This window comes from Mycena indigotica, assembly GCF_014461135.1.
Source record: "Mycena indigotica strain 171206Taipei chromosome Unknown Mind.scaff0012, whole genome shotgun sequence".
NCBI classification, from domain to species: Eukaryota; Fungi; Basidiomycota; class Agaricomycetes; order Agaricales; family Mycenaceae; genus Mycena; species Mycena indigotica.
In genome coordinates, this window is record NW_023503011.1 from 1,565,534 (window position 1) to 1,695,653 (window position 130,120).

General features: G+C 52.8%; 18 protein-coding genes across 18 annotated transcripts; 13 read left to right on the forward strand and 5 right to left on the reverse strand.

Moving 5' to 3' along the window:
* Positions 1–15,796: 15,796 nt before the first annotated feature.
* MIND_01239900 (CxC2 domain-containing protein) lies at positions 15,797–17,344 on the forward strand (the record flags this gene model as incomplete). The annotated part of the gene is made up of 5 exons (XM_037368888.1): positions 15,797–16,135; positions 16,171–16,404; positions 16,454–17,013; positions 17,070–17,233; positions 17,280–17,344. The coding sequence occupies 5 exons, from the start codon at positions 15,797–15,799 to the stop codon at positions 17,342–17,344; spliced, it is 1,362 nt and encodes a 453-aa protein (XP_037214856.1).
* A 265-nt stretch (positions 17,345–17,609) lies between these two features.
* MIND_01240000 (CxC2 domain-containing protein) lies at positions 17,610–19,632 on the forward strand (the record flags this gene model as incomplete). Its single annotated transcript, XM_037368889.1, has 5 exons — positions 17,610–17,874; positions 17,924–18,097; positions 18,145–18,277; positions 18,327–19,174; positions 19,229–19,632. The coding sequence occupies 5 exons, from the start codon at positions 17,610–17,612 to the stop codon at positions 19,630–19,632; spliced, it is 1,824 nt and encodes a 607-aa protein (XP_037214857.1).
* A 936-nt stretch (positions 19,633–20,568) lies between these two features.
* Positions 20,569–22,465, forward strand: MIND_01240100 (uncharacterized protein; the record flags this gene model as incomplete). The annotated part of the gene is made up of 6 exons (XM_037368890.1): positions 20,569–20,606; positions 20,657–20,973; positions 21,021–21,235; positions 21,290–21,479; positions 21,532–21,597; positions 21,648–22,465. The coding sequence occupies 6 exons, from the start codon at positions 20,569–20,571 to the stop codon at positions 22,463–22,465; spliced, it is 1,644 nt and encodes a 547-aa protein (XP_037214858.1).
* A 4,546-nt stretch (positions 22,466–27,011) lies between these two features.
* On the forward strand, positions 27,012–28,498 carry MIND_01240200 (DUF659 domain-containing protein; the record flags this gene model as incomplete). Its single annotated transcript, XM_037368891.1, has 2 exons — positions 27,012–27,146; positions 27,194–28,498. The coding sequence occupies 2 exons, from the start codon at positions 27,012–27,014 to the stop codon at positions 28,496–28,498; spliced, it is 1,440 nt and encodes a 479-aa protein (XP_037214859.1).
* A 3,436-nt stretch (positions 28,499–31,934) lies between these two features.
* Positions 31,935–32,685, reverse strand: MIND_01240300 (DDE Tnp4 domain-containing protein; the record flags this gene model as incomplete). The annotated part of the gene is made up of 2 exons (XM_037368892.1): positions 31,935–32,279; positions 32,326–32,685. The coding sequence occupies 2 exons, from the start codon at positions 32,683–32,685 to the stop codon at positions 31,935–31,937; spliced, it is 705 nt and encodes a 234-aa protein (XP_037214860.1).
* An 8,949-nt stretch (positions 32,686–41,634) lies between these two features.
* Positions 41,635–42,080, reverse strand: MIND_01240400 (uncharacterized protein; the record flags this gene model as incomplete). Its single annotated transcript, XM_037368893.1, has 3 exons — positions 41,635–41,879; positions 41,924–41,939; positions 41,991–42,080. The coding sequence occupies 3 exons, from the start codon at positions 42,078–42,080 to the stop codon at positions 41,635–41,637; spliced, it is 351 nt and encodes a 116-aa protein (XP_037214861.1).
* Positions 42,081–43,564: 1,484 nt separating this feature from the next.
* On the forward strand, positions 43,565–44,819 carry MIND_01240500 (Exosome component Rrp46; the record flags this gene model as incomplete). Its single annotated transcript, XM_037368894.1, has 2 exons — positions 43,565–44,300; positions 44,350–44,819. 2 exons carry the CDS (start codon positions 43,565–43,567, stop codon positions 44,817–44,819), a joined length of 1,206 nt encoding a protein of 401 aa, XP_037214862.1.
* A 555-nt stretch (positions 44,820–45,374) lies between these two features.
* MIND_01240600 (NGG1 interacting factor 3) lies at positions 45,375–46,328 on the reverse strand (the record flags this gene model as incomplete). Its single annotated transcript, XM_037368895.1, has 5 exons — positions 45,375–45,470; positions 45,524–45,562; positions 45,621–46,088; positions 46,133–46,169; positions 46,258–46,328. 5 exons carry the CDS (start codon positions 46,326–46,328, stop codon positions 45,375–45,377), a joined length of 711 nt encoding a protein of 236 aa, XP_037214863.1.
* A 92-nt stretch (positions 46,329–46,420) lies between these two features.
* Positions 46,421–47,594, forward strand: MIND_01240700 (Exosome component Rrp46; the record flags this gene model as incomplete). Its single annotated transcript, XM_037368896.1, has 2 exons — positions 46,421–47,075; positions 47,125–47,594. The coding sequence occupies 2 exons, from the start codon at positions 46,421–46,423 to the stop codon at positions 47,592–47,594; spliced, it is 1,125 nt and encodes a 374-aa protein (XP_037214864.1).
* A 15,097-nt stretch (positions 47,595–62,691) lies between these two features.
* MIND_01240800 (HMG box domain-containing protein) lies at positions 62,692–65,426 on the forward strand (the record flags this gene model as incomplete). The annotated part of the gene is made up of 5 exons (XM_037368897.1): positions 62,692–62,803; positions 62,861–63,276; positions 63,748–64,814; positions 64,885–64,966; positions 65,019–65,426. The coding sequence occupies 5 exons, from the start codon at positions 62,692–62,694 to the stop codon at positions 65,424–65,426; spliced, it is 2,085 nt and encodes a 694-aa protein (XP_037214865.1).
* Positions 65,427–78,546: 13,120 nt separating this feature from the next.
* On the forward strand, positions 78,547–79,933 carry MIND_01240900 (uncharacterized protein; the record flags this gene model as incomplete). The annotated part of the gene is made up of 9 exons (XM_037368898.1): positions 78,547–78,589; positions 78,641–78,951; positions 78,996–79,058; positions 79,107–79,160; positions 79,210–79,283; positions 79,333–79,391; positions 79,439–79,645; positions 79,705–79,742; positions 79,793–79,933. 9 exons carry the CDS (start codon positions 78,547–78,549, stop codon positions 79,931–79,933), a joined length of 990 nt encoding a protein of 329 aa, XP_037214866.1.
* Positions 79,934–80,393: 460 nt separating this feature from the next.
* Positions 80,394–80,711, forward strand: MIND_01241000 (uncharacterized protein; the record flags this gene model as incomplete). The annotated part of the gene is made up of 2 exons (XM_037368899.1): positions 80,394–80,522; positions 80,571–80,711. The coding sequence occupies 2 exons, from the start codon at positions 80,394–80,396 to the stop codon at positions 80,709–80,711; spliced, it is 270 nt and encodes an 89-aa protein (XP_037214867.1).
* A 133-nt stretch (positions 80,712–80,844) lies between these two features.
* Positions 80,845–81,960, reverse strand: MIND_01241100 (uncharacterized protein; the record flags this gene model as incomplete). Its single annotated transcript, XM_037368900.1, has 2 exons — positions 80,845–81,678; positions 81,733–81,960. The coding sequence occupies 2 exons, from the start codon at positions 81,958–81,960 to the stop codon at positions 80,845–80,847; spliced, it is 1,062 nt and encodes a 353-aa protein (XP_037214868.1).
* A 186-nt stretch (positions 81,961–82,146) lies between these two features.
* Positions 82,147–83,322, forward strand: MIND_01241200 (Exosome component Rrp46; the record flags this gene model as incomplete). Its single annotated transcript, XM_037368901.1, has 2 exons — positions 82,147–82,801; positions 82,850–83,322. Exons 1-2 carry the CDS (start codon positions 82,156–82,158, stop codon positions 83,320–83,322), a joined length of 1,119 nt encoding a protein of 372 aa, XP_037214869.1. The 5' UTR covers positions 82,147–82,155.
* Positions 83,323–83,365: 43 nt separating this feature from the next.
* On the forward strand, positions 83,366–84,671 carry MIND_01241300 (uncharacterized protein; the record flags this gene model as incomplete). Its single annotated transcript, XM_037368902.1, has 2 exons — positions 83,366–84,573; positions 84,620–84,671. The coding sequence occupies 2 exons, from the start codon at positions 83,366–83,368 to the stop codon at positions 84,669–84,671; spliced, it is 1,260 nt and encodes a 419-aa protein (XP_037214870.1).
* A 204-nt stretch (positions 84,672–84,875) lies between these two features.
* Positions 84,876–85,917, forward strand: MIND_01241400 (uncharacterized protein; the record flags this gene model as incomplete). Its single annotated transcript, XM_037368903.1, has 7 exons — positions 84,876–85,118; positions 85,172–85,327; positions 85,382–85,457; positions 85,504–85,624; positions 85,675–85,694; positions 85,747–85,820; positions 85,873–85,917. The coding sequence occupies 7 exons, from the start codon at positions 84,876–84,878 to the stop codon at positions 85,915–85,917; spliced, it is 735 nt and encodes a 244-aa protein (XP_037214871.1).
* Positions 85,918–94,937: 9,020 nt separating this feature from the next.
* On the reverse strand, positions 94,938–96,094 carry MIND_01241500 (uncharacterized protein; the record flags this gene model as incomplete). The annotated part of the gene is made up of 3 exons (XM_037368904.1): positions 94,938–95,070; positions 95,123–95,281; positions 95,334–96,094. 3 exons carry the CDS (start codon positions 96,092–96,094, stop codon positions 94,938–94,940), a joined length of 1,053 nt encoding a protein of 350 aa, XP_037214872.1.
* A 1,936-nt stretch (positions 96,095–98,030) lies between these two features.
* On the forward strand, positions 98,031–98,971 carry MIND_01241600 (uncharacterized protein; the record flags this gene model as incomplete). The annotated part of the gene is made up of 3 exons (XM_037368905.1): positions 98,031–98,282; positions 98,343–98,520; positions 98,577–98,971. The coding sequence occupies 3 exons, from the start codon at positions 98,031–98,033 to the stop codon at positions 98,969–98,971; spliced, it is 825 nt and encodes a 274-aa protein (XP_037214873.1).
* Positions 98,972–130,120: the final 31,149 nt, after the last annotated feature.

Below are 130,120 nucleotides of genomic sequence, written 5' to 3' on the forward strand. Positions count from 1 at the left end.
TCCAACAGGGTCCACAATCTCTGGCTTCCAGCCCAGGCGACGGCCTCGACCAACCCAAGCATGAATCTCCTGGGGTCGTCCAAAGGAAGGCAACGACTCAGTCTAGAACAGCGTCAGTACAAAGCGTCAGATAGTCTATGCGCTCACAGAAATCACAAAGCCGCTCGTCTTCTCCCATCCAAGCCAGCGCTGAACCATTGGCACCCATTCTGGCTCCTCGAAAGAGAGAGCGAGATGGTCGTTCTGAGCTTCCACAGCCCATGCCCCATCGCTCATAACCATCTCCCTCGATATCTTTGCCTTTTTTGCAGGTCTTGGACGGTCTTTCTTCGCACCAGCATCGTCCTGGTCCGACTCGTCGCTTGAGCTATCCGACTCGGGGTCCGGGCCATCGACTTCAGCCCTCTTCGACTTCCTCTTGCTGCTCTTTTTCCCCATTGGGGGTCCTTGGTCCGCCCCTGCCCAGCTTGTCCCGCCCAATTTCAATCCTCCCAGCCACGCGCGATTACGGAGCAAGTTCTCCTCGCGCTCATTATCCTCCACCGAATTGTGCCAGATGTGCAGAATCCTGGCGCGTCTCTCGTCTGGCGACATTTTCAACAAGTGTGCCTGCAGCAGAGGGCCGGGAGGGTTGCGAAATCTGGCGAAGGGTCCCGTCTTGGCGGAGGCCGTAGAAGGAGAGGCTCCGACTGATGGTGCTCGTCGCGAGTCCTCTTCAACGGCAGCGACTGGTTGTTTCTCCTTTTTCTTCTTCGTCGACCTCTCCTTTTGTGGCGGAGACTCCTTGCTTTTTTTGTTGGATTTGGGTGTGGTGACGACGTGTGCTGGCGATGGCACCCTTTGCTCCACACGCGCCGACTGGGAGGCTGTCGCTGAGTTTATTGTCTCGACGGGCGGCGCTGTTTCGACGGGCGGCGCGGCAACATCTAAGAAAACACGTTGTCAGCTTCAAGTTCTGCCCGCTCCTAGAATGGCACTTACATTTTTTAGCGACATATCGGGAAAATAGTCGAATCGACTCAGCATATGAAACGGGGTCAAGCTGAGCGAAGTCAACGGCATCTTCTCCCTCGTCTCGCGAATGTACACTGTAAACAACAATCAACATCCGCATAAATTAAAATCTGTTTTTACCTTTCAACGACCACATTCATTCCCCCATTCGACTCTTCGACAGTTCCAAAGTAGAGCGCGACCTGGCAATCTGTGCATTGCGCTATAAGGTCGAGCAGAGGCTGAACCACCTGCGGCAAGCGATCTCTCGCCCTGATCAACTTGAATCAGCAGCCGAAGGGTTTCTCGAGTATCAGACTTGACTCACAATGCAGTATGTTCCGCCTCGATTGGGACGAGTCCTTCGCTGGCTTGTTGGTGGGCTTCGAGAGCATCTTGATGGGCACTGTCGGCCTCTTCCTTGATTCGTTCTTGAACACTAGTACTTTCTTCGCTCAGCAAATGCGCAGCAACCTCGCCGCGCAGTTTGAGCTTGAGATTGGCAGGGGCCTTGTCGTGTCCAGCCGCGACGAAAGCATCTTGCACTTTTTCCTTGAACTCTTCGTGGCCCATGTAGAATTGGGCATCTGACGGTCGTCGAGGAGCGGATTCTTTAGGTGCGCGTAGCTGTTTCAAGACCTCTTGCCATGGATTCTTGGTCTTTTTGAGCGCAGGCTGTCGCGAAAACCACCATTTGATTTGCTGCCATAATGCTAGATCAGCTCAGACATCTATTGCGGCAGCTACACAGACCTTCTCAATGGCGACAATGACCTTGGCTTTGAGTTTCTCTTCGTCTTTGTCAACGGGCGGCTTTGCCAAAGCCTCCAATTCGGTAGCGTCAGTTGGCAGCTCCTTTGCCAAATCCGCTCGCCAAGGAGAAATCTTCCAAAATCCAGGCATAATCACATCCCAGATGCTGTTGCCTGACCCACGACGTGCCCTCTTCCTGCGTATGCTGCGTTCAACATACTCGTCAACAAACTGCTCCAGATACTCTTTTCGTGGGCCATGGAAATTGCCTTGGTTTCCGCGCTTCTTCTTGAACTCGTCTCCTAGATGACGATTTTTCGAGGGCATAACGGTAAGAGCGAGGGCGGGAGAGCGATAGCGTGGTACACTTGAGATGGGGGCGAGCGCAAAGAACGTGCAGCCGCGTTAGCTGCAACCGCGTTAGCTGCGCCTATCTCGGTTCGTGTACTGGTTGTCAAGCTTCTTTACCTTCTACCGCAAAACGTGAAAGCCGTTTTACACCCACTAGTCTACTCGCTACTCGCTCGCCAGTTTTGCCGCTGTCTAAGCGTCTTCTTCTTCTTTTCGTGTCGTAAACAAGAAACTTTGATTGCAAATTTTACAGGAACAGCTCAACGAGCGAGTCGTGAGCTTCAATGACTACAGGCTCGTCCGTCCCGAAGTTTCCTGGCGCAGGACGAGTATAGGGTAAGCTATAAGCCCAGGCGATGATGCGGCGCTTGTCGTCTGAGCCATACAGTCGAGTGTGGCGACCCCACGTATTCGTTGTATCCAAGCTAGCTAAGAGCTCCATCCTAAACCGTGGTTTTCAGAGCTATACACATATCGAACGAATTAGAAGACAAACCAAGACCCCATTAACATGCCGCTGTGTTCGATTGTCCAGAATTTGGGCATACGACGGGGCCCATCGATTGGCCCTCGAGGAACCACCAAAGGCACGAATGGCGGAGAAGGCGAGGGAGCTGGTGCGGGGGACGACTCTCGAGAAATCGCGGCTGTGGAGAAGTTGCAACTGCATTCGCTTCCACAAGACTCCCAGTCGCAGCTGCTATCGGCTTGCTTGTTATCTTCGTCGTTCTGGCTGGCTGCTAGTTCTTCCAGTCGTTGAATCAGTCGGGCCGTGCGAGTGCAGATGCGAGTCGGGATGGGCATTTCGATGTTGTCGGCACGCAAGGAGGAGATAACAGATGAGTGAGGAAAGAGTGGGGCGTGGTCATGCTCGGCTAACCCAAACAGGACACCGACGCTAAACATGATGTTAGGGTCCTGTGGTGAATGAACAGGATGATCCTGTCCACACCACGACGCCCAGAGTTGCAAGACGTCGAGCCAAGTTTCACGGATACGCCATGCTCCCATCGGGCCGGGATTTGCTGCGCGCGCTGATTTGCTGCACCAAGACGATATCAGTGGACATGAGCAACACTGAAAAGGGAGACTGACGCGCTCATATAGACTCCTGGCTTCTGTCCCTGCAACACGATAACCAGAAAGCCTTTGGCAAGAGGATTGTCGCGAGGGTCTGGGCCGCCGCCCAGGTCTGGGTGGAACGGAGGCTGACAAAGTGTGAAGACGAGGGAGCGCGTCGTGTCCGTCGCGGTGCTCATGGTGGTAGCGGACAGAAGGCAGTAATGCATCCGAAGAGACGGATATTTACGTTTGCGTGCATCTAGAAAAAAGCCAAAAAAATTCTATCGTGGGTTCGATTTACTAAAAGCAAAAAAAAAAAGCTACGTTTTCAAAGCCGCTCAAGCCGCTCCATGCCCGATTTACACCCACGAAAGCGTGTCGAACAAGGGCGGGTCTGGAGAAGCCAGCCAAGCCGCCACTACCTGCTCCGTTGTACTGAAGTACAATCTTCCCTCCTCCGCAGAGCGAGCGAAGCCTTTGAGCAAGCTACAAACAAATCAGTTAAGCCTAGATGCTTCCAAATGAATTGACTTACTCGACAACGATGCTTTCGACGGCAGGTAGGTCGGCTCTCTCCAAGTTGACCAGGGGGAGATCGGCATTCAGCACATCGGGATTCTCCACCAAACGTTGCTTGATGACAGCGACAGGGCCACGGCAGGGCGGAATGGTTGTGTGCGTCCTCTCCAAGAGAAGCTCGATCGACTTGTTCTGCCGACGCTCACGGTCTTCAGTCGAATGGGGGCAGTCGAAGAGGACGGTGAATACATGGCCGGGAGCCGAGGGATGTCGTTGAGCCGCTTTGTGGCAGCGACGACAGGGGACGGGGTTGACCTCGAAATAATCCAAACCGAACGCAGAGGCTCGCAGAGTGGGGGAAAGAGGGTCGAGAGCGAAGGCGGGGAAGACAGCGAAACCGCATAAGGTCGGATACAGTGCTATCTGGACAACAGGAGGGGGCGGAATAGCGGTCTGTGGTACATTATCGAATGACTGCAACGACTGTGTTCAGCAGATTGAAGATACAGATGTAAAGCCGACACTCACCCAACGATGAAGAGGCTCGACAGACCGTGATACTGACTCCGAGGAGCCGGAGCTCGTGGTCTCTCCAGCGGAGGACGAAGACGAAGACGACGAAGCTACAGCCTTGGTAGACATAGCTGCAAAGGGGGGGGGGAAGAAAGCAAGGAGTGCGTGCTCAGCATCCTAAACTTGAAGAAAAGCTAGAAGCCGATGTGACGTCACCGTCACGTCACGTCTCTTTTTGGGTTGGCGAGAACTCTGTGGAATCTTGAATGCAACGCCGCGTCTCCGCTCTAGCACCGTTCCTGGGCAAATGCCGTGGACTCCATTCGATTACCACTACGGAAGGCTCTTCTAATCTCACTTCCGTCGTGCTACGATGCAGCCTGTGCCCACGACACCCAAAAAACCGACTGCAACCTTCCTTGTGGTACCTGAAAAACCTCAAAAGCCGCCCTCGCGCGACCACGCACGTAAGAGTTCGCTCTGTATGTGTGTTTTTCCCTGAACTGACTGGCCGCTAGAGCTATTGCTTTCGCCCACAAAACCTCCCTCCCGAGCAAAAGCCAAGCCGTATGAGCGGCCTAAGCCCCGACCTCTCACCGCAGAAGGTGAGCTTTGTGCCGACCTGCTTTAGTTTTCTCTGAATGTGTTAAGAAAAACTGCACAATCGAAAGGCTGCGCTCGAGAAGATCCAACTAGCAGAAGGTAGACTCAAAACTATTGCCGACCAAGGTTCGTGATTGGGCTGCTTGTCTCTGTCTCCGTTGACGCTGATCACCACAAAGAGCGCAGTCTTGCAGAAGCTGCTCTCAAAGCATCGCAACTGAAGATCGCGCTCGACGAGCTCGATGAAGTCATTGGTAAGATTCGGTCCTTGGCTGACGCCTTTGGAAACGAGGAAACCCACCAACTGTGCGTCGCTCGATCCCAACAGGAGATTGCGCGCACTTTCCAGACTGCGAAAGCGAATCTATCTGGTTTAGGCCTCGATCCAAAGGGACTGGAGCTGGACGCTCATGTGGATTTACATCTGGAGGCCCATAAAAAGGCGCTGACATGCGTGTCCCGAGCCAACACTGCTTGGTGGGCCTTGTGTCACGTAGAGGTGAGGCTGAATCAGCTGTCAGGTCAGCTCCGGCGCGAGTTGCATGTACTTTCGTCGTAGATGTTGTGTAATTTGCTTAATACTTAGTGCAAAATGCATTTTCTTGAAGTTTTTTTTTGGTCTGAGCTTGTCTAAGCGCCGCGAGATTTGAAGTCCATCGTTGTAAGTAGGTTCGTCACACTGTCATGAAAACCTGGGATCACGCATTTCTTTTTGTTTGTGTGTTATAACAAAGTAGTGAGTATAATAAAATTAGTATTAGAAAGGGCTGGTGTGCCCCAGTCCCCGATAAAAAAATCAAGGCTCGGCAACAAGCATGAGTTTGGGGAGAATTGTTCAAAATCAAGAGTTGCGAAAGGGGGAACACTGCTAATCTATTATACAAAAGACAGTCGTCCGTCACAAACGCGTGTCACAAACGTCAAAGACAAACGACACGTCGTCGTCTCAATCGTCTTCCTCACTCGCCCGCCACGTTCTTGGACACCCCAACTCGCTAAACATGTGCTAATGACACGAACTACACGGGCTCCAAGCCCAGCTGACACTCAGACACACTCACAAACCCGACTCACAAGACGCAATATTCTACGTGCCAAAGCACCACAAACTGTATTCCGTACTCTTTATACATTCTTTGGCCTCTTCTTAATGCGTGTGTGGTGCTTGGAAGTGTGGAAAATGGGTGTAATTGGCACTGCTGGGACAGTGGACTATGGGTGTGAGTCGGCTTGGCTCTCTTTTTGACTTTTCAGACACATCTCTGTTCTGGACCCACTATGTATGTTCCCCCTTCCCTCCTTGCCTCCCTGCCTCCTACTCACTCTCTGCTTATTAGGCTCCCAACTCCTACATCTTCTCTCTGTCAACGCAGTCCCCACCACATCCGTGAGAACAGGCAGAATGTCAATGCGCCGTTCTATCGAAGATCAACACAAAACTCACCTCGGAGGCCCTTTGGCGACCGCACAAATCGCGGGCTTGACATAGACTCAGAGGCTGAGCAGGCAGCTCGACGCCGGGCCGAACGAGAGCGACAATTGGCTCTTCAGGCCCTGCAAGACAGTCCCAGTCGACGCAACCGCCGAACTCCAACAAGAAACTCGGAGAATCGGGCTGGGTCTCCGACGCCACCACAAAGGAGCCTTTTGCCCCGCGTCCGAGTGCGTTGGCTACTTTTTTTGCCTTGCCATTGCTGAAATTGACTTTTCAGCTTATCCTACCACCAACTCCGCCTGCCTCTGGACAGCGGACTGGGTCTCTGGCACCACCACCACAGAGGAGGCCTCTACCCCGTGTCCGAGTATGTTGCCTATTTCTCTGCTCTCACTGTTGCTGATGTCAATTTTCAGCTTATTCTACCGCCAATTCCGCCTGCAAATGATAATGAAGCCCCTCTCAATTCGTGTGCTCTTTCTCAACAGCAACGACGTGAGCGCGAACGACAGCAACGCGAACAACAGCAACGTGAACGACAGCAACGCGAACGACAGCAACGCGAGCAGGAACAACATCAGCCGACTGCCGGTCCATCAAGACAACGGGACCCTAACGTAGATGCAAGGGCGTTGGCGCAACAAATGCGTCGGGAGCGTGAGAGAAGAGAAATGGAAGAGCAAGAACGAGGACAAGAACGGGACCAACAGCCACCGCAACAAGTACATGCGCGTGCATTAGGACAACAACAACGACGCGAACGCGAAAGACGTGAACATGAGGACCAAGCAAGACAGCAACAGGCTAATGGTGGGTGTTTCACCCATTGCTTTGGTTGTATATTCTAATTTTGTGTTCCGCCAGGTCGTCGTCGTGGTCGCCAGCGTGCAGCAGGTGCTGCTCGCCAACTGTACATGGAACCTGCCGCCAGACATGATCTTGGTCGCATGGATAATAAGTGCGAGTACTGTGGTGCTCTACATTGGGCCGCCGAAGCGCTATCAACCTCAACCACTCATCGTATGCGATTCGGCATGTGCTGTAACTCCGGCAAAGTTGTACTGGACAAGTTGGAGGAACCGCCCGCTGAACTACAAGCCCTATACACCGGAACAACGGCACAAGCCAATGAGTTCCGCCAGAACATTGCGCAATACAAGACAGCGCTTTCATTCACGTCTCTTGGGGTCACAATTGACAACAAGTACAACGACGGCCGTGGGCCATATCTCTTTCGAATCCGTGGCGAGCTCCAACACCGAATCGGCTCACTGTTGCCCCCTGATGGCCAAAATCCGATCTACGCGCAGCTGTATTTCTACGAGCCACAAGCTGCGCTGGACCACCGCATGCGGAACAACACCAATCTACGACGCGACACGATGGAGATGCTGCAGCGCGTTATAAACGCAAACCACCAATACGCACATCTTTTTGTTCATGCCAAGGACATCATTGCGCGTGAGGAAGCTCAAGATGTTGTACTCCGCCTACGTGTGGCCCCTCGAGTTCATGCTCGACGTGGAAATCTTCCGTCAGCTGATGAGGTCGCTGTTATTATCCCTGACCAAGGCAATACCCAACCACGCGACATCATTTTACGCCGACGTGACGGGCCCTTGGTGCGAATCAGTGATCTTCATGCCGCATATGCACCTCTGTATTATGTGCTGCTATTTCCATATGGCGAAGATGGTTGGGATGAGCAGATGAGGGAGGTGGAGACGGAGCATAATGCAGACAGGCAACCAAGGCGCTTGACGCAGACACGATTTGCTGCGTACCGACTTCATCAACGCGAGGACGAAGCAACAACCATCCTTCGCGGAACACGTCTCCTGCAGCGTTATATGGTTGACATGTGGGCATCTGCAGACCAGAATCGGCTGCGTTGGATACACTTCAATCAACCAAAGCTGCGAGCGGAGCTATATAGCGGTCTTGCTGATGCTATTGAACTTGGAGATGACGACTTCAGTGGTCTTGGTCGTCGTGTTGTGTTGCCATCCAGCTATATGGCGGGACCCCGTGATCGTGGCCAACGCTTCCAGGACTCAATGGCTCTTGCACGGTACTATTGTTCTGTCGACCTCTTCATCACTGTCACTACCAATCCCGACTGGCCCGAGATTGTTCGGGAGCTTCTTCCAGGACAACATCCTTCAGATCGTCCGGACTTGGTCGCACGTGTCTTTGAGATGAAGAAAGACGAAATCCTGAAAGACATCAACAAAGAGGGTATCTTTGGTGCCTCCGTTGCGCATGTCTATGCGATCGAGTTCCAGAAGCGAGGCCTTCCCCATATGCACCTTCTCCTTTTCCTTGCCCCTGGAGAGAAGATTCAGACACCAGAGGATATCGACTCTTGCATTTGGGCACGGTGGCCTGACCCGGAGACACAGCCATTACTGTTTGAGACCGTCAAGAAGTGTATGGTCCATGGGCCCTGCGGAGTTGCTAATCCACGTTCGCCGTGTATGGAGAATGGGAAGTGTACCAAGGGCTTTCCGAAACCGTTCACCGACCATACTATCATTGATGAGAAGGGCTACCCAAAGTACTACCGACCTGACGATGGACGTGCGTTTGACGTTCGCGACTACATGGTCGATAACCGCTGGATTGTTCCCTACTGCCCATTTCTCTCCGCAAAGTATAACTGCCATATCAACATTGAATGTGCTGTTTCCCTAGGGTCATTCAAGTACGCGTTCAAGTATATTCAGAAGGGTGGGGACGTGGCAGGCATCTCACTGGAGGATCGCAATGACGAGGTCAAACGTTGGGTTGAGGGTCGTTATATTTCGGCGGCGGAGGCAGCTTGGCGCATCTACCACTTTGGGATGTTTGCACAAAGCCCAAATGTTGTCAGGCTACAGGTAAGCAAATTATGACTCTATTGGTTCTTGGGGCTGATCATCAATACAGGTTCACCTGCCTGGCCAACACTTAGTCACCTTCGATCCCAATGAGGACCCAGCTCAGATTGTCGCACGTGCAAGTGGCGAGAAGACATGCCTGGTGGGCTACTTTGAGGCCAATGCCAATCCGCAAACAGCAGCCATTGCTTCTCAATACACTTATCAAGAATTCCCGCAGCACTTTGTGTGGAAGGGAGGTCGCAATCCGCATTGGGCAATTCGAAAGCAGGGTATGGCACTCGGACGGATGTACTTTGTGCCGCCAAACGCGGGAGAGCGCTTCTACCTCCGAACACTGCTCACAGTAGTCAAGGGTGCAACATCATTTGCGAACCTTCGAACCTATAATGGCACCCTCTTCCCAACATTTCTTGGGGCATGTCTGGCGCGCGGCCTTTTGGAGGATGATGGAGAGTGGCGCCAGTGCTTGCAGGAAGCGTCACAAATGCAAACCGGCACACGTTTGCGTCAGCTTTTTGCGACACTTCTAATCTTCTGTGAGCCAACTCGACCAGAGCTTTTATGGGCTGAGTTCCGCGAACATATCTGCGACGATCTTCAACGGCGACTTCAACGCAGTGGTCGTCAGAACACCACTGACGAGGACGCCTACGACTATGGCCTCTACCTGCTCGACAAACTGCTTAAGGAGTCTGGACAGGCGTTGGAGAAATGGCCAACAATGCCATGCCCCCGAATCGACTGGGGTGTGGAGGTCGTCAATGCTCTTATTGCCGACCAGCTCGATTATGATGCGGACCAGCAGCTCGACCATGCCGAACGTCAAATCCCACTACTCAACGCAGAGCAGCGTTCCGCATTTGACGAAATCGTCGAGTCAGTCCATCAACGGTCAGGCAAAATGTTCTTTCTGAATGGCCCTGGTGGGACAGGCAAGACATTTGTGTACAAGACAATCTGCTATAGTCTTCGGGCAGAGCAATTGATTGTTCTCTGTGTTGCATCTTCCGGTATTGCTGCGCTGCTAATGGAAGGTGGTCGTACTGCACATTCTGTCTTCAAAATCCCAATCGAAAGTCTCTACGATGGCTCTTTCTGCAATATCGACAAGAATAGCGACCGGGCCGATCTTATGCGTCGCGTATCTCTCATTATCTGGGACGAAATTGGCATGCAGCACCGACACGCAGTTGAGGCTGTTGATCGCACCCTGCGAGACCTGCTCGATGCCCCTAACTCTCCATTTGGCGGAATCACAACTGTCGTGGGTGGGGATTTTCAGCAAATTTTGCCAGTCATTCCGAAAGGCTCACGTGAGGACATCGTCGGCGCATGCATCCGCCGCTCACCACTCTGGCGCCGCATCAAGGTTCTCCGACTTCACCAGAATATGCGACTTGCGACAGAGGGTCACGACGAGCGTGATTTTGCAGAGTGGTTGTTAGATATCGGACATGGCCGCAATCTTGACGATACCAATATGATCCCATTACGCCCTGGTATGGATTGTGATTCCCCACAGTCTCTAATCAACTTTGTCTACCCTGGCATCAACAGTATCCCTCCCCCACCACCTGATTACTTTCTGAACCGTATGATTCTTGCCCTGCGAAATGTCGATGTGTTCGATATCAACACGACAGTGCTTGAATCTATGTCGGGAAATGCACGGACATACTTCAGTGCAGACAAGGTCATCCAGGAGACCGGCGCAGATGGGCCTGCCTTTGATGACGAGACTCCTGTTCCTATCGAGTTTCTGCGATCTCTCAACTCTGGCAGCTTACCACCTGGTGAGCTCACAATGAAGCCTGGCTGTCCACTCATCCTGCTCCGCAACCTTGCTCCTGCTCATGGTCTGTGTAATGGCACACGTATGACACTGCTACGTCTGTCGGAACGTGTTCTCGAGTGTCGCATTATTGGCGGTGACCATGACAGTGAGGTTGTGTTCATCCCTCGGATCTCCCTCACCCCATCCAACACCACCGACTTTGCATTCAAGTTCTCGCGTCGCCAATATCCTGTCCGACTTGCATTTGCACTGACTATCAATAAATCACAAGGTCAATCGGTCAAGTTTGTAGGAATAGATCTGCGTGTACCGGTCTTCTCTCATGGCCAGTTGTATGTCGCATTGTCAAGAGCCACATCGAGCCAGCGGGTGAAGATCTTACTGCCAGAGACAAGTAATGGATTAGAGATAGCAAATGTTGTGTATCCAGAGGTATTGTTAGAATAAGCATTGGCTCTTGCTTTGGACTCTCAATACCCACTTGGCGGCAGTGGCCCGCTTGGCGGTAGTGTGACATATAAAATCACTTGACTTTGGACATTTTCTTCCCTTCCCTCACCGTCTATGTCTCAAGGCGCCTCCTTCACCATCTCTGGCTTAGGCCTTCTCGACAACTTCATGCCCTTTGGCAAGAACTACACAGCAGTGGACATCAGGTTTTGGTTCAATGGCAAGGGAGGACAAGCAATACTTGGTCGTGGGGCTTTTTTTACAACGGGCAAAACAATGACTTTGAGGATGGAATCTACATGCTCCAGATTGCTGTGTGTCTATTCTTTTGCCCAGTCTTGCCATTTGCTGACCACTACTACAGCCTGTTCATATGCATGAGAAGGTTGATCTACAGTGCGGTGAGCTCAGCCCAGAAGACAGAGACGAATACAAATTTCTGGCCGAGGTCACATCGGTAAGTAAATATTTCGACAGCCTTTATAACGCGACTCAATGCTTTGCAGCCAGATTTTCTTGGGGTCACAGACTGTGGTATTGACCCTCGCAGGACTCCTCGCGTTGAGGTCTGTGGCCTGCCGTCAAACCTCAAGAAGGATGACTGGACATTTTCAATCAACGGAGACCAGTACTGCACAGCCTACTACCTCTCGAAGAATCTCAAGTGCATCATTGGGTGTTTGTCTAATATCGAAAGCTGACTTGATGCCCAGGTCTTCTTTTCTGACAGACATTTTCCTCGCTGACCTTCCGCGCTGGAAGAACTCAAAGGACCAGACATGGAATAAGCCATTCCCTCACAACAACAAGTTTGTGCAAGTCTCGGGCACAATCTCAGATGTCACTCTACACTCAGAGGGGAAGATCACCTTCCACCTGGTCATCGACAAGGTTGTGTTCCTCGGAGTGCTGGGTCAGGGTGGTGGAGGTTCAGGGAGCCCGTTTGGTATGGCTGTCAACACTTCAAGTTGCTTCAGTGTCTCACTCTCATAGGTGCTGCATCGTCATCGCAGCGCAAGCGTACATCATCAACATTCAACTTTGACACCCTCCCAAGCGGTGGATTCACTAAGCGCCGCAAGGACGACCACCTGTCATCTTCACCGTCTCCACATCCCCAATAGTCATGTATGTCGTGCTTAAGTACTTGCATTCCTGTATCGTACATCACACGTCTGTTAATCAATTTTCATCTATTGCTCATCCGGTGCGAAGCACGGGTACCGACTAGTTCCTTACAAGCTATCACTTTTCTCAACGTTCATGTTAAAACTATATTGTGTGGAGTCCATAAATATATACAATGCCAGAAAGGGGCATCCTTCCCGAGTCCAAGAATGCAAGATTTGGCCTGAGGCAATGAGCGGTTGGCAGAAAACATGAGAACTCGTCAATCCGAGATCTATTCACCACCTGTCACAGCAATCATCTGACCGCATCTCAGGCTTGTCTTGTGCTCTCACACCGCTCACACACCCAATCCATTGCCACTCGTGGCCACCATGCCTCGCCCATTGAAATACCACACGGAGGAGGAAAGACGGGAGGCAGCCAAGGGATACAGTCGCAAGTATGAGCAGAGCTCCCAGTGCGTCTATTCTTTACCCTCATTTAGCATTACTCATGTTATGATACTAGGGCGCTCACTATCCGGGCTACATACCGTCGAAAGAAATGCGGGAGAAAGCAGATTCCTCTCAGTTTGGACCACACACCACCATTGCCCAGCGCCCTCCTTGATCAAGCATCTTTTTTTTGGCCGCAAGAGCAACCACTCTTTCGTCGGGCATTGGCGGGCAAAGTCAAGGGCTTGTTTCCATTCGATTTGCCTCCTCCTTACTCTCCTTCCGACTTCGATGAGCAGCCCCGTCGCGAATTCAATAATGTCAATGAACTCGAGATCGCCATCCATGGTCTGAAACTAAAGCAGGAGCGTGAGACTGATGAGGAATGGTTAGAGTGGCTGAAAGCCTGGTCGAGGAGGGACGCCATTAAGCAATTGGAGGGAGAACTCGTCAAGGCCAGAGAAGATTGGGAAAGATTGAAAGTGTTGTATGACGCTCTTGAGCCGGAGGACGAGTGGGGCACACAACTCTACCATCGAGCTATGGTAATCCTGCACATGAGATGGCAAGCAAGACGTTGCGCGCGACTGCGGGGCCTTGCTTTCATCAACTAGCGCCAGACCGCATTACCATCATGGCAAAATCATGCTGACTCCACTTGTATTCTTAATCGACGTAATCGAATCCCTTCATCTCTGCTGACGACTTGTCTTCGAACCACCAATGGCCGGGTCACCACCGTCTGCACATCCTGTTGTCGACCAGCTTGCCAAAGGTGAAATTTATCACAACTCGTCAGTTCTTTGCTGCCACAAACAAACTTGCACTCTAAGGCTCATACTTATGACAGCGACTACGTATACAACACAAAACTGGAGACGGCGAAGGAACAGCAAATAGAATTGCCTACGGTAATAACAATACCAATGATGACATTCCACTGACTGACAAGTAGATTCACCTCCTTGTTCTCTATTCGCTTGGCGCTATCGAGCGAATGTCAATACCGATACCGCCAGACCTTGCGACAATTACGGACCTGCTCCCGTCGCTTGAAACACTTTGGAAAACTGGGGATACAAACTGGGACGAGTGGCTCGACGTTAAAGCTGTCTACCAGGCTGAAGGCTGCGCTTGGACCATCTTCGAAGCGGGACGTAGCCCTGCGGAAAGTGAAACGGCGCTGGACGATGACTGGCTCGAGGTTCAACACAACGAAGCCGTTGCCTCCCTGGGCTGGCAAGGACCAGTCTCACTGAGTCCCGCCTTCGGTAACATCGTTGTAATCAAGCATGATTCGCCCCATTCGCAGGAGCTTCAAGAGAATGTGATTCAGACCGTGGGTCTGTGCCACCCCCTCGACTTAGAAGAATCCGACGTCGAAGAAGCTAAAAGGCTGGTCCAGCGGTCATTTCATCTGTTCTCATTGTTATTGTTCCCCTCTCACTCAAACTTTCAGTTATTATTTTGGCGCGCCACCCTCGGACTCGATTTCATCGGTCGAAGCGTCCTAGGCATTCTCGAATTCATGTCTTGTGGCGACTGTGGAGCTCACGTCGGCCTTGTCGGAGTGGAACTAATGCGCTGGCGACAGTGGAGCTGACGCGTTGCCTTCGTCTTCTCGGCTTGCCAGTGTCGGGGGTAGCTATTTGTTGTTGTACATAATCAAGCTGTGGGGCTAATGTCGGCCTTGTCCGGCTCATTCGTCGCAAGCTAACACGTTCTGATTGTCTTCTCGAGTCGGCCTTATCGGAGTGGAGCGAATGCGCGGCTACTCTTCGTAGCCATTCGTCAGGACAGAGCTAATACACATTTTTGGACTACAGACAGTAAGCGACTACAAACAACGCGATACGACAACGACACAACAGAGCAAAAGCAACGACAAAACTAAGCAAGCTAACACAGCGTGATTGTCCAAGAGATCGTAAAGCAAGACAGCACAAACAGCAAAGACAACAGTTCAATCTCCCCCCATCTGGACCGGTTGATTCTGACAATGTCTGTCAAAACTGTTAGAATGGTGGGGTGTACATAGACGGAGAACACGAACTGGCGCAGGAGAGTCTCGATGACGGGAAGGTCGGTGTCTTCAAAGTCAGCCAGACGAAGGTCCAGCAAACGTGGGCTGGAGACTCCCTGAACGTCGTAAGTTTTGTGCTTGATGACGACGACCGAGCCCATGAACGGCGTCTGCCCATCGCACAATTTTTGGATGCCGCAGTTCGGATGACTATCGTGCTGGTGGAGGTATTCGTCGTCCTGTTCTTCCTCTTCGTCGGTTCCAGAAATGACACCCGCCTCTTCTTCAAGCTCCAATTGGATGCGACCAATGTAGTCATCTTCTTCGATCTTCACAGGCTGGCGTGTCTTTTTGCGTGGATGCAAGCAGCTGGTTACGACAGTGAAGGCTTCGTTGACATAGCCTGCTGGTCGAAAGACCTGCCACCCCTCGCGAACACAGCTGTGGCAGTCCAAGGGGGATTTCGTCCACATCTGTCCGATTGCGTTGGAGAGGGTGGAGACGCAGATGTCATCGGGAGTTGGAGGAAGCTCGCTGTAGGCGACGTGTTTGAGCAGTGGCAGCATGACAAGCTTGTGAGAAGATTTCCGAGGATAGAAGCCGAGAATGCGGAAGAAGATGGGCTAATGATGGTTCAGATCCAAGCCTCATGCGAGATGAAAACGGTACCCAGCGGCGATCACTGTTCGGGGCGTGCGTAATGAGGCGCAGGAACTCGTCGACGTGGGTGTAATGACCAGCGGGCATCTTGGTTGGAGGGAAAAGGCAAAGAGTAAATGTCACTAGTCACACTAGTGTTATGCGTCATCAGGGCACGTGTGCCAAGCGCTTATTCTGTTTACTCCCCACCAAATGGCCACCTCCTCGTCGCGAAAACGCCGGGCTGCAATACCCCCGACTTTCGTGCATCACCATATGACACCAATCGCAGACCTCGTTGGAGCCCCGGTTGATGCTCCTCTTGCCACGACAATCCATCGCGTCACCAGCGACAATCGACGTGTCCGCACCGAAACTGTCTTGGTTTCACCATCCTCTCCCGTCAAACGCGCCCGCCTCAGCCATCTAGCGCGTCAGGAGCCTCTGCTTCCTTTGCCTGGGGACGAGCCGGAGAGATATGAGATTGGCTCCGAGTCTGACGATGCTGGGCCTTCAAGTAACCCTGCCGGTGCTCGTCAAAGTCAGCCAGCTGTAAGCATGCTCTCTGCACTTTACCTTGACCCCAGCTCAACTTATTACAGGATAAAGCTATGCAAGACTGGGCCGAAAAGTTTCGAGACAAGTACCTTCAGGCGATGTTATGGAGAAATGGACGTGGCAAGCAGTCTGAACTGTGTGCCTCTTGCGGTAGCGGCTCCCAAAAAGCGATCTATCGTTGCGAAAGCTGCCACGGTGACCGCATGGTTTGCGCCGAGTGCTGTGTTCAAGAGCACGAAACCAACCCAACCCATTTCATCGAGGTGAAAATTCCTCTACAGCGCTCGATCCTTGCTGATTTTCCAATACTAGAAATGGACTGGTGTCTACTTCATGAGAATCAGCTCTCGCGAACTGGGCCTTCGAATCCAATTTGGCCACTTGCTTGGACAGACGTGTCCTCTTCCCCGAACTGGCCGTCCCGACTTCGTCATAATTGCCGACAATGGTATTCACGAGGTTGGGGTCGACTTCTGCGGCTGCCAGAACAGCGACCCCAATTACATCCAACTGTTGAAAGCCGGCTATTATCCTGCAACGACCTCCTCGCCGCGAACGTGCGCGACATTCTCTTGTCTTGACAGATTCCATTATCTGTCTTTGCGTGCAAAAACGACAGCCTACGACTATTACTCGACATTGGAATCGCTGACCGATGGCTTGGGGATCAAGCCCCCGGACCGTTATTCCATCTTCTTGAGAATTTCCCGCCAGTATCGACATCTGAAGCTACTCAAGCGCATGGGACGTGGCCACGATGCATATGGGGTGATGGGAACTGGGCCGGGTGAGCTCGCGCTCAAATGTCCAGCTTGTCCGCGGCCAGGGGTAAACCTACCCGAAGGATGGGAAGATGCTCGTCCAGAAGACCAGTGAGTTTGTTAGACTTCTTCCGGCAATGATAATTTCCAAACTGATCTTCGTTCAGATGCTTGTACATCATGTTCATTGCCATGGATGCCTGCTTCCGTCTCAAACGGGCGGGCTATTTCAAACGAGCTTCGAGACCCTGGTCTTGGAACGGGTTGGGCGTACATGCTCGAATGGCACCCCTATCGCGAATATCTGTTGACGGTGACGGACCAGCAGGAGGTAACGAGTTTTGTTGCCAACGAAATATATTGACTGATTGCTTTAGATGAGCACTTGCAGCGGTCTGGCGGCTCTAGACCATGCAAATTCCAAGTTCTCCCGAGGCTATAGTGTTACTGGTGTTGGTATGGGGGTTTGCGCAAGGCACGAGTTCGTGCTTCCTAACGGTGTAGGTGATTTGCAAGCGGGCGAGCGGTAGGTCGTCTTACTAGAAAGCGAGTCGTGTTCTAATACTTTGTCAGCTATAGCAACATGGACTACATCTTCGCTTCCTTCATGCGCCATCTAGACTCCAGACTTCGCAAGTTAATCTCCCTACGACATCGTCTGTCAGTGGATGAAATATCTCATTGAACGCTTGGCTAAATTGCCTGCGATGGTGCGACTGTCCCTTGCTCTCGCGATGGTCCGCTTTGCGATTCCGAAAATGCACATCAAAGGTCACTTGGTCTTGTGCCAAATCTTTTTTTCTCTGCTCTTAATTCTGGGTTCGGGTATGACGGACGGCGAGGGTATTGAGCGCCCATGGAGCATGATCGGTGGGCTTGCAGCAAGCACACGCGTCTGTGGACCTGGCGCTCGATGGGATCAACTCGACGACCATTGGTCGTTTTGGAATTGGATGAAGACCCTTGGACTGGGTGAGTATCATCTGATAATTTGCGTTCTCTTGCTCATTTCATCTGCTAGTGCTGTTATTACGGCGTCGAATGGATAGGGCAGCGGAAGAGTGCGCGAAGCAAGAGCAAGACTTCGAGACATTGACTTTGGGCCACGCGGATCGTGTCTTGGTCTGGAAGCAACAGGTCGAAGAATTTGAGGCTGATAACTCCATGCCCAATCCCTATGAGGCGAAGTCGGAGGGTATGTTGTTTGATTTTACGTAGTCGACTAATGCTCATCTTGATCAGGGTTGTCGGAGAACGCCGTACGCAAGATGTTTGAGGAGGAGGAGGCAGAATTGGAGAAAGCGGGAGCAGTTCCCATTCATGATGTTTCCCCAACCGAGTTCATTGCAGCGTTGCTGGACGCTGAAGCTGACCAGTACGTGTTCTTTTGTCTTGCGTCCGTTTCACATCTGATGGTTTCTTAGGCGGCGTATCCGTGGATTGGTGGATTTGAAGAAGACCAGAGGAACATCAGGGGGAGTCAGTCTTCGGCGACAGCGTCGAAAGCTCAATCGGGCAATCAAGCGCTTGCGAACGCTCCAATTAACCTACACTCCCGCTGCTCTCCGGGCATTGGATGCTCTGAAATTGTCGCAAGAGACACTGGCCGAACGCGTACCTCTCTTCTTGCCTTCCGCAATCCCGCGGTTGGATCGCGGCCATGGTGGTTGTCGCGAGGGTTTGGTGGAGATCGAGCGCGCCTTACGAGATGCTCAATGTCGTTCTGCTTTGACCAGTCTGCAACTGCAACTGCACGTCAAGTCTCGACTGCTTACCTACAAACGGCAGCACTCGCGTGCCCAGGCAATGAACACTCGTTCGCGGACACTTGTCGATCAGAACGAGCGCAAAATCCTGCTCCATTCCGAGAAATATCAAAATGCGTGGCGTGCTCTGGTCGCGATTGAAGGGGGCGAAGACAAGGTGTCGTGGCGGAAGTTGGAGAAAGGGGATATTAGGTGCATGGAGGACTCTCAGGAGGTTCAGCGCGATGTCCAAAGGCGCGAAAAGGCGGACCGTGCCCAGAAAGCACGAGATGCTGAATTACAACAAGCGGGCCTCGCAAAGTTACCCACCAGCACTTCGGCGATGGACGATGAAGAGATGGAGGACAACGAGGATGAGCATGAGGTCGAGAGTTTCTCAATCGATCGATCGAATCGCCTTGATATTGCGAGAGAAGCGAATGCTGTCTTCAAGCATGGGGAGAGCCGTCGGCAGGTATCCTGGATTTGGAGCAATGTGTCAAACACGTCTGAGGCTGTTGAAGAAGGTACTGAAACAACTGTCTCCCACCCGTAATGTCTGCTTATTCCGCTTGTTGCAGCGCTTCGCATCGAATGGGCCAAGTCTTATGCTCGCTTGCGCAGATGGAAGGAGGAAGTGCGGATCCTGGGAGTGGAGGCAAGCCGAATACCCCTGTCGTTCGCTGCAGAAGAGAGGGTCTGGTTGAAGAGAGCCTTCGATGTGGATGTCAGCGGGCTAGGGGCAGAGCACGCAGAAGGTGCTATCGCGTACGCCGCAAAGCATGCCGACATGTACCGCAACCTGGCCCGACGAGCAGAATCGACCTTGACAAGTCCCAAATTGACTCGAGGTCAGAAGGGGGAACGGGATGTCTTCCAGGTTTATGCTGTGGCTGGCGATGAAGATCTCGCTGATGGGTTGGTTGATAGCGACGATGAAGACGAGCATGGGAATGCGAGCGACGACGAGGAGGAAGAGGAATAACTTCCTTTTCGGACATATCTTTACTTTTTGGACTATTTTTGCACTTGTACTTTGATATTTGCTAACTTGTCCTTATCTTGGACTTAATAAGACTTAATTAGCTTAATTAGCTTGTCTTGATCAAGTTTTGATGGTTTGCCGTTGTGCCGATCACTGGTTATGCTGGTCCGATGGCCTTGCCAGCTGATTAACTGATAGCCCATATGTTGTGCATTGCCCTTGTGGGCTATAACCCATATATTGTGCATTGCCCCAGCTGCAAGGGGTGAACAAGGCCATGGCCCTCCAAAGCCGCCCCCTCCCGAAACCAATCTTAGTGACTCTGATCCTAACGACGACGCTCTTGACGACCACCGAAAAGACGACCACCCTTCAAGTCCCAGGCCACCCAACTCTACCGCTAGCTCCAGTGACTCCGACAACTCATCTGGGGCTAGGGTTGAGCACGGGTCCGGGTCCGGGTCTCAGAGAGCTGACCCTGGCCCTGACCCTGACTAACCCTGACCCTTCCGGGTACGGGTCTAACCCGGGTCCGGGTTGACCCACGGGTTATAAACATAGAAGCAGAAGATGTATTAGATACAATAATTTCAATATAACATACATTTTGCTACATGATATTGACTCAGAAATAGCATATGTGGTCTATTTATTAAGATTTTAAGTATATTTAATATGGTGTACTCAGATGTCATATGTCACATGAGTGACTTGAGTGACATGTGACTTTTTTTGTCTCTTAAAACCTACAAAAATCATGTTTAGATAGGAATTTGTTAAATCACAACAGCTCTTTAGACCCTCCGGGTTGACCCTGACAGGGTCCGGGTTTGGCCGGGTTCAGAAAGGGGTGTACCCTGACCCTGACCCTGACAGACCCTACCCTGAAACCCCTGCGGGTTGACCCTGACCCGTGCTCTACCCTATCTGGGGCGGATGACGACATTGATTCTGTCCCTCGGCGTCGTCGTGTGGTGCTGCCTAGCGACAGCGAAGGAGAAGAAGATTGGCCGCTGAAAACCAGCCATCCTGCCGGCCCCAGCGTTGTCGGGCCCATCATATCGCCTCGTCGTTGCACGAAGGTTAAGAAGGGGGTCGGATACCGAGCACAACAACGGGCGCAGAAAAGCCGTTCTCGTGAATTGAATAACGAGCTTGTGTCATTTCAACTCAAGGCTCGCCAAAATGAACAAAAGATCATTCGGAAACTGGCCGCAAAGTTCAATACTCGGGTAGGAGCTGTGGAGCGCAAGCTTCAGAGCTCGCAAAACTGGAAGAAGCAGCGGAGAACGTCGAAACGAAGCGCCTTGCTGGGATATTACACCCGAAGCGTCAATGCAGGTTTGTCAACACCCGCTTTTCAAATATATGATACTCATATCTTTCAGAAAGAGCCGCTGCAGGCAAATCGCCCATATCGTACATCACTCTCCAAGCACGGGTCAAAAAACACCCGGAGCTCCTCGACTTTGGTCCTGAAAAGACTGAAGAAATTGTTGCAGAATATGAGGCTCGTAAAAAGCTCAAAGCAACTGGAACCCGCGCGACTGCGCTTGGAGAGGCGAAGGATGTAGATGGGACGGCCAAGGTTATGGGCAAGCTCGTAAGTTTTTATCTTATGCCTTCCTTCTCTCGACAACGGATTGAACGACTGCAGATGACCAATCTCAGAAAACGGACGCATGCTGTTTCGTTTGGCCTGGTGGCGCCTACTGATCGCAAGAATACCCTGACAATACCGGCAATAGTCGATGCTGGCGGCGCACGCTACATGTATGACCGACATGGAATGACAGAGGCCGAAGTTGCGAAGGATTTTGCAGACTGGGCAATGAGCTTAGGGAAAGGTTTGTGGCTCGCCGAGTCGTTCATTCTGACTTATAGCTCATTGCTTCCCAGGGGTTGACCGTATGTCAACGACACAATTGCGTCAATACTGCACGAAGTTCATCAAGAATGGCCTTGGTTTGTGTTTCCACTGGTGGTTTTTCATTCAACTGATTCAGGCCACACAGCTCACACTGCCGGCAAAGAAACCCGCATGAATTACGACAACTATCCCAACGCTATCATCCTCAACCTTCGCGTCCATCTCGTTGGCTGGCCGGAGGGGTGCCCCTGGATGTCACCATCAGCTATAAGCACAATCAGCCAACTCCGCTGTCTAGCACGAGCAATCAACCAAAAGGAATGCTATTGGAAGGAGGTCGAGTCAGACGAGGAGCAGGAGCAAATTGAGAAGGAATACGCAGACCTAGTCGAGGCTGGAAAGCGCCCTACTCCTACTGGGCAATCCCGGGCCACTCGTTCTGACAAAGGCAGAAAGCGAGGAAAGCAGAGGAAATCGGCAGCAGTCGAGGAGCATGATTCGCGGGATGAGACGAGCCCAGACGAGCGCGAAAGTGAGGATGAGGGTAGAGATCGGGGTCGGGGTCCAGGTCGTCATAAATCGTCGCGGCCTACTGCCACTGCAAAGGCGAATGCTGCCGCAAAGGCAAAGAAAACAAAGGCAAAGAAAGCATCAAACGCTACCTCACCTATTCCTCTTCGACGCTCCTCTCGCCAGGCCGAATCCTCCAGGCTGAAACGCAAACGCCGCGAGAGGACAATGCCGAAAATAATGAGCCGCGCCCGAAAGAAGCACAAGTCAAACAAAGCATATCGAAACCTTCTCAAGCAGATGAACAAGTCAAAGGGAGGAACTGGGCTCCCGAAAACGACAACCTCTGCAGCGATGACAGTGGCAGCAACGGCAGGTGCATCATTGACATCAGCGGAGAAGAAAAATGTTGTCAAAGGGAAGAAGGGAGGTCCGCCTGGTCATCGGGCGTAAATTCAAAGTCGGTATATGTTTGCTTTCCTCCATGTTTTCCTCCATTGCTTTGTCCTCCACGTTTTCCGCTGTTTACATCTATCTCAATTTCTATGGACCATGATATCGCTACCACAGTTACTCACAGACAATCCACTTTAATTGCACATACTGATAGTCTATAATAACCCTCATGTCGGGCAATTCATTTTAGATGTACATACTGATAGTCTATAATCATTCTCTACTAGTACTATCTATACTAGACAGTAAATAGTTCCTCTTACAACACCAAGTACATTATAGTATCAAAAAAAAAATCTATCACTGTTCATAATACAGGATTTTTATTCATAGCATGAAGTGAATGATAAGGTGTACTTGTATGGTAGAAACCTGTGCAACACTGAAAATTGTCAAAATTATTCATACCTTTAACCAGTAATTATTCATTAATATGGTGGTGCTTGATAACACTGTGGCTTATCGGGTCCAACCCGCCGCGGTGGACCCGATAACTGACGGTGAGTACTGGGCCACACAGGTGCCCTGACATTGGGGTTTCAGCAGGGTGTTACAAGGGTCAGCTTCAGTTATTCAAGTCTTAGTCTGACAGTTCAGTTTTGATGGGTTCCAAAACTTCAGTTTCAGCACCCAGCTAACTTAGATGTATATGGCTCAGTTCCGAGGTTGAGCAGGGCAAAATCATCTCTGTTTCAGAAGAATAAATAATGAAAATTGATCTGATACGAAATGGCCAAACCTGGCCCTCAGTTCAGCCAGGTTTAGTTCGGAAACGGCCTTTGCCAAACCTGAACGCCGAATACATGTTCAGTCCGGTCCGGTTCAGGTTCAAACCAAAATCCCAAACTGGACCTGGCCATCACTACAAACTGCAGGTTATGCACGACAGCAGGTGGATAACACCCACCCCGTGCCTTGATGCTGAGGAGGAGGAGGCAGGTGAGGTGCACGCAGGCGGAAGGGAGAACCCGACCAAACCTATGAGGTCAGTTATCACAAAAATTATTTGTTCATGGTTTGTGGTTTATGGTTTGGGGTTGTGTCTATTTTTATAAGCTTAAGGTGGGGCCACCATACATATAACATCGGGAAGGATATATTCTGCATTTTTATGTATTTTTTTGGCACACCTGCGGCACGCTGAATATTGTCTGCTTGTTGTGCAAGGAAATTACCCAATCACTATTTACCAGGTAGGATACTGCCAGGTGCGCAGGTCATGTGCTGATTCAGATAGCTCTGACCCCATCCGGTTTTTTTTGTGGCCGGCCGCAGGATCAAACACGACCAAGCATGATGTGACATGCTGTCAAGCCTCGTGACAACCTGCGACAAGTTGTGTTGCACTACACTGTAGTCTTCCTGAGTATATAGATTCATGAGCACTTGACAGGACTGAAGGTATATTGAGAGATCCAGCACCTTTTAAACTCTCCCCCCATTTTAAATTCTTGTCAAAACCAAGATCTCACTTGGATCTCACACCGCTGTTGTCAAATTGAATATGAATGAGGACATGAATCTCTTAGAAATTGTCAGGAACATTCAAGTTGGTGATAAGCTTTGGCTGGACGCCTCTGACATCAGAACGACTCAGCCCTCCGAGAAGTTCTCCCACAAACGCCTCGGACTGTTCAAGGTGCTCGCAGAGGTTAGCAAAGGTGCCTACAAGCTCAATCCCCCCCCGCGTTACTCCAAGCTCCACCCCGTCTTCCCCGGTGTTAAGCTTGAGCCCCGCTCAGGAAGACCCCTTCAATGGATGACCCGGCTACGACGAACCGCCCCCCGAACTAGAAGACGGAGTCCCCGAATGGGAAGTCGAAGAAATCTTGGATGCCAGGATAAGGTATAAGCGTCTTAACTATTTTGTCAGGTGGAAAGGCTACGATGCTTCACATGACTCGTGGGTTCGGTTCGACCGTGTCTTTGCGCCAGACAAGATTGCGGACTTCTATCGGAGATAACCGGGTAAACCACGGCACATTGCCTCAGCGACCTTCGACTCCTTGCCCTTTCGAACTATGCGTCGGGACGCCGCATTCAAAGGGGGGGGTGATGTCAGGGGAACCCCGCTTCGGCCTCCTTCGGACCCTCCAAACGCATCCGAGGCGCATCCGACTGGCACCCCCTCGGACGCTCCGACCCACCCCGACCATCGTCCACGGCCTCCTTCGCCCGCACAATCACCGATCCGTCAAGACCCTCCCAACGATCACCTTGGGACAGAGCCTGCGACGCCGCCCAGGCCTTCTGCGCTCTACGTCGGCAGTTACGGACGACCAGTATATAGTTGGCACCCTAGCAGGCGGACCCTTAGAGTTTCTTCTCTTTGGATCCTCCCCTGCTAGGTCGGTCCCTCCGTGTATTTCCTGTAGTCTTATTCACGCTTTGGATCCTCCCCTGCTAGGCTTTTCGTCGGAGTCTCCAGGGTTGCCCTTACAGAAATTTTATACCATGGGACAGGTATGCTATCTAAACTATTCCTTTACTTTTCAGGCCAGGCTATGAAGAAATAAAGCTGACATGCACCAGAGGAGATTTCACTCCTTCCCAAATGGGAAGGTGTGACAGGTAGGAACTAGCCAAGATTGGATTGTTATCGCGGGTGAGTGTGTAAGGGGAGCATGTGATGTGACAGCTGTGACTGATCACGTGACTGGTCCGTGCGCAGATAGCCCTGTACTTAAGTAGTTGGCCGTGGGGCTGTTCCCCCGGCTTTGGTATCAACTAGGCACCTGGACCCTCATCCCCTGACAGCATACCAAAGCCTCTATATCGACTCTGGCACTCTTCTAGCCCCAGTTAATCCTCTCTATCTCCTATATTCGTCCTCACCCTACTGTGCTTGCCTGCTCTTCTCCAATGACGACTCCTGGCGTCCCTGTTGACCTGTATTCGTACTGCCTGCTCCTGCAGAGCGAAATTACTCGCCTCACCGACCGTCTAGACCGCCTTGAGTATGGTACGCCTGCTCCACCCCCTCCTCCCCCTTCCCCTGGTCCTACGTTCCACGGTGTCTGGGATGGCAGTCGCTGGGTTCTTCCAACAGTCCCGGCCCCTACCCCTGCCGTCATTGCTGCTGCCCACACTTCTATACCACTTGCCGAAACCTTCCCTCCTACTGCGCCTGATACTGTCACGCGCTTCTCTTGTACGCTTGTGGTGCCTGACTCGGCTGTCGGGCATATCGTGGGTCGTGGCAGCAAGGGTCTCCACCAAGCTCATGACACTTCCGGTGCTCAGTTGCGCGCATACTCTGATCGTGCTGCGCCTGGCGAGCGCCGGGTCTCTATCCGGAGAACCGACCAGCAAATCGGTGAAGCGCTTATTGCGCTTTGGGAAACGGTTCATGCGCAAGCGTGTCCGTGCGAAGAAGCAACGTCAGCCACCGTCTGCTGAGGGACCTGCGCACCGCTCGTCCACCGTGATCCACGCCCAGTCCCAGGTGCCCCGGCTGTGCCTGTACCACATGCCACGAAGATGGATGTCGACCGTGCCCCTCCGCACCGCTCGTCCACCGTGATCCATGCCCAGTCCTAGGTGCCCCGCTAGTGCTGCTGGCTTTGGCAGAACATTTTGCCATTTAACCATCTGCCAGGGTGGCAAAACCTGGCATATTACAGGGTGTGAATATTCACGGTGGCAAATGAGTGCTTTGTTCTTGGTATATTTAATTATAATTGTACACCTAAACAGGTATTTAGATTAACTTTTTTCCAACAAAGCACACAAAGCACCTGTGCCAAGTGCCCCCCGCAATAGCAATATAAATTAGTCTATTAAAATTCTGTTTTTCCTGTCTACTTTCCCCACAATCACCGCTATGGCTGGAGGGCGACCACTTGACCCTTTCTATGTGGCACACTTTGTCTTTATCCGCCTTATTGAAAACAAGACCAATCGCAAAATCTATCGATGTAACTACTGTTCTGCGGAGCTTGAGCATCGCGAAAATCGTCTGGCAAATCACATTGCTACCTTCAAAAAATGCCCAGATGCACCGGCTGTCGCACGCCACGGCCGCACATGTTTTGATGAAGAAGAAGAAGGTTGCAGAAGAGGCATCAGATCCAGATGCAGCGGTTTTGGAATCCCTAACCACTGTTGTCCGGGGTGAGCCACCTGCCAAAAAACGCAAACCAAACCCTCAGGCTAATCTGGATTCATTCATCGACTCCTAGTACACAATCCGACATCGCTAATCGACATCTCCTTCGCTACATGGTCCATTCGAACACGGCCTTCCTCCAAGCCGACAGCATATTTCTTGGCGATTTCACTAACGCCCTTCGACCCTCCTTCCAAATCGCATCCCAGAACGTCATGTCGAGGTTGTTCCTCGACGCTGAGCACAGCCATGTCCATTTGGAGATGTTTGACAGGCTGCAAAAGATGGAGCGCAGCGGAACCTTGATTATTGATGGTTGGGAGGATGAGCTTCGTCGATCGATTTACGGGACAGCCATTGGTGTTGTTGGGGAGCCCACAATTGTTCTGGGACTGCAGGATATGACGGGGGGAGCGCGGCAATGCGTTCAAGATCATGGATGCTGCAGAGACAGCGCTCGCAGAGATGGGGGTCGTGGATGCGAGCTGTGTGCTGGGTGTTGTGACGGATAATCCATCCGTAATGAAAGCCTTCCGGAGACTCTTCGTTGAGAAGCACACTTGGGTTATTGTGAGTTTTTACATTTTCTACATTGTCAACGACTTACATTGAGTCAGCCGCTTGCCTGCTGGGCGCATGGACTCAATACCCTTGTTGGCGAGATTTGTCGGCACGCTCCCGCGAAGGCAGCCATCATGCGCGCCAATCGCATCGTTACATTCTTCAATAACTCGCACTATTGGGGCGGTCAGCTCAAGAACACAGCGAAAGCAGAAAAAGTTACCCGTGGTCTCAAGAAAAACTGTGAGTCGCGGTGGTATGCCCTGATTCTCTTGGTTATGAGCATCTCCGCCCACCAAACACCGCTAAGCCTTCTCGTTGCACATCCCAATGCGCGAAGGCCTTCAGACGGCTACTCTGCGGTCAACGAGGATGTCATCGACATTATTCAGGACCGTGACTTCTGGCCATGGATTTCACGCGTTATTCGTATTGCGCATCCATTCGTTGATGTGATTGCTGTATGTGAAAGCCGTCGCGCTAATTTGGCGGACTGTATGCTTAATCTCCTTGGAGCAGCACGTCAGCTTTTGACCTTGGACAAGAAAGACGATGATACCATAGAGTTCCGGACCTTCGAAAAGCACGCGCGTGCAGTCGTCAACAAGTGCTTTCGACAAATGGCCACGCCCGTACACCGCTTGGCCCTCTTCCTCCACCCGCTCTGTCGCAAAATGGCTGTTGTGGAAGATACTCCGGGGTACACATTGCGCGACTACAAGAAGACCACGCTGGAGATTGCCGTGAAGTGGGGATGGGAGGATCGGGAGGCAGCGCTTCTTGCAAGCGATATCACGACATATGGTGCATGCAAAGCTCCATGGGAGGGTGGAGATCGAGATGCTGGTGGCTGGTGGGCCAGCCTCTCGATTTCCGTGAAGAAGCATCCGCTCAAAGCCTTTGCTTGTGCCATTCTTTCGCTCACGCCTCACTCGGCAGAGATTGAGCGCTTGTTCTCCGCCTGCAACGGTATCCAGTCCCCCAAACGCAATAGCCTTGCTGTCGAAACGTTTTCCAAACTCGCCAAGGTCCGCAGCAGTCTTGTTGAGGAGGCAAAACGGCGAGCTCCACTCCGAAAGAAGCCCGCGACAGAAACGGCTGCTCCGCCTCCAGCGGCCACTGCATCAGGGTCAGCATTGGCAACCCGTGTCACAACGGATAACTCCACACCTCTGGAGCGAGATGAAGTCCTGACCAGGTGGCAGGCACCGCTCGAGGGACCTGATCCAGAAGAGGACTCGATTTCCGGAGTTGAGGCAGTCTTCAAACATCTGGAGGCCACATTGGCGTTGGAGTCAGTCTCAGTCAGAGGCAGAAGAAGACAGCGCACCTCAGGACAATTCGGACGACAAGCTGCCTGAAACCTTGGTGGCCATCGCGAACAAGAAGCGAAAGACAGCTGCCACGCTGTCACTGATGGATGGCGATATCTACAATTTTGACCTTGTCAAAGCTGCATTAAACAGTGTGGTACCGCAGGAGGATGTTCAGACAATAAATGTCGTGAAGCAGGGTGGTTTATAGCAATTAGATATTGAAATTAATTACCTAATAAAGAAATCACATGATTTTCACGTGATTTTCGCCAGGTGGCAATGAAATGTGGCATAACTGGTTTAACCATGGCAAAATGGCAAAACATCGTAAATATTCATTTGCCATATGCACTACCCGCGCCACTACTGCGGTTCGACCTGCCACTCATCCGAGGGCCTCGGCCGCCGGTGGGCCAGCTGGGCATTTGCGACTGTCTTCCCCCCTCTTCCCGTCTTCCCTACCCCGCCAACCTGCTGCCGCCACTACCCAACCTATGCAGGCCGCGGCACCATCTCTTTCTACCCCCCAGCCTTACCCTACTCCCTTCGCACCCTCGGTGGTTATGGCCACTCCGTCGGCGCTGACCAGTGCGTCACCTACCCCGATTGGCTCTCCTATGCAGATCGACGTAGCTCACGCCCGGCTGCGTAACCGGCAGACCGCCCGACGAGGGGGCGTACCTATGCAGTCATCACGCGTCATAGGCGACAACCTCTATTTCCCTGGCAATCCCGAATACGAGTTCGCAGAACCCTACACTCCGCCTATCCGTCGAGGCGACGGATCTTGAGGAGGGGTTGGTGTAAGGGGAGCATGTGATATGACAGCTGTGACTGATCGCGTGACTGGTCCGTGCACAGATAGCCCTGTACTTAAGTAGTTGGCCGTGGGGCTGTTCCCCCGGCTTTGGTATCAACTAGGCACCTGGACCCTCATCCCCTGACAGGTGAGTTGACTTCCGAAAATCAGCAGCTGGTAGATCAGCAGTTCCATCTTGATTTCTCCTCAACAACTTCGAGAGGGCATGGTTCAGACACGCACCATTCTTTCACCCGCCAAGCGACCAGCATCCGCTGCGGTATGCTCCACCGATCTTGCCCAGCCGCAAGTTTGAACTTTGAACATTAGACCACATCACCATATCAGAGATTATCAGCAGCGGCAAAAAACGATCTTCAATAATTTTGAAACTGCTCCCAAATATTGTGAACAGATTTTGAATATACCAAGGGTTTTCAGATTAAAGTTTTGAGTCTTGCGAAAGGGTGCCGGCCTACGCCGTTGAATCAGGATCGTATTGGTGATGGCACCGGTGCTTACATACACACCACGGCCTTCGTGTCGACTCAAACGAGTCAAACCTCTTGCACCAGCGTCTGCCCGTCTGCCCTGACCAGCTCTCATATCAAGCACATAAAACACAGCCGTATTTCCAGGTCTCATCTCCTAGGCACCCAGACACTGTCCATACTCCAGACCCTGCAGCTGTGTGTGTGCATTTTGCAGTTAGATGTGCCACGGTGGTCGTGCTCTGTTACACAAACTGGTGTTCCAGAACTCCACTACCGGGTGAGATTATCCATAACCCTTGAATGGGCATGCTAAACACAGTACTGACTCCACTGTGGATCAGGTTTGACTGCGCTGTGGACACATTATAGTGGCTCTTTTTACCGGTTATGCGGGGAGGATTCCGGTTTTTACGGATATCAGGAGAGATTAAAAGGTGCGCAGGTCAATACTCTCCAACTCAGATTTGATTCTGCATAGCACGACTTCAACTATGCAAGGCCACAGCAACTCGCCGTTCAACCGCCACCCACTCCTGCCAGGCCTTAAAGAGGTATTCCCTGACTTCACATTTGAGACGACTGGCTTCGGCGACGATGCTGAAGTCGAATTAACTTCAATGGGCCTCAAGTCTCCTCGCTACAAGGGGGGTAACACTCCTGGGTGCGTCTTTTTCCTCGTTCTATTGACAGTGACTCATGAATTGGTCCAGTGGAAACCACTCTCCTCAGCGCTCGGTTGCATCTGCTTCATACACAAACCTTGGGCCAATTAGCCCCAGTCCCATGACCCAGTTCTGCTCTATCTTGGACGACGACACTCAAACTCCGTATCAGCCTATTATTACAAGTACCCCACAAGCACCAACCCAGCCATACCGGTTCGGTAAAATCTACGATATCCAAGGTCTTCCTCTCCCGGCTTTGGACTACACGTCCCAACCTGGTTCCATGTACACTCCCACCACAGACAAGAATGCTCCTCATCCATTCGAACTGGGCTTGCCAACTTCATCTGAACAGCTTCCCTCGACGCCGGAGCCTCTTTGCAAGATGTTGCTGGCAAGGTACCCGTGCCGAACACTACCTGATAGCTGCTGTCAACCCAAACATGGCCATGATTCAAGGCGCTCGTCTTCAGCATGCAAAGGCGGATTCCAGTGCGAAGACAAAAGTCAAGCTCAAGTTCGAGGATTACCATTTTGGGAAGGAGAACACGAAACCAAAGGCCGCAGTGGTAGTTAAGGCTGGTCGGGGTGCTCTCAGAACCGCGATCGATTTCACAAAAGCTCTACGGGTTGTCAATGCCCAAGAACCCTGGTCTGCTGGGCATGGCAAGAAGAAGGAGGCCTGGGAAGAGCGTGCAAGCCTTGTCTCTGTCGCTGTCAATCGCCCAATGACCGCGACTTATCTCAAAGCGAAGATGGAGTCCATTGTTGATTGGAAAAAGGTACGATTCTGAGTTGAATTCAATACCTTGACTCATATGTCTGTGCGATAGAACCCTATGGGCAAAAATAAGGCTCTCGGTGCCATTGTTGGCAGTGGTAACCCAGATGCTATTCCTCTCGGCGCTCTCATGGAGATGATGGAAAATCAACATGATATGGCAAAAGGCAAGACAGATGATGTGAAGGCAAAGATCAGGCAGGTATGGTTTTTGGCATTTGTCTTGTCCAGCTCTGATAGTGACTAGAAAAGCACCGAGGATAAAGCAGGTGGAGAGGAGATCTGCAAGGCTTCGATGCAAGCCCTTGGGCGCAAGCGTGCCATCAGTATCTCGACAGATACCATGTCCCGCGACACCGAGAGTGACACCGAGACAGCAACTGTTATCAGCAAGACGGCCGGCAAATCGATAATCAACCTTGCGGACACAGATGAGGAAGTCGACAGCAAAGAGAAGGAGCCAAAGCCTGCATCCAAGAAGCCCAAATCCAAGTGGCGTCGTGGCATGGAACGCAACTTCGACTGGTTGTTGCCATTTTCAAAGCCGAAAATGCCCGCCGTGCAGCTCATGATAAGCGTGTTGTTGCGTGATGGGAGGCTTTTGTCCGTGATGCTCGGGAGGGGTGCGAGATGACGAAACAGCTGTTGGTTGGGAACGAGGAGAAGGCAGGAACTCCCAAGGACAATAACGAGTTGCCAATTTATACAATCAATACAGACTTGTATTCATGTACTACATTTATTAGTCATGCTCTACAGATGGTGGCTCGCAAGCGAAGTACTGAGATGTCTGGTTTGGACTAAGGCAGTTTAATGCATTAGTCAATAACACACCAACACAATAGTACCGTCCCACAGGCGAAGAAAAGACCCGTTGCTTCCACCAGCCATTGAGAAAGGGCCATTTTGTGACCACTATGCCAAACCCATGTTCAACCTCGATACGCACGGCTGCCATTGCCTCGTTACATGCCGCTTCTTCTCGGGTATGCTCCCCTGGCCCCGAAAATGGACTTATCATCAGCGGGCTTAGACCATAGGCTGGGTCTCCAAAAATCTGGAAGTAGCGTGAAGCAGGCGTTGGTGCCTGGCCTTAGCACATGTTGTTCGCACTTTTCAAGCAATTGAGATACTGCGAGCAGGGCATTGTCATTGTGTCGGCCCTCGATCGGCCCATACAGATGTCCAATAAGGCCGTTCGGAAGCATGATAGCTTGATATTTGAGTGCATAGACCTTCTCATAGCCGTTGTAGACAGTTCGTTGTAGATGATGCGGACGACAAGTAGGCCGGATGGTACAGTCAATAAAGCCCCATACCGTGTTCAATGGGGCACCTGCATCAAAGATAGCAGTTGCATACTCCTCCATCCGAGCGGGCGCGAGAACTCCGTCGACATCGAAATCGAGTAAATGTGCCCATCGGTTGTCCAAGTATAAGCAAAGCTCGTTGATCACTTCGCTTATTGCCGACTGGGCTTGCCCATACTGCATTGAGAGCATATATTGGTCTCCAGCGGTTCGGAAGTGTGCCAGGAGCAAGCAAAGAGCTTCGACATCAGAAAACACGGAGCGATGTTTTGTCTTGAAAGGTTGAGGGATGTCAAGCACGTTAACTAACAGCTGTATCTCTTCTGCATAGAAACTATACCGAAAATCAATCTGTGCTTGCCAACCAGATTTTATCAAGCACACACCAAAATTGGTATAAACAGTCTTGAGGTTTTAGCCGCTTTAGCCATGGTAAGCTGATATGAGCTCCTTGTAAGGGCAACCCTGGAGACTCCGACGAAAGCCTAGCAGGGGAGGATCCAAAGCGTGAATAAGACTACAGGAAATACACGGAGGGACCGACCTAGCAGGGGAGGATCCAAAGAGAAGAAACTCTAAGGGTCCGCCTGCTAGGGTGCCAACTATATACTGGTCGTCCGTAACTGCCGACGTAGAGCGCAGAAGGCCTGGGCGGCGTCGCAGGCTCTGTCCCAAGGTGATCGTTGGGAGGGTCTTGACGGATCGGTGATTGTGCGGGCGAAGGAGGCCGTGGATGATGGTCGGGGTGGGTCGGAGCGTCCGAGGGGGCGCCGGTCGGATGCGCCTCGGATGCGTTCGGAGGGTCCGAAGGAGGCCAGGGGGGTTCCCCTGACATCACCCCCCCTTTGAATGCGGCGTCCCGACGCATAGTTCGGAAGGGCAAGGAGTCGAAGGTCGCTGAGGCGATGTGCCGTGGTTTACCTGGGTACCTCCGATAGAAGTCCGCAACTTTGTTCTGGCGAAGACACGGTCGAACCGAACCCACGAGTCGTGCGAAGCATCGTAGCCTTTCCACCTGACGAAGTAGTTAAGACGCTTATACCTTATCCTGGCATCCAAGATTTCCTCGACTTCCCATTCGGGGACTCCATCCTCTAGTTCGGGGGGCGGTTCGTCGTAGCCGGGTCGTCCATTGAAGGGGTCGTCCTGAGCGAGCTCGAGTTTAACAACGGGGAAGACGGGGTGGAGCTTGGAGTAACGCGGGGGGAGGTCGAGCTTGTAGGCACCTTTGCTAACCTCTGCGAGCACCTTGAACGGTCCGAGGCGCTTGTGGGAGAACTTCTCGGAGGGCCGAGTTGTTCTGATGTCAGAGGCATCTAACCAAACCTTATTACCAACTTGAATATTCGGAGCGTCCGATCGTCTCCGATCGTAGTACCGTTTATACTCGTCTTTGGCTTTTGACGAGCGCGGCCTTCGCTCGGAGACGCCGTTCGCTATCCGATCAGCGAAACTCGTTCACCGACTCCAACTCTGAGCGGGTGCCCGGCTCGAAACCCATTCGGGGGAGCCGGCCAGTGTCCGTCATAAAGGGTACCTGTTGAGTGGAGGAGTGAACGTGGTTGTTATAGGCGAACTCAGTGGCAGGGATAAGCTCGTCCCAGTCGTCTTGTTGGTAGTTGGTGAAGATTCGGATGTACTGCTCGAGCTCCTGGTTAACGCGTTCGGTTTGTCCATCGGTCTGCGGGTGGTAAGCCGTAGAGGTAGCCGGCTTGACGCCAATTAAGCGCCAGAGTTCGCGTAAAGTCAGCGATGAACTGCGAACCGCGGTCCGAAATGTACTTCTCGGGGTTCCGTGGTGTCTCCAGACGTTCCGATAGTACAAGCGGGCAGCTCCGACCGCGTCTATTGTCGTATGGCATTCGGTGAAGTGAGCACGTTTCCCGAGGGCGTCAACCACTACCATAACCGCGTCATACCCATGGGCCTCGGGGAGCTCGACGATGAAGTCCACAGTGACGGTGTGCCAGCGCTCGGGGGGGACTTCGGTCGGATGTAGCTCCCCGTGCGGAAGCCTTCGGAGGGCCTTCGTACGACAGCATAAGTCGCAGGTCGCGACGTAGCGTCCGATATGGCGGGACATCTGTGGCCACCAGTAGTTGCGCGAAACCAACTCCAGGGTCTTGAACCGCCCGGCATGTCCGGCGACACGTGTGTCGTGGCAGAGCTCTATAATGCGCCTCCTCAGGTCTTTGTCTTTGGGGACTACGACCTTGCCGCGGAAGTACAGGAGGTCGCCTGAGACGGCCCACTCGTCCGAACGCGATGAGCGGGGGCCCCGAGCTTGACCTCGGACCTTCAAGAGTTGCCGAGCCGCCAAGTGCGACGGGTTCCTCTAGGTCAGGCTCACCGGATAGCGCTTCCTTGATGTCGCGGACAAGTTCGGAGCCAGGCCCAGAGACAGTGACGGCCTCAAGCGCGCGAACGTGGAACAGTTCGGGGCGTAAGAGGGTGACATCCGAGTTGTCGCCGGAGATACCGTGGTCAGGTCGGCGGGAGAGAGCATCGGGCGGCCCATCTGGCGACCTGGGACGTGGTGCAGCGTAAAGTCAAACCTGGAAAGGTACAACGACCATCGGGCTTGCCGACGATTAAGGTGTTGCGCCTTTCGGAAGTATTCCAAGTTCTTATGGTCAGTCCAGATCTCAACCGGATGCGCGGCGCCCTCGAGGAAATGCCGATACTCCTCGAGTGCGCGGATGATCGCGAGCATCTCCTTGTCGTGAATCTCGTAGTTGCGCTGGACATCATTTAAGCTTTTGGAATAGAACGCTATAGGGTGCCACTTCCCGTCCGGGGCGGATTGTTGTGAAAGAACCGCCCCTGTCGCATAATCTGAGCTGTCTGCTTCAAGTCGCAAAGGCCGAGAGTCGTCCGGGATCGCTAAGACAGGTTCTGATACGACCGCGTCCTTGATGGCTTGAAAGGCGGCGGCCAGGCCTCTCCCAGGTCCATTTCTGGTCTTTCTTGGTGAGCGCAAAGAGAGGTTGCGCTAGGGCCGAGAAATCCCGAATGAACCTGCGGTAGAAATTAGCAAACCCCAGGAACTGCTGAACGTCCTTCTTGTTTTCGGGCGGAGGCCATGCGGAGACTCCGGCGACCTTAACGGGGTCCATTTCGACATGGTTGTGCGAGATAATGACCCCCAAGTACTCGATTGACGATTTCTCGAAGTCGCACTTTTCCTTGCGAAGGTACAACTTGTGCATTCGGAGCCGCCGAAGGACCTCCCGGACGATCTCACGGTGCTTGCGGAGGTCCGAATGTGCGATAAGGATGTCGTCGAGGTAGATCATAACGTCGCCTGAAAGAATGAGATCCTGGAAAATGTCATTCATCATCGTTTGGAACGTCGGCGGGGAGTTTGTCAGGCCGAAATACATCACCAAAGGTTCGAACAACCCTCGGTTAGTCCGAAAGGCCGCCTTCCACTCGTCTCCTTCTTTAATCCGGACGTTATTAAAACCCCAGCGAACGCCGAGTTTGGTGAAGTAACGAGCGCCCTTGAGCCTGTTGATAAGGTCGTTAATCAACGGAAGGGGGTACCGGTTCTTAATCGTCATTGCGTTGAGGGCGCGGTAGTCCTGGACAAACCGAAGCCCTCCGTCCTTTTTCTTAACGAAGAAGACGGGGGAGGCCATCGGAGATTTCGAAGGGCGAATACGGCCTGTGGCAAGTCCTTCCTCGATGAACTCGTCAAGTTCGCTGTTCGGGGGAGAGATCGGATACACCTTGCAGTTAGCGGGCTTGGCGTCGGGGACGAGTTCGATAGCGTGGTCCCAAGCCCTTCGTTCTGGTAACGTGTCAAAGGACTCCTTGTCGAAGACGTCTTGGAACTCCTTGGCCCAGTCCGGGATCTCCGAAGGCGGAGGGGCCGAGTTACGGGCGAAGGCCTCTGCGAGGCGTTGGGACACTGTACTGCCAGCGCGGATCTCCTCAACTGGGCGAAAGGAGGTGTAGAAGATGCGGTCGCCGTCTTCAAGATGCTCGTCGCCGTCGAGATCTGGTGAGGGCTCCGGAGGGTCCGAAGCAGCTCCGAGCTCGTCGTCAGCATCATCTGGGCCAGCGATATCGATAGCGCAAACAGTGGGGAAGGCGCCCGCAAGTAGTCGTGATTTAAGGAGTCGGAGCCGCCGAACCTCGGCGCGTTCGGTCCGCTCTTCGTCACGGCAGGTAGAGCAGCTGCGGGGGCAACGACTCATTTTCACCTCCTTTGTTTCCCAGTTGATCTCGGGGTTATGCTTTTTGAGCCAGGAGTATCCGAGTATCAGGTCCTGTTTCCCAAGGTGGGTTACAGCCAGCTGAACGCGTTCGGAGTGTCCGTTGTACCGAGAGAACGAGGTCCGCGATTTGGCGAATAGACCCAGCATCATTGGGGGTGCCGTCGACGTTGTAGACCGGGATGGGTACTGAGAGATTTCGGACTGGCACATTATTCCGGTTGACATATTCTGTGTCGATAAAGTCCAAGTAGCTCCGCAGTCGACCAGGCCCGAGAGGGAGAGCTTGAGCGCGTTCGCAGTGGACTCAAGTTCAAGGGGGAGGTGCAGCGAGTTAACGCCAGGAGCGGCAGAGATGGTATAACTGCCAGGTAGCTTTTTCTCCCAGGCAAGTCGGCGAATCCGAACGGGGGCTTCGGAGGGGGCAAAGGGTGCGTCTTTCGTTTCGGGCTCGTTGTAGGGCAAGGGAGTTGATTCATCATACAAACAAGTGAAACGATTTATGGACGCGAACGAGGGCACACCAGTCACTCGTCGCGGGGGACAAAAACCCTCCGCCGGAGCCTCCGAATGCGCCTCCGCTAAGGCCGCAGTATCGGACAACCGCGCAAGCAGCTCTCCCAGCATCTCATCGCCAAGTTGCTGGATTACCTCGTCGAGGATGTCCACATGGCGGACGTCGGCGGGGAGCGGACAGTCCCGAGCCAAATGGTTGGGGTCGCCGCATCTGAAGCAGGCTCGACGAGGGGCACCCCGAGCCCTAGTACGATCCAGCTCCATAGGGACGGGAGCCGGAGGTACCGGGACGGGGGCGCGGGCCGCGGGTGGCACAGGCGGGGCCACCGGGCGGATGGGGAACGGAGTTGCCGAACGAGTGATGGGGAAGGCGCCGCGCGGAGCTCCCGAAGCGGTCCGCGGGGTAGCCGTTCCCTTAATGAGCTTTGCTCGCACCAGGGCTTCATATTGTCGGAAGGCCCGAGTGCGCCAGCCCAGATAGTCACGGAGGTCTGGGGGGTCGTTCGAAGAGGTGATGCCGTTGTTGATCAAGGGGTCAAGTCCGTGGCGGTACTTGGTTACCTTAACCAACGCGTCTTGAAGCCAGCGAGGTCCATCAAGTCCTCGAAGTCGTCGGTATATCCGTAGACATCCCGCGTTCCCATGTGATAACCCGCTTTCCAACTTAGCGAGCGCGAGGTCCTGTTCATTCTCCTCGACGAACCGAAGGCGAAACTCGGAGAGGAACTGGCTCCACCGAGGGAAGGGGAAGGGGTTTTTGCTCCCATGATGCTCTGCCCATTGCTGAGCGGGTCCCTCCGCCATATAGGACATGGCGTAGCGGACGGCCCCTTTTCTTCGCTCGGCTCTCCGTTAACTACGAAGGCCTCCGGGGCAAGCCGAGCGTAGGTTTTGACCAGCGTATAGGGAAGGCGCGGCCGCGTTTGCGATCTCCGTTAAACGCAAACGGGGGGTTTGGTCGTAAGACCAGTTTTGAGGCGACAGTAATGTCACCAAATAACACATCCCGTCGGGGGCATTCGGAGATGCCAAGGCGGTTCGGGAGCTGCCGGAGGTGGTGCGGCAGCGGAAGCCTGGGAAGCAAGGTGGGTGAGGATATTGGTGAGGTTGTCTAGTTTCGCCTCAAGTGCGTCCATGCGCGTCAGCGTCCGGAGCAGCTCCGGTAGACATAGCGGGCGTAAAGACGACAAGAGCAGAGGAGGAGGGGTCAAGTGGCAGGGGCGGTGACGAGGGGGGTACGGACTCGTACTCCGAGCCTGAGTCAGCACCAAACCTGGCAATCTTGACCGGTTAATCCCGTAGAGAGTTTCTTCTGCTGTAAGGGCAACCCTGGAGACTCCGACGAAAGCCTAGCAGGGGAGGATCCAAAGCGTGAATAAGACTACAGGAAATACACGGAGGGACCGACCTAGCAGGGGAGGATCCAAAGAGAAGAAACTCTAAGGGTCCGCCTGCTAGGGTGCCAACTATATACTGGTCGTCCGTAACTGCCGGCGACGAGCGCAGAAGGCCTGGGCGGCGTCGCAGGCTCTGTCCCAAGGTGATCGTTGGGAGGGTCTTGACGGATCGGTGATTGTGCGGGCGAAGGAGGCCGTGGACGATGGTCTGGGTGGGTCGGAGCGTCCGAGGGGGCGCCGGTCGGATGCGCCTCGGATGCGTTCGGAGGGTCCGAAGGAGGCCGAAGCGGGGGTTCCCCTGACACTCCTCCAATATCTGGACGGGCATATGGGGCGAGAGGCATGCTTGGTAGGGCAGCTGTAACCCAGATATCATCCGGTGGCAGTGTTGTTGATAAGGGGGTTAATAAGGGTACCCTCACAAGCTAAGGCGTTAATAACAGAATGGGGGTTAATAAGGGGAATAAGGGTATTTCCTTTTTGAGAAGTAGCTGATATGAGTGTTTTAAGTGCTATATAACAGTATTAAACCAATGCTAGGGCTATATAATCCTCTTATCATAAGACCTATAAGCATTGGTGAGTATTTCCTCTATGATTGTACATCTATCTCAGGCTGGAAGTTAATTATAACTGCTATTACTGGGACAAGGGCAATTGTCAGTTCTCTAATGGGACCAAAAATATCAATAAGATAATTATAGTAGAAATTTAATAAATTTTTTAATCCAAGGCAGCTATCTTTAGAGATAATCAATAATTTTGATGGCATCATTAAGGTTATTAAGGGTCTTATCATGATTCCCCTTCATGATAAGGGCTTATCATTATCATATCACAAAGGGTTAATATAACCCTTAACACTTATCAACAACACTGTCCGGTGGTGCCGCTGTTGCTGCCATTGCTGCACGCAAGGCATTACTTCCATCGAGGCGTAGTGTCTGCCCAAGAAGTAAATGCCGCAAGAGCTTCCGTCGGCTAGGGGCCATGCGCAGAAGGGTATTAACAAAAGCTCACCAACCATTCGACGGCCAACACTCAGTCACGTTAATACTCATATTTTAGATAAAAAATTTGAACTCTCTCTCAAATTTTTAGATCAATTGCTCCCAAATATTTTGAAAAAACAAGTGCTGATAATCTCTATTCGAGCTTGATTTAGTGGGCCTCGGCCCGGCCAGCCGGGCGTAAGCCTGGGCGCATAAGCACATGTGTGTGATGAGATCTGATCGGCGCGGGATACTCGTCCATGTGCATCGCTGATTACGGGAGGGTGTCACCAAATCTTTCTGGCTGCTGTTGCATGCATCGGCTGGGTGGTCCCGGCGCCGAGACTGGAACAGACAGTAGGCCAAGAAGCGATCGACGCTGACACACGCGTTAGGTGGTGTTTTAGGAAGCGTTTCGACACGTTGATTGTGCGGTGGCGATCGGCGCGCGCTGGCGCTCCCGGTCAACGGTACACAGGGGACCAGATAAAACGCAGGTCATATGTGAGGGGCGCCATTCTTCCTTCCCCTTCGCCCCGGCTTGCCGACTTTTTTCGCCTTCTTCCGCGCCTGCGCTTTTCTGCTTACTTCTGCTTCCGTTTTTGAGAAAGCCAAACACGACGATGAAAGGATTCTTGACGACCTTTTCCGCATTCCTGGCAGCGACCACGCTGCACTTGGCTGCCGCGGCCCCGCTTGCGGCGCGCGCGGGCGTCAGCGACGTCGCGAACGACATGGAGAACCTGATCAACGGCCAGGGCGACTGTGCAGATGTCGGCGTGATCTTCGCGCGCGGGACCTTCGACTCCGGGTGCGCTGCCCTTTTTTTTCCTTTCTTCCACGTGCTCACATTCGTTTCCAGAAACATCGGCGTGTGGGTCGGCCCGCAGTTCCAGGCTGCGCTCAAGAAGGCGCTCCCGGGGAAGACGGTCGCGTTCCAGGGCGTGAGCGCGATTGACTACAAGGCGACACTGCTCGGTTACCTCGGCGAAGGCGGCTCGCCCGCCGGGGCCAAGTCGCTGGCGGAGCTGCTAGACTTCTACTCCGATGCGTGCCCGACAACTAAACTGATCGTCTCCGGGTGGTCACAAGGCGCGCTTGTTGCGCACAAGGGTCTCGGCGCACTCGCCAAGACCACGGTACCCAAGGTGAAGGCACTCGTGACCTTCGGAGACCCCGCGCAGCTCTTCAAAGAGCAGATGCCGACAGTCCCCGCCACGGTCAAGACGAATGTGCAGTGCTTCGTCGGCAGCGTGCCTGATCCGCTCTGCGCGCCGTCTGGCAGCTTCGTCCTGCCCAAGACCGCCGCTGACGTCACCAAACCCTTCTCCAAGCTGCCCCCGCTTGCCGTCGGTGCCCAGGAGGCCGCAGCAGCTGCCAAGCTCGTTGCGTCTTTCCCCGGCCAGCTTGCCACCGCCAACGCCGCGTTCGTCCAGACTCTCAAGACGAACCCCAAGCGCCTCCTCCTCTCCCCGCAGCACTTCATGTACGGCAACAACGGCCTCACCGACGCCGCCGCCAAGTTCGTCGCCACCGTCGTGTAATAAAAAATGTATTCTTTCGTGTAGTAGTTAGTGTAGGCACGCCCGCCTAGCGCGGATTTTACCCTTTGGAATCATACCTTTTTTGCCATCAACCACTTCCAGCGGGAGGAGGACATTTTTGCCAGTGTTGGTGTGTTCACCTGCGAGACATGCAGCTGAGGGTGTACACAGGGACGTGTGTGCCCTTGCCGTTGGTGCACCCCGGCGACATCGTCCTTTGCAGGAATACCGTTCTGGTGGACGAACCTGGATGATGGTATTAGTCCAGGGCTTTCCATCGATTTCTTTTCGTGTCCAGCCAGATGGATTCCTGAGATGAGCTCTGATGGACGCAACGGTAACAAAGTCTTGGGGAACACAAATAGCACCCTCCCTCGTCCTTTGTCGTCCCCGCGATTATCTCGGCGAGCCAGTCGTTGATGCCGCCCCAAATGCCATCGAACGCCGAATGCGGGGAGACGAGTCAACGACCGACACGCCGTTGGCAGCGCAGCGGAGGAGGCTGGCCTGGAGCGGTGTGAAAAGGGTGAGGCTTTTGAGGCCCGAGAAGATTGGGGGTGTGGTATGAAACCACAACGCCTGCGCCCAGCGCGATATCTTCGTCGCAGACGGCGGGTGTCAGACTATAGATTGGGTGAGCTGAGGATGTGGCAGAAAGATGGTGACGCGCTCGATTGGGGACGCGGGAAGAAGGCGGAGCTGGCAATTCTGGGCATTTTGAGCCACGATAACAGCATCCACTTGAAACAAACCAAGAAGCAGGCCCACCTGCGACACCAGAGTCAGTGTAAACCCTCGATATATTCACTGCACACGCACGTTGTCCCAGGAGCCGGCGAGGAACGTCGGTGCAATCCGCTGCATCGCATTGGAGACAGCTTTTGTGAGCAAGCTTGACTGGACAGCCATCGTGTCGCGTCGCGTTTTTCGTGCTGGCCGTCAAGAAGAGAAAGTGGTTGATTGGCGGTCATGTGGCCACGTCACCGATAATGATCAAGGGTCTGGATCTGACACGGACCTCTTATTCCGTTTGTTACTCCAATGTTACTCAGAGCTTGCTCAGAGTTATTTCCAACGTCCGCAACTTGAACAGCCCGTTGGAGACGTCAAATCCACCTGGAAAGGAAAGGAAGGGCTCGAGTAATCAGGTTGTTGATAGATTGATTGCCGTGATCACGCGTGGCTTGAAAAACAGCGCGCATCGGATCAGCGCCGATTGCATCAGCCCCACAACTTGGTCCCGACACTCATGTCGCCTTTCGCTCCTTCACCGTTCCAGTCAATACTGGCGACAAATGCTGTACCAACTGCATCTCACCGTCAAGACATCCGAGTCTTTCTCACTACCCCACTCGCTGAGCTGGCGGGCCTAGAAGAGGAAGTCGCGCGGCTGCAGGTGCTGGTTGAGGAGAGCGAAATCAGGTTAAAGGCGCAAAAAGAGGTGGCGGCAGGGTACGAGGCGCTTATTTCTCCCCTCCGCGGACTTCCCGACGACCTTGTGCGGGCGATCTTCCTCGAAACACTGCCAGTGTCGCGCGCGGCCGCGTTTGTGGCAGATGAAGGCCCCATGCTACTGTGTCGGGTGTGTCGCGCGTGGAAGGAGCTGGCGTTGACAACCCCGCGGCTTTGGGCGTCAATGTCATGGGCGAATCTTCACCACCTCAAGCTATATACTTACGAGACTAACTTTGGCGCGCAGGTCCTGCCTTCCATTCTTCATGCGCGTCAGCTGCGGACGCTTGACATAAGTATTCGGTTACGTTCCCACATCTCGAAGAGCTTCGGATCGTCACCTATGACCCAGAGTCAACAAAGCATTTTCTCCATGCCCTACACGCACCGCAACTCACCCGGCTCATGCACTACGTCTTTCGAGCGCCAGCGGACATGGCAGAACCGCTCCGCCTCGCAAAGGAAAGCATCCGCGGCCTGTCCGAATTCGAGGTCGTTTTCCGAGCGTGTAGCCTGGAGCACCTCCGAGCACTGCTCCACGCACTGCCGACACTTGAGAGTCTCACGGTGGTGGGCGAGCCACATGGCCTTGCAGCCCACTCGGATGAGCACGATGTGGAGTTTTTAGAGCTTTTTGTGCCGCCGCTGGGCGCCCGTCGTCCCTTTTTTGCGCGTGCTAAAGCTGTCGCAGGTCACTTGGACGGCGAATGCGACAATTTTGGGTGTACTGCGCGGGCGGGTGGGCCAGTCTGCTATTGACAACGGGTTAGAGGCGCTGCGCATGGTGGAGATTGAATTTGGGCGGGAGAGGGGAAAGAACGAAGAGCTGGCCAGTGAGGGGGGAGTGAAAGAGGCGGTTAACGCGGGGACCTTGGAGCACGTGGTGAAGTATCGACCACAGATGGGATGGACGTATTCGTTGCTTAAAGGGACAGAGAGAGATGAGGTGGAGACCTACTATGATGAGTATTAGTCATCGATCTGACGCAAGTGACATCGATCTCCCTTCTTTCATCTTGACCGCCATGTCGTTGCCACCAGAGCTGTTGGAGAACATCGTCCTCCACCTGGCGGGGGCCAACAACGCGCTGTGCGCCTGTCTCGCTTCCGCCAGGGTCTTCCGCCTCGCCTGCGAAGCGCAGCTCTTCCACACCGTCGTCCTCCAGAAACGCTCCCCCAGCCGCGAAGACACGCAGTCGTTCATCCGAGGCTGTGTCCTGTTTGCCTCGACGCCGTATCTCGTTCGATTCGTCAAGGAGCTGCGGATACAGCTCACCGCGGAAGCGTCCGAGGCCCGTCTGCTCGAGACAGTCCTGCAGCGCATGGCCGTCCATGTCGTTCGGCTCACGATCCTGTCGCCACTGGTGCACATCAACGCCGCTCCCCCTCAGTTCCATATGAGTGTCCCCACTGGCCTGGCCTCGGCGATTCTGCATGCTATGACCCGTCCGCAATTGCAGCGCATCGATATCGACCTACTTGCTGGGATGGAAGCCAGCTTCAAGTTTCTCTCAGCTACGGTGAAGCAGAACAAGCTTCATCTATTGGACTGGAACATCGTCCACGTGTCGGTGGTGATCAACATGACCGCCGCGTCAAGTTTCTACGCTTCCGCGGGTGGCCTCCACACTCTCGCGCCGCTGTTCAGTGTTGTACGCCATCTCTGGCTCACTCGGAGTGCGTTCGTCCTTCTATTTTCCCTCGTGCTCTGACCGCGGTGGGCCAGTGCTTACCAGCTATTTTCCCGAGCTGCCGCCACTCCCAAGCCTTCGCACCTTCCATCTGCACGCCCTCGAGCCATACAGCTCCTACTCGGCCGACAACGGCACCATTTCCATCAACCCCTCGTATTCGCACTTTCTGCCCGAAATCGCCGGCCGTGCGCCGCTCCTGAACACCATCCGACTGTCTTTCAATTGGCGCATGCATTGGAACCCGACTGCCGGCCCACCGCGCGCGCTGGCCAGCGTCGCGGAGCCCTGGCCGATGATGGGGGCCAGTGTTTTCGAGGCCGTGTTTCCCAATGTGAAGCGGGTTGAATGCTCATATTCGCTCAACTGGGTGCGTGGCGCGGGTACTGGGTCTCTATTGCAGGAACGGGAAGCCGTGCAGTCGTGGTTGAGGCCCTGGACGGCAGAGAGGATGCCTGGTCCTGCAAATGCTGGGATTTTGTCCATTGTTTTCAATGAGATTTAGAAACTATGTCATGATATGAATTTTGGACATTGGATTGATGGCCTCACTGTGTGGGAAGGAATGTCTTGGCAGACAATCCCTCTAATGAAAACACTTATATTATGACTAGCAACAATCCTATTATAAGACACTTTAATACTCAAAAATAGCCAGAAAAGTGCGGACTTTTGCATTGAGCGGCTTAGTTAGCCATTAGTCAGCTGTCTGGATTTGGAGGTATGATCAGCCCGGCGGCACCATAGTGCGGATTTTACCCTTTGGAATCATACCTTTCTTGAAATCAACCACTTCCAGCGAGTGTTATGCGAGGGATTAATGACAACATGGGCATCTTAGCAACTGAGGTTATTGGGGCCGGGAGACAGAGGATGACTCGCCTCGGCTACATGGTCCTGTTCTGGCGGACGAACCTGGATGCGAACCTTGCCAGCAATGATATCAGTCCAGCGTTTTACCAGCATCGCGATTTTTTTCCGTGACCAGCGAGATGGTTTGCTGGGATGAACTCTGAGCATTCTGCGCGGCATAACACCACATTAGACTTGCAACGGGTGCTTATCGGAGGCGCTGACGATCGACCGAGCCAAGCCCTGTAGTTCTACTTTGAGCTTGTCCTTGAGGATCGGGAGGTACCCGCGCTAGTGTGTCCACCTGGGAGGCACGTCAACTACTAGTGCAACTGAGGCTATCGGGGACGGGCGTACAGGGCATGACGTGAGTGCCTTGGCCGATACCAGCGAGAACTACATGCTATAAGCCGATTCAAGTCTGAAATGATGGAGCAGAAATCGAGCAACCAACATGCTGCATCTCCCAAGTGAAGGATACATCGACCGGCTCCTTTGCTTCCGCAAACATGGAGGCGCCAGAGCCAGCGCAGGAACTTGGACTGCGTTGTATAGTTAACAACGACAGGATGCGAAACGGAGAAGCGACTGAGGACAGGCCCAGAACGGCCTTCACCCGGCTTACCGACTCGTCAAGCTCCGTCGGCTGAGTGAGCTCTACCCGCCGTCCATCGTCCGCCTTGTCCTTTGTCGTCTCGGGAAGCAATACACGGTGTTCGGACGCGCGGCCCGCGATTAACTCGGCGAGCCAGTCGTTGATGCCGCCCCAGGTTCCATCGAGCGCTGAGTGCTGGGAGTATGCGGACACGCCGTCGGCAGCGCGGAGGAAGAGGAGGCTGGCTGGCGAGCGTAAGGCTTTTGACCAGAGAAGATACAAAAGTGGCGCGCAGGATTCTCGACAGTTTGTGCTTGGCCACGCGTTCTGGGAAGAGTAAGACGTGCAAGGAACGTGAAATTAGAGCGCACCTGCAACGTACAAGTGATAGACGTCAGTGTAAATGCGCTATGAACCCAATGCGTGCACGTAGGAGCCCGCGAGGGACGTCAGGACACTCCGTTGCGTCGCACTAGCCTTTGTGAGTGAACTTCACTGGACTGCCATCGTTTCTCGTCGTTGTTCGTGGTGGTCGTCCGGAAGAGAAAGTGGTTGATTGACGGTCATGTGGCCACGGCGGCCACGTCACCGATCAGATCATGATTAATGATCGAATCGATCTTACACAATGACATCAATCTTACTCTCCTCTGCCGCTCATGTCGCTGCCCCAGGAGCTGTTGGAGACCATCGTCCTCCACCTGGCGGGGGACAACAAAGCGCTGTGTGCCTGTCTCGGTTCCGCCAAGGCCTTCCGACTCGCCTGCGAAGCGCAGCTCTTCCACACCGTCGTCCTCCAAAAACGCTCCCCCAGCCGCGAAGACACGCAGTCGTTCATCCGAGGCTGTGTCCTGTTTGCCTCGACGCCGTATCTCGTTCGATTCGTCAAGGAACTGCGGATACAGCTCACCGCGGAAGCGTCCGAGGCCCGTCTGCTCGAGACGGTCCTGCAGCGCATGGCCGTCCACGTGGTTCGGCTTGCGATCCTGTCGCCTCTCGTGCACATAAAGCTTCCCCCTCAGTTCCATATGAGTGTCCCCACCGGCCTGGCCTCCGCGATTCTGCATGCTATGACCCGTCCGCAATTGCAGCGCATCGATATAGACCTACTTGCTGGGATGGAAGCTGGCTTCAAGTTCATCTCAGCTGCGGTGAAGCGGAACAAACTTCATCTATTGGACTGGAACATCGTCCACGTGTCGGTAATAATCAACATGACCGCGGCGTCAAGCTTCTACGCCTCCGCGGGTGGCCTCCACACTCTCGCGCCGCTGTTCGGTGTTGTACGCCATCTCTGGCTCACTTGGTGGTGGAGTGCGTCCGTCCGTTCGTTTTTCATTCTTGTTCTGACCGCCGGTTCCAGTGCTCACTGACTACTGTCCCGACCTGCCGCCACTCCCGAGCCTTCGGACCTTCCATCTCCATGCCCTCGAGCCATACAGGTACTATTCCGCCGACAATGGCACCATTTCCGTAAACCCCTCGTATTCACACTTTTTGCCCGAAATCGCCGGCCGTGCGCCGCTCCTGAACACCATCCGACTGTCCTTCAACTGGCGCATGCCTTGGAACCCGACTGCCGGCCCACCGCGCGCGTTGGCTAGCGTCGCGGAGCCCTGGCCGATGACGGGGGCCAGTGTTTTCGAGGCCGTGTTTCCCAATGTGAGGCGGGTTGAGTGCTCATATTCGCTCAACTGGGTGCGTGGGGAGGGTAGCGTGTCTCTCGTGCAGGAACGCGAAGCCGTGCAGTCGTGGTTGAGGCCCTGGACCGCAGAGAGGATGCCTGGTCCTGCAAATGCTGGGATTTTGTCCATTGTTTTCAATGAGATTTAGAAAGTTTATCATGATTCACCATATTATGTTAGCAGTGTAATTACTATGATATGATTCTTTATTTATTTATTTCCCGCCTTTATGTTGCCTTAATTTTGATGAGGATTGTGGTCCTTGATATATATTATTGAATGTGGAAGGATTTTTGATGGCCATCAGTAGTTTTGATCACTGTGTCAAGTTACCTCATTTTGGTCCCAATTGGGATAATCCTGAACACAGGCCTTCCCCACCATATACCGGTCATCGGCATGAAGAAAAGAAGTTAGGATTACTATATACAGTATTTGTAGCATCATATCTATCAATTTGATGTATTAACAACCCATTTCTAAAGTCTTTCTTGGCTGGGAAGTGGGCGGCTCGCAGCCTGTATTTTGCCGTGTACTTTTAGTAATGCACAGCAGGTGGCAGTTTTTGCACAGCATGGTGCAGCTACATGTTACCTGGCACAGCTCCCACCCAGACCAGGAGGGCGGTGATAAACACAGCCACATCAGGAAATTCGCAAATCCTTTTCAAGCCTTCCAAAAGGCCTTTCATTTCTGCAGGAACTTCCAGTGGCCTTTTAGGTCTTTTAGTTTTGCTTCCGGTCCTTCTGGAAAACCTTTTGATGGCCAATCTGTCAAGATGATCAATTTACCGGGTATTATCCCGCATTTTGACAGTTATTCAGCGTCGACAGGCCATTTTTCCCCCACTCTTTTCTTCTTCCCCCACCATCTCCCTGCCCTGTCAAGAATACTCCTCCCCCGCGAACCTTGTCCCGCGTCCCTCAAGCACGGCTGAACCTCAAGTGACTCAACCCTCCATAGCAAACCTTTCAAAATCTGAAGTATATTCAAGTTTGCAAGCACTGCGTGCCTTTCAAGCTCAAGTCATTCCATCCCCACCAGTACTCCATCAAGCGCAAAAACCATCCAGGCAACGGCAGCAAGGGCTAGTCCTTCCCACCTCATAGTGCTCCAAACCAACCCCCGCGATGTCATCGTTCTACCACGCCAGCGCCAGCGCCAACGTGGGCACCAGCACCAGCACCAGTCCCATCCCATCCCATTCCTCTCGCTCTTCACCATGCGCTTATTCATCGACCTCTGGGCTAATGTCAGTGGTAAAAGGTCTGCATATGCCAGAGGTGAGTTGGCCCGAGCTATCTGGCCCGCTTTTTCGCTGACGTGGCAGTGCCATCCAGCAGGCGAGGCGGCTGTGCGTCGAGCAGTACGGCTCCAAATCACGCAGCACAGCATCATGCGCGTAGAGAATGCTCGGGTGTGTCAACCTCACTTCTCTTTCTCATCATTTTACGGACCTTCCCCCCCAGGCTGTTTAGGCCTGCCCTCCCAGGAACCTATTTATCCAATTTTGCTCGGGCGCGGCCAAGAGTGGCTCCACAGACGTCGACGTGGCACAACGATGGGGCCAGTGGAGGATGTCAATAACAGACGGGGCTATGTGGCAGGGGTCTCAATGCAAATAAACATGTCAACTGAATGCTGGTTGTAAGGGCGTACAGTCTATAGATATTATTTTATGAGTTGCTGCGTGCCACTGCTCGCGCACCATCGACTGCACCGCTATCAAAGAGAGAGACTATGGTGGGGCAGGCATCTTATCAACAGCACTATTGCACCTGCTAAGCCCAATTATCTACTCTAATTAGAATGAAGAGCCCACTGGGGACTTCATTCTAATTAGAAGGGAACATATGAAAATGCCTATGCTGTAGTAAAGCTCACAATAAATCTTCTATAACTGCAATAACTTTACAGCATAAGATGATACTGACCCTAAGTGTCTATGCTGCAAATGTCATGCCTATGCTGCAAATATAAATATTTACTACAAGACAAGAAGCCTTAAGCTGCAACTAGAGTACTTATGCTTCAAGAAAACTGCAATAATTTCTAAGTCAGCAGCTGCTACATATGCTGCAGTAAATTCCAGACATTTACCCTAGTAGGTAAGTTCAGTTCTAACCAATCATAGACTACCTGAAAAGGAAATTCCTAATCGTCAGTAAAATTCCAGCAGCAGGCCAATACCTACCAGCTCCATACAGTCTGCTATATAATGTGATATAAATGTTACCAGTGTGACATGGTTCCAAAAAAGGAAATTTTCACAGTTCAACAGCAGGGTTACCAGAGACTGTCACTGATTGTCACAAAATCAAAGTTGTGCATTTGAACTATACAAAGAACTTTTGTTAAGTGACCTATAGTCATAACTGAATAATTGTGTCAGTAATGGCTAATTATTTGCTGATCTCCACCTGATATAGTGATATTTCACTAAATAGACAACTTACAGAGATGATTCAAGCACTATAAAGTGTACCTGCAAGATAAGATTAATATTCTTGACAATACAGTGTTATCAATACATATAGATTATCTCATCATTATATATCACACACCTTGATGCAGCAATATCTTCACTGATTCTGCATAAAGTCAGATGATTGTTATACTGGTAGGTAAGTAATAACCTAGTGTAGACATGTTCTGTAGTTTTCCTCCATTAAATGTGATCAAGCTCACTCAAAAGTGAGGGGTATCCAATGGATTGAGCGCAGGAAGCATACAGAAGGTCTCCCTAAGAGATGGAATACCTTTTATCTTGTTTTATCCATGAAATCTCTGGTAAATGTCTATTATACACATAGCTGCTAGTATACATCATATTGGCAATATAGCCATGATCTGTTAGTTGATTATGGATCAAAATATGTCATTCAGTTAATGAGGTATATACATATACCCGCATACTCTGATTCATGAGTGTATGCTCTTGGATGGTGAATTGCGGCAGACATTCAACTACTGGGAAAGTGTGAAGACTGGTTTACAGGAATTGTGAGGTCTATAAACTAAGTGTTGGACCTTGAGGTGGGTGTATGAAGATATTTGAATGTCTACTAGGACCCTATACCAGAATCAGTTGTGGTTCTGGAGTGTGCTACTAAAGGTAGCTGAAGAGAGGGTAGGTACCCATAGAGTAAAAAAGAGTGTCTTTGCTATTACAACTGGTTAGAAATTAATTTCAAGTATGATAAAAGACTTGAACTTAAGATTGTATAGAACCTTAAATAAACCTGCCCAGCACTTGAATCAACCTCATAGCTATTCTGGATCTTGTACAGGACCATTATCAATATTATCTATTCCAATAATGATGAGTTCACCATGGTATAACCTTGGTGAATCTAGGGAATCTGAGTATATATAATAGTAGGGGTATAGTATACCTTCCAGAAACTGGTGCCCCTGCCCCTCTAGCATATCTCTATACGAGGTTAGATAGCACCTAGGGTCTCTAGGAATTCAGTGACCTCAACACTTTCTGTGGGGTCACTAGTCGGTAGGATTATAGTGGAATATCCTCTGTAACTGCTCGGATTATGGGATTCCATAGATGAGGGCCCAAGATATCAGCAAAATGCTCCTCAACTCAGTATTCAGTCATACTTGGCAGTTAATAGATTAAGGTGATGGTGACAGATGGTATGACTGGATGGGCTAGGATATGGTGATATAATACACCTTTTAAATAAGCTCTCTCCCAGCTTTATCCTTGCAGGCTAGCTGAAGATTCATGCTTATCTTTCACGGTTGATAGAGGTCAAATACCACTGATGAGCAAATGCATTGTATTCTCAGTGCCATATTCACTGTGGATTAGGAAGTCACACACTAGAGCCTCAGTCTATAGTATCTACATCTACAATCCAGCCACCTTACATGTTTTAATTTTGAGATATTCCATTTTTTATGAATGAATGGTGAATATGGTAATTATATCAAATTATGATGATGAAAATATCTCATTGATCAATGATACCTTTGAGAAGCTTCTACCTAGTACTTGATCCATGTGTTTAGCTTAGGTATCTATGGAGATAGAGGCCTATCAGTTATCTATTGGCCAGTGATTGGACAGTTTTAACCTAGCTATTGAGCTGTAACTATAGGTCACTTGATAAAAGTTGTTTGTATAGTAAAAATGCACAACTTTGATTTTGTGACAATGTGTGACATTCTCTAGTCATCCTGCTGTTAAACTGCGAAATTTCCTTTTTGGGAATTATGTCACACTTGTGACCTTGTGTCAGGTAGGTATTGGCCTGCACAGGTGCTAAAATTTTACTGACGATTAGGAATTTCCTTTTCAGGTAGTTTACGATTAGATAGAGCTGGACTTACATACTTGAGTAAATGTCTAGGACTTACTGCAGCATATGTAGCAGCCACTGACTTAGAAGTTACTCTGTCATATAGCTGGAAATTATTGCAGTTTTCCTGCAGCATAAGTACTCTAGTTGCAGCTTAAGGCTTCTTGTCTTGTAGTAAATATTTATATTTGCAGCATAGGCATAATATTTGCAGCATAGACACTTAGGGTCACACTGGTCGCAATGTCAACGGTGGCCGGGAAATGATGGTCCGATTGACAGCCTGTCCAACGGTCTGTACGGCAGACCCAATGGCGGTTCGAACGGGAGCCAGGTTTTCTTTGTGAGTTTCTTTGTCTGAAATAAAATCTTTCATTTGAAGTCGCAACACTGTTTATAGACTGAATTAATAACATGATGGTGCGGATTTGATCCATCCAACAAGCACCCATGCGGGTCGTCTCCCGCCCGCCGTCCCAGCCACACATTCCGCGCACCCACGTGTCCGAATCGTGTTTGCAGCCACCTACAACGGCAATAAATGTGAGCCCGGTTACACGGATCGACCTGTGCTCACCACGTGGCTCCCACGTTATCTTGCGTCCCAACTTGGTCCCAACCATAACCATCGAATGACGACAGCAATGATGGACAGGCGGGAGGGGTTTGTGGGAGGCAGAAGGGGCAGAGGAGGAAGGTAAGTCCGTCTTGAGTCCGTCTATTGCAAGACTTCAAGTTCCCCAGCACTACAACTCCAAAACGCGCTCCCGCCCCGCCGAGACTTCGGTCTCGCTGACTCTCGCATTGTCGCACAGTGGTCTAATGACCAGCATCCGCCGCCGCTTACGGCCCTCGCCCTCGGAAACGGTGTGCGCACGCCGATGTCGCAATGGGCCTGGCTGTCTATCCTTTAGTGTGCGCTTTCCTCGCGGATCTGAGGTGACGCCGTTAGGCCAGCAGACGCTCCCTGCGGGCATGCTGGGGCGAACTCTTCATTCGCCGACCGAGTGGTAAAGGCAGGCAACAAACTCCGCCCACAGGGTGGAGCGCGAGTGTCGGCGCGTGGTCGTGACTCGGATATGGCGCCATATTTTGGTCATGGCCGCCTGCCGCGTCGTCTGTGACGCCGATTGCGCACGCCGGGCCGACGGGAGGAGCAGCAACGGGCAGCTGTGCGTGGCCCTTCGCAACTTCGGGTCCACGTCGTGGAGACCGCCCGACTCAATGACGCACATGATGACATCGCGGTCGAGGAAACTCACCTCGACCGCGATGTGCGTCATTGACTCCATGCCGGGTGGCCGGAATCCACCATGCCCTCCCAACCTCTCCGACGACTGGTGGTGGTGGATTGCGCGGTAGACGGGAGTTGACGCCGAGGGCCGCACGAATGGCTCCGCTGGACCTTGTAGTCCGTGGGCCCGGGGGGCCGCCCGGCAGGGCGGGAGCTGTACACGTGGCCGGCGGTGGGCCAAGAATACTTGTGCTGCAGAGCCGCTGGCGGGCGGGGAGTGCGAGCATGCGGAGGCAGTTCGAGAACATGTCCATATTGCCGACTCGGATGTACCGCAAATGTCGCGGGGTGGATTCATTCAGAACACGCTCTTGTGCGTGGCTTCGTCGTGGTCGGCCAGCCGAGAGGCCCGAGGCGCTGGGAAGGCGTCGAATGCAAGTCGAATGTGAGGGAGTGAGAACAAATCATTGACAGTGTTACCCCGGTCAGATCGGGCTTATTGGATCAATTGCGCCGGACCGGTCGTTGGAAACGCGACGCCGAAGGTTGGCCGAAGGCACCCCGGCAGGTGATGTCAGTATCATCAAACCAGGCGCTGAGTAGGTCTGCAGCGCCGGGACACCACTGGCGCTTCCAGCGCATCATCGTGATGTTTGCTGCACCTGCCAGCATCTGCTAGTGGTGCAGACGTCGTGTCCGAGTCCTGAACGTGTGCGCCGTGCGGTGGACGCCACCCGGGCACTCAATTACATGTGCGCGTCTGTGACTCAGATCAATAGTAAATGGGACAAAGAGTTTTTCTTTGTTCATCTGGCTCCCAACCAGACCGCCGTTGGGTCTGCCATAAGGGCTGCCAGCCATGCTCTCGGTAGACCTGTCATCCGGCTGTCATCAGCCGGCCGCCATTGCCATTGCCACCGGTGTCAGTATCATCTTATGCTGTGAAATTATTGCAGTTATAGAAGATTTATTGTGAGCTTTACTGCAGCATAGGCATTTTCATATGTTCTTTTCTAATTAGAATGAAGACCCCAGTGGGCTCTTCATTCTAATTAGAGTAGATAATTGGGCTTAGCAGGTGAAAGACATACCCTCCCCCGCCCCCGTTTCGACCCCCGTCTCCGACTCCGCCCGCGACTCCGGTCATCGTCCTTCGCCGCCTCACTGCCTGGGAAAAGAAATTGCCCAAGCAGTACACCGTCGCTGCCTCCCCTGGAGTGAACTCCCTCCACCTCCCGTTGGAGCTAGAGTCCACCACCAGTGCGTTGAAGCTCTCCCTTTCTGGGCTTGTTGACTGTGGTGCCACCTCCGACTTCATCGACACGAACTACGTCGCTCGGAATGGCATTCCGGTCCGCACCCTGGCGCAACCGATTCCGGTCTTCAACGTCGATGGCACTCCGAATGATGCTGGCTCCATCAACCAGATCGCGGACCTGGTCTTACGCTACAAAGGCCATTCCGAGCGTGTTCAACTCGCCGTGACCCATCTTGGTAAACAAGACCTCATCCTGGGGTACTCCTGGCTGCGGAAGCATAACCCAGAGATCGATTGGGAAACCAAGGAGGTCACCTGCTGCAGCTCATTTTATGCGCAACACTTGGGCTGTTGCCCACAAGTGTTATGTGCAAAATGTCGGGGGTTTAGGGATCAATCCCCGGAGCGCCGGCAGGGGTCAGGAAACACTCGGAACATCATCAGAAATTGATGGATGGACGGGCTGTGTTGTCATCAATGCGGGAAATTCGGCATCTCGGCTGAGGACGGCTAAAAAACCCATGATATTACTAATTTGACCACATCCTGCGGGTATACAGCAGCTAACCGCCATCCATCCACCCAGCATCGCACTCGCGCCATCCACCGCGCTCGCGCCGCCTGCTCGCCCGCCCGCACTCGCGCGCCGTATGCCTGCCCGCCTGCACTTGCGCCACCATCACACAGGCCTTCCCCTCCACATTACGCCACTGTCTTCTCCCACGCACACCTCGAAAATCCACTGTTGCCTCCGAGCGCCAGGTCCCTTCTCTCCCCGATGTATGCTCCCAGCCACATCTGCTGACAGTTACACATTGCTAGATGCCATGCTAAGCAGAGCAACAGCCCGGGTATGTCGGCTCATGCGGAAGCTATCGTCAAGTTACGGTCGCCACCAGCTTGTAACCAGCGCTCCTCCGTCATTGCCCAGCCAAGCGCCGCTATCAAGAGCTAACGGGAGGACACACGCATGGGTGTTGACCCAGCCGCAGGCCGCGCCGGAGACGTCGCCCACGCCGAAATTGGCGGGCGGGCGTGCGGTGTGTGTGTGTGTGTGTGTGCGCGCGGGTTCGGTGGCTCGTGATATCAGGATGGCAAGGACAGGCCATTGGGCTGGACGGTATTGCAAATCATATATGGTCGTTGGGTGCTGTGCCGCCGTTGCGAAGAGCGCCCAGCTGAGGGAATTGGCCACGACGCGCAGAAGGTAGGCCACGTAAGGACGCCGCGTCCCACGTCGTTGTCCATTGTTGCTCCTGCCACCCACAGAAGTCTTCTCGCGGCTGCCGCTCCCGTGGTGGTCCACACTGCCCGCAGTCGCCGAGCTCGAGTCCTAGCAGTAACCTAGTGGTGCAATGCCCGTCCTTTGCTCTTGAAGCCAAAATTCCTTGGCAGCAAGATGCTGCTCCTCCACCCCCGTCCTCCGGCATACTCTTGGCCACACCAATGATGGTCGTCCGCAAAGGCGATCTCAATAAGCGAGTGAAAAAAAGAGAAACTGCGTCAGACGCACCTCTGTAGCACCTCAAAGAGTCCCTCCTTCCAGCTCAAACCAATGGTGGGAGAGTTCTATGCTTGTCCGTGAGGCAGGCGGTCGTTCATCTCGTAGGGATGGTGGTCGAGAAGAGAGAAGATCAGACACTGTCACTCTATCAGACACTGTCACTCTATGTGACAGTGGATCACAAGCCTCGCAACAGACATGTTTAAACACTATGGTCGCGATGCTAATCCCGGGCCCAAACGGCGAGGTTTTGCCCAAACTCGGGCTTAAACGCGGGCACTGCCCGTTCGGATGGCCGTCAGCGGGGCGCGATCACACGCAGACGTCATGAAGGGGTAGCGCAGTAACTTTGGTGAGTATTACATGCCCGGAAACCCATGCGTTGAGCATTTGTGTCAAGAAACGAGTGAATGCACTCACCAGGAGACGATGGGGGATTGCGGGACAACGGCGACGGCGTCTCGCACAAGCTCTGCTGGAGTTGTGCACACATATGGGCCCGACGCGGGCCCACACTCTCGCGAAGAGCACGCGGCCAGGTTCCCGGCCCGCAGGCACTATCAATTGATTCGGATAGGCAGGCCCGGGATGGAGGCGCGAATGGTGTCAAGTGAGCATACATCGTGATTTGGACGTCCAGAAAGTGCAGCCTAAGTTCCTAGTCGACAGCAGTATGAAGCGCGGGTGGAATGTGTGCAGCAACAGAGTGACGTCTTGGTCACAGACGTGGAGCAGCGCGTGGCGACAAGCTGAGCAGCACAGTGCGGTGGAAAGGGCAATGCGGTGGTGCCTGGCGCGCCCGCGCCATCATTTGCACGCGTGCCGATGGGGTGCACGCATGGCGTAAGCCGATAGTGGTGGTGGGAAGAAACCGGGGAAGGCTGACAAAGCGAACCCGACCGGGTATGAGATGACACTATATCGATGACCAATCGCACGGCATTGATCACAAGCGGCAAATTTCTCCGAGCTCGGCAGCAGAAGCCATCATTATTGATGTCTGCTGGCCCCCGGACAGCAATATTTGATGGCCTGGTGCCTGCCGGGTAGGGCCCAAATGTTGTGCATAACACTTCTGGGCAACAGCCCATATGTTGCGCTTAAAGGGAGGTGAACCAGCTGGCCCGGTGGTCCCTGTACCTCTCCCGGTTCGATTTCACGCTGCACCACAAGCCTGGCCGCGACATGGGTCGACCTGACGCCCTCTCCCGGAGACCCAACCACGGAGTCGATTCCGACAACTCCGATGTCGTCCTTCTGCGGCCTGAACTCTTCCACGTCCGCGCACTCGAGGGCGTTTCCGTTTCCGGTCCCGGCTCTGAACTCCTCCGCGACATCCGCGATGCCCTCTCCGGTGAGCCTGACCTGGAGGAGCCCGTCGCACTAGCGGCCCGGCAACTTCTTAAGGTTCAAGGTCAAGCTCGAGGCCCCCGCTCCTCACGCTCCGACGAGTGGGCCATCTCCGGTGGTCTTCTTCACTTTCGTGGGAAGATTGTCGTACCCAAGGACAAGGACCTCCAGAGGCGCATCATCGAGCTCTGCCATGACACTCGAGTCGCCGGACACGCTGGTCGCTTCAAGACCCTGGAGTTGGTCTCTCGGAACTACTGGTGGCCTCAGATGTCTCGCCATATCGGCCGGTACGTCGCGACCTGCGACTTGTGCTGTCGCACCAAGGCGCTCTGAAGACTGCCCCACGGAGAGCTACACCCGACGGAAACGCCCCCGGAGCGCTGGCATACCGTCTCCGTCGACTTCATCGTCGAGCTCCCCGAGGCTCATGGGTACAACGCGATCATGGTCGTCGTTGACACCCCTCGGAAAGCGCGCCCACTTCTCGGAGTGTCATACGACGGTCGATGCAGTAGGGGCAGCCCGCCTCTACTACCGGAACGTCTGGCGCCATCACGGGACTCCGGAGAAGTACGTCTCCGACCGCGGCTCACAGTTCATCGCGGACTTCACTCGAGAACTCTGGCGTCTAATCGGCATCAAGCCAGCCACGTCTACCGCATATCATCCGCAGACGGACGGTCAGACAGAGCGCGTCAAGCAGGAGTTGGAGCAATACCTGCGGATCTTCACAAACTATCAGCAGGACGACTGGGATGAGTTGATTCCGGCCGCGGAGTTCGCCTACAACAACCATGTTCACTCCTCCACGCAGCAAGTCCCCTTCATGACGGACACGGGACAGCTTCCGCGCATGGGCTTCGAACCCGGAGTCCGTTCCGCTATGGAGTCTGTGAATGAGTTCCGCGACCGGATCGCCACTGGGGTTGCTGAAGCCAAGGCCGCACTCACCAAGGCCAAAGAGGAGTATAAGCGCTACTACGACCAGAGACGCACGCCGTCTCCGGAGTTTAATGTTGGCGACCGTGTTTGGCTGGATGCCTCTGACATCAGGACAACTCGCCCCTCGGAGAAGTTCTCCCACCGCCGCCTCGGACAGTTCAAGATAGTCGCGGAGATCAGCAGAGGTGCCTACAAGCTCGACCTCCCTCCGCGTTACTCGAAGCTCCACCCGGTTTTCCCTGTCGTCAAGCTTGAGCTCGCCCAAGACGACCCCTTTGACGGACGACCCAGCTACGACGAACCGCCCCCCGAGCTAGAGGACGGAGTCCCCGAATGGGAAGTCGAGGAAATCTTGGATGCCAGGATAAGGTATAAGCGTCTTAACTATTTCGTCAGGTGGAAAGGCTATGATGCTTCACACGACTCGTGGGTTCGGTTCGACCGTGTCTTTGCGCCAGACAAGATTGCGGACTTCTATCGGAGGTACCCGGGTAAACCACGGCACATTGCCTCAGCGACCTTCGACTCCTTGCCCTTTCGAACTATGCGCCGGGACGCCGCATTCAAAGGGGGGGGTGATGTCAGGGGAACCTCCCTTTCGGCCCCTCGGAGATGCCTCCGATTCCGGTCCGACTCCGTTTCCGTCTCCGGTTCCGTCTCCGGTCCGGCCCTCCATCTCGCCCGCACAATCACCGATCCGTCAACGCCCTCCCAACGGTCGCCCTGGGACCTTGCCTGCGACGCCGCCCAAGCCTTCTGTGCCCGACAGCGGCAGCTACGGACAAGCAGTATAGTATATAGTCAGCTCCCTAGAAGGGGGACCCTTAGAGTTTCTTCTCTTTGGATCCTCCCCTGCTAGGTCAGCTTCATTTGTATTTGCTTACCAATGTTCACGCTTTGGATCCTCCCCTGCTAGACCTTGATCTCAGGCCTCTGGGGTTGCCCTTACAGTCTTCGATCATTCTGAACGGCCGAGCGGCTTCCGCAAGCCAACAAATGATATGGCAACTAGTATTTAAGTTGTCAGCAAAATGAAGTCAATATTCAACGCTAATGACTTACCGGAACTCGGGATTTGTATGTGTGCGGTGAGAGACACCAACTGGGCGTTGACTAGCTCTTGCAAATTCAGAAAAGATATTGCCGTCTCTGCGCCCGGAAGCCTTGGTACCGTGAAGCCGCTCATTGACAATTACTTTGCCCCAGCATGAAACAGCATGCTTCTTGAGATTAGACGTGGAGGAGCGGTCACTAGAAGGTTCGCCGTTTGTCTTCGTTTGGTACCGCTTGACACCGTGAAAGCCTAGAGGCGCAGGGAGTTTGAGCCAGGTAGATAGAGGGAAGATGAAGAAGCACACCTTTACTCTTACAGCGCCGAGCCGCGCAACGAAATTCCTGATAAGTGCGACCATTGGTCTCCACCAGAAGCTTCACATCGGCTGCAAAAAACGAGTAGATTCTGGACGTCCATTTTGCCACTAGAATACCATGAGAATGTAGTCGATTTGCAAGTCAGCACGTACTATTTGGCTCCTTTTGTTCCTCAGGGTCTTTCCCACCGCCAGACCCAACAGATTGAGTACCGCGGGACTGTCGAGACTTGTCGCTACCTTCAGAAGTGTGAATGCCCTGACTGTATTACCATGAATAGAGCGCACCGGAAACGGACTGTATGATGCTGGTAGCCTTCTTGTGGAGTGTTTTAGCGGCCTTGGATATGGAGTTTGAAGCCTTTGAGGCGACACTTGCCGCTCGCGTGCCTAGGGAAGGCATGATAGCGTGTCTGCGAGCACGAGAGCCTGGGCTTTTAAGTTGTTTTCCGTGACTGTTGTGGTTCCTGCTAGCCCCTACGGCTGCCAGGAACAATATCTTGCGCTTTACAAAGCATAGGGTGTAGTTGGAGGGGCAACAGGATTGAGGAGATGAGGGAATGAAGAAGACCGCTGGCAGGCGCTTACGACGGTGATATGAATCAATTCTTTTGACATCACTCCCGTATTGTCCGGACATTGGCCATATTTCTCAAACAGAGAGAATCCTGGCTCACTATTTAGATTCCATGCATACATGGCAGCATACTGAGCCTTCCGACTCATGAGTATACCCTGATCAGGTCCGGGTACGGCTGGGTACCCCTGACCACAGACCCGATGCCCAGACCCGGTTTACCCGACCTGGTGTCTAGCCTAGACCCAAGTACTCATTGAGCTTACCAGAATTTTAGGTGTTATATATACAGGTTATATATCCTATCACTTTAATCTCTTAATAACTTACGTGGAGGTGATACCATGTCTCCAATAACAGATATCTGCTTGATATTTGCCTGGGTATAGCTGATCACAGAAAGACCTATGTCCATTGTAAGAAGAATAGGAATTGCTGGATATTTATGGTTGAATAGTATTGGAGGCATTAAAAGCTGTATACCAAGATTTGATATGGCGCTATTTTGGGCAGGTAGTTGCCACCTGGAGCTTGTATGTCCTACTCCTCCTGCTTATTAGCAATGGATACATGATTCAGTAGTAGATTTTACTATTCAAATGTGGTTGGAGGGTGTCGGGCTACCTGTACACGGGGTTTTTTGACAGGGGAACCCCCGCTTCGGCCTCCTTCGGACCCTCCAAACGCATCCGAGGCGCATCCGACCGGCGCCCCCCTCGGACGCTCCGACCCACCCCGACCATTGTCCACGGCCTCCTTCACCCGCACAATCACCGATCCGTCAAGACCCTCCCAACGATCACCTTGGGACAGAGCCTGCGACGCCGCTCAGGCCTTCTGCGCTCTATGTCGGCAGTTACGGACGACCAGTATATAGTTGGCGACGACCAGTATATAGCTGGCGCCCTAGCAGCTTAGAGTTTCTTCTCTTGGGATCCTCCCCTGCTAGGCTTTCGTCGGAGTCTCCAGGGTTGCCCTCACATTTTTTTAAAACCAAGCCTTCTCATTACTAGAGTTAATGTTTTTTTAAAAATGTCTCTAATGTAGTGCCCTTGCTAAAAGGCGGGTTTTATATAGGGAAATGAGAGATCAAAAAGAGGTTTAACAAGTTGAAAGGCCATAGGGTGGGCAGTGTGGTAGCTACAAGGCCCCAGACCTGACATGTGGAAAATTCCTTAAGCATAAAGAAAATACTGAGTAGGGGAAAGGCCAAAAAAGATAAAAAAATGTTGATGCCAAGGTGCCAAGAAAGATACAGAGTTTGACAGTGTGGTGGGTTTTATTAAAATGAGGGGAAAACTTGTAAATTACTAATGTTTTTTAAAAATGTTAAGATGCTAATTACAAGGGATCTTTTTTTTAAAAAACACCTGTATATGCCTGGTCAGGTTAACGGGCGTTAGCAGGATGGGTCCATGAGTACATGGTTGATCTAGTTGAGCTTTGCGTTAACCTGCAGAGTTGGTAACACGACTCCTACTGCCAGTTAACAGCTCTATGCTGGCTGGCGACCACCCTCTCTCTGGAATTGAAGCAAAGGTGCTGCACCTGCACGTCAGATTTCTGGGAGCTGCTGTGTACTGCACTTTTGATATATTACTTATTGTGCCAGGTAGCATGCCTGCCCCAGAACATGTACAAGGTCCTAGGGGATCATCCAGAAGGCCACTGTGGCAGCAGTGAGACAGCTAATGAAGTGGGTGGGCAGCGCTGGAGGTGATAAGATGAAAAGGGATGTTCTCCTCATGGAGGAAAGCCTGCTAAATTAGGATGCTTGTAGAATGCAAAGATACTAGTAACTGGAACTTTGTTCTGCGCTGAAGGCTTAAATACTTAGTTCTGTTCAAGCGGCCCAGGGTGGATATATCAAGGTATGATTAAAAGGAGTTTGTATGGGTGTTCTTTATGATCTGGTGAAATATGGACTGCTTATCCTGGAATATTAATCTTGGGATGGGAAGTTTCACAGCTAACATTATTTATCTGTTTGCAAAGGTATGGCAGGATTTTGCTGGTTTTGATCATTATCATTCAGGAATTCTGTGCTTGTAGTGGTTAGGCCCGGCGTCCCCCACGGGACTTTGGGGTTTTGGATATGCGTGTCGAGTCATAGCGCCACGTTGCGTGTGCGTGTGCATGACGCACACGCACCCACGCCCACGGCTGTCGCCGGGTGCGTCCACGCATGCACGCCCGCGGGGAAGCACGCGGCGCGGGGACAATGGGAGGCCCGGATTAGGGAATGATGGTTCGGATGGCGTACGTGTTGGTGGCAGGCGGCGCTGTTCGGGGGTGGTGCGAGGTCCCACACGCGGCGTTCCTGCAGCCAACCCTGCGCCGGCCGGGCAGGCTGAATAGAACCCTGCGGGACCCGAGGAGGGCGCCGGGGCCCGGCGATCAGGGCGTTACGTGACGCGGTACCGGTGTGTCGGGACACAATAGCGGGCGCCCATATCGGGACGCGGGCGCTCCCACGTCAGACGCCACGCGTCCGGCGTGCGGCGTGCGGCGTGCGGCTGCGTCACGCGTGCTGCCTCCTTTCCCTCTTCCCTTCCCTCCCGCGACCCGTCGACACCCGGCGAACGCAGCGGTGCGCAACGAGCGACGCGCACGAGAGAAGAGAAGACGAGGGGGATAGCGCGCAGATACTGAGAGAGAGAGCGAAAAGAGGACAGGAGAGAGAATGCGATGCCGCCGATTCGCGGGCACACGTTTCTGTACACGTTCATCGCGGACGAGGAGGACGCGCGCGCGGAGGGGGCGCCTACAGAGCACACAGCGGCGGACGACGACGCGGACGGTGTGTGGCCCCTTCTTTTCCGTCGCCCACACACGCTGACCCCCCTGACCCCCACAGACACGGACATGCCCCCGCTGGTGGAGCCCCCCGCGCCGTCGCAGGCGTCGATGATGTCCGCGCTCGACTTCTCCGCCGTCGCCTTCGCCGCGCCGCCCTTCGCCTTCGCGCCCGCCTCCAGCGCCGTCTTCCCCGCCGACACGCCCACACCGACCAAGCACGCTGCGGCGCACATCCCGCGCCCGCCGAACGCGTTCATCCTCTTCCGCTCGAGCTTCATCCGCAGCCAGGCCGCGCACGCCGCGCTCGCCGCCGCGCAGGGCGGGGGCAGCAGCTCGCTCAGCAAGCTCATCGGCCGCCGCTGGCGCGACCTACCCCCCGAGGAGCGCGCGCGCTGGGAGGACAAGGCCCGCGCGGCGCAGGCGGAGCACAGGAGGCGGTACCCTGATTGGCGGTTCAGGCCCGGGAACGGCAAGGTGTGTTTTCGCTCTTTTTTTTTTTGTCCACACCCCTGTTTGGTCCGCGTGTGCGTGTGCGGGGAAACCCGGGGCCGTCGTCGTTCGCCTATTTCGTCCGCGTTGTGCTTGCGCGGGGAAACAAGCCCCGAGTTTCCCCGCGTCGCGCGTGGCCTGCTTCTTCCCTTTTCCGCTTCTTTTCATTGTCCACTTTCCGATCTTCTCCGGGGCACGGTGGTTTCCTGCGGGAGGAAACACACGGGCCACGCGGCGGCCGCATGTGTGGCGTGTTGCTTTCGCTGGCGGCCCGGCCTGGCGCGTGTCCTACATCCTCACTTCCCTGCTTCTCTCCCTTGTTCGTGTTTTTCTCTACCCTGCGTGCCCCCTGTCGCGTGCGCATTCCCTTTCGCGGCCCTCCGCTTGTTCTCTGAGTTCTCTGCTCTGTGTTGTCGTGTCGTGTAGTGTGGCCGCGCGCTAACCCCGCTGATGCAGAATGGAAGCGCGAGCAATATTAGTTCGCCGGCCGGTGGCGGTGGGAACCCGAAGGGGCGAAGGAAGGGCCGGATCAAGGACGGCGGGGCGACGCCGGACCGGGAGAAGGATGGGGAAAAGGAGCGGGAGAGGGAAAGGGAGGAGGAGGGCGAGGTGACGCGCGGGCGGCGGCCGGCGCGGGGGCGCGCGGCGGGGAAGGGCAAGGGCAAGGCGCGCGAGCCGAGCGAGGAGGTGCCCGCGACGGGCAAGGGGAAGGAGCGCGCAACTGCGCCCGAGGCCTCCCCCGACGGCGACGCTAAGCCGGGCCGCGCGCTGTCGGGCGAGCGCACGGCGAAGCGCCAGCGCCAGCGGCACGCGCCGTCGCTGTCCCTGTCGCTCTCGCTGTCGGCGTCTGCATCTGGGTCCCCGCTGCCGCACCCGCCGCCCACCCCGAGTCCGCTCGCGTCGCCGTTCCTGGGCCTGTCGCCGCCGCAGCACCGCCTGATGTCCGCTTCGGCGGACGCCTCGCCCGTGGCGGGGGCTGCGTATGCGTCGCCGGTGCCTGCGCAGGCGGGTGCGAGCCCGGCGGGTGCGAGCCCGGCGGGTGCGAGCCCGGTAGGTGCGGGCGGAGGTGCGGGCGGGGCAGGGGGGAGCGGGCTGATGCTGCCCCCGCTGACGCAGCTGTACAAGCGCTCGCTGAGCGCGCCGGCGAACGGCCGGGTCGGGATGTGGCCCGCGCCGCTGTCCCCGCTGGCGCCGGTCGCCGGGCCTGCCCCCGCCCCTGTGTTTGGGCCGGGGCCGGGCGTGGAGGGCCCGGGGGTGTACGTCGCGCCGCCGGCGTATGTGGAGCCGCAGCCTCCACAGGCGGAGAGCGACGCGTTCCCGCATCAAGGAGGGTTCCAGCACCACCCGCAGCACCGCCCGCGGTACCTCCCCGCCGCGGGCCCGGCCGCGGGATACGTCCCAGGCCACGGCCACGCGCGGAGGGACACGGTGTCCCTCCCGCTCGGGCCGCTCTACGCCCCCGCCCCCGCCCCGCCGGCGCAGGACGGCCACGCGCACCCGCACCCGGGCTTCGCGAGCGCGGAGTACGCCGGCCTGCCCGCGCGCGCAGGCGTGGTGGACGCAGACGCGCGGCGAGGATCTCTACGCCGCCAGCCCGAGTAGCGCGACTACGAGCAACAGCCCGCTCTCGCCCGGAGAAAGCGCGTGGGCGGACCGCGGAGTCAGTGCGTTCGCGGTGCGCGGCGCGCCTGCCCTTCCGTTCTCTGCTGACCCGTATGTGTTTATAGGAGTACACCCGCGCGCCGTCGCCCGTGCGCGCGCTGTCGCCGCCGCCCTCGCCGTACGCGTCCCCGCCGTACGCGTACGCCGCGCGGCCCCCGGCCAGCGGGAGCGGGGGCACGAGCCCCGCGATATCGCGCTTCTCGACGCTCGCGGGGTGGGCCGGCGGCGGCGGGGCGGGCGCTGCGACCCCGGCCGCCGTGCCAGTGTCGCAGGTTGCAGCTGCAGCCCAGAGCCCCGCGCCGCAGCTGTCGCCCCCGCCGCCGCCGGTGCGCACGTCCGGGTGGTACCGCCCGCCGCCGCCGCTGGGGCTGCAGACGCGCAGCTGGGACGGCGGCGCGGGCGGTGGCGCGGGGCCGTCCTCGGGGTGGGGGCACGGCCACGGGTATGGCTATGGTGCGTACGAGGACGGGTAGCGCGCCGCCCTTTCCTCTTTGACAAACAAAAACAAACAAAAACAAAACACTCATACACGAGTCCTCTCCGGTATTATCTCCCCTTCCTTCTCTCGCCCCTCTGCGGATTCTGTGGATCTCCTGTGTACCTTCTCCCTACTATCTGTGTCTGTATGTACGTATATATCCGTGTAGATCCCTTCCTCCTTTCTTTCCTGCTCATGATGTATCTATATATCTCGCACGGCCCGAACAAAGGTCCTTGCCTTGACCAACAGGAATTTGCTTGGTCCAGAGCACACCATCGTACGACTTTTTGGCCTGGGATTTTGCATTTCTCCCCTTGCAATTCATTTATTCGCAACATAATGCACTGCTCACAAACCCGTCTTTCTCACGAGGACAGGGGGCGCTGCTGGTGCGATTCCAACAAGCCCAGCCACCTCATCCCAACATTATATTGAAACTGCAGAATATAATTTTGGACGTGGGACAACCGTGGATGGGGGTCCTCAAACTTGAGCACAACGATAAGCAACCGGGATATTGGACGGGATAGAGCCTGCTGTGCTATATTGGTGCTCCCACAGCTTGTTGACAGTGTTGTTTCTCTTGGGTTCTGTCAGGGGAACCTCCCTTTCGGCCCGGAGACGCGCCCGATTCCGGTCCGACTCCGGTTCCGACTCCGGTCCGGCCCTCCATCTCGCCCGCACAATCACCGATCCGTCAACGCCCTCCCGACGGTCGCCCTGGGACCTCGCCTGCGACGCCGCCCAAGCCTTCTGTGCCCGACAGCGGCAGCTACGGACAAGCAGTATATAGTCAGCTACCTAGCAGGCGGACCCTCAGAGTTTCTTCTCTTTGGATCCTCCCCTGCTAGGTCAGCTTCATTTGTATTCGCTTACCAATGTTCACGCTTTGGATCCTCCCCTGCTAGGACCTTGATCTCAGGCCTCCGGGGTTGCCCTTACAGCAGAAGAAACTCTCTACGGGATCAACCGGACAAGATTGCCAGGTTTGACGCTGACTCAGGCTTGGAGTACAAGTCCGTTCCGCCCTCGTCACCGCCCCTGCCACTTGTCCCCTCCTCCTCAGGGTGAGCAAAGTGCCCACTTGGTCTGTTCGAGGCTTTTGGTGACAATGGTTGTATTCCATCCTTCTCGGTGGCCTGTCGTGAAGACCCTAATGCATAATGTGTTGTTACTGTGTTGCTATGTCCACTCTGAGTAATGATCAGGGATGATTTAATTAAGGTGTCTAACCAGATATCTTATATAATTGGAGTGTTGGGTGAGTAGATAGGCCTTCTTTGGGCATAGAATCTATGTCTTCACCAATTCTGTATCAATTTGAATGATTGCTAAGTATACTGGCGAGTAAACAGTGACCTGGGCTTGAGATCTTCTGATTTGATCACATATATCGTGAGATTATGATATATACATATATATATAATATATCCTATCACTCTAATCCCATAATAATTCTTTGAGAAGTGAGAGCTCCCTAATAGAATAAGAGTAGGAAGCATAGAGTCCCTCTACAAGATATATTCTTCACACCATATTGTATGCATGGGAGATCAGCTAGTGATAGGTTAGTATGTAACACCTCTATTAAGCTACTACTATCAGTCACTTAATGAAACTTTTTTATATAGTCAAAATACACAACTTTGATTTGTGACAAGGTATGCCATTCTCTGATGATTCTGCTATTAAATGGTAAAAATTTCCTTCTTAAGAGATGATTTCCCAGCTGCGGCATAGCTGGGGAATTCTCGGCGGACACATGTGACACCCAGCAAGATCCATGATCAATTCCATCTGTCATCCATGTTTGGACGCAAATGGGTCCACGCTGGATCTAGAGTGTCTCGAAACCAGCAGGAGACCCAGGTAGCTGCCTTGTAGCTTACCTGCTGTAATGTATATAATCATGTACATGCAGTAGGGCAGAAAGTGTCACAATTTACTAGTATGTTATTGCAGCGAGTAATTTAAATACAGGTTTACTCTGTACAAGTACTATTACAACATTGTCCCAACCTACTGGCACAGCCTCTGCATTGCTATTGTTGAGCACACTATTGGTCCCTTCACGTTTGTGACAGCATTGTTGCTGGGGGTTGGTGCAGAAACTGGATTTCGGTTGACAGCAGGCGTGCGGATGCAGCAGGAGGGGGGGAGTGGACTCTGTGGGTGCAGAAGAAGTAGCGGGTGGTGCCATGATTCTGCAGGTGGTGCAGTGGAGGTCGTGGGTGGGGTAAAAGATGTAGCGGGAGGTGAAGAAGAGGGCATGGTGGTTTCAGGACCGGGATAGCTAGGGCTGGCGCAACCTGTGCTTAGAAGGTCAGCCAGAACAGAGAGCTTGATGCTCGCCACTCTTGTGCAGAATGTGGTCAACAGCAACAATGGCTGCAACAACCATGGGCAAGCGCAATGAGCGTGGCCTCCTCGGAGAAGCGCACACAGTCGCCGGTGTAGTCGAGCTTGAAACCTGCCTTGGAGCCCTTATCAAAGTCCTTCTTGAGTGCATGCCATTCCACAGCCCAGGCTCTGCGTGCAGAACTTGCAGCCGCACATGAAGCCCCAGGTGTTCTGGATGTTACTCTGCGGCACAATGGTTAGTCAGTCGCCCACTGAAACAGCATAGGCTCACAGTTGCAGCTGTGCGGAAGAGGAAGCAGGTGAAGGGGAGATTGAAGGGAGAGGAGAAAGAGAAAAGTGGTATGACTTGTAAATTTTTGCTGATATGGGAGTGAGATCATTTGATCTGCTCCTCCCGCTGTCCGTTGCACATTTCACCAGGACTATTGATCCCTAATTTGAGATATTCAATCAACTTCCTCATCTAGCCAGCCCTAAAGTGAGCTGAGAAATTTTGTACAGAACCTTCCACAACATTTGTTAGGGTGATAAACCTCTATGACAAGAGTGCTAAGAACATGCCACCTAGATTCCAGCTGAAATTTCTAGCTGTGCAAATCTGCTGGAAATTAGGTGAAAGCCACCTAGAGCCAGATAGAGGACTATCTGGAACCAGCTGGAATGTCCAGCTAGATCACATCTGCAGGCACTTTGGTGGTGTATGTTATGCCTGGATATGTGTAACACCTTTGATTATCAATATGTATAGTATAACATAGATGTATATAACAAACCCTTAGATATCATATACCAGTGTCACATGTTATTGTCTAAGTAAACCTGACAATATCTAGAAGTATGGGGCTATATGTAAAATTGTCATCAATAGTATTATACCAATTACAAAATGTTACACCAACCTTATATGACAGCACAAGGAATGACTTATAGCCTGAGGTCTTACAGATGGTGCAATTTTATAGCCCCCCTTGATTCAATATTCACCTCAGGCTACCACCCCCCCTAAACCTCTTAGGGTTAAATACCCCCCCCCCTGACATCTAACCTAAGAGGTTCCCCTGTATGGGTTTAACCCACAGGCTATGACTGTTCCCATCACCATGGGTGTCTCCACCCCCTGTCACATCACACCAGCTGTTTAGTGCCTGTGGTTCACCCATCCTGAGCAAATAGTATTAAATCCATTTTAAGCTGTATACTCTGACAAGTCTTAAGAAACACAAAGTGGCCTGCTTCGCGGAGCCGCTTGGTATGCTCCACCACAGATTGGTTGTTGTTTGGATGCAAACGATACCCCTCAGCCTTGATCTTGGCAGCAATTCGAGCAATATCCCGCATCTTGACTTGCTGGTCTCGGTTCACTGTGCTAAGACGGCCGACCGTTATTGACTGCAGCTTGTTGCTCTTGATACTCTTGTACTACTAGGCATCAGCTTTGGCTCTATCAAGACTAAGGAACACTCACAATGGCCTTTGTGAACTCGCCATCAATCAGTCGTCTTTCAATCTTCTTCCTAACCTCCTTCGACAAGGTCATATATGGCAGGTTTGACGAGCACACAGTCAGTCCTGGGGTAGGTCTTCATTGTTATCAGGGCACAATAGCCTCCAACTAACTCTTTCTTGAAGTCTTTGGGTTTGATTTCCAGGTGCTTCCGCTCACATTCTGTGGCGCAGGAGTCACCATCGCGTGCACAGGTGTAGGTGGTCTGTACGAGCTATCACCGCTGGAGTGCAGCATCTGACATGCTTCTACCAGCCACCAGCGAAACTCCACACATCGCATTTGGCGTTGTTCCAACAACCATGCCTCAAAGTGGCTAATAGACTCAAACAATATTGAATAACCATTGATCTGATCAAAGGCCAGGCCGTAGCGAGTGGATGGGTCAAAAGTGGAGACAACGGCAGGCGATGGGACGTGGTTGGCAGGAGTGGCAGAGAATGTGAGGATGGTTAGACCTGCAGTGGCTAATGCCACTGTTAGCAGAGGCAGCTGGGATGCTGTGTCGGCTGTAGCAAGCAATGGGCTTGGTGCTGGCTTGAGGGAGTCCGGGTCGCAGAATCTGCTGGTGGAAGAGGCTATTGTCCACGTTGATGTTCGATTGCCAAAATTAAGCAGTGTCCTGTGATGGGAAAGCTTCTCGATATGGAAATCGATAACGTGACCCCCGCCACTTGTCAGGATTCTTGCGTGCCTTACTTAAGTTTGTAGAGAAAAGTCTTATACTCTTGGTGACCATGACAACACACAACCAGCAAAATATTTGATGGTAACCTGGGTTGCATTTGATGAAATCATGAAAGTGCAAGGAAAGCCATGCCCCCAGTCGTCACGGACCACGATGGTAAACAACAAGAGGCCCTCATAACCTGTGGTGTTGTGGGTGGCGTCAATGAAGGCAAGACGGTTGTGGCCCCAACGATGCCAGCATTGACGCTGATATTTTGTCCGCAGGATCGGCACAAACATGTCTTCTGAAAGACTTGACTCCTCCGGCGCCTGGTTGCATTTTGACTTCAAGAAGACATGGTGCCCCGCCTTGACGTTGGACATGTAACAAGACCGATGTATCATCCGATCTATCAAGCCGAATGCCCTTGTGCTTCTCCTGGCGTGCAATGGCATTGATATTGGCCATTGTAACCAGCTGGTCTCGCTGTGTTGCTAAAATCTTACCCGCCTCTACGTCTTTTTGCGAGACACCGTGCAGCTGACGGAACTGCGACGAATAGATCTGTCAAAATTGCCTTGAAATTACCACCCAGCAATGCACGATTTCCAACAGCTTCACACCAGCAGCCATTTTCTCTCGGATCTCGGACTTGATTCCTTTTGACAACAACATAAACTTGATGTTCGCAGGGCCAGTCTCATGCAAATGCTCTAGCAAGCAGCTTCTTCATATTCGGGTATGTTTTGATGACGATTTTGGGAGGGCAGCTACCGGGGAGTAGTTTCAGAAAGGTTTTCTCGTGGCGCTCCAGGAACCTCTTCTCTTATGGCCGGACTCTATTCCCTGACCCATTGTGCACGTAGCGAAGCATCCAATGTGTCAACGAAGGCTGATCCAACACCTCACAATCCCGATCCTCATTGCAAAAGAACTCGACCTTCTCGGTGGCTTGGTGCTGCTTCTGCCATGTCTGGAAATAGGCCTCATTTTCAAACTGGATCGGGTACCTGTGCACCTTGTCCCACTCAAACCTGAAGCAAACAGGCCCTGTTGTGGCAGGTGCACAGTGGGAGGGTCGGGCAGGATTGGTCTGTGGGGGCTCAAGAATTGACAGCTGCATGATGGGGTTGTTTATCGACGCCTGTAGGGATTGTGGAATAGTGGCAAGGGTCGGTTTGGCCTGCAATACAGTCAGTGCCATGGAGGGTGGATCAGGCTGAGTGGCAACAGTTCTGGCTGAGGATGAGGGTGTTTTTGACGCGTCTAATAGCAAGGACACCGTGTTAGACAGTGTTGTACATAAGGGCCTTATTAAGACCCCCCACCAGCACCAAGCCCTTATAATGAATATAAGGCTTAATAAGGGGGGTCAAAATATGGGGTAATTAAGGCTTATTTACAAAAAAGGAAAAATTGTTTTAGAGTAACGAAGTGCTGCAATCTACTCATAGTCATCACCAGATCCCTCCTGAGCACCATCATCCAGCTCTTCTCCACTCCACTCAGCTTGCAAAAGCTCCATCAATCGCCCCTCTGTTGTCAAATTACGTGCACGTTGCTTGACCTGCTCCATTGTGATTGGTTTTGGTGCACCGCCAGCAAACAATTTTCTGAGTGTTGCTGGTAGGAAGCCACGCTTACGCCGAGCTGGACGTGGCTCAGGCATGCTCTCATCCTCAGGTGCTGAGCTGGGTGAATCAAGTTCATCAAGTTCACGTATCTCTTCCTGCCATTCACGAATCTGCCGCTTCCAAGCAGCGTTAGACTTGATCAAGACCGACTGTTTCCCTGCTTCATCGTCGCTCACATCAGTATCACTCAGAAGTGCTTCCGCATACCGAGGAACCTTGAGTAACTTAGCAGTTTCACGGTGGTTTTTTCGGCCGCCACGCTCATCTAGGAGACCATTGGCACGTTGGTCTTCTCGGATACTTCGAGTGACCTATTTTCAGTCGCTAATAGTGAGAACACGAAATCTGGGAGTAGAAACATACCTTTGACTGCTTTGCCATCTTTACTAGACCCAGACGGTTCCGCTTCTTATTTTTCTTGTTCGAGAAATCTGAAAACCAGCGCTCAAGGCCAGCCTGATGAACTATAAGGGTAAGAAGTTTTAACGCAAACTTTGTGAAATGTTTGAGACGCTCGCTTGTCTGCAGCATCTCATAAAAGGGAATCGGATTCTCGCCCTGCATCATTCAGAGTGAGAACAAATGGTATTTTGGCAAATGAAGCTTACATGGAGCTCAATATATGATTTCCGGTGTGATTCGTCCTCCCGCCAGCTCCGGAATTCACCTGTGCCACTCAGCAATGCAATAAATGCCGTGTTTATCTCTTGGGCTTCACGATTGAGCTGTGCGTTGAATGCCGTCTCTTCTTCCTCTGTTCGTGGAGTCGTGGGTGGCCGTGAGCACATTCGTTTATAGAGCTGAGAATGATATCAGAAAGACAAGTCGATTGAATTATAGGATATACCGTGGTGAGCATTGTTGACAGCTCAAAGATATTAATATTGGCTTTGGGACCAAAGCGGCTTAGGAGCTGGAACGGGTTCAGAATGAGCGTGAGCAGGAACACGGCCTGATCAAGTTCCTTCTACCGTTTTTCAATCCGTGCACACATGCGCTTTCCTAAAGAATGCTCTTCAGCTGTCGACCGAGAGCCAAACTCGTGGAAGTGAAGGAAGAGCCCTGCCAGGGCAAGAACAAACTGATCGGGGCGAACACAGTCGCTCTGCGAGATTTTGGTGAGATAGCAGATGTGCTCAAGGGAAGGAATGATCTTATTCTCTAAACGGTCCCACCATGCGTTCGGCTCAAGGGTATTACAGTGCTGCAAGGCCTTGTCCTTCAGCGCCTGCCGTTTACGTACATTCCTTTCAGCACCAACTTGCCCCTTGACAATCTTGTCACGGTCATTAGGAATAGCGTGGTGAATTGGCTTTCGGAGGGATACGAATTGTTGCGCCGCAACAAGGTGGGTTGTCCAGCGTGTAAGGTTTGGTAGCAGGTACGCAAGCACCTTGGATGTCATCGATTGTTGACAGTCGTCAAAGACTGTGCGAACCTTGTTGTGTGAATTGAGCCAGTTTACGGCGTCAATAAGCTCGCCGAGAAGCTCCTCTGCCTCTGGGTTCTCCTTCAGATAGTCCCCAAGAATGAGCTGGCCCTGGTGTGCGCAGCAGGGAAAAACGAGTAGCCAGGGATGGTCTTCTGCAAGCAGATTGCGTCCGGCCTTGCTTCTGCCGTCATTGTCAGTGAGAAATGCGATGACGCGACAATGCAGCTTCTCCTCCGCGGCTGTGATCATCGTCCAGAATTGATCCCGCATTGAAGGACCATCCTTCCCGAGCTTGTTTGTGCGGATGACATCAATGAGAAAAGCAGTACCTTAAATTTATGAGTGAGGGTAACCCCACCAACGGCGTCCTTGCGATTACTGCGCCATCCATCCGTGCTGTACTGAATGAGTATCATCCTGGAGCACCCAATATGGGCAACATACCACATTAAAGCATCTTCACCTGCCACTCGTTGGGCAATCTCTGTTTTGACAGCCGCACTTGCCTCCTCTAGCAATCGACCCCCAATCACCCGTCGCCCAGGGATAACGTCGCCTGCCTGCGAGCGGAGCATCATGAATAGTGTCATGACCTCCGGGTCGTCCGTCCAACGCTCGGGAAGATTGGCTGATTGTGTTGCACGAAGTGTCTGCCTCTCAATGGCTTCTTTTTGGTCCTGGGTAAATGGCATGTCGACACCCTTGAAGGCCTTCAGCTGTGTTTGTTTGAAGGTATCATTCACTCTCCGCACCACCTTGCACTTCCTGCCCGTTGGTAGGTCCCCTCTACCATTTCCCTCATCATCTCCATCTAAGTATGGCGGCATATCAACTTGCCCCTTCCTCTTCTTAGCCCTCAGCTGTGCCTCTTCCTTCTCCTTCTGTGTTGGCTACTCCGTTACGGCAAGCTGCCGTTCAGCATCTGTTGCGTGCTTGCATGATCGCAGATGTGCAGCAAGCGCTGTTTTCGTTCCGTTCGCGTCCTTCTTCTCCGTTGACATGGTATTGACAGCTGCAATACAGTACATGAACACATGAAGATGCAATGTCAACACTACCACGCACCCTCATCAAACCAGTCCTCTTGCTCTAACTGCGTCCAATTTTTCTCGACATCGATGATAACTGCAGCCGATGCTGGACGGCATGCCAAGATGCAGCGCCAGCGGAAGCCCCGGTTGTGTTGGCCATTGGGCTTGTCAGCAGGACGGTGGAATGGGCCCCAAATAGGGCCAAGCTTCGGCGGCATACAAGACATGAGAGGGAGAAAAATTCGGCGGTGTCACATCAATGATGTCACCATCAATGATGTCACGGGTATAGATAACGCTAGATAAGGCCTTATCTTGGCTTAGAACCCCCAATAAGGCCTTACCTTATAATGAAAATAAGGGTTATCCTTATGTACAACACTGGTGTTAGAAGGTCTGGGAATGCCGCGGGGCTATTTGGGCGCTCCCAGGGCATCACTGTCGTCGGAACTGGCTTCAAGAGCTGGAATTTGCCTGTGTAGGAGGCTATGGAGAGAGGAAAGAGATGATATTGTAATGTGCTTTGTCCCTAATTACATGAAAATATTCGATTTTAATGGCAGGCAGCGCCCTGTAAGGGCAGAAGGCGGGCACACATGACCAGCCAGTCTTTCCTCTACCTGATTTCAAACATATTATTAATGCCTATTAGCTGTTTAAGTATAATATTTCTAGTTAATCTAACCTGTCTAACCTTGTAGAGCAAATTAAGTAGGCAGAGGCATATAACAATAGGCAGGAGGGCAATAACAGACAATTTAAACAACTGCTATTTTTATAATATTGTGAGAGTAGCTATCTTAATATTGTTTATGCTTAGATACTTTTAGAAATATCTAAATATGCAGGCTAGAGCTAAGAAAGCATAGAAATATTATTATTATATCTATTTTTTTTTTTGAATAATAACGCAAAGAATATGATAAATAAAACTACTCTAGTACATGGCTTTTTGTACTAAAAACATACAGAAGACTCAGAGAACTCAATACAAGAAACAGGAACTAGGAACAGTTTGGAAAGATGGATGCTGACTAAGCAACCCTGATGAGCCTTGGAGGCTTGTCAATGTTAAGGCAGCTTTGGTAAGGCAAATAACTAGAGTGGTCTTAAGCAGTATGACTATAGGTTAACTAAGAAGCAGCTACAGGAAGACACAATTTTTTTCGCAGGGTCATGCATTTAAAAAAGGGAATTCCGGGGATTGTGACACCAACACCTCCCACCCTGTTCCACCCTTTTGGTGGAAATATTTCATTTGGGTCAAAATAATAATATGATCAATTTAAGAGAAACTAGCTACAAAACATAAGTATAATGTTTTTTTACAGCAAGGGTAGTCCAGGCAAAGTTGGTGGCAGCACACTGTATGGTCTATAGATCTTGTCTAGTAAATGGTGTTGTAGGCAGCAGTGGTAATGGCACAGTGGGTAGCACCGTTGGGCGGACCAGGCCTGAATCCCCATGTGCACTATTGTGTGTCCGCATCCCATGAGTCAATAAGGCTAGTGGCAGGACACTAGACAGGTTTGGTACGAGAACTGCCTGTTTTCAAGGAAAACGCTGCACAAGCAGCTTGAGCATCTGGTAGTGGGGTGACTGGTGGCAATAGCACGACTGGCTCCATTGCCCTAAAAGAGGTTGCCGGTTCTGTACAGACGAGCTATCAGCTGGAATGGTATTGGCGACACGAAATCTACCAAGGGAGGATGCCATAATTGGGCTTGGGTTGAAGCATGGGGTGGTGGAAGGTAAAAGTAGGCGGTAGGACAGGCAGACAATGCACAAAAACACACACATGCAGACAGTGAAAACTTTTTGCACTAAATTATTTGCACATAAAGGTCTAAATATGGGAATGGCAATGTGCCATCTAGGGCGGGCGGCGTAATCATATGCACAAATTACCTTTTTAGGATGTGTGTGATCCTGCGGAAAATGAAAGACCTGCTACAGAACCTATAGCTCAGGTGGTCTGAGTGAGGAGCTGGACACAAATCTTACACTTTAGATAAGCCTGACCATTCTCTACTGGTGAGATGTCAGGTGATTTGGCAGCCCAGAATATGTGACATTGACTGCTTTATTGCACAGAAAATCTCTTGTGTAGTGAGCCTTGTGTTTACGACATTGCCTTGTTGAAAGAGGATGTGGGTAGAACGCAATGTAGCAAGAATGTAGAGTGATTATCACAGTGGTCAAGAAACTTGTTCAAGAATCTTAACATATTAAAACCAGTCTATATTCCCCTTAATGTGAATGAGCTTTGTCACCCCCTCCATTTATCTGCCTGTCGTTATGGAGGCTATGCTGAATTATGGGGCCAACAAACATGTCGTCGTGTTAATAAACACGTCAGAGGTAAAGGGAGGCATGGTCACATGAATTTGTAATGTGTTACATGGGGTCTACCTAATCGGGGTGTATCCTACATTCTCGCTGTAACTGTACAGCCCTAGCTATCAAGTAGTAGCTAGTTGGCAACTGAATGCAAGGGGGTCCCAAGATCCTTATCATGGATATGGGGGGGGGGCAGGGTCCGGGCATGGTGAAAAAAAACTTTTACTATGCCAAAGTTTGGGGGGGTTTTTGTCACAAACAACACCAATTCAGAGGATGCCAGTTGGCCAGTGAAGGCAAGCAAGAAGCACTGTGAAAAGATATTGTAAAGATGATGCAATTCGAAGACTGGGGTACAAGACGAAATCTACTCTACTTATATACACTACTACCATGTGTTTACCATGCCTAATACGAGAGGCAATGACGTCATACTTTAGCCATGCCTTTACATGCTGTTTGCCTCATGTCCAACTCCACGCTGTCAATCAACATCAGCATCGACATCTGATGATCCAATCACCATCTTATCGTCCATCTTATCTCCTCCTTGTCTTATCTTATCAACCAGGGCCAAAATAAAAGGTTTACAGGGCGAAGAAAAAGGGTTTTTGAACCCAGGGTTTGACAGTTTTGGTGGGTTTGAGGTTGTGTTTGAAGTATATGTGTAGCATTCTAGCATGGCAATATATTACCCAATATGGTAAGGGGGGGGGAGGGGGGTCCCAGATGGCCTGAAAGAAACTTCAACGAGCCCCTCGATTCCCGCGACTCAGCTCCTGTCCATCTCCCATCCCTCACGTTCGACATTCAAACGCCCACGATCAACGGTTCAAGTTCTTTCTTTCATGATTTGCTCAGCGACACTCCAATTACTGGTGCAGAGAAGTTTGGAGGGTTTGTTGGACACAAGCAGGCAGTGAATAGACCAGCAAAGCCACTCGGGAAGCGAAATTTCTCGGCTGGACTCAAAAAAACCTCATTTTAGTCGATTTGTAATAGATCCCGGTTTACAAACCGGTTTTCAAACCAGCTGATATTTTGAGCCTGTTTCTATTGCTCTCCGGATATACATCCTGCACCCTAATCCGATTTTTGAAAGTTGGGACCCCCTTGACTGAATGCCACTACTGCTGCCTCATAAATACAGCTGGAGGTGCCCCCACAACCTAGCTAGAGCTGTTCTAGCTCAAGCTAGCAGCCTAGCAGTCTAGAGAGGTGAAAGACTATCGATCTCGACTATTTAGCCGTGATGTGATGCATGATGATCAATGCTCATCATCTTTTTGTCACAGCCCGATCATTCCGTGCCACGTCACAGGAAAAATTCTTCTCCTCTCCTCCGATGTTGCCCTCACTGGCTGTGGACACGGCTGAGTGCTGTTTTTACTTTTTGCGGCCAATGCACAAGGTCACTGTCGAGGGCCGAGCACTGGCAACGGGATTTGTGGATAGTAAGTGTCGTCGCCGGCGGGGAGGTGTTATCGTCGAGGCACGTATTGTCCACCTGTTTGTATAGCCTCTTCCATCCAATAGCAGCTCGTCAGACCAATTTTGCCCCAGGACACGTCCACATACCGCGCGCGCGCGGACTAGCGTATATCTGATAGTGGCCTGAATGTGCGCATACTGCGTGTTTGCTGCGGGCTGTTTCTTCCTTTCTCACTATTTACAGATCACTCACTCGATCCCCGACCGCCCTGAACGTATCAAGCTGACTCGCCCGCGGTCAAGGATCCCCGCCCACGTTCGCGAACGCCCAACTGTCCGTTTTGCTTGATGCCATCCGGGAAGGCGAATCGCGATGGCTGTCTCCCCGCACCGCATATATACAAACTAGGCGCAAGTACGCGTCGCTCGTGGGAGGCTTGAACGCGGAAAATCGCGGGGAGCGCCAATCCGCCCCATTTCGGGGCATATTGCGGCCAGCTTTGGCAGTGCAGATCACGTCGATTTTAGCTCGTCTGGGATCTCTGCGCTGGTTTCAGTGTCGGGGGCTGGGACGGCAAGCGAAGGCGGTGGGTCGTATGTCCTTAAAGAGTAGCCCTCGCTCACTCGCCGTTCCGTCAGGGTTTCTGGCTATCCTCTTTTTCTTTCTCCCTTCGGCACCCCCCAGCGGGTCTTTTTTTCTTTCCTCACCATGGACTATTCATTTCGCTCTGTTACATCTGTGGTGCCTCGAGGTGCGTGATGCACTCACTGTTTTGACTGCTACCTTATCCGCGCGCGCACAGGGCGCCCCGAGGAAGTCGCCAGCCAGAATCCCGCCGCCGTCATGGCATTCAATATCCTCTCCGCAACCGGCTTCATCCTCCTTCTCCTGACCTTCGTAACGGCCGCACTCTCCCGCACCGTGCGCCGTGTGTCGACATGGTACACCTACATTGCCGCCTGGGCCATCTACTGCCTGATCCCGTTCCCCATCTTGGGCCACCAGACGCGTTTCACTTCCCCGCCGGGGTTGCTTCCTTGTGCAGTAGACGCTGCAATGATGTATGCTTCGCGGCCGTACGCCGGGTTCGCCACGCTAGCGCTCCTTCTGCACGTTGGTGTCATCCCCCGGGTTTTCGCCAACTGATGTCATCGCAGTTATATATCACGATCTCTACTCGATTAAAGCGAACGCACGTCCCCCGCTGGTTTGTTGTCTTTGTCCGTCCTCCGCGAGCCGAGCCGCATACCGCTCACCAAATCTCCCAGCTCATGACCTTTCCCGTGCTTGTCTATCTTTCATTATTCCTTGGGACACTCATTGTGAGCCTGGAACTGCGCAACCGGAGTCAGGACACTCAATGCTCTGCAGGTCGGACTACGGAATGCGAGCCTTGTGGAGCTCGAGCCGGGAGGATATTACTGCCATCTCACAACACCCATTCCGTGCGTCTTGATTCTCTTTTCGCCCACTGCCCAATTTCACTCCGGTCAGAACGATAATCTGCGCCGCCCTCGTCGGCTTCGTCACGATTGCGGTCCTCGTCATCGAAGGTCTATTATTCTGCATCCTGTCTAACCTAGTACTCAAACAAGTGTAGTCCTTACATTCATTCTCCTCTGCCGGCACTGGCGCGCGTTCCGTGCGTTGCAAAGACGCAACGAGCCGGGCGTAGAGCTTGGCTCCATTATCCGCGTTTCCGCATTCGCCATCCTTCCGTTCGTCGGGCTCGTGCTCAGCTTCCTGACGTACGTGCCGCGGCTCGTGGGGCGGATTTTCCCGGTGTACAACCTGCTGCTCGCCTTCCGTGCGTCGTTGTGTTGCGCCTCAGAAACCGTATTCACTCACAGTCCCTCATGAATGTAGTTCCCGTTGCCGCAGCCCTGATATTTGGCTCTCAGACGGTACGCATGTCGTCGCTTGGACGTTCATCATCTGATACAAGTCCCTTCAGGATATTCTGGACGCGATGGCATTTTGGAGACGCGTGCCACGGCCGCAGGGAAAGAACGGCCCAGAGCTCGACTCCAGCACGCAGTTTAGTACAATCGGCACGTTCAGCAGCACCGTCACGGTGTCGGCTCCGTGTGTATAGTACTGTGCCGTCGCTTGTTGGAAAGACGGTGTTATGTAAGGTATCGAGAGCGGTGTTGTGTGCGTGTCTTTCATCTTCCTGGTACTGTATTTGTAGCAAGGCTGGTTGCGCGGAATCCCACGGGTGAATCCAAATCGGGTTTTTCGATCTGAGCTCCTCGATGGTTGTTCATGGCCGTCGCTGGTTGCCGAGCCTAGGCAGTTGCTCTAACCCAACTCTAACCCCGCCATCTTCTGCTTCTGAGAATCGAAAGCACTCGAGATCGGCGGTCGCCCGGTCTAGACCCCCTCCGGCGCCGGCCGCCCTCTTCTCCCGCAATCATCCGAGGTGCCGCCGATCTGTACCAGCACTCCAGGCACGCCCAGCTCGGCGGTGCTTCCACGCCGGCCAGTACAAGAGCTCGCGCGCGCGACGGCGTTCGCCCAGAAAAAACACACCCACCCTGGTGACCCACACCCAAATGTCGCACTCCCCCAAACGCACGACGCCCGTCCCGCTCACCTCCCCCGAGGCCCTCCAGCTCCGCCGCGTGATGACGCGCTTCGACGGGACGGGCCTGAATCTCGAAGGCGAGGAGTCTCCGGTGGAGGTGCGTTGCATTCTAGCTAAACTGATGCCGCGTTAACGGCTACCCCAGACACCCGACGCCTCCAACGGCCATCGCAGATCCCTTTCTTCCACGATACACGACCTCGCGGCCAAAATAGTGCACGTATATGGCCGGGAGGACGCGCAGCTGGACCTGGAGGCCCAGAAATATCGATGGCACTACGAATAGACGCTGGCAGTGGCAGAAGCATTTATTCATCATTGGAACGGACCTTGCTTTACCAATCAAATGTACATCACACCATCCCCAGATGCAATTAGAGCATTTTATTCCTCCCAAATTACCATCAGTCCCCGTCTAGCTAAACATCCCGATTCACTACCTGTTGCAACACCGGTCGACGTCGTGGGCTCTTGTCAGGAGAGGCGCCACAGGCATCTTTCAGCTGCTCCACTCGCTTCACCTCCGAGTCCCCGCGCGGTATCAGCTTCTCCCGATCGTCCTCCGCCTGCTTCTTATATCGCCAGCCGAAACGATTGACGAGCCCAGCCGACTTGACCTTCTTGTGCTTGAGCTTGTCGCTTTTGCTCTGTTTCCGCTCCTTCTCCTGCTTGCGCCTTCGCTCCGCCTTGGCCTTGACCAAGTTCTCTTCACCGATTGTAGACGAGGGCCGGGGCTTCCACCCGGAGCTCGTGCGAAATATGGACGTGGGCCGTGGATACATGACTGCATTGGACGGAGGAAACAACAGCGCCGCCGTCGGGGGTTTGCGAGCCTTGCCCAGACGCGAGTTTGGAGTGACCAGCCAGGCGTAGTGCGTTGAAGGAGAGACTGTCTTGAGGTCGAGCGGATAATAACCACCGACGACGACGGCTGCGGCGCGAAGAAGAGGATCGTCGATATTCTGAGCGAGATGAAGGCTTTCGACGTCGACGGTGTGATCATCTGAACATTTGTCGTTCGTCGAAGCAAATGCATCGCGAGGCGAGGAGGACATCTTGGCGCGCAATGTGAGCTTGACGTTGGGCAATCCAATGGAGGAGCGTGTCGGGAGCTGGAATCCGATCTGAGACTGAGAAACAGAAGACGGGAATTTGTTGGACAGTAGAAGCGGTCGCGTCTTGAGTTCCTTGAGGTCCGACGACTGTGGTCGAAAGGCGAAAGGAGACTGTGGGGCGAGGAGCTTTTGTTCTGTCTGTGAAGGAAGTATTCAGTGAGAAATGATAGTCGCAGAGAGCGAGTCGCGCACCGGCACCTCCTCCTCCTTGACGAACCAGCTAATGCACCGCACAATGACCTTGGGCAGGATGACGACGACGACATAGGCGAGGAAGCAGACACCGAGAATGATGACCAAGATACGGACGGCGCGATACAGCTGAGCGGAGGTGTAAACGTGGGAGCCGATGGAGATGCTGGACAACGGGGTCGGACGCGAGGGGTTGTTGGCGGGGTCGAGTTCGGAAATGGCGGGCATGACTGTGTCGGAGGAAGACGTAACGAAAAGAGTGTGCGTTTGAAGGAGCGGCGAGATAATGACTGTGTGCTGAGCGAGCGAGCTGCGAGCGAGATGGAAGTTCGGGAAGAAAAGGAAATTGTGACAGCCATGATTGGCGATCCAATCAAATCTGACGCGATGTGACATCAATCTTGCCGCTTGAGACCGACACTCATGTCGCTCCCTCAAGAGTTGTTGGAAACCGTCGTGCTCTACCTCGCCGGGGACAACAAGGCGCTATGTGCCTGTCTTGCCTCGGCAAGGGCCTTCCGGCTCGCTTGCGAAGCCCAGCTCTTCCACACCGTCGTCCTCCAAAAACGCACGATAGGCCGAGAAGAGGCCGATTCGTTCATCCGGGGCTGTGTTTTCTTCGCGTCGACGCCCTATCTCGTTCGGTTCGTCAAGGAGCTGCACATCCAACTCAGCACAGAGGCATCGGAAGCCCGGCTGCTCGAGACGGTCTTGCAACGCTTCGCCACTACTGTCATCCGCCTCGCGATTCTCTCGCCGTTCTTGCACAGCAACTCCCAGTATAAGATGCGCGTCCCAGACGGGCTCGCAGCGGCGGTGCTTCATGCGATCACGCGTCCACAGCTCCAGCGAATCGACATATTCCATGTGGCGGGTCTGGAGACCCCCATGCGCTTCCTCCCGCTTGCGGTCGACAACAACGAACTGCATTTGGTGGACTGGAACATCGTGAATATGTCGCTGCAAGTAGACATAACCGCGGCGGGCCAATACTACGCCAACGACAACTTTTACCGCCTCGCGCCGCTCTTCAGCGTGGTGCGCCAGCTTTGGATCAGCTGGTCGTGGAGTACGTCTAGCATTCTCGGACAGTAATGCATTTAACGCGCTGTGCCAGTCTCTGTTGCCTACTGCCCCGAGCTGCCGCCCCTCCCCCGCCTTCGCACGTTCCATCTGCATGCCGAGGCACCGTACTACATCACCGCCACCAGCGCCCCCCAGCTCGACCCCGCGTTCGCCCGCTTCCTGCCGTTCATCGCAGCGCACGCTCCGCTGGTGTCCACGCTCCGGTTCTCCTTCGATTGGCGCTTCAAGCTGCAGTGGAAACCCGCCGACGGCCTCCCGCGCGGACTCGCCGAGATCACGGAGCCCTGGCCGATGCTAGGGGCCGCCGTTTTTGGAGAGGCATTTCCCAACGTGCGCCGCGTCGAGTGTTCGTATTCGCTCAGCTGGGACGGCAGTGACGAAGTCGGCGGGAATCTTGTGCAAGAGCGGGGAGAGTTGCAGGCATGGTTGCGCGGCTGGACGGCTGAGAGGATGTCGGGACCGGAGAGCGCCGGGATCTTGGCTGTTACGTTCGACGATGACTGAGAAATAGACTTAGTCGATAGCATTTGATGGCTTGGCCCAAGTGATGGTTACGGTGATCGTCGCCAGGTCATCCGTGTTCCGCCTCGTTCCGCCTCTCTTCTTGATTCCTCCCATGACGTGGCCGCGACGTGCCCTTCTTCTGCTCGGTCTTGCCCTCCTCCTGGTGGATGCGGAACTGTTATGCGAGAGGCTACAGAGAACAACTCCACCCCAACTCCACCTCGCTGCGCCGTCGCAAGCCGCGCCCGATGACGTGTACCTCGCTGCTGGTCTTCCCGCGCTTCGCTGTCTTGCTGCGCATCTGGCAGCCAATCCGAACGCCCCGGTCCGCCATCTGCTGCTTTCCGACGCCTCGCAAGACGACCTTGACCGTGACTTCGGCTACATCTGGTACCGCGGGCCGTGGGTCGACCTCACTGACGCCGACCGCACGCGCCAAGCAGAGGTCCGGGCGAACCACATACTGATGGACGACGTGACGAGGCGGACTATCCGCGAGATGGGCACGCTTATGGGGCATATACTCCAGAGCGCGGTCACAACACTCCGGACGCTGGCCTTTGTGACATACAGCCGCAATCCAGAAAACCAGGAGATTGTGGAGGAGGAGGAGGAGGGCTACATTGACCCGCGTGTCGCCGCGATGGTCGACGCTGGGGCATATCCCGTGTTGACACATCTTACTCTGCGCGATCATGGGCTGGGACGGGCGTCTGACCTCTTCAACACATCGAGCCCAGCCCTGACCGCGCGGTTTCCCGAGTTGACCCACCTCCACACCATCACTACCGATCCCAATATCCGCACACTCCCCGTCATCCCCCAGGAAACGACGCCTAGACTGGATAACCTGCGGCTTTCTGGCGCGTATGCGCGCCGGTGTCTCCCGCGGGAGCTGTTGGGACCACGTTACTATACACCCTCGCGGAAGGTGCCGACACCGAGCCCGCGTATCCCGGCAAGAATCGACATCGAGCCCGATTTCAGTCCGCTGCTCTGGGAGTCATCGGACGACTTAGGCTGTGGGACACCACATGTGGAATACATGGAGCTCTACAGCGCGGACTTCGCGGCTGAGCTGGCGGCGGCCTTCCCTGGTGCGGCCAGCGCGGTCCGTGTTGTACCGCCCCGCGAGGTGGAGTATGCTGCTGGACGGCAATACGACCTCGCTCGGGCTGTCGCCGAGTTCCTGGCATATGTCGATGGCGAGCAAGCGACGGAACCTGATCGAGATGCGAAAAGAGATTTCTGGTAAGCCTTTCAATTCTTGATTCGATATCGAATTCAATAAACACAGGTGGGAAAGGCATGTGAAGCCTCAGAGCTGGCGTGATGTAGGAGAGCTCTGAATCATTTTTTTATATAGGATCTCAGGACTGTGCTGATGCATTTGAGGCGTGAATGAATTGATGTCCGCGGTACCATTGATATGTGCCTTCCCCCGAAACAATTCTTCTTCTCATGATCTGTCCCCATGACGCGACGACCAATGAGGGACGATCTTCTTCCTCGACCGGTTTCTCGATCGCCGCCCTCCCTTGCTCCTTCCCGCCATGGCCCTGCGCAACGTCTCAGTCCTGTTCGCCATGCTGCTCAATCTCGCGCTGGGAAGCGTCCTCTATGGGATCTACATCCTGCTCTTCCTCGTTTCCACCTACCTCTTTGTCCACAGCCGTCAGGTGCCCAGCCCACGACACGGGACCGCATCCTGGGGGAGTCGCGCTAGCCGCACCGTCATGGCGCTCAAGTCTCCAATATTTGTTTCTAGTCTCGTTCTCTGGCTGGGCATCACAACTGTGCGTCCCGTCATCTCTGGCCGACACACTTGGTTTTCTGAACCTGTTTCCAGACCTGGACTGTGACCGTTTATGATAGCTTCCAGGCCTTTGTGTTGTACCACGATGGGCTGAATGCTGATGGTTACTTCCACCGTTTTTCGAGGACCTCTGGGATTGTCAAGAATACCGCAATTGCATTATCACTTGCCATTGGAGATGCAATGATTGTCTGTGTTCCATCTTCACACACAGAAATATGACTCATGATTTGGCCCGCACAGATATACCGCCTGTCGGTGGTCTGGCCGAACAGGAAAATCCTCTCATTGGCTGTTTTGTCATTTGTGGGATTGTTGAGTGGGTTATCTTCCAAGATAAATAATAGTTTGCTTAGCATTTTCAGTCTCTCTTATTGCCACCATTGTCAATGTTACCAAAATCCAGAGCACTTCAAGAAATGTGGGGTCTTATGATCTGGGTATCATACAAGCATTTTCAATCATTTTTCCTGTGTTCTCAGTGGTGTAGGTCATTTTTTCTAGCTGGGAAACTATGCTGACAACCTTGTGTCCAGTACACCTGTCTACTGTACTGGTGTGTTAGCAGAAGTTTCATATTATTTATTTTGATAAACCAATATTTCCAGCTTTGATTTCTTATAGAATGTATACAGTCGGCTCAGCAGCCGGTGATCATATTGTTGATGAGAGGAGCTTGTCTGTAAGTTTCAATCAAGATATTCTGCGGAGCTCTCAAACTAATATCCTTATAGTATTTTGCTATTATATTGGTGGAAAGCTCTGTCCTATACACGTGAGTCTTTCTAAATAACTATAGAAACTTTTGTAAATCTCTGATGCTGCAGAGCCTTCACATTACTATTTGCGATCCTACATTGGCTTAATTTAAACCTCCAATTTCCCTTCTCATTCTCCCAGCCCACTGTGCTAGGTGCCAGCAATGCACTGATAAATGTCAGAATTGCACTTGGAAGGGCAACAGAACCCAAGAGCAGGGAGATGAATCTCAGCAGAATGATAGCCCAACCACCTAGCAGGCCACATACCCTAGAATTTACGAATTCCATAGCTGAGAGTATGAAATAAATGAATTTTTGCTATGTCTAAGTATTACCAGGCAGGGTTACCCTCTATACTGTATTACTATAAGACTATTGCTTAGATCATTTAAAGTACCACTTCTCTTCATGGAAGGAGGTATCAATGACTCATTGGACCCGGACGACTGTGAGGGGAACCTCCACTTTCCCCTCCTTTAGACTGTCTGAACACATCTGAAGCATATCCAGTTCACTCCGACCCGGCCCTCCCATCACTGTCAAGACCCTCCCAACGGTTGCCTTTGGATAAGGCCTGCCACACTGCCCAGGCCTTCTGTGCCCAACAACAACAGCTACAGATGACCAGTATATAGTTGGTACTGTAGCAGGCAGACCCTTAGAGTTTTTTCTCTTTGGATCTTCCCATGCTAGGTAAAGTCAGTCCCTCTGTTATATCCATGCCGACTCCGGCATTCGATTCCAATACTTGATTCCGGTATTTGGTTTTTACGCAATGAAGATTTACTGAGCGTTTCCAATTACCCCGACCTTTGATCTATGCAATCATCTATGCCTTGTTCCTCGTATGCAACTCCTCGTTTACTTTACTTGATTTTGTTCTAATCTTGTTACTTACTTTGTTATACCCTATTCCGTTTCCATTACTTCTCGTACTATAAATACTTCGATGTATATTAACGTTGCTGGTCTCTATCTCCCAGTGTCGTCTCAAGTCCGTTCTTCTCCTCTTGTTCTTGTCTTGGTCAACTGGAAGCCCCGGTGATAAGCCGCATTTTGGAACACACATATAAAACCACTGTTTTTGTTCCTTTCATGGGTACAGCACACGTCTAAGAACTGGCATGAGTCCCGAATGGCCAGTTAGGGAGATATCTGCGAGGAGGTGTTTCGACTCGACCGTTGTTGATAGCAACTGGCCATTTAGAATGACTCTTCCAACAACCAAAACAACAGCAGAGCCCAAACAAACATAGAGGACCCATCCAATCCTTTATATATACCAAAAGGGAGTGTAAACTAAAAGGCATATTTGGTCTGGTATGTGTTGGGACTCAAACTCAGAACACTCCAATGAAGGCTCAACCAGGCTTCAAACGGATCAATCCCTGACAGTATTGGAACACGGTTTCAGAGCTTACGCAAGGACGAGGGCATGTGGAAGTGCGGTTAAACAAAAAACATGACTCAGTGGAAAAGAGGGCTTGGCTGCAGATCACAGCGACCTTAAACCGCAGCCGTCCAACCGAATAACTCAACAACAGATTGTGATTATCTTGTTAAAAAAGTTGCCCAGCAGTGTCTAGCAGTTAGCCTTCAAGTTATGGGTATCGCTGGAAAGCTAGGAGGCGGAACTACACAACGATAACAACAATGGTTAGCGGACCGTTCACAAAAATGCATAGACGGTCGCAAGAAAGGAGGATTTACAAAGGTCACTGACACCAAACACGCGCTACTGGTCATCTAGACCTGGATTTTCGACTCTGGGCCTTATGGCGAAACGATACCTTACAAATTATGCACATGGACCATCATTCTGTTATGGCGATTTACCTGATCTTAACATTTTCTGTTTTAGTATTTATATCTCTGTCCTGTATTTGAGCAATTCACGGATTGCCCCGCGTTACTAGGTGCATCAGGGGATCTAGCTTGTCAATATCATCTTGCTAGCTCCTTCATTCAAGTAAAAAGGCGTTGTGATTGAAGAGTTAAGGGTTCCGGTTGCCATATAAAAGAGTTTCGGTTGGCGTACACTTGGTTTTCGGTTGGCGGTCAAGAATTTAAGGCAGTTAGTCTTGACTTGAGACAACTCCTTGGGTTCAAGGCAGTTAGTTCCTGATCCAAATGAGTATAAACGGTTCTGGGCATCGTATTGGCGCTTTCCTATTGCGGGATTTCGTCGATAGTATGCTTGAGAACAACCACAAAACAAATCTTTATCAGGATTTCATTCGATCTACCCTACAACCTTGCACATCCGTGTACAGGCTCTGTTCCCAGGGTTCTGCACTCGTATTAGGAGACGGTTATTGGTGGTTATTGGAGTTGTGTTGCACAGTTATAGCTCTAGCAGAATGGTTGTTAGTGTAAACCTGCTAGACATAGTTTACATCATCCAGTCACAGTAGTTACTCTCTCTCCCCTGTACTTGATCCTTGCAGAATACAGCACAGTTCCATTGACTTGGCTGTCTGATTCCCTCAGTGTTTCCTGGGTGGCCTCCAGGTTTCCACTTTTTTTTCAATTACAACTGCGCTACCTCTCTACTTCTTCCTCTATGGCATCTGGCCAACATCAAGCACGGCCTCGACACACCCGGAACAGCTCCGCGCCGCTCATTCCTCCACTTGAATCTTCTCGCCGACGTCGGACACCGTCGGCCGAGCCGCTTAGCTCCGTTGAGCACGAGTTCGTGGGAAGTGCTACGCTGGCATCTTCTGCTTGGCTCCACGACCACGAGCCTTCGCCAGACGCGTCTCGCTTGCCCCAGCCCGACTCCCCACACCCTCCACTCGCCTCTCCTGCGGTCTCGTCGTCTCGCGCTGCCAACCCTGCCTCTCTTTTCGACCGACTTAACGTGGTACACGCATTGTCGCCCAGCGTGTCGTCCACACGCCGCCCACCTCTCTCGCGCTTCCAGCCTGCTCGTGACGGGCCTCCTCATCTGTCCAACGTCTTGGAGACGCACCCGCGCTCTCGTTCACGCTCGGCATCGCTCGCTCGGCCCCGTTCTCGCTCAGGATCGCCTTCAAACCCGCCCTCCCCTCAATATTCTCATCCTCGCTCACTGTCTCGCTCGCCAACACGTCCCCCTCTTCATTCCCACTCCCGCTCGTCTCCCCGCCATAACCGCGCTTCACCAACTCGCTCTGTCTCCCCCGCTCGTCCCCATCGTTCCTCTCGCCAACGCCGCCCGATGACAAAACTCGAATGCCCCAAGCTCGTCGATAAACCTGATGCTCAATCGATAGAGCTTTGGTTGGGGGCGTGTGAGGATGTGTTTGAGCACCATGAAGACATGAATAGCGAGGAGCTCAGTGACCGCACAAAGGTGCGAATGGCGGGCATGCGAATGGAGGACAAATCGGCGAAAGTCTGGTGGGCTAATAACCGCGACTCGCTCAAACTGTCGACTTGGGCCAGCTTCAAGACCAAGCTTAGAGACCGATTCGTGCAGAGTAACTGGCGCATTTTCGCGCTCGGGACCTTCTACGACATACAGCAAGGTCGCAACTCGTTCTCCACCTTCGTTGAGCGGCTCGAGGCTGCTTCTGATGCGCTCGCAAATGCCGGACCGGCTTACACAATCGACAGCGCCGTCTTCAAAAAGCACCTTCTGTTCTACTCTCACCCGACACTCCGGCTCCGTACGTGTGGTTCGCCGAATTTTCAATTCGCTTCGATGACGGTCGAACAACTTGTTGCGGAAATGACGGTGCTCTGGCAGATCATGGTGAAGGAGGGCAGTGTGAAAGTTTCCGACCCTCCCATGGCAACCCCAGCAGCAGCAACTGCTACGACCACCCCAGCTGCATCCACTACCTCGACCGCCGTTTCCACCACCGCTTCTACACTGCCTCCAAGATTGACGCCTGCGGAGAAGGATGCACTGAAGGCAGCTGGGGGGTGCTATCGTTGTCGTCGCTCTCCTGCCAGCCCGGGCTGGGTCAACCATCAGTCGCACAACTGCCCAGGAGACCCTGCCAACGGCATTCCTGCTCGCCACAGTGTCTTTGCGGTCCTTCCGCACCTGGAGTCTGACGATGATAATGGGTTGTGGGACGACTACGACAGCCCGAGTGATGTTGGGACAGACGACTCGGACCTTGCGTATCGCTGATGGTTGGCTCATTCCTTCCGACCTATGTCTCTCTACCTTATCCACCTTTAATCTCGTTCTTCCTTCTGGCCCCCCGTCCCCTCTCATTCCCTGACGCAATGGCGAACCGACTTGTGGATGGGTGTTTGAGGATGCACATTATCGAGTATGGTCAAAGTTGTCATTGGGATTGATGGGCAATTGTTGGTACTTCTCTCTTTTCCTCTCTGGTTATGATACAATGTTTTAAAGATGGGGAGGGTGTAAACCTGCTAGACATAGTTTACATCATCCAGTCACAGTAGTTACTCTCTCTCCCCTGTACTTGATCCTTGCAGAATACAGCACAGTTCCATTGACTTGGCTGTCTGATTCCCTCAGTGTTTCCTGGGTGGCCTCCAGGTTTCCAGTTAGTCGTTTTGTTTTTGGGTTTTAGTTGTAGTGTCAGTCTCATCTTTGGCCTCCCACCTGTCATCCACCCTCATCACTGGTCACCCAAACATTCTTCTGTGGTGTTCCGCCCCAAGTGCTCTCTGACTTCGATTCCGCTTTCGACTCTGACTTTCGACTCCGGCCCTTTAGTCGACATGGCACTTAACACCCTCTCTGTTAAAGATACCCCGTTTCCTTGCTGGCTTACGCGAGAGCAGACCCGTAGATAGTCGTAGTTTGTCCTCTGCACAAAGTACAGAGGCAAACCGTAAAGACCGTTACCCGTTACCGCCCCATCTTCTAGCCTGACAACCGCCAGCCATACCGGCCGCAATCTGTCCCATCAGCATCAGCCGCATGCCTCGTTGCACACCAAGCCGCCAAACGCTAACACTCCCAAGTCCAGAATTTGGCCCAACTGCTGGGACATCTGAAAAATTTCTATGATTAGGGCAGTGTGACATTTGATATACAAATTAAAGAAAATACTCTAGTACAGCACAAAGACATCAGGTTGAAAAGGGAATTAAGCGCTAGTGGACCCTATTGATGTAAGCATAACAAAGCCACATGACCTCCCAAAAGGGAAATTTTCTGTGCTCCCACCAGTGTAAAGGGGGCATGTGATGTGATGGCTATGACTAATCACACAACTGGTCCATGCAGGTAGCTCTGTCACACTGAAAAACGTAAAATATTAGCTTGCACTGAAATGCGCACAGATCTTTCAGATCAAATCATAATGAACCTGATTGGAGCGGCTGAGTGGGCCGGAATAACCATACCAATCAGGTTGGCTCTGGTTTGATCTGCCATTTCTATGTGTGTTTTGGTGCTAGCTGATTGAAGATTCTATTATGCCTTTGTTGGTGTGTGTACTTAAGTAGTTGGCTGTAGCCTACAGCCAACTACTTAAGTACAGCCAACTACTTAAGTACACACAGCCAACTACTTAAGTACACACAGCCAACTACTTAAGTACACACCGGTTCCCCCTGACTTTGGTATCAACTAGGCACCCCTCATCTGGGTCATCCCCTAACAACCAGCAAGAAGATGTGATAACATGCCATGTGTCATGGTTTGGAATCACACTTATCACTAAAGTGTCCGGATTAGGAAATCAGCCATCACACACACCTATTTATTCACAACAAGTACTGGAGCATTTTATTCAATTCGGCACCCAAAATGGATATGACATCAGCGCCAAAATGAAACTTTTTGATGTCTGGGCACCAACCAAAAATGGTAGATCAGCTGAGGGAATTTGGTGTCTGCGCTGTGGAGTATAACTGCCAAAAGAAAATTAGCTGAAGATTGATGGGTCACGAGTATGACTTGCTGCGCTTTGCAGCAAGTCTCACATGGGAAATTCAAAAATTTCTTTTCCCTTTTAAACATGTATTGAATGTACATATTTAGATACATGTTTTGTCAACCAAGAAATATGATATATTAATTATTTCATAAATGACTCTTCTTTATCAAGCTTTCTGTAAGAACAAAAAGAATGTCTTTCACAGGGATGGAAAAGTTGTTGAAAAGCTAACCTTTTCATATGGCTTTGAATACCCCTTTCTGTGTACTATAAAGAATATATTTTCACTCATTTCAAAAATATGTGGTTTATATTCCTCTTTATTTGTGGTATAAAAGATGATATTTCTGTCATTTTTAGAAAGGTCTTCTTTATATGCACCTTTGTTAGCAGATAGAAAGAACATCTTTCAAGACAAAGAGAAAGGTGTGCTTTTTGATTGCATGAAAGGGGTAAGGAAACATCATCTTTCTGACTTTTTCAGAAAGATGCTCTTTGTTCTTGTATGAAAGGGGAAACAAATGATGTCCTTTCTGCAAAAGATATAAAGATGTTATTTTCATTGACATGAAAACATGAATATAAATAGCTTCTTTGTGAAAAAAATAAAAATATTCCCTTTCTGCGACAAAGAAATAGGTATACAAATCTGTATTGAAAAGATGAACTTTCAATTGACATTTCAGTTTTTCCTGAAACAGGTCCTTTCCATACAAGGGAAATATCTTTGAAAAGCAACTATTTATGCTAATTCAGATATATGATCTTTCTTCCCTATAGAAAGAAGAATTAAAATGTTTACATTAAATTCATCTTTTAATGGGAAAAGAATTTTCCCTGTGTCTGCGAATATTCCAGAGCCTTCCTGTGTGTTTACTAATTATCACTAATTAGAAAACTGTAGAATATACCATGGAATATACTAGTACTAAGTACAATTAGCCTGTAGTATATAAGCTGAAATGATCCCAGATCCCAGCATTGGGCATTGTTTGCATTGAACCTCACCGGTTCATGATTATAAACTCTTGCTCACTTTGATCCCATCAATCCTGTGATAACCTTGGAATTTCAACACCAAATTGAATAAAATACTCCAGTACTACAAACATAAAACAAGCAGTCCTCCTGAATGTCCCTGGACACAAGTCCAAAAAGTGAAATTTAACCACAGTGACCCTATCATGCATTGCTTGATACCACTCAGGGGTGAAATGATGTTCCCATATGTGCAGCCACCCACATTGGACAAATGTTCTGTTATACTAAGGTCAAATTACAAAACAAATTAAAATAGACAACTCACCACAATATGTTGAACCACTCCCATAATAAGTGCACGGCTAACTGACCATCGTCCATCATTATGAATGGAAATCACCATTGCAAGTGCTGAGATGGTATATATTGCACCAGATTGTATACTTTGACATCTAGTCAGTAGAATTGATATGAGAGAGATTGACCATACATAATCTCTAATGCAAGGGTGCATTGTTTTTGTGTGGATGAAATCCTCCAAAATCTCTCCGCAGGTAGCCTTGCTTCATTCTGGAGAAGTGATTTGTTCTTAGACTGGATCCACCATATTTGCCAACCTGATGGTGTTTCAGTTCAAGCATTAGAGTATTATAGGGAATAGAAGGAGCTAACCAGTTAATAATGACAGTAAAAGATTGGTTATCATTCCCAATACAAAGGGCACAGATTCAAATTTATCAATCCCAAGAAGAGAGTGCAACAACTATTCAAAATGGGAAGAGTGTCAGTTACAACACCTGGAAGAAGCTGAAGGTACCAAAGGTGGAAATCATGAACACAATAGGAAGAACAAGGAGGAAATGGAACCCATTCCATAGTTTGAAACATCGATAGCACTAGAAGTATCTTGGATTAGATATAGAAAGCGTTATTAAACCAACTTGACATACAAAAATAATATCTGTAATCAAGCTTTGAAATTTTCAGGTATGGATTGTCTTGGCAGATTAAATATTAGAAACATACTTGTTCACAGTTAATAATAACTGCTGGGCTTGTGATAGCCGTGTCAACACCGAATATTGATCAATATGTAAAATCGATCCTGTTGGAAAAGGGACCAGTTTCAAGGTGACTGCAACAGAGGAAACTGCTATAATTGCTTGGGCGGTGCCTAGTGGAAATGTAGATAAGGTCAAGCAGAAGAGAAAGTTGTCATATATGCGATGGCTGTAGGAGGCAATGGCAAGAATGAACAGAACAAAATAGATACCTACTCATATTGAGTGAGATTCAAGACTGAAAGGTTGAAAGTTGAACATACCATAAAGTAGCAGAGAAATCTATCATTGCTGGCATGAGTTGCATTTTGGGAAGGAAGTTACAACTTGAACTTACACCCGCACCCATGAGTTCAGAGGTTATCAGCTGATCAACTGTTGGATCATTGGCCATCCCTGGAGACATGGCTTATGGATGCAGGAGGGGCAAGAGCAAAGTCAAGCCCCGAGCGCCCTGGTACTTATGCTAGCTGGATATGATCAGAAGATGGCATATTGCGTGATGATATTTATATCCGAATAAAGGCATCATGTTCGAGAAGAAGGCAATCTTAGTTCAGATCGATCGGCTGCGAATTAGGTCAGAATATGGCCAAGTTAGATAATTTCCCTGCTGGAGCCCATATTGGACTTGCTTGTTTCTGCCAGATTTGCTCCCTGGACCCTGAGGCTCCCTCAGGAGTCCCTCCCACTCTACCACACCCGCAGTAGCTGGGATTTCCCAGGGCGGGGCGGAACAGCTAAACACCAGGAGATTCCCGGCATCCCATGAAACCGGACCAACGCTCGCTTCCCATTGATGATGGTTGCACGGCGCCACAGGATTTTGAGCGCTTGTCTTATTTCTGGACAAGGCAAACAGGATCCCGCTAGTATCTGTTGGAACCTGCATGGTGTGAAGACCTAAACACGATGCTAAAAGCTAGCGCCTTCCGTTGTATCAACCACACAGGGTATATCCAGTGTTGCTGTTTTACGCACACAACTCAAGTCACCGGTGGCGCAGCGGCCCCACGCCACTCTAAACATAATGTTGTGTCCCAACAGACATTGGTACACTGTGGTACACTGACCATTCAAATTCAAACTACAAACAATGTGGGCCTCCAAGCCAAGAAATTGGCCTGGGCCAGGCTCACTACTGCGGCCACCGGCGCATTTCCGCCTCATGATTCTGGGTATAAAACCCGCCGTATGGGTCGCCACGCTCCGGCTCGAGCCAGTTGACCGGCGCGAGCACCGACTCGGGGTTCGGCTGGTACGTGTTGTCCCTGCCCATCGAGGTAAATGCGCAAATCAAAGAATAAAAAAAGGCACACGCACAGAGGGTAGCGCGGCCGCATTGGGCTCGTGGAGTAGTCGTTCTGCGACGCATACGCGCGGACGATGTCGCTGTCTGGCACCCACCACGCGGGTCGGGCGGGGGTGTTTTCTTTTCCAGTGTTGGTGTTGGGACTGGTATTGATAGTGCTGGGCTTGAGGCTGGTGCGCGCATGTTAGCACAACGAACAATAGACCAAGTACTTGGACTCACAGTTCCGCTTGATAGTGCTCCTCCAGAATCTGGAGCGCCTCACGGAAGAACTCGTCCATGGACATCTCGGGCTCCTCAGGCTCTACGCTTTCCTCCTCGACGGCGGGGAGCGGCGCCTGCTCCAAGAGCGGGGCTGGGCTGGGCTGGGGCGATACTTCAGCGTCGTCTTCTTGCACCTCCTCCTCGTCCGACTCGACGAGCGCGAGCGCCGCCTGCTCCAGCCGTTGCTGCAGTGTGAGCGCTGGTTCGTTAGGTTTCGTTCGAATCTTTCGCCCTCTGGTGCCTCCTCGAAGGGACAGTTGCGACATTTGTGCGCCCAGTGTGTCCTCCCACCCATGGGAGGCCAACCGGTAAGGCGGGGTCTCTGTCGGGAGAGTGGCATAAGTGGGCATGTAGCGCGGGGCTTGCGCTCTAGCCACTGCCGCTGCGTGGGTAGGTGGCGTATCCTCCCATTCCCGTGGCAGCGGTTGGTACGGTGGTGTTTCCATCATCGCGCCAATGGCATGTGTACCGCGTTGCGCCGCAGGGTTCGGCGAGGCTCTTGCCACCGCCCGCTCGTGTCCAATCGGCGTGGGTAGTAAGCGTGCCACGGGCACTCGCGAGGGCAGGCGCTCGTCGTTGTCGGTGTCCTCGAGTCGCAGGCGGTTAAAATCGACGGGCAGGTCGTTGGGATCGACGGGCATCGTCTGGCCACTGGGTGGCAACGGTGGCGGGCGGAGGACGGGGATGCGACTGCCGGCGTAGCGTCCGAGGAAAGCCATGGCTAGCGTTCAAATCAATGTGGGGTGTCACGAGTGACCGTAGACGGCTTATATACGCGGCCGTGGGCCGGTCGCGCCTTGATCACGCAGGACAATGCGCGGAGGGATCCATCGAAGTCTGACGTGATTCTTTTTGGTGCAGATTGTGATACCAGATATGTAAAGGGGAGAATCGGATGTAATTGGGACGGTAACGGTCGTCCGTGACACGCAAAAGGATGGGCTTGTGGGTGGCAGCGAGATGGGGAGCAGCGAGATGGGGAGCTAAGAACGTATCTGGCGGCGGCGCTGGAGGTAAGAACACCACATAAGTATCCCCAGATCGGTGCAGGATGACGCCTATGTTGTTCGTCATCAAACGAAACCACATTCAAGTCATCACTCGCCGCTAGACCTTACTGCCGCCCACTACGTTCCTCCGCCTCTCCCTGTTTTCCGGCTTCACGCGCGTGGCGGCCTTTTTCCGCGTCCTCCGAGTTGCTGTTCATCCGGTTCACGATTGTATCTGAAGCCTTCATCAGCCTCGGTCATCATCCCACAATTGCAAGCCAGTTTGAGCAAGCCGTGAAGGAAACAAAAACGATATAAGTAAACGCAGACGCAGACGCACATCCGGTGACGAGCATTATGGGGAGAGTGAGGGCCATAACGCGTAGGCGCACCGCCTGCGCCGTCGGCATCGCGGGCGCGCTCTTCATCGAGTTTGTCTTCGAGTGCGGCGTCGACATGGGCGTTCTGGGCAAGGAAGCGCGTGGCGGTGCCCCGAGGTGATCCGGTCCGATGCTGATGAGATCATGACCCGTTATTACGTGCCTGCTCGCAGTTTGCGGAGGACGCTGACGTGGCACGCAAAACGGCGCGAAAACCAAGGCGAAAACACGACCGCGAGAGAGCTCGGGCTGTCGCTGGACACGCGGCGCTTGTCGGCGTGCCTGTGGAGCAAGTGCGGGCATAGAACTTAGCCTGTCGCTTCTTCATATGCATGTAGCTTTCAATTTTTTTCTCCTTCATTCATTCATCTCTCTTACTTCCTAAGCTTCCAGGCTTCCTTGATCCAAAGAACAACAGATCGCCGACTCACACAACCCACGCCCGAAGCCTACGCGACGTTCGAAGCGCTTGGCAACCCACTATTTGCATATCGCCACAGAGCGCATATCGCGCCCGTGTTCTGTTATCGCGCCACTGCTGATGCTGATGGGACTTGCTATATCCGCGGCACAAATCCCGCACTGGCTATATTCGCGCACCAGCAGGTCATGGTGCAGGTGAAGAGATAGTGGAGACAAGCCACTTGGATTGGATCAGCAGGTAGTTGACTGGCTGGCGGCTGGCAAATTGGAAGCCGCGGCGAAATACACGCAGGCTAACCCAACTTGCCTCTCACTCCGAGTCTGTAGTGTCTCTCCTCCCCAAACTCTCTTCACTGCAGTCAGGCCAAGACAGTTGTGACTCAGACGCCGTTGTCCACCGCCCCACGCACCCCTGAGCGGTTTGTTACCCCGAAACAAGCCGAGACACGACTAGGCCAGGAAGGGCAAAGGCGGGGAAGATCCCGCAGGCAGTGCGCGCCGATCGGCGTCACGGATTGATTTCCGAGGCAACCCCTAAACAACTTGGGACGATACGCTCTCCTGCAAGCCTCGATGCAGATTGCAGGCTGCACGCTGGACTAGCACTGGGTGCCTGCCCGATGGTGAGCTAGTCCCGAAGGAGCTGCCCTGTGCGCGCGCTGCCGGAAGGCCAAGAGGGCGGGGATGAAATAGGGCTTGGCGGATGCTGTCATCGCGTGTAATTGGACATAGCCTCGTCCTCACCGATCACTCGTCGCCGAGTATATAGTCTGACAGGTCGTGTGCCTGCCGTCTTCTTCCTCTTACCCCACCCCACCACCCGACCGCTGAGACTGCCCAAATACAACTCCCCGAACCAAAACATGACCAACTTGCCCAGCACCTCTACTTTCCGGGGACCGTTCCACAAGTCGGCGAAGCAGCCCGACCCATACTCGCGCGTGGGGGTCCCGCTCCAGCGGGTGCAGGGGAGAGGAGAAAGTCCCTCGCCCTCCGCCTGGACATTCTCCTCGAACTCGTCTGCGCAACCGAAGCGCCCGCAGTCGCCTCCCGCGCGGAAAAACAGCCGGGAGCAAGACGACGAGCGGCCGTCAAAGGCTATGGACCTGGCGATGGTGCGTGGCTGTCTGTTATCTCGCCCAATCTGCGTGGTCTAACATGTGTGTTATTTACAGCGTGGCGTGTCCACGATGCTGCTCATTCCCATGCCGTTCCTCGAGAGCGTGCGCAACCGGGCCCGGGGCAAGGGCAAGCGCCGCGCAAACGTGGATACCGGGGCCGAGGAGCATGAGAGCGATGACGAAGAGGAGGAAGAGGTCGATGTCATCGTGGGCAGCGACAACGGGTACCTCGGTGAGACTTGTCTCAGATTCTGTCTTCAGTCAACTCAACTCAACCATACTGTGCAGCCTATGCTGATGAGCCTAACACCTTGAAATGCCTCGCCGGACTGCGCAGCCCCTCGCCGCTGCCAGGTCCGCCCAACACAGTCGTTAAAAAGACGCACCGGAAGCACAATTCGCTTGTGCTACCTGATGTTGACGTCCCGCGCTATTCAAGGTCGCCATCGCCGCTGCCCGCTAGTATCACCCGCCCGCAGTCAGCTCTGGCCGCCACGGTCGATACTCCACCGCCATCTGCGTCACGCGCTGTACAGTTCACGATCGACGCCCCGCCCAGGGTTAAGCGTCGGACAGACCTCTTCGAGGCGCCGGTCGGGCGGGGCGAGGATGAAGAGCCTGCCTGGAGCGACTTCATGGTGAGCCACAGTCGCAGCAGGTTATCTTCCTCCCATCCGGTCTAGTGCTGGCCAGAATTATATTATGCTTGATTAAATATTGAATATATTCAGAATATTATGAATATATTATGCCCTTCGTGGATCACTTGAATATGATTATGTTTGAATATATTATATTATATTATGACTATGCTATATTATAGTCACAGAATATTCAACTATAGTAAGGTGGATGATTACAGCTATTTTCTCAGTCCATGTACTTAGTCATAGTACTAATCTTAGTCTAAGTTAGCCCTACTTCTGATAAATGTCATATATTAGCCTGTTTGTGCAGAGCCACCAGAGGCCACCTGGTGGCATTTTGGCTGTGTGCTGCCTGGTGGCTCTGGTGGCTTAGATCACATCATTCTCTTCTACTAACTATCAACAGTAATCCAGATATGCTCACAGAAACGTACAGAAGGTATTATAACCCCCACTCCACCTTACATGCTATTGATAGAGTCTGTAAGCCAACAAAAGGACAGTAGTATGAGTTACTTCATAGCTATAGCAGGCAAGATGGAATATAATGTAAGACTTGTCAGAGCCACCACAGCCACCAGAGCCACATGGCAGCACACAGTGAAAATGTCACCAGGTGGCCTCTGGTGGCTCTGCACAAACTCTCTATTATCTGTTATATATGGTGATTCATACATTACTCTTAGTAGGAACAGGGGTCAGGAGTGATCACTTTGGGTTGACCCTATTAAACATAGTGCAGGACCTCTGATCAAGTGGCTACTGGCTAACCTAATACTCGTGGCAATGCCCCTGAATGTATTTTGAGAGTCCTATGTAACCCAGGCTGGAATTAGAGAGGCCCAAAAGGAAGTTGCCCTACAATCCAGTATGTATTTTATGTTTTTGATTCTTTTTTCTAGCAGCAAATATGTCAAACATATCAAGAGATATGCATACTAGATTATAGTTGAATATATTCATAACATATTCATATTTTTGCAGCTGAATATGATTATATTATACTACAAATATATTATTGGGTTGGAGCTCTGAATATGATATGATTATAATATATTATGCCCATAAAATAATATAATCATATTTGGCCAGCACTAATCCGGTCTAACGAATCGCGTTCTAGTGAGGTCCCCGGGCCCGCTGTCAAACGCCCTGATATTTCGAGTCATTCCTGACATCATCTCCGCCCGGGCATGAGCTGGACGGTCAAATGACCTCTGCGTTCATTTCCCGGTTTTCGTTCACGCTCCCATTCTAATTGTATATCATTGTACGCCTGCGGACCTTACCCCGTTCTCATCGGCGTTGCTGTATCTTTGTATCCCTACCCCCGCTGTCCTATATCCCTGTATCTGTACTTTCTCTCTTTCTTTCACCCCAATGCGAATATATCTTTCAATCTACACAGGGTCCCGGTGCTTCCGCCCACGCTTACTGGCCCGGCGAGCTATGCCATTGCCGGCGGTCGGTGAGAAGCGGACTTGGCGAGACTGGACGCAGACCCTTCTCTTCTGAGATGTCTTACCTTCCGTTCCAGCACTATGACGAGTTTTGAAGGTATGTCGGAAATTTTTTTTTTTCCTTAACAGGCTTGATCAGGCGTGACCAGGCTGTCAGGCGCTTCGGCCTTGGTCAGGCTCCGGCCAGATCAAAGCTTCTGGCCCGGTTTCGGGCTCTCTGGTCCGGTTTCGGGGTCTCTGGTCCGGTTTCGGGGTCTGGCCCGGTTTCGGGCTCTGGCCATTGTCGGCGTCCTGACCAGCTCACCGATATCTTATCAGAAACTTTGGCCTGGCCAGTTGGCAGTCACTGAGTCAGATGAACAGGGCTGATCAGATAAGAAGAGCGTGATCTAAACGAGATAAGGCCGGACAGCTCTTGATCTTTCTTTTCGGACTGAAGCCATTTATTTAATCCTCAGTAACTTTACTGGTACGCTAGTATTAGATTACTTACTACATGATCACTTGTATTAGATTATTTACTACATGGTCAATTAGCTTGTTCAGTTTCAGTTATTACTTAAAGGTTAAGTTAACATGGTCAGGCGTGGTCAGTCAAGGAGTTACAATTTTACAATGAATTAACTAAATGCTTACAAGGGGGTTTGAACCGGTGGCTGCTACGCGCGTAAAGTACAAAATAACCATTAAACTAAACTTCCATAACAAAAGGTGTAATATGATGGCTATGATATGATCCCCCCCCCCTCAATAGCCATTGACAATTAAATTGAAATGGGTTTTTATTACAAGCATCTGACCTGACAAAAGGGAAAAACATATCAATACACAACTCAGTCAGTCCAATGAAAGACAAGAATGTATGTTTTTTTTTCGGCTACAACGCGCTAACTAAGGATATGACGACTTGGATGGTTGCTACGGACATTTCGAATACGACGACGCTTAGAGATTTGGAAGTACTGACCCTATTAAGAATCTGACGCATGACCAGCAGACGCCAGCTCAGAGAGGGGGGAGGAGTCTGAATCCGAATCAGCAACGTCGAGAACAACTTGACGACGACGGCCCGCAGAAGGCGGAGCCGCTGCATGCTCATTTCCGACCACCGTTGACATCGCACGTTGACCACGTTGATTCACGGTGTCCACATTTCCACGCTGGCTGCGTCGTTTGGCAGGCTGGATATTCACAGGCTCCGAATCATCTTCAGCAATGTGTTGGCTCACAACCTGAGGCGCATCTGCGACTGCTCCACCACGTCCTCCGCCGCGTCCTCCACCGCGTCCTCCACCGCGTCCTCGACCACGTGCTCGACCACGCCCAGCGGGTGCCCCCGGGCCGGTGCCGGCGGCAAGATCAGCTGCCTCGGAGTCTGGCCCACTGGCAAAGCGTACAGGCTCAGGTACACCACTTGCAAGACCAGCCCCAGCGGTTGGTTGATTTAGATCTTTTTGGCTGGCTTTGCCCTTACCCTTGAGTTTGGGTTTGGGCTTGGGTTTGGGCTTGGGGGCTACCTTGGTCGTTGCTGGTCTGCGTGAGGCCACGATCGGTGGATGGCCATCCAATACGTTTTCAAGCTCCTCGACATCAACGATGGTAGCAGGCACTGGTACGACACCATGATTTTGAGCATCGCCTACAATGATTGCGTCTGAATCAACAGCGTCAAGTCTAATTCAATCAACGTCGAAAACCACGCACCGTCTGCTTCATCCAAATCAAGGGGTTGGCTGAAGCCGATTGTGCCCATTTCCTCGTTGTACTCGTAGGGGATTCCCCTCCCCATCAGACTCCTGCGAGCCTTGAGTCTTTCCCGCCAGCTCTCTAGTCTCCTCCTCAAGCTCCTCCGAGTCGTTGACCGTAAGTCCGCCCATCAGCATTGCCACGATTTCGTCATCCTTGGAGGCGACAAGGGCCGACTCCATCGCATTGTTGCGCGATGTTGAGGGGTCAGCAGCAAACGAAACACCCTTGAAGACTATAGCATCCATGAATGGCCCAACGGTGCTACCGTCACGGTGACCATCGTTCACCATTGTGGCAAAACAGAGCTTGAGGTGGCGCTCGAAAACACCGAGGTAATTGACGCCGGAGACGGTGCCCTTCTCTTCAAAACTATCTTTGGGCTTGTCGAGCAGAACGTGGATAAGCTAGCGAATACAGTAGATGAGCTTGAGTGGTTGCGGAACGCGCAGAAGGTACTAACCGCGGCAATGATAAACCCAACTGATGGGGCTGTGGTTTTTTTAACGGCCCACCGTAGTCCATACGTGCCGGCAGCCGGTGCGGCGGATGCCTCATTCTTCAGGCTCCCCGGGCTAAACAAAACAAGCCGTATAGCCTGGAGGGTTGGGATAACAGCACCTAACCTGCCCACTTATCCCCTCTAGTTAGAGCCTCAGGGGGGGGGTGAAGCTCTAACTAGAGGGGATAATGGAAATCTGCGGTGTTTCCTTAAACTCGCTTCTGGATGTTAGTGGACAGGATGTTAGTAGACGGGAGGTCTTTGGGGGGGAAGGGGGAGGCCGGGGGGGGGAGCGGGCTGGGGGAGCGGGCTGGCCGGAGCATCAAAGGATGATCACCGGATGACACGATGACAGCGAAGGTCATCATCGCTGTCTGCTGTCAAGTCCCGCCCTCCGCCCGCCCTCCCCCGCCCTCATCCCATCACTGCCATCAAAGTTACTGATGGCTGCTGATCTTGGGGTCGCCCATGGTCCCGCCCACCGTCCCGATCTGATGGCGCATCAAAAAATGAAAGTTGTGCAGAATGCTCTGCTGATACCAGATGTACAGACCGTTTATTAATAGCTTGAGTAGTTAAGGAGATACAAGCCTTTTGATCTAGTGATGGATGAGTCGGAAGTTAGTAGACATCTTTTATAAGTGATATTTGGAGGATTTTAGTATGGTATGGGTATGTAGGGCAATTTGGGTGTCAGTCCCGGTGTCAGGGGAGGTTATAGGTAGGTAATGGTGATCCTAGCTGTAAGGGTCCTCTCTAATAACTTATCCTATCCACTAACTTCAGGTTATGTTAGTAAGGGCTAACTATGTACAGTATGCACATGTAGGTCCTCGAGCAACATATAAGTAAGTCTCTATAGAAGGTGTTGGGACTGTCAGTAGGGGATATGAGGCATAGTTGGCAAGAAGCCACGATGTCCACTAACTTCCTTGCCTGTGAAGTTAGTAGACATCTTTGATTACTTGGGGTTATAAAACAGGAAGGGGGGAGCAAGGATGGCTTTCAAGGCCATGGGAGATATACTGGAGTGCCTTTCGTCCTGCTGAAGTCCAGCACTTGTGACAATATAGTTGAGTATGTCTACTAACTTCTGAGCTAGGGAAGTTAGTGGACATCTTCCATCACTGTGGTCGATAAACCGTCCAAAGGGTACAACTGTGAGGTGTGAAGCTATGGAAGGTATCCTTGGAGGGCTTTGATCCCGAACAAGTTCAAATTCAGCATAGTAAAGTTTGGCATGTCTACTAACTTCCGTGCTCTGAGGTTAGTAGACACTCACTTTGGTTCAGAACGCGTTTGGTGGGCACAGATGCGGGATGTGGGGCTATGGGACATCTGCTTGAAAGCCCATCTCGTTGCCCTACTGTACGCATCGACGATAGTGACATGGATGGGAGTTAGTGGACATCCTCAGTTTGTAAGGGTCCCCCCTTACGATGTAGAATGTCCACTAACTTCGTCGGTGCATTGGTCAACAACGCAGCTGGTGGGCACATATATGGCGCATCTCAGACCATTTGAGGTCTATCGGGAGAGTTCTCCCCTGGTGGGAGGCTGGAGCGGTGATACTTTAGATGACCCTGTCTACTAACTTCCGTGCTCGAGAAGTTAGTAGACGCGTTTCACTACTTTGGTCCATAAAATAGGTGGTGGGCTCCGACATGATATTATATGCCCTAGAAAGCTCAGTGGCAGGGTTTTCCCCCGGTGGAGGGCTGGAGCGGTGATACTTTAGATGACCCTGTCTACTAACTTCCGTGCTCGAGAAGTTAGTAGACGCGTTTCACTACTTTGGTCCATAAAATGGCCATTGGGCTCCGACATGATATTATATGCCCTAGAAAGCTCAGTGGCAGGGTTTTCCCCCCGGTGGAAGGCTGGAGCGGTGATACTTTAGATGACCCTGTCTACTAACTTCCGTGCTCAGGAAGTTAGTAGACGCGTTTCACTACTTTGGTCCATAAAATAGGTGGTGGGCTCACATATACCATGGACATCCTCCCCTCTGTGTGTGTGCTTACTAGTGTGCAAAGGGCCCCTTGAGAATCTCACGTCCACTAACTTCCGGCCAAGGAAGTTAGTGGACCGGAAGTTAGTAGATGCCTGGACCGGAAGTTAGTGGACCCTCACACGACTTCCCCGACTACTACCGTGATAGTTCACAAGGCTATGGACCTTCATGAGGACCGTACCGTCAGTACCCAGCTAGCGGCCGATTATCGGCCCCGTTGTGACACTGACTCTGTGACCTTCCTTCCTTCTTCTTCTCCTACCACCCACCATGCACTCCATCCGCTGGCTAGTCTCAGCCCTTACTCCCCGCAAGCCCTCGAAGCAGCCTCAGTCCCCAACGCCATCCCCGCCTACGACACCACAGGCTCCCGATGTACCCAAGCCAACGCCTTCGCTCGAATCCTTCGCTAAAGCCATGGCAAACCGCAGTCTCACGACTGAAGGGCCCCCAGAGACTCCAAAAAAAAAAAACACCCCCTCCCCCAATACCAATACGAACGATGCAAAATCAAGCAGCCCGTCCCTGGATGAGGACGATGAACTGGACCTTCTCATATCCGGTCTGACAGAGGAGGAGCTCGCAGCTATGGGTTGCCAGCCGGACAAAGGCCCCCCCAAGCCAAGGAAAAGCGTCGACTGGGTCTACAACAATGTTTTCCAAACAGGGCCCTCTAGCGCCACGGATTCGGGTTGGATGACGGAGGAGGAGATTCAGGAAGAGATTAGAAAGGCTCGCAAGAGAAAGGAGGATAAGGCAGCTAAGAACAAGAAGAACAAGCGTAGGATGGTTGTCGTCAGCCCCCAATAGTGGTAGTGCGTCGGGGAAGTTAGTAGACTCTTGAAGTACTTGCGCGCATTTCTGTGACATATTTTTTTTTCCCAATCACACGCAGTCACGCCTTCCCTCTCCACGATGACAACCAAAAGCAGTCAAGCCAAAGAACGAGCCGACATCCTTGTCAACACCCAACAGCTTAGTGGAGCGAATTCGAAGGCCAATCGAGCCCGTGTCGTCCAGCAGATTAACGACTTCTACAAGGACCGCGACAAGAAGATACAAGAAATCTTCGATGGCCAGTTTGGCTCCAACCGTGTCACCCTAGACTGGATTCGAAAACAAATAACGAGTACCGCATATACCCAGGCAACACGGGCACCGAATTATTACAATGCGTATACGAGCCGAGTGATGCGTGAGCTAGGAGAAGGTGCGTTCGCTTCATTCTATTCATGACCCTTTCGTGATATCGTTTCAAGGTTCGACCCTTGAAGAGGCCCACCAGGAGATCACACAACGATGGAAGAATGCGGGTTTCAAACGCTTCGGAGAATATCTCACCGATGATATGAAGGAAGAACTCAGACATGAGCTGGAAGCAAGCAGGGAGGGAAAACAGGTATCCGTTCGGGAAAACAACAAGGGCGGGTGCATCAGATGTTGAGCGGAGCTACGAAAAAATGGAAACCATAGTGCGTCTTCTGCTGCAGTGCTTTGACCTCTCTGAATCCTTCTGCTCAGGCTCAGGGCACCCATGTCCGAACCGGTACCTGTACTCTAGCCTTTATAGCAAAGGGTTACTCTTCAGAGCCTACTCCATCGCATTGCCTCTATACAGGCCCAGCGAATGACTTTCTCCAATCGGTTTACAATATTTCTAACGTGGAATTCCTTTGGCAGTTTGAGTCATTCTGCAGCCTGCGGCGGCGAAGTAAGTCAAGTAATCCTTGAAATGGCCATCTGAACCCATAGGATAGATCCTGGGCCACCTAAGAATGCGGTTACCTTACGTCGGCTGATAGTAAAGCTGGTTACCGATGGTCTCCGTGCGTCGTCTACTAACTCCCCGCCACTAACTCCCGCCACTAACTCCTTGTAACTCTTCAGGACTTATCACACAACGCAAGGACGTCAAAATGTACTATAAGCACTATGACTACGGAGTTCGACACCTCCTTGGTGTCGAACTCGTTGGCCTCCCGCTGGGTCAGGAGGCGCCGGTCAATCCTACTCGTATCACAGCCGTCCAAGATCTCCAAGGTTTAACCGACATGCTGGAAACGGGCAAGATGCATTGGGAGAAGATGTCCTTTGCCGATCGCAAGAAGCTTAAGGCTCGATTTGCCAATGGAAATGCACGGCTCCGCGACCCTAGGAAAACCGTGCCAGCTGTAGAGGATGGTAACTTCAGCGAAGAGGAGGAACTTGTGCCTGAGGATGAAATGGCTATGGAGGTTGATACTGAGAAGGGAGATGGGGATGGAGAGTCGGAGGAGCGGTTCGATAGAGACGATGAAGAGGATGGAAATCAATCCATGACCATCCAAGAAGAGTCCACGGCCTCAACCTCAAAGAAAAACGCCAAAATTGCGTCCACAAAAGCTCAACACAGGCTCACCAAGGCCAAGGATATTCCAAAGAAGGCATCAAAGTCAAAGGAGGCAGCAAAAAAGTCCCGAAAGGAGCAGGCAGCGAAGAAGAAGAGCAAAAAGTTAGTGGTCAGCGAGAAGTTAGTGGACAAGGAGAAGAGAGACCCCAAGGAAGTCGAGCGACTGGATCGGCCAAAGCCCAAGCCAAATTTTAAGGGAAAGGCAGTGAAGCTGACCGTTGCTCCTGGTCTAGAAGGCCAAGAAGAAACGGAGCACCCCGGGCGATTCTTTACCATGAATTTCGATGAACCGGAGCCCGATATTGCTCAGATGGATGCAGACCGGGGCGAGGAGCGAAGTCTGGCTGAGTCTAGACCAAGACGAAAGCCTACCGAGAACGCAGTGGAGAAAAGACGGCAGTTATTTGCGGAGCTGGGAAGACGGCGGTGAAACTTATGTCTACTAACTTCATCTGTAGTGGATCACAGTTTTACTGAGCCCAGTACAGTAGATATTATCCACAGTTTGAATCCTTGTGACTCCAAGATGCTCCACAGTGTATCGTTTGCCCTTCGCGGGGGAAGGGACGAAGTTAGTGGACATGTCTAAGTCCGGTGGGCATGTCACGGGAGTTAGTGTCACAAAAAAAAAACTTCGTCTCGAGCAACACCATGCCGGAACAAAAGCCATCAGACGTTGAGGAGGCAGCGGCGGTCGATAAGCAGGAGAGCCAGCCAGAGGATCATGATGATCCGGGGGGAGGGTCAAAGGCGGGGGACGAGGAGGTTGGGGACGAGGGGGGGGCAATGAAGCAGCAGGGCCATCAGGATGAGGTGGAGGCTGAGCAGCTCTCGCGTGACCGACGCGCCCAGCGTTTGGCAGCCAAACGAGCATCAATGGCCAGAAAAAGGGCAGCGGAAGCAGAGGAAGGAAAGATGCGCGCGAGGGAGCAAAACAAGGCCGCTGTCAAAGCCTTGCGGCTGAAAGAGCCTCACAACCAGCGCCAGAAGGAGGGAGCCGATACACAGGTACTTAAAGGCGCAGAAAATAACAGACCACAACTACTACCACCGGCCGCCAAAGCCATATGCCCACTAACTTCCAAATTCATCCGAACCCACCGTTTAGTCACCCGAACCCACCAGTTAGTCACCCATTGTCGTAGATATTTGTATTTGTATTACCTACTCTCCATGATGCGTCGACTCCTACCAAATGCATGCGACGAAGTTAGGAGTCAGGTCATGGAAGTTAGTGGACCGATATGAAGTTAGTGGACCGGTGTGAGTCAGAGCGGAAAGTCACGGGAGTTAGTGCTCCTGCATGAGTCAGAGAGCGGCATGTCACGGGAGTTAGTGACCTACTTGTCACGTCCAAAAAAACTTCCTCGTCTCGACCAACATGCCCAAACGCAAGCTATCGAACGTTGAGGAGGAATCGGAGGATGAGGAGCAACAGGATCAGGGGGGAGAGGGCGAGGGCGAGGGCGAGGGCGAGGGCGGTGACGAGGGGGCGAGGGCGAGGGCGAGGGCGAGGACCAGCTGGGTGGCAGTGGGGGACAGGAGCCGGATGCCGAGCATCTCGAGCTACAGCGACAGGCGCGGCGATTGAAGTCGAAACGAGAGTGGGCGGCCAACAAAAGGGCGAAAGAGAGGGCAAAGCTGGGGGACAAAGAGTACAGGAGGCAGGCTGCGGCCGCTATGAGGGCTAGTCGGGAGAACAGGACGCCGCAACAAGCCCAAGAAGCGGCAGAGCGGCAGCGTGCGTACAAGCAAACGCACAACCAAAGGTTCGTCCTTTTCCTTCGGGTCATTTCACTCCCACTAAGTATCCCTCGTAGACGGCTCGATCTCGAAGGACCATCAAAGCCCGGTCGAAAGATCACCATACCCGTGGACGATGACGACGAAGACCCTCCACCGCCTCGAAAGCGCGCAAAGCGTACTCCAAAAAGCAAAGAAACTATCGACACCGAAGAGGACGAAAGCTCCGACGCCGCGCCACCAGCATCGCCGCGATTCAATCTCAGGAGCAGGAAGGAAATTCCTGGATCGGAACAGCCAGCCCCTGTCCCAGCGCCTAAGTAGGCGATGCAAATCATGACGAAACTGTCCACTAACTCCTCACACAGAGCCAAAAAAGCGCCAGCAAAGAGCAAAGGCAAGGGCAAGGCAAAGGCCCCAGATGATTCGGGAAGTGAGAGTGAAACGGAGGCCCCCGCCAAACCACCACCGTAAGCGGGCGTCAAATTCGGAAGCTGTCCACTAACTCCTCACACAGAGCGAAAAAAGCGCCCGCAAAGAGCAAAGGCAAGGGCAAGGCAAAGGCCCCAGATGATTCGGGGAGTGAAAAGGAGGCCGCCCCGCCCCACCACCGTAAGCGCTGCCGAGGTCGCAAGCCGTCTACTAACTCCTCACACAGAGCGAAAAAAGCGCCGGCAAAGAGCAAAAGCAAGGGCAAGGCAAAGGCCCCAGATGATTCGGGAGGTGAGAGCGAAACGGGAGGCCCCCGCCAAACCACCACCGTAAGCGGGTGTCAAATCCGGAAGCTGTCCACTAACTCCTCACACAGAGCGAAAAAAGCGCCCGCAAAGAGCAAAGGCAAGGGCAAGGCAAAGGCCCCAGATGATTCGGGGAGTGAAAAGGAGGCCCCCCCGCCACCACCGTAAGCGCTGCCGAGGTCGCAAGCCGTCTACTAACTCCTCACACAGAGTGAAAAAGCGCCGGCAAAGAGCAAAAGCAAGGGAAAGGCACAGGTTCCAGATGCTTCGGGAAGCGAGGAGAGTGAAAAGGAGGCCGCCGCCAAACCACCACCGTAAGCGGTGCCGAGGTCGCAAGCCGTCTACTAACTCCTCACACAGAGCGAAAAAAGCGCCCGCAAAGAGCAAAAGCAAGGGAAAGGCACAGGCTCCAGATGCTTCGGGAAGCGAGGAGAGTGAAAAGGAGGCCGCCGCCAAACCACCACCGTAAGCGCTGCCGAGGTCGCAAGCCGTCTACTAACTCCTCACACAGAGCGAAAAAAGCGCCCGCAAAGAGCAAAGGCAGGGGAAAGAGGAATGCTGTAGTTGAAGAAGACACTGCTGGAGCTGATGAGGGCGAAAAGGAGGCCCCTGCCCCACCACTGTAGGCGCGGCCACAAAGTCGCAAGCTGTCTACTAACTTCTCATGCAGCGTGCAAGTCGTTGGCAAGGGAAAGAAGAAGAAGGCCGTGGCTCCAGACGCGCCTGAAGAACTCGAAAAGGAGGCCCCTGCTCCCCCGCCAGCGTAAGACGCTCCGAAATCGTCCGGCCCGTCTACTAACGTTTTCTGACGCAGGTCAAAAAGGCCGTCCACGAATAGAAAGGGGAAGAAGGCCGAGGAAGATGCTCCTGCTCCCCCACCGCCGTAAGCGGCAAAATTCCTGTCAACTCGTTCACTAACTTCCCATACAGAGCTAAGAAGATCGTCAAGGCCACAGGAAGGAAGCCGGGCGGGGTTGAAACAGCGCCTGAAGAAAGCGAAGAGGAGACTCCCGCTGTTCCACCACCGTAAGCACTCCCAAAGTTGCCAGACTGTCCACTAACTCCTCACGCAGAGACAAAAAGGCGTCCGGGACGAGTCAAGACAAAGGAAAGGAGAAGCCTGTGGTTGCACAAGCGAGGAAGGCCCTTGCTCTACCACCGCCGTAAGCGTCGCCTAACCGAAGTCGCCAGACCACCTACTAACTGCCAATTCAGGTCTAAAAAGCCAACCACCAGAGCGAATGCAAGAAGCGGTGCTGTGGATGGCGACAACGAGGCCCTGGTCCCGCAGACGTAGGGCATCCAAGTATGCAGCTCCGTCTATTGACTTTGGACAGATCTGCTCCATCGAAGCCTCCGTCATCGAAGCCTCCGAGAGGCCGACTGATCAACGCAGCAAAATCCAAGTCATCCGACGCCACCATAGCTAGTGGCTCTCAGCACGCGACAACCCTCCGGCCACTTCCAACAACTCCCTACGCCGACGTGCCCCTGCTTCCTCCCCGACTGAAGACAAACCTGCCCCCGCTTCCTCCCCCAATGGAACGGGAGTTCTCGTGGGAAGCTCACGATATCGATTGCCCTCGAGGCGAGAAATGTCATGCAGGGTTTGGAGGACGTCGACCAATCACTGCGCCCGAAGCTTGCCTATTTGAGGCTTCATTCATTGCAAGGCATCGTGCACAACGTGGACGGGACTGTGGCGGATTTGTCGGACTGGCTAGCTGGGCCCATGTGCGGCTCTTGTGTCGTCCATTATAACGAGAAACTTGCACGGATGGATCTCTCGCAATGGAGCCCTTGCCAATCTGTTTACCGATGACGAGTGAGTCTACCGTCTCTCAATCGTCATCTTCTAACTCCCTGTCAGAGACGATCCGTTGCCCGTCGTCAGAGGCGAGGCCGCCTCGTCCAAGCTTTATTCCCTTGCAGGCTTGCCAAACGACGAGATAATCCCCCATGTCGAATATCGCAAGGTTGGCTCCGACCTTGAAGATGAAGGGTCAGCGTCGGCAGGTACCGATGATCAGCAAGAGGCTCTCATTGAGCCGGAAGCTTTCAAGTCCATTATCGATGAACTCCCGACCGGAACCCCGCAATCTCGCTCTCTTCAAGACATTGCCTCTTACGAAAGTGATTCCCCAAGTCCCGTTGGTCCTGGCGAATACGATATGCTCGAAAGTCCACGCAGCCCAACGCCTGAACCGATGCACATCGAGCAGCAAGTACCCGCCCAGCGTGGCCTCGGTCGCAAACCTCAAGGAATCTCGGCAGTCGCCAAACGTCGTAAGGGGGGTAGCGAGGAAGGGAAAGAAAAAGGAACCACTCTTCCTCCCCCCTCCATCTGACACGGACGATGCACAGACCCGGGCGGCAATGGTGACGACGACGTCAAGCAAACCCAGGACGACGAGGCCATGGAGGCTCTCAACACAGGGCCGTCTCTTCAGACGGATCATGTCGACCTTGATATGTTCGACGACGAGTCCGACTACGTCAAGGCCACCATGGAGCGTCTTCGTATAACATTGGCAGAAGTCCATGCGTATCGTCGTCAACCCCACTACGACCCGCGTTGCGACCCGGTCCTCTTTGTTCCTCCCAAGCCAACATCTGCGGACCCATACGACTTCCAAGACCGCATGCGTTCGCTCACTAGCGGGGAGATCCTGCAGATCAAACAGGAGTTGAACGAGGCAACTATCGCCGTCAATCTTTTGGGAGCAACACCAGCAGCCGTCATCCATACGCCCACGCTTCCATCGGGACCGCCTCTCCCTGTTCCTCCCGGGTCATTTTGGACCATTCCACAGCCGACTCCTTGGACCGACGAAGACCGGCAAAATAGAGAGTATTTGATGGCCAACGGAAATTATCGACGGAGGTGGAATGCACAAGGGGCCTGGATGGTGGGCGTTCACATCTGCAATAAGGACTGGGAAGCTTTTAAATCGTCAGGCCAGCAGTAGCGGAGGAATCGCGGTATAGATACTTTGCTTTGTGGACATTTTACAAGAAATATATCGAATAGTTGTCGCCGGTACACATAGCGAGATCAGATGCACAAAGTTTGAGCCATGTCCACTAACTTCTGGCTATCGGAACAGGACCACTAACTCCCTCGCTCGGTGCACTCAGAATGAACGACGTCGTCATGCGTTTATGAAGGCGGTCTGTATAGCAGGCGTGTAAAAAGGCGGTCCATTGGTAAGTGAGGGCGCTTCACTGGCTGTTTTATCGACCGTCTATTAACTCCCGTCTACTAACTTCCACTCCGCCGACGCAGGCTGCCAACTTCTGTCGTCTACTAACTTCTGTCTTCTACTAACTTCTGTCTTCTACTAACTTCTCCTCACTCACGAGAGGCTACCAGCAGTTCCTCCACCCTACTCCACAGCGTGATATCCTTCTCCCATCGATGGTCCTTTTCTGCCATTCGCTGTCGATATAATGCTGGATCGGTCCTTTTGAGCTGTGCCTCAGTTAGGAAGCCATTGTCAACCCATCGGAAGATACCCCCTGCGGTGTACTGGGTGAATGACGACCGAGACTCCGTTTCCATAACGGGGGTGTTAGAGTGCGAAAGCGTTGCCGATGGTATGAGGATGGTAGAGCCAGCGGGGAACTCAATCATTAGTTTGAGATCCCAAAGCACCATGTGGCCTCCAGTCGTAGGATCGAAGCGTCCCAAGGCTGTAACAGGGCACCAGCCAGCGGGGGCATTAAGCACATCTCGATGCCGAAACGTGCAGACGTTGTTGCCTAGATTGAATGTTGCCGCTGAAAAAACCGATCGGTTGAATGGCCGAGGTACTTCCAGCAGAGGATCCAATCGATCGTTATAGCTTTTATACCGTTGGTAAAGCCGAGGCGCCCAGAAGGCCATCATAGCTGCAAGGGGTTAGTGCGGGTTGGCGTCGTTGAGAGATTTTTTTTACCGCTGCCAAAGGACGCAATGCTCTGGAATGACTCGTCTTCGACGAGCTGTTGCCCCATGGCTCCATATTGGCCTTCTAAAGGAGTAGCAGTTGTTTGGCCCTGCCCGTAGGGAGATACCCACAGTCACCGCTGCATAGAGGCCCCGGCGGTGAGGAACGGGTGGCCCATCGGCCGCAGCAGCAGCAGCTGCGGCCTGTACAAGTAGTCCGTGCGCTCGATCGAGCATTGATGTATACGATGAGTTATCGGGACGCCCCGCGAGAACGGCAAAGACACGACCGCTCCCGTCTACGAGGGGTTTTGCAGTTCTGAGAAAGTTAGTAGACGAAGTTAGTAGACAACGACTAACCTCCCGTCCCATTGAACCCGTGTGAAACCCTGTCGTAACAAATCCGCCGGCGTGTGTTGCTTGCTTGCCTGCTTAAGCTCCTCCTTCGTCTCCTGGCCCGCTCGATATCCACCCCATTGGACAGGGAGCTCCGTCGGGTCCAGCTGGGTTTCTATGCCGCGGATATTTTGGGTGCGTTTGGCACGGGCTGCAGGTCGTACGATATGACCATGGACAGCAACTTCCTCCACTCGCTTTTGGGCCCGTTTATGGTGAGAACGGCTGCTGGGCCGCGGTGGAGGGGAGCTGATGAGGACGGCGGCGCTTGAGCCGCGCTTGCGTTGTTTGGCGGATGAGGAGGCTTTGGACGTGACGACGAGGGGAGTTGGAGGCTATACATCGACCATTAGGCTCGCGTAGCGCACAATCAAACCCTGCGTACCTCTACTCCACCTCTAGGTACTCCCGTCGATGCCACTCTGGCTCGCTCGCTGACAGGCCGCTGCCAGTATAGCCTCGGCCTGGACTGCCTGAGCAAACTTGCGACGGTGGACCGCCTAGAGATTGGAGGGAGTTAGTAGACTAGGGTTAGTCGGTGGACGGCTCACCTGGGACTCCGCCTCCAGAGGTTCTATATCCCGAACCAGACCCTCTTTACCCTCTCGTTCATACGCTGCAGCGAGTAGAGCTCCAATGGATAGGGTTGATGCTTGAAGGACCTCGGCGGCTCGCTGGCCGCTACGGCGTCTGCGAGTCTTTTCTGTCAAGACAACAAAAAACCGTGAGTAGACGACCCACCTGTTTGAATGAAGGGGTCCAGAGCATCTGTGAACGGGGCTCGTCAGCGCGGTGGACGGTGGCAAGGGGGCCGATGGGGCAGGGCCATGCCGCCGTGATGCGGGTGAGGAGTGCCCAATTTGAGCTCATCCTCAGCCCTCAGCACGGAGGACGATGGGAAGGCGGCGCGGCAGGCGAGACGCGCACCTTGTGGGGGTTCGTGATCTGCAGGGTCACATCATGTGATTATCCATCATACTGTCAACAACTTACTTGAGGGACGCGGCGCCGTATTATGGCCAAATCGAAGAAAAAGGCCGCCTCCTCCGGCCATGTACGGGGGCTGCGCCGTGGTCCCGTGCATATCTCCTCCACAGGCGACAACTACGGCCGGCCCGGTTCCCAAAGGGCTACTATACTCAGACGAGACAAGACGCTCGACTACATACAGGGCGAATACGCCGCTGAGAAGAGGCGAAGGCTCCGTACGTCGAAGGCTATGAAGTCTTTCCCTTCCTCACATCTTGCATAGTGTCTACGCAACGCGAAAACCGAGCCATAAATGCCTTACGCTCACAGCCCTCGATGGACGCAAATACAGACCAAGACTACGATGCTGAAGTCCTCCGGGGCGATACGGAGCTGGATATATCTGGAGAAGGCGAGGAGCCACTTGCAGTAACCACGCTTCAAGTCAATGAAGCCTATGCGTCGTATCTCGCCAAGTTCGGGTGAATTCAATGCTGTCTACTAACTTACCTGTCACTAACTCCCTGCTTCACATAGGCTGCGAACGAAGCCTCGAAATAGAAGTCGCCGCAAACAACTCATTATAGACGGCTTTGAGACGCAAATGGAGGCCATTGCAGATTCCTTGGAGCAATGGGAGCTGTTTGTAGAGGAGAACGGCCCGGACGCATCCTATGAGCTCCCAGAGGACGCTCGTGTGCAGTTGGAGCGGCCTGTTTATGTGGTGGACATGTTTCGTACGTCTCATTGCCTGTCCCCAATCTTCTTTTTCTAATGTTCTTTTAGAAGAGCGATATGTCAACGTCCCGCTCTGTGCAGGTGGTGGAACGCTAGCCCCTACACTGGTTCAGCAGGGTCTTTTCCCTTGCAGTCCATACTTCGCGACCGTGGTTTTCACCAGCCGAACTCTCAACGCCTTTCATATGCTCCGAATGCGATGCCCTCGGCTCGGAAAGCAAGCTTTTTTGAGGGGACTGAATGATATGCATGGTGTGGCACCGAGGCCGTACCTGCAAGAGCAATTCTCAGTGGCTTACGACCTATTCCTACGAACAAAGGAGGTTCTTCGACTGCGAGTTGCAAGGGAGTTATCTCGAGACGAACCCCACTGGCGGCTCAAGAATGCGTGCCCATGCTGCCTTTACAAGGTCGTGGGGGAGAACCCCTTGGATCCCCCTCTTTTCATCACCATGGATGGAAACAATTCGCTCAAACGGGTTCAACGGAGGGAGTATCATGGGGGCGGACGGTGAAAAGATACCGGGAGCCTCAGTCGAATGGATGGACAATCGAGTCCCCCCCCGGGACTACTACATCCCTGCTGAAGAGGTCAACCGCTTTGACAAGGATCGGATAACGCAATTCATGCGGGACTTTCTACCGGACCGAAATACTCCGCCCGATGACGCCGGCTGTGGAGAGGGTTGGCATAATATGAAGGAGGACATCGTGAAGAAGGCCCGAGGAATCTACCATGAGACTGGTCTCTTCGCCAGTTTCTGCCGACACTCAGTATGCTGTACCGTCAGTGACATGATCAAAAGTGGAGAGCTGTGAGTAGATATCTACTAACTCCTCCACTAACTCCCGTCCACTAACTTCCTCCAGAGCCAAATATGGCCTGGCAGCGACCTACCACCTGCTTTCCATCCTCGGCAAGTACCGACTTGGCTACGACATTGGATGCAAATTCGAACTATGGGTCTATAGCCACCCTCTCTGTGCACCCGTCGCCCATCGACATGGCTTTGAGGCTGTGGTGGGGGCGTTTCACGGGACTGGCCACAAACGATTATGTCAGTTGCTCAAGATGCCCATCTATACGGTTGGCAGTGGATTGGAGGGGTCTGAAAATGCTGAGAGTATCTTTTCCAAATCAAACGCTTTGGCTGGGACCACCCGACATGCCTCTACCTTCCACCGACAGCAGGACATCGTGGAGTACTTTGCCCATGCTGACAACTTCGATGCGTTGGCCAATATCAGTATGCCCTATTATTCTTTCTCTGAATATACATTCTAAAGAATCTGTTCAGCCTCTCTGATTGACAGTAAATATCGAGCTGCAGTTGCTGTGCTACGACTCAAGGAGAAGCTTTTGGAGACTATGGATGCCTTGGGGCTGGATAGGGAGAACAGAGCAGTGTTTGAGACGTGGTTAGCCGATGAAATCAGAGCGCTGAGAAAGCTGCCCAAGGAACCGCCGGAGGAGACATTGAAGATGGAACTGTGGCAGAAGTTAGTGGACATGAGGGAGGCTAAGTAAGGACCTACTTCCGGCAACCTGACTTCTACTGACGGGATGGTTAGATGCAAATTCGATGAGATCAGAAGAGAAGACATAATCATCGTCCCCGCCCCCGATGACCCCTCTTATCCACAAATTCTCAAACAATTTTCAAAAGTCGAAACTCAACGACGGCGGGTTATAGACCGCTATGAGAGGTGCATCACCCTGGTAGAGGATTTGGAACGTCGTTTGGGGATTGGACATATGGACCGCTGGACCCCAGAGTGTCCAGAGTGGATCGAGGCAGAAAAGCTTGTAAGGGAACATCGATACCGGAAATCCTTGGACCGGCTTCAAGAACTGATCGTGTCTCGAATCTTGCAATTAGCAAAAGCGAATATGGTTGAGACGGGTATGCCACTAACTCCCTCCTCATAACCTGTCTACTAACTCCTCCCTTAGGATACAAGATGAGGAGACACATTGCTCAAGCCATTCAAGCTGGTTCTAAAACTCTACGGAATGCATTGGACAGGTATAATGACGCAGCCCAAGAGCTAGGGGATCGGCCGTTGCTGACCTGGCTCGAAATATTCGAGATGGAGGTGTTGGATGATTTTGACCTTCTTCGGTTGGCTCGGGAAGATATTCGAGGAGCTGCCTGGGCCCAACCGGGAGCTCGTTCTGCCATGGACCTTCACTTCAAGCTAGAGAGGGCAGAGGAAGAGAGGAACCGTCTAAATGTGGAGATCAAAAGGCTGGTGACCTGGATGAAGGAGGAGCATGACTTTCTCGTCTACCATGAGAGGCGGTTGGCAGAAAATGGGGAGAAGGCGAGGGCATTACAGGTTCGAAAATACAGGATGCTGCAGGGACGATTCTACGGAATCCATCGAACGAGGCTGCAGAAGCTGAGCCGTCTTCCGGGTTTTACTGGCGATATTGAGCCAGGACTTGGAGCTTGCCCGATTCGAAGATCAGTCAGTCTCCGAGGGGTGAGTGACAGGAATGTGGATGAGATAGATCAAGCATTGGCAGAGTCAGCGGTGGAAGAAAGGTTGAGGAATGAAGGGGATGATGCCGGCGCTGAAGAGGTGGATGATGTGGATGACGTGGAGGCCGAGGCTACGGATGGCTTCGAGGCAATACTAGCTATTACGGAGGATCAGGATAGTTAGTAGCTATAAAGGGTCCCGTGCGAAGCGTCCACTAACTCCCGTCCACTAACTTCCTGCTACGGAGTTAGTGGAGATGAGATTCTCAGTGGGCCCCTTTGCACATGTGTAAGGTCCATCGGGGCCGAGTGAGCTGCTTCGACTGCACAGAAGCTCCTATATTGAGCTGCTTTGACTCTACAGAAGTTAGTAGACATCCCTCGTTATAGGGGGCTAAGGGACTGAGGATGTCCACTAACTTCCGGAAGTGCCACTAGTAGGGACGAACGATGACGGAGAGACGTCCACGGGGGGTCCCATGGCATCCAATAGCGTATCGTAGCCCACCACCTATTTTATGGACCAAAGTAGTGAAACGCGTCTACTAACTTCTCGAGCACGGAAGTTAGTAGACAGGGTCATCTAAAGTATCACCGCTCCAGCCTTCCACCGGGGGGAAAACCCTGCCACTGAGCTTTCTAGGGCATATAATATCATGTCGGAGCCCAATGGCCATTTTATGGACCAAAGTAGTGAAACGCGTCTACTAACTTCTCGAGCACGGAAGTTAGTAGACAGGGTCATCTAAAGTATCACCGCTCCAGCCCTCCACCGGGGGGAAAACCCTGCCACTGAGCTTTCTAGGGCATATAATATCATGTCGGAGCCCACCACCTATTTTATGGACCAAAGTAGTGAAACGCGTCTACTAACTTCTCGAGCACGGAAGTTAGTAGACAGGGTCATCTAAAGTATCACCGCTCCAGCCCTCCACCGGGGGGGAAAACCCTGCCACTGAGCTTTCCAGGGCATATAATATCATGTCGGAGCCCAATGGCCATTTTATGGACCAAAGTAGTGAAACGCGTCTACTAACTTCTCGAGCACGGAAGTTAGTAGACAGGGTCATCTAAAGTATCACCGCTCCAGCCCTCCACCGGGGGAAAACCCTGCCACTGAGCTTTCTAGGGCATATAATATCATGTCGGAGCCCACCACCTATTTTATGGACCAAAGTAGTGAAACGCGTCTACTAACTTCTCGAGCACGGAAGTTAGTAGACAGGGTCATCTAAAGTATCACCGCTCCAGCCCTCCACCGGGGGGAAAACCCTGCCACTGAGCTTTCTAGGGCATATAATATCATGTCGGAGCCCACCACCTATTTTATGGACCAAAGTAGTGAAACGCGTCTACTAACTTCTCGAGCACGGAAGTTAGTAGACAGGGTCATCTAAAGTATCACCGCTCCAGCCTCCCACCAGGGGAGAACTCTCCCGATAGACCTCAAATGGTCTGAGATGCGCCATATATGTGCCCACCAGCTGCGTTGTTGACCAATGCACCGACGGGTTAGTGGACATTCTACATCGTAAGGGGGGACCCTTACAAACTGAGGATGTCCACTAACTCCCATCCATGTCACTATCGTCGATGCGTACAGTAGGGCAACGAGATGGGCTTTCAAGCAGATGTCCCATAGCCCCACATCCCGCATCTGTGCCCACCAAACGTTCTGAACCAAAGTGAGTGTCTACTAACTCCGCGAGCACGGAAGTTAGTAGACATGCCAAACTTTACTATGCTGAATTTGAACTTGTTCGGGATCAAAGCCCTCCAAGGATACCTTCCATAGCTTCACACCTCACAGTTGTACCCTTTGGACGGTTTATCGACCACAGTGATGGAAGATGTCCACTAACTTCCCTAGCTCAGAAGTTAGTAGACATACTCAACTATATTGTCACAAGTGCTGGACTTCAGCAGGACGAAAGGCACTCCAGTATATCTCCCATGGCCTTGAAAGCCATCCTTGCTCCCCCCTTCCTGTTTTATAACCCCAAGTAATCAAAGATGTCTACTAACTTCACAGGCAAGGAAGTTAGTGGACATCGTGGCTTCTTGCCAACTATGCCTCATATCCCCTACTGACAGTCCCAACACCTTCTATAGAGACTTACTTATATGTTGCTCGAGGACCTACATGTGCATACTGTACATAGTTAGCCCTTACTAACATAACCTGAAGTTAGTGGATAGGATAAGTTATTAGAGAGGACCCTTACAGCTAGGATCACCATTACCTACCTATAACCTCCCCTGACACCGGGACTGACACCCAAATTGCCCTACATACCCATACCATACTAAAATCCTCCAAATATCACTTATAAAAGATGTCTACTAACTTCCGACTCATCCATCACTAGATCAAAAGGCTTGTATCTCCTTAACTACTCAAGCTATTAATAAACGGTCTGTACATCTGGTATCAGCAGAGCATTCTGCACAACTTTCATTTTTTGATGCGCCATCAGATCGGGACGGTGGGCGGGACCATGGGCGACCCCAAGATCAGCAGCCATCAGTAACTTTGATGGCAGTGATGGGATGAGGGCGGGGGAGGGCGGGCGGAGGGCGGGACTTGACAGCAGACAGCGATGATGACCTTCGCTGTCATCGTGTCATCCGGTGATCATCCTTTGATGCTCCGGCCAGCCCGCTCCCCCAGCCCGCTCCCCCCCACCCGGCCTCCCCCCTTCCCCCCCAAAGACCTCCCGTCTACTAACATCCTGTCCACTAACATCCAGAAGCGAGTTTAAGGAAACACCGCAGATTTCCATTATCCCCTCTAGTTAGAGCTTCACCCCCCCCCTGAGGCTCTAACTAGAGGGGATAAGTGGGCAGGTTAGGTGGATAACAGCGATCAGCGCACGGAATTCCCATGGAAGACAAATTTCGACTTCGACTCACCAAGGGAAGAAGCTTGTTGAGGTATATGTCCTTGGTGTTGCCTGATAGGTTTCGGAAGATGAAGGGGGGGGAGGTCTGAGGGGACGTTTGACTGGTCTTCGCCCGGGAAGTAGAGGAGCTCCGACGCCGGAACCGCTTTCAGGCCGGCTAAGTCGAGCAGCAGCAGAATATGATGCTTGAGTTTTTTGATCGCCTGAGAGCGTGAATCGCTATGGTAATAGAGGAACTGTGCCAAGGATTGTCAGCTTCAATGCAGCGGCAATATTTATTAAGAAACGACTCACTCTGTTGCTGAGGCGTGGGTTCGAGGCCACGTTGACCATGCTGTGGTACTCTTCGGGGATGAGCACATAGAGGCGCTCGATCATATACTGGTGAAGCAGCGCACGATTCACAAAGAGTTGCTTGATTTCGTTGGCCGTCGCGTGGGGAGGAGCCCCGTTGGTTGGACGAGCAGTAAATGTTGCGATACGCAAGAACGGGTGCTCCATTATGGCGTGGCACCTGGCGATGTGGCTGATAGGTTCCTCCCACTCGGGTTTTTTTTTGACGCCTGGATCTTGGCCTGCGTCGTTGCTGCCGCTGGAGGTGGTGCCTGTGGCGGTATTTCCAGATGCAGAGCCCTCCGAATCCTGGGCTGGCAACAGCGACGGGAGGTTGCGACCCAGTTCTGCCTCCCTTAGAGCCTACATCGATCGGCAGCCGTCAGCCATAGCGAGCAACAGCGCACATAATTTGATGTTGAAGCTCACCCGTTGATAGTCTGCCGCCGCTGGGATGACAGGAACAACTTGAAAGCCATACTGGGTGGCTGGGGCTCGATTCAGGTTCGGATGAGCCATGAGACTGTAGCGCTGGTCAAGGTGGTGGTTGTGGGCAAGCAAGGTTTACGGACGCTAATAATTCAGATCTAAATCATTGACACACCGTCGCACAACGGCGTTTATTATCGACAACGTGCATAGTCTAAATTTGATTAACATTACCGGCCCTGAGGCTGCAGCTGCTGCATCTAGTCCGAATCTGAATCGATAGCGAGTTAAAGATGGTAATTGTAGTGGAGTGAAAAGGCTCTCCGACATAATCTTCTGTATATGGGTCGTTCTGAATCTATTAGGCCTGATTCAGATGAATCTTGTCGGCACATATTTTGCAAGGGCGTCGGTCACTGGCACGGCCCGGGCAGCGGAACTTCGACGACGTTACAGCCTGAGTGCTGGCCATTGATTCAGACATCACAGCTGATTCAGACCCATCGGCGGACAGGACCGGCGGTCGCTCGTTGACGGGGGGTCGAAATCGTGGATCTAGAAAGCCACGTTCCTCGTAGTCGGCCACGAACTGCATCTGCATCGGCTGCCAGTTGGCCAGTATTTGTTCGATGGCGTCCGAAAAGCTGTTGTTGGGGCTGGAGATGAGACGAAGAGCACTATTATGGTGGGTCCAATTAGTTAATCAACAATCTTTTTGTTGAATCTTCAATGCGTACCCGGTTCGTTCGCGCAGATGGTCCAAACGCTCCAGAATGCTCTCCAAATCAGCCATAAGCGAAGCTATGAGTCGGTGTCTGGGAATTGCATGGTAAGCTGTACTGAGACCACCACAGATTCAGGGTGTAAATGAAGAACATCTGCAGCTCGAGCCCCAGCGTAGACGATTCAGACAACGGCGCCGTCAGTCCGTCGTTACAGTTGCAAGTCACCGCGTCAGTTGGCCATGGACAGAATCTGATTCAATGAACTCAATTAAAGGCAACGCACCTTTCTGCGAACAGTGCTTCCTCCGAGGCATCGACACCAGGCTGAGCTGTCGGCATGTGGAGGTGTTGGACAAAGGTAGCTAATTGACAGATCAGAGTCAGGCCACGCACGTCATCGCTGATCATTATGTCAGCATCTGGATCGTCACGTTTTGCCAATCCCAATCTGCAGCTCAAAGGCCTTTCGCGCGACGCGCGCGCCTTTATCTTCAGCCCCGCATTGACATAACGCGGCCATCCCAGTCCCAAAGTCAAGGTGTGTCAATGCCGTTGGCGCTGCCGCATTGACGCGCCGCCTTAACACACCGCCCTCACTCACTCTAATACTGTAGCTAATCAAAGCTACTGGATAAAACTGGCCTCCCTCGCGGCAACACTCGCCCCGCAGGTTTCAGCACCGACTCCTAAGTCGCCAGCTCGGTGCTCCGACCGCTACAGCTGCCGCCGAGTCCTTGCTATCAAACGGCGAGCTCAAGTTTATGTGTTTGGCAGCCGTCTGACCACCATGCAGGCCCGCGCCAACTCCTGCTCGCCGAACGCGCAGCTTTCATCGGCTCCTCAGTCCTGGCCAGCAACGGCGAGCGCTTGTCAGGCGGCAAGCTCTCCCTCCCCAGAACCAAGTCCCATCGTCATTTCTCGCCAAACGAAGCCGGTTGACCCGCCGCAAGTGGCTGAGCGGCTGCCGCCGCCTCCAAGATACCCTCCCGCCGAATTGCTGGCGCTGTCTTGCGCGACGGCGAGCTTTACGTGCCGACAACTCGGAAACAAGCTGCTGTAAGCAAGTCAGCATGGATGAACAGCGACTGGAGAGCAAGAACGCGCGCTTCTGCGGCCAGTTCTTTCGCGGCGACTCCTAGCCCCCTTCCCGTGCCAAACGACGCCACTTAACCGGCAAGAATTGGCCGAATCGACCCAGCGCGAACAACCCCATCTCCCGCTGAACAAGCGCCAGCTCCACATTGACATGCGCCAAATTCGATAAATCTGCTGTAAACAAGTTCAAATTCGATCGGTGGTGTTAAAGCAGCAAGAACGCGCACCTGCACGGCCCCCTCAACAATGGCGGTTGCCCTCTCGCCACCCACTGGCAAATTCGGTCTCCGTTTTACACAGGCTGTGTAACAATGTGGGAGTCAGGCCTCGGGACATCGCCTCCCCACATTGAGACCATTGGCGAGGGCTGCAGCTCCACACCGGTTTGCAAGCGCGCGGATGCTGATAGCGGCTGCAGCAGGGTCTTACTGGCTGCGCGCGCCGAGCCAAAAGCTATGGCCCAGCAACGCTAACCCCTACCTTAATAAGCTGATTCAGATGGAGATGCGTTAGCCTAGGACTCTGTCTAACGCGCGGCTGTCCGCCCGGGCGACCCCGACTCCGCTCGCGACGCACAAGCGTGCAGCCATAACCGTGGCCCGACTGCCGCATGGGCCCCCGTCGCGACTCGCAAGTGAGGGGGCAGCGGGTGGGCTGGTAACATGCAGCGCCGGCGCCTCTGTCGCGACTCGCAAGTGAAGGGGCGCTGGCGCTGGCTGTGAATGAGAGGCTCGCGACTCGCAAGTGGCTCTGGGCCACAGCCAGTCCTCCTCCCTCCTTTTTAACAGGCACGCGCTGGCACCTTGTGATCCAGAGCCATCTGAATCACGATCGCAATCTGAGACAGCCCCTGGGCCCTTATCAACGCTCCAAACAATTCAGATCGACCACTCACCTTTCCACACGCCATGATGCTCTCTCCAGCGTTCCAACTAGTGCTGTCCACAATTATATTATGCTAGAATATATTTTGAATATATTCGAATAAATATGATTATATTATGCCCTTTGCATATTCAGACCCATTGAATATGAGTGATTATGAATATGAATATATTATGAATATAATATATTATACCTTGGCCATAATTAATTATATTCAAATACACCAGCAAGCCCTTCAGCCAGAGGTACTAGCTCTGTAGCAGGCTACTAGCAGCAGTAGCAACATCTTCAAACTCAGTCTTTACCATATCAATGGCTTTTGGCAGTAAATCAGGCCGGACAATATCCATATCCAGCCCTGACAGAAGGCTGAAGTTGACCTTTATATTGCTACCCTGGACTTTGATGATACTCTTCACTGGTGAAGGTATCATACTTGCCCTAGGCTAGAGTTTTGTTCAGCTTAATATCTTGTTGTAGAATATCCAGGCTATGTTACCAATCCTGGTTATGGCTGCAAAGAGCATCTCTGTAGGGCACCTGGTCTCCAGACTCCAGCATCAAGCATAGGATGACAGATATGCATGCCTCAATGACTGCAAAATTGGCCACAGAAACAACCATAACCAAGGAGTGGTTCAATAAACCATGAGATAAGGTGGATTATATGCACTATGTGCAGACTTGTGAAGCTTGAATATAATTGAATATATTCATAATATATTCATATTCTGAGCCCAATTATGATTATGAATATGAATACAATTATAATATGCTCCAGCAGAGAGAATATATTATGAATATGAATAAATTATGAAAATTTCGTATTCATAATCATAATTGGACAGCACTAGTTCCAACGCCTTCAGGCAATCTTGCGCATCGTATGCGCCATGGTCATACGGGTACCCGGACCCACTATCTGGGTGCGTGTATTCGCTCTTTCCTTCAGCTGTCAATGGCTAATAGCCTATGAAGGTCAAGAACATCGACTCCTTCGAGGAGGTCGAAGTTGCTTTGTTCTTGCAGGAGGGGAACATTGACGCCAATCCAGAGCATGCGGCGGGCGATTCGGATTCGGATGCGCCACTGCTCTGTCCGGGGGACCCTATCCCTCCCAACGCCACCTTCATCACCCCACTCCCCATGTCGGCCGCCTTTACAGACACCGCGTTCACCCGGCCCGTGCCGGCAGATGAGACCAATCGAGCCCGGCGCAGCCGTGAGCGTTCAGCCGCCTACGTAGACCGAATGTCGTGGCTGACATTGCGTTATCGTGCACCATCGACCTTTGCGCAGCGTCTCGCTGCTGCCCGCAACTTCACGGGCGCAAGAAGTCGGGGGGAGGTGCCGAAGCAGATTACACACGTTCCTGTTGGCAGTGGGTGCGTGAACACCCATTCTTCACCGCTCTTTGCTCCCAACATTTATTGCCGACAGCATCCCCGTCTCCATATACACACACGACGGCGTCAAGTGCGTGCATCGTGGGGCCCTACCCCGCAACACGCACATCAACGACGCTCTTGTCAAAGCAGCGCAGCTATCCTCGACGCTCAAATCTGGGCCCAACTTTCGAGGTAGTTATAAGGCCGACACCTTCTCTCTGCACCGAGGAAGCAGCAAGGTGCGTCAGTACCAACAATAGGGTACTGCTTGTTAACCACCATTTCAGCATCCGCGCATGAGCAAGACCGTGGTCGACAATCGAGAACTTTTTAACGAGATATGCACCGTTCTTGAGCCTGTCCGTATAGCCGCCTCAGGCTATGGTGAGTGCCAGCAAGCTATTCCATCTGCAGGACATTCGCTCATGCATATCACCCTGAACCTATAGATGTCTTCAAGACTGAATTCCCTGCATTGGCGGCGAAATATGCAACCGCGATGAAGATCATCGCCGACAAACACCCTGATTGCAAGGCAGCATTCTTCCCATGGGCTGCGTTTTCCATCAACCAGCCAAGCGAGACGCAAGGCGTTGTTACCATCCCTCACATCGATGGGGGAGAACTACGCAGTTGGTCTCTGCGTCGTGTATCCATTTGGCCCATTCGACCACACAGACGACTGCTTCCTTGTCGTCCTCGAACTCGGATTTGTGTTCCAAATCGCGCCGGGAATGCCCATCCTTTTCCCCTCCGCGCTCTACACCCATTACAACACCCAGTTGAGGTCCAAAGGCGTGCGAGGGTCGTTCGTTGCCTGGACTGGGGGCCAACTCTTCCAATATGTCGCACTGGGATGCCGGGCTGTTATTGATCTGGGTGATGATGAGAAGGCCGTGTATAGGGAGTGGATCAAGAATGTCATGGAGGAGGAGGCGAAGTGCCTCCCAAGGCTCGTCGAGCGTGAGGCGGAATCGTATTGATAGACAGACTGGACTGTAACATCTGTGTCAGGGGAACCTCCCTTTCGGCCCCTCGGAGACGCCTCCGATTCCGGTCCGACTCCGGTTCCGCCTCCGGTCCGGCCCTCCATCTCGCCCGCACAATCACCGATCCGTCAACGCCCTCCCGACGGTCGCCCTGGGACCTCGCCTGCGACGCCGCCCAAGCCTTCTGTGCCCGACAGCGGCAGCTACGGACAAGCAGTATATAGTCAGCTACCTAGCAGGCGGACCCTTAGAGTTTCTTCTCTTTGGATCCTCCCCTGCTAGGTCAGCTTCATTTGTATTCGCTTACCAATGTTCACGCCTTTGGATCCTCCCCTGCTAGGACCTTGATCTCAGGCCTCCGGGGTTGCCCTTACAGCAGAAGAAACTCTCTACGGGATCAACCGGACAAGATTGCCAGGTTCGGCGCTGACTCAGGCTCGGAGTACGAGTCCGTTCCGCCCTCGTCACCGCCCCTGCCACTTGTCCCCTCCTCCTCTACTCCTGTGGTCCCCCGCACCCGTCATGCCGTCCGGAGTCACTCCTACCGCAGACGCCCGGCTGGACTCACTCGAGGCGAAAATCGATAGCCTAACTGAGGCCCTTGCTTTACTCACCAACCAGGCTTCCGCTGCCGCTGCCGCCGCTAATAATGCTGGCGGACCCCAAACACCATCGCCGGAGACGTCGATTCCGACTCCGACTCCGGTCCAGGGCGACTCGAAGCCCTTTTTGGCGACATCAACCTCGCCTCAAAATTGGTCTTGCGACCAAACCCCCCGTTCACCTTCAACGGCGACCGGAAACGCGGCCGCGTTCCTTCTACGCGGTCCGCACCTACGCCCGCCTTTCCCCTGAGGCCTTCGTGGTCAACGGAGAGGCGGCGAGGAAAAGGCTGTCCGCTATGCCATGTCGTTTATGGCAGAAGGACCCGCTCAGCAATGGGCGGAGCGCCACGGAAGCAAAGCCCCGTTTCCGTTTCCGTCCTGGGGCTCGTTCGTTTCCGAGTTTCGACTCCGGTTCGTCGAGGAGAATGAGCAAGATCACGCTCTCTCCAAGCTGGAGACTTCCGCCTATCACATGGGTACAAAGGATGTCTACCAGTACACCGACGACTCGAGGACCTGATGGACCTCGCCGGATTCAAGACGCGCTGGTCAAGGTGACCAAGTTCCGCCACGGACTTGACCCCTTGATCAATAACGGAATCACGTCCTCGAACGACCCCCCGGACCTCCGGGATTACCTTAGCTGGCGCACCCGGGCCTTCCGTCAATACGAGGCCCTGGTCCGGGCCAAGCTGATCAAGTCAGCCGCCCCCAAGACGCCTGGCGGTTTGATTCGGACTCCGTTTCCGGTCAACCGCATCCCGGCTCCGGCCCCTTTCCGCCCGGTGGCTCCGGTCGCACCACCCGCGGCCCGCCCCCCGCTCCGGCGCCTCCAGCTCCCGTCCCTATGGAGTTGGATCGCACCAGGGCTCGGGGTGCCCCTCGTCGCGCCTGCTTCAGGTGCGGCGACCCAAACCATCTCGCCCGGGATTGCCCCTCCCCGCCGATGTCCGCTCGATGGACATCCTCGACGAGGTGATCCAACAACTCGGTGACGAGATGTTAGCGGAGTTGATCGCCCGCTACACGGACACAGCTGCCCTGCCGGAGACGGCAGCGGAGTCGATGGCCGGAGAGGATTTTGTCCCCGCGACGAGTGACTGGTGTGCCCTCGTTCGCGTCTATAAATCGTTTTGCCTCTTTGTATGATGAATGCAGTTCCTTGCCCTACAATGAGCCCGAAACGAAAGACACACCCTCTCCTGCCCCCGCCACGACTCCGTCTCCGACTCCGCCCGCGACTCCGGTCATCGTCCTCCGCCGCCTCACTGCCTGGGAAAAGAAACTGCCCAAGCAGTACACCGTTGCCGCCGCCCCTGGGGTGAACTCCCTCCACCTCCCGTTGGAGCTCGAGTCCACCACCAGCGCGCTGAAGCTCTCACTCTCTGGGCTTGTCGACTGTGGTGCCACCTCCGACTTCATTGACACGAACTATGTTGCTCGGAATGGCATTCCGGTCCGCACCCTCGATCAGCCGATTCCGGTTTTCAATGTCGATGGCACCCCCAATGGCGCTGGCTCCATCAAACAGATCGCGGACTTGGTCCTGCGCTACAAGGGCCATGCCGAACGAGTTCAGCTGGCCGTCACCCATCTTGGCAAGCAAGACCTCATCCTGGGGTATTCCTGGTTGCGGAAACATAACCCAGAGATCAATTGGGAAACCAAGGAGGTCAAGATGACACGGTGCCCCCGCAATTGCTCGACCTGCCGTGAGGAAGAGCGGGTCGAACGGACCGAGTTGCGGCGACTCCGGTCGCTTCAGAAGCGTCTCCGCTCCGGCCCGTTCCCCTCGGTCTGCGCCATGGACCTTTCTGGGTCTGATGACGGAGACGATTCCGTCTCCGGTGACGACTCCGGCCTGCCTGATCTGACGCCGGACTCCGACGACGACGATGACGATGGTCAGCTTGAAGATGGTGACCGCATCTTCTACACCTCGTTCCGCCCCTCGGAGGAGATACGCTGGCAGTACTGTCTCGCAACGCCTGGCCGAAGCCCGCCAGGAACTCCGCCCCTCCGCCCTCCGAGATCCCGGACTGGGCTAAGGAGTTCCAGGACGTCTTCAACAAGGAGTCCTTCGACACGCTACCGGAGCGGAGAGCTTGGGACCACGCCATTGAACTCGTCCCCGACGCTAAGCCCACCAACTGCAAGGTGTACCCCATCTCGCCCCTCGAGCAACGCGAGCTCGACGCGTTCATCGAGGAAGGGCTTTCGACGGGCCGGATTCGCCCTCCAAGTCTCCGATGGCGTCTCCGGTCTTCTTCGTCAAGAAGAAGGACGGCGGACTCCGCTTCGTCCAGGACTACCGTGCTCTCAACGCGATGACTGTCAAAAACCGATACCCCCTTCCGCTGATCAACGACCTCATCAACCGGCTCAAAGGCGCTCGTTACTTCACCAAACTCGACGTCCGTTGGGGCTTCAACAACGTCCGGATCAAGGAAGGTGACGAGTGGAAAGCGGCTTTCCGGACTAACCGAGGCCTGTTCGAGCCCTTGGTGATGTATTTCGGCCTGACAAACTCTCCCGCGACGTTCCAAACGATGATGAATGACATTTTCCAGGATCTCATCCTCTCCGGAGACGTCATGATCTACCTTGGCGACATCCTGATCGCCCATTCGACCTCCGGAAACACCGGCAGATTGTCCAGGAGGTCTTACGGCGACTCCGGGAGCACAAGTTGTACCTTCGAGCGGAGAAGTGCGACTTTGAAAAA